This window comes from Scyliorhinus torazame, chromosome 2 (genome assembly GCF_047496885.1).
Source record: "Scyliorhinus torazame isolate Kashiwa2021f chromosome 2, sScyTor2.1, whole genome shotgun sequence".
Taxonomy (NCBI): Eukaryota; Metazoa; Chordata; class Chondrichthyes; order Carcharhiniformes; family Scyliorhinidae; genus Scyliorhinus; species Scyliorhinus torazame.
Genome location: NC_092708.1, coordinates 78,503,729 through 78,647,907, shown reverse-complemented (window position 1 = coordinate 78,647,907; position 144,179 = coordinate 78,503,729). Strand labels below are relative to the sequence as shown.

The 144,179-nt window shown below is 46.3% G+C and overlaps 2 protein-coding genes across 2 annotated transcripts; both read right to left on the bottom strand.

Annotated features, from left to right (window-relative positions):
• Window positions 1-6,993: 6,993 nt before the first annotated feature.
• Window positions 6,994-11,030, bottom strand: LOC140407777 (5-hydroxytryptamine receptor 5A-like). Its single transcript, XM_072495047.1, has 2 exons — window positions 10,320-11,030; window positions 6,994-8,146 (listed from the first exon to the last, which is right to left on the bottom strand). Exons 1-2 carry the CDS (start codon window positions 11,016-11,018, stop codon window positions 7,814-7,816), a joined length of 1,032 nt encoding a protein of 343 aa, XP_072351148.1. The 5' UTR covers window positions 11,019-11,030; the 3' UTR covers window positions 6,994-7,813.
• A 33,033-nt stretch (window positions 11,031-44,063) lies between these two features.
• On the bottom strand, window positions 44,064-85,913 carry ddx18 (DEAD (Asp-Glu-Ala-Asp) box polypeptide 18). The gene is made up of 14 exons (XM_072473015.1): window positions 85,656-85,913; window positions 82,418-82,597; window positions 80,077-80,232; window positions 74,759-74,894; window positions 73,080-73,180; window positions 72,009-72,208; window positions 62,276-62,390; window positions 60,433-60,572; window positions 54,069-54,230; window positions 51,137-51,289; window positions 49,681-49,794; window positions 48,967-49,023; window positions 45,635-45,812; window positions 44,064-44,707 (listed from the first exon to the last, which is right to left on the bottom strand). Exons 1-14 carry the CDS (start codon window positions 85,744-85,746, stop codon window positions 44,562-44,564), a joined length of 1,929 nt encoding a protein of 642 aa, XP_072329116.1. The 5' UTR covers window positions 85,747-85,913; the 3' UTR covers window positions 44,064-44,561.
• Window positions 85,914-144,179: the final 58,266 nt, after the last annotated feature.

The window sequence follows — 144,179 nt, the reverse complement described above, 5'->3', positions numbered from 1 at the left end:
CAGCATGCACATGTTAAAGGCAAACCGTGTTAAACTAACATAAATGATATTTTTGATGAGGTAGCAGAAAGGTTGATGAGGATAATGCACCTGATGTGGTGTACATGGCCTTTCAAAAACCTTTGATAAATTGCCTCATAGTAGACTTGCCAGCTAAGTTAAAGCTCATGGAATAAAGAGAAGATGACAAAATGGATAAAAGGTTGGCTGAATGACAGAAAGCACAGCGTAGTGTAAAAAGGAAGTTTATTTGGATTGGACAATGGAATACAGTGCAATTTCCCAGGGATCACTAAGAGGTTCATAACTTTTCTTCATCTACTTTAATGAGCTAGACTTGGGTGTACTTGACAAATTTCAAAATGTATGGATGACACAAAAATTGGAAATATTGTGAACTGTGAAGAGGAAAGCAGTAAACTTCAAGAGGATATAGGCAGGTAGAACAGGTGAGCACTTGGCGGATAAGATTTAATGCAGTGAAGTACAAAGTGATACATCTTGACAGGAAGAATGACGAGAAGCAATATAAAAGATAGGGTACAATTCTGAAGATGGTGCAGGAGCAGAATAGGTCCTGGGATATATGTGTACAAACTGTTCATGCAGAGCATAGTGAGAAAGTGGTTAAAAGAGAAGAGACAGTTGAGAGGACATTTGATAATGGTGTTCAAAATCATTTTTTTAAAATTTAGAGTACCCAATTATTTTTTCCAATTAAGGGGAAATTTAGCGTGGCCAATCCACCTACGCTACAGATCTTTGGGTTGTGGGGGTGAAACCCATGCAGACATGGGGAGAATGTGGAAACTCCACACAGACAGTGACCCAGGACGAGGATTCGAACCCGGGTCCTCAGCACCGTAGGCAGCAATGCTTACTGAGCCACCGCGCTGCCCTTAGGGTGTTCAAAATCATGAGGGATCTGCACAGAGTGGAGAGAAACTGTTCAAATTGACTGGAGGGTCAAAAAACAGAGGACAGGTTTTTAATCAGTAAGGAAATCAAGGGTTATGGGAATCATAGAATCCCTACAGTGCAGAAGGAGGCCATTCGGCCCACCAAGTCTGCACTGACCCTCTGAAAGAGTACCCAACCTGACTCCCCCGCCCCATAACCCTGCCCATTCAATAACCCTCCCCAGTGAAGACTCAGCACAGAGGTAACAGAGAAGATTCGGCGAAAGACCAGAGGATGGAAGAAGCGTGCGCGACCCACCTTCGCGGATGGAGGCCACGAGGCAACAGAGACTCAGAGACCTGGACTGAGCTCATCAGCACGGGGAGTATTAAGAATTTTGGGATTATTGTAGTTGCCATCATTTAAAGGGGGTAACGCGTTTACTGTGTTTAATAACAAATTTGATTTGGCTGTACAGTGGCGCAGTGGTTAGCACTGCTGCCTCATGGTGCCGCAGGACCCAGGTTCGATCCCAGCCCCGGTTCACTGTCTGCGTTGTGTTTGCACATTCTAGTCCTGTCTGCGTGGGTCTCACCCCCACAACCCAAAGATCTGCGGGGTAGGTGAATTGGCCATGCTAAATTGCCCTCAATTGGAAAAAAAGAATTAGGTATTCTAAATTTATATTGAAAAAAAACAATACATTTAGTTGAATCTTTTGTTCAACTTGCAAATAGGGGCACTTGGGTAAAATGTTTAAGTAATAAAGAACAAAGAACAATACAGCACAGGAACAGGCTCTTCGACCCCCAAGCCTGTGCCAACCATGGTACCTGCCTAAACTAAAACCGTCTGTATTACGGAGTCCGTTTCCTTCCATTTCCACCCTATTCATATGTTTGTCTAGATGTCACTTAAATGCGGCTATCATACCTGCTTCCACCACCTCCCCAGGCAGCGCATTCCATATATTTATCATCCTCTGTGTAAAACCTTTCCTCGCACATCTGTTCTAAAATTTTCCCCACGCACTTTAAACCTATGTCCCCTAGTACTTGACTCTCCTCCCCTAGGAAAGAGCATCTGACTATCCACACTGTCCATGCCACTCATAATCTTGTAGATCTCTGTCAGGTATTCTCTCAACCTCAGTTGTTCCAGTGAGAACAGACCGAGTTTATCTAACCTCTCCACATAGCTAATGCCCTCCATACCAGGCAACATCCTAGTAAACCGCTTCTGCACCCTCTCCAAAGCATCCACATCCTTCTGGTAGTGTGACGACCAGAATTGTTTACAATATTCCAAATGAGGCCTAACTAAGGTCCTGTACAGCTGCAACATGACTTGCCAATTTTTATATTCAATGCCCCGACCGATGAAGGCCAGCATGCCGTATGCCTTCTTGACCACCTTATCCAGATGCGTTGCCATTTTCAGTGATCGGTGGCCATGCACGGCCAGATCTCTCTGCCTGTCAGTACTCATAAGAGTTCTACCATTTATTGTGTAATTCCTACATGCATTGGACCTTCCAAAGTGCATTACCTCACACTTGTGCGGATTAAACTCCATCTGCCATTTCTGCGCCCAAGACTCCAACCAGTTTATATCCTGCTGTATCCTCTGACAATCTTCTTCACTATCCGCAACTCCACCAATTTTTGTGTCGCCTGCAAACTTACTGATCAGATCAGCTACATTTTCTTCCAAATCATTTATATACACCACAAACATCGAAGGTCCCAGAACTAATCCCTGTGGAATGCCGCTAGTCGCAGTCTTCCATTCAGAAAAACACCCTTCTACTGCTACCCTCTGTCTTCTATGCCCAAGCCAGTTCAGTATCCAACTTGCCAGCTCTCCTCTGGAACTTCACCTGTAACCAATGAGGATACAAAGATTACTGTCAAGGCCCCAGCAATTTCCTCCCTTGCCTCCCTCAGTATTCTGGGGTAGATCCCATCAGGCCCTGGGGTCTTATCTACTTTAATGCTTTGAAGATGCCCAACACCTCCTCTTTATTAATATCAACATGACTCAGAATATCTACACACTCTACCCCGACAGCCGCCAGGATACTGTCTCCCTCAGGGACCTGGCACCAGCAGGTTCCCCACACACACACCACTCTGGCCCGGCACCACCTCCCCTCCCCCTGCACTCCCAGCAGCAACGCCCCCAGGGCCATCCATCCTCCCCCTGCCCACACCCGAGGATGAAGAGGATTTCAGCACATTCCGGGAGTCACCGAACATCAGATCAGCATCGTCATCGCCGCCACCACTACCTCGCTCCCAGCGGCACATCAAGGCCCCGGACCAGTTAAACCTCTAACTGGTCCACTGGACTTCAAAAGACATTTTTTTCTCTCAAATATTGTAAATGTAAAACCCATTTGTTGTATATAGTTCTCCACCACCCCCGCTGGACTCAACAGGGGGTGAATGTGGTAAACCACTGTTGCACCTCTATTAGGTGATGTATGGTAGGACCGGTACTACAGGTACATTGGTAGTCCTTGTCTGCTGGCTCCGCCCAGTAGGCGGAGTATAAATATGGGTGCCCTCCATGCTGCAGCCATTTCGCCAGTTGCTGTGGGAGGCCACACATCTTAGAGCAATAAAGCCTCAGTTGTATTCAACTCTCGTCTTTGTGCAATTGATCGTGCATCAATAGAATCATACAGCACAGAGCGAGGCCATTCAACCTATTGTACCTATGGTACTTTGAAAGAGCTATCCAACTAGTCCCAGTCCATTGATCTTTCTCCATAGCTGCACAAAAATGTCCTTTTCGAGAATGTATCCAATACAGTTTAGAAAAAATACAATTGATTCCACCACTCTTTCCAATAGTACATTTTTGGGGGAGAGGGGAAGGGGTTGAGTTGAGAAGTCCTAAGCGACTTTCTTCTTCAAGCAGGACTTTAAAGGACTTCTCAACTCAATCCTTTCCCCTCTCCCCCAAACACTGGCTATTTTGGCAATGATATTAAATATGTGCCAGTTAGATACAGACTGTCCTGTCAGTCAAAGCAGTTTCTCCTCATTTACTCTATCAAACCCCTTGAACACATCTTTAAATTTTAATGATCACTGAGGTCTAAAGAAATATGGGGATCCAGATAATAGATCATTAAAATGTATAGAACAGGCACAAAAATAATCAAAAAGTTGAATGGAATGCTGGCCCTTATATTTAGTGTACTAGAATACAAGGGGGATGGAAGCCATGCTTTGGCAATACAAAACCCTGGTTGAACCACACTGGAACACGTGAAGTAATTCTTAGTACTACACTTGAAGAAGACTATATTGGACTTGGAGAGAGGGCAGCATAGATTTACAACAATGATACCCGGACTTCAAGTGTTAAATTACATGGAGCAATTTCACAAATTAGGGCTATATACCTTGGCATTTAGAAGATTAAGGGGTAATTTGATTGTAAGGTTTCACGATATTAATGGAAACAATTTAAGTAGATAGAAACTATTTTTATCAGTTGGGGAGACTAGGAATAGGAGTTATAGGGCTAGATTCTCCGGCTGCGTCCGCCCAGCGACCAGAGAATCTCCCGAGGTCAATGGACTTTTCCATTGTCCGCGTCCCGCCCGTGGTGATCTTGCGGCAGGCGGGTAGACGTATCCAGTCCATAATCTAAAAATTAGAAGTAGGCATTTCCGCAATGAAATTAGATAACATTTCTAAACAAAAAAAATGGTAGCAGTTCAGAACTCTCTTACAAAGGACAATTGATGCTCATTCAATTTTTACTTCAAAATCTGTGATTGATGAATGTTTATTAACGATTGTAATTAAGTGATATGGGTTAAATGCAGCTATATAGAGTTAGGTCACAGATGAGCCGTGATCTCATTGACTGATAGAACAAGTTTGAAAGCAAACCTCCCTGAACGTTTCCTGCTTGAAGAAGAAACATTTGAACGTTCCTTGAGCTGTCTTTTACGCTGGGACAGGGCCCCACTGTATAAAAAACACTCTGGCTGGGGCAGGTGGGTAGGCAGTGGTTCGGCAGTAAGCAGGGATGCTGCTGCCATTTTATCCCCCAACTCCACCTCCCTCAGCCTGCCAACCCATCCCCAGGGTGTGCATAAAATTCTGGCCTTTGTCTCTCCACAGAACTCAAGTCCCTCATCATGCTAATAAATCTCCTCTACATCCTCTTCAAGGCCTTGGCATGCTTCCTAAAGTGCAGTGCCCAAATTAACACAATATCCCAGCTGAGGCATAACCAGTGATTTACAAAGGTCTAACTTCACTTTATTGCTTTTGTGCTCCATATATAATGCCAAAGCTTCCATTTGCTTTTTTGCCAAATTCATCAACTGACCACTTTTAAGATGTTTGTGCGTAAACCCACAGATCTCTCTGTTCCTTCGTCCACTGTGCTCTCTAATTACTGAACGGAAGCACCAAAGTGACTTTCTTTTGTATACAGTCGTAAATTATTCTTCCACAAATGTTGTTAGGATGGATCAAGAAGCTGAATATTTTTACTTGGTTCATCACTTTTTGAATCAAATAAGGTTTGTACTACTCACAGGGTCATTACAAGCTTTATGCCTACATGTAGCAGCAGAGAACTTGTACCAAATCATATAATCCCTACAGTGCAGGAGGAGGCCATTCGGCCCATCGAGTCTGCACCTGCCCTTGGAAAGAGCACCCTACTTAAGCCCATGTCTCCAAACTGCACTGAATGTCAGCCTACATTATGTGCTCCATTCATAGGAGCAGCCCTAGCCTTCTGTGTCAAAGACACATTGATCTATGGCTGACACCTGTGGTATAATTAACCACTTATTGGTATCTATATGAAAATATATTCCTCCTCTTGTTTGCTGTACATACTCTTGTCTCAGTGAATTTTATTGTCCCTTACACAATAGGTTATTAACACAAGAAGACCAACATGTCTGTGGTTGTCGTGACCTTATACTTTAAATGTCAGAGTTGACTATGGGATTCATTTTGACGATTGAACTGCCAAAGAAAATTATCTAATTGATTTGGAATCCTACCTCTTCTGCAATAAGTGACTGCAGTATTACAGATAATAAGCAATTGAGCTTTCCAGCAACGGCCGTGTGTTGTATTGGCTGATGACTACAGCACAGGAAGGAATCAAGGAGAATTCTTTGTGGCATTGAAGCATGAACTAGAAATATTTAAACAAAATTTGTAACAAATTATTGAAGTACCTTTGATCAATTAAGATAAGCCTACTACATAGAGTAGGATATTAAAGTGTTCTTGTGTTTGAACAAATCAAAAAATGTCCGGTGGCATATATTTAGTTTATTTTACAGTTTACAAACAACAATTCTGTATTTTAAGATGTATTTCTTAGCAGAAAAAGGATTCTAAAGCATTCTCAAAAGAATATCGACTATGGTCTGCAAAATTATTTCATGGAGCCACAGAACAGGCAGTATTAATGTGTATTTTTCATATGCATAGAGGCATTAGAAAGAAAACTGCAATGCTAGAAATCTAAAATAGAAACATAAGCAAGTTAGTCTGCATTCAGGACAAAACAGTTGCAGGCAGGGATTTATTGATTTGAATGGCCTGATGGACAATTCTTAAGTAGCTTTGCCTGGCTGATGCCAAGCGTTGAGAAATAATTCTGATTATATGTACAATGCTGCATCTGGAATGTTAAAAATCTATTCGTTATATCAGCAAATAGAGTAAATCATATTTATCTGAGTTAACAGACTGTAAAACCAACAGAATATAGGCAGCAGTTCAAAGCAAACACCATGGAAAATGAAAAGATGATTTCCACCTGTGACTCAGTAAACTGTGCACAGATTTCTGAAGCAAACTTGAGTTTTCAGTCATTTGAACACCTGGTCGACAGTGACATAACTCTAATCCTTTAAAAAAATTTAAGATCAATGTCTTTCAGTTGTTGCATAAGTATTAACTATAAATATCTGAAAGAATAATTAAATTATTTATCCACATACTGTATTTATCCACATATAAATGATCACAATTTTAATAGCAATGGTACCATTAACAGATGCATAATCATAGTATATATTAAAAGGTCGTCATTTTTGAAGTGCGCAACTTAAACTCTCATATTCAAAGGAACTGGATGTGTGATTGTGGACATGATGACACATAGTTCTTAGTTTCTTGCCTCAAAGCGTGGAAAAGCTTTGGTTCTGTCAAGTCACAAGCATGAATGATCAGTTGGGGTCAAATATCAGAGGATGGACAGCACTGATAGTTCAGAAAATAATCAATACCTCCAGTGGAGTTTAGAACTGGTTGTGGGGAGTGGTGAGGGAGGAAACCAAAATTAATTTGAGCTGGACTTATTTCACAAACACCTTACAGATTCAGCTCTGAAGAAGTCATACAGACTTCAAACATTTACTGTGTTTCTCTCTCCACAGATGCTACCAGACCTGTTGAGTTGTTCCAACATTTTCTATTGTTATTGGAGACTCAGCACTGCTTCAGAACAATAAATATTCCAAACTGGGACCATAAGCCTGTGTGCCTTGTCCTTTTTATAGTGGTTGTGTAGTGCCCCCTTGTGGTAATGCCACCTCTGGTTGTTCTGGTTACCCATTGGTTGTGTCCTGTTCTGATGACCCATTGGTTGCGCGTCTGCATATCATGACAATAATCGCATCAAATATTGCAACAACATGCAGTAAAATAGCTGGTTTGAGTTTAATTTTCAGAATTCATACTAGAGATCTCTAACACAGATATGCTTTTTTAATATAATTATTATTCAGTATAATTAATACCTTAAATTAAGTATTAAACATGTTTTACCAGTTATAAAAATGGAATTTTACTTCTGTTCAGTAATTTCAGGACAACGCCAAGGGCAGTTTAATTCATTTATATTGAATCTTTTATCGCTGCTTTATGAATAAATATCTGAAGGCATTGTTGTAATTTTTGTTGAAAGCCGTGTAGATGAGAGGATTGAAGAAGGAATTGGAGTAACCCAGCCAGACAAATATGCTCTTCCAGGTCGGAGGGATGTCACAAGAGCACAGAGAACTGATGAGTTCGGTGATGAAGAATGGGATCCAGCACAGGACAAAAACCCCGATCAAGATCCCCACCATCACCGCTGCCTTTTTTTCCTTCTGTTGGCGCCAGGCTTCTCCGTCCGCCTGGAAGGTCAGGGCTGCGTGTCGGACCGCGCACTCCATCTGGGGCTGGTGACTGGCTTCCTTAACCTACAACAATCAATGAGTTAAAAAAACATTAAGTATGATCATACAAAGAGAGGAGGGCAAAAAATTCTAGCCGTTCTTCCGCATTGAATGTTTAAAGCCCACTGAATATTGCACCAGAATAAGATTCACACAATGACCATTTCAGTCATCCATGTGGTCACTCGATATTAGAAATCCTTTTTTGTATTTATGCAAGGATAATGCAATCTTGTCCTATTGGGGTTGGAGGGGAAAGATGACGGTACCATGCCAATGCCACGGACCTGTAATCCATATTGGACATGGGCTCAAATCCCACCTGGGCAGCTAGTGGAACTCAAATTCCACGAATGAATCTGGGATTTAAAGCTAGTGGTGGTGGCCAGGAAGCTATCATTGACTTGGTTCACTGATTGTTCTTTAGGGAGGGAGATGTGTTAACCATACCTGGTCTGGCCTACATGTTATTATTATGTGACTTCAGATCCACAGCTGCCCCCTGAAGTGGCCCAACAAACCACTCAGCTCAAGGGCAATTAGAGACAGATGGCAAATGCTGGCCTTACCAGTGATGGCCACATGCCTTGAAGTAGTTTTTTAAAATCCGTACTTCAAACGATCAATGAAGCCAATGTGCCTTGGGGTGGGCAATTATTAAAAGTGGCTGAGATCCGCGTTTGCCGTTCAGGACCCCCTCCACTATCCAGGTACTTCGTATCAGGGAGGGATTTCAATCAAAAGATTACATTAGATACAACGGGTGCTGCCATGTGAGACCTATTAGACTGTTGTTCTCTCCTCCTTGTAACTAAATATGTACCTGCTGAATACACAATAGTGCTACCCGAAAGCACACGGCAGATGTAGCCCCGACCGCAACATTCCCCCCCCCCCCCCCCCCCCGATTTATCTGTGTCTTGTTTCTTGGCTGGTTCTCTCCGTCTTCTCATCATCCGGCCAGGTTCCTGACTTCGCGACCCTGCTTTGCTTTCCCACGTGAAGGCAACTTCATTACCCCAGCTCCACACGACTCTTCCCCCATCTATATACAGTCCACAATAATCTCCTCCGCGCAGTGAAACTGGGAGCTGGACTTCATTTTGATACCTAACCTCTGCTTTTTAAACATCTTTACAGAATCTCTAATAGAATTTTAATAGATGATATTTCTACAGTGATACTTTAAAAATGTAATCCAAAAACTAAACTTTGGAACATAGAAAAAAAAGAGTGAGAATCAAAAATGCGGGGGTTTGCAAAGGGAGGAAGTTTGGCGGATTAATAATACGCTTTCTGCGGGTTATTCTTGGCACAACTATCTTCTAAAATTGCACAGACATTGCACTGTGAAAACAATGTGCATTTTCTTTCACCTTGCCTTACGGCCTGGTTTAACATGCACTTGCTGCTGGTAATTTAAGAGATCAGTACCAACACCTTTCCTCTGGGGCCAAATCAGAAAACGCTCGAAAATCTCAGCAAATCTGAGAATTGCTGTGGACAAAGCCATCCAGACTCGGGATGTCAGCTCCCTTCTCTCTCTACAGACGCTGTCAGACCCGCTGAGAATTTCCAGCAAATTCTGCTTTTGTTTGAGATGCCGGCGTCCGCAGTGATTTGCTTTGAACCTTTCCTCGGGGTTGGGAGAAGTTACAAAAAAGGCCCCACATGTAGAGATATTCCCAGCAACCCTCCCTGTACTCGGTGATTTGCTGTAACTTTCCTCTGTTAGAAAGGTTGCCATTCTCACCCTAACAAATCAGTAGAATTCACTTCCACAGGGTTTATTCATACAAAGTAACTCCGGAGCGGTACGCTTTTTAAAAATCGGGCTTCAGATGGAATAATTTAGCTATATTTAGATATTTAATTACCGTTCTAAGAATCTATTCCACTGAATCGGGTGAGAGCAGAATAGTATTGCCAAAAGACAGAATGTTGTTACTAACTCGCCGTTGTAATTTGAACAAAGAACATACAGTGCAGAAGGAGGCCATTCGGCCCATTGAGTCTGCACCGGCCCACTTAAGCCCTCACTTCCACCCGAACTTAACCCCTCCTAACTTGTTAGTGAGAGAAGCACTGGTGATGTTTAAAGTGTATTTATTTTATTAGATATAATACTGAGCAGACATCCATACAGGATCTGTCTATGGGGCCGCAGGGAATGCAGCAGAGACAGTGACTCTCTTACCTGCAGTATTTCAGGCATGGGCACCACAACATTCCTCTTGCGGCTGCCGATCCTGAACTTGGCAGCCTTGTAGATTTTCCAGTATACGAACAAAACCACGGAGAGAGGCAGGTAGAAGGCGCCGCAGGTTGAGAAGATGGTGTAGGAGGGCTCCTGGCTGACCTGGCAGTTCTGCGTGGCGGCGGAGTAAGCTTCTCCCCACCCAAAGAGGGGGGAGAAGGCGATGACAGCGGAAAGCGCCCAGGTCAGGGCGATCAGAACATTGGAGATCCTCTTCCGCGTATCTAAAGTGTACTCCAGGTGCCTGGTGATGGACCAGAACCTGTCTAGGGCGATGGCAGTGACGTTCCAGATGCTGGCCGTGCAGCAGAGCACATCGAAAGAGATCCAGATGTGGCAGAGGACCCTGCCCAGCCTCCAGCGCCTGCCGAACAGCTCATTGACCAGGCTGAGGGGCATCACTAAGGCAGCCACCATCACATCAGACACAGCCATGGAGGCCACCAGATTGTGCGGCACCCGGTGGAAGGTCTTCACTCTCAGGATAGTTACCAGCACCAGAAAGTTCCACACGAAGGTGGCGAGGATCAGGAGGGTCAACAGACACACGACCAGGATCCTAAAGACAGCGAAAGATTGTCCCTTCAGTCTGCTCTCTCCCGAGCTTCCATTTAGCAGCAAGGACCCGTTGATGTACATGACTCCCAGCTCTGCCCGGCCAAACAAGCTTACCTTTGTTCGATTCCGCAGATCAATTCGGAAATAATGCGCAATATCCCGACTATTCTACACACCGCCACAACGAATGATGACCCCTTATCTTCCATTGTGTTCAGTTTGATCAAAGACAGCCTGTAATTTTTTTCAGTTGGTGTCTATTAACCAAACATAGAAGAGAGCGGGCTTTTAAACATTACCACTTCAAAGCTTTCTCAAGAAGGCTGCACCCAATGAGCGGAGGACTGCTGCTCCATGCAAATCCCGTTCAAGTACTGAGCAGTTTGCGACATAAACCGGCCCCCGCGATTACCATGCTGATGAACCACATACAAACATAGATGAAACTTATTCCTAGGGGAGAAAAAAAAAATCTCCGTCTATGGATCTTTACAGACTGGCATGATTCCCTCTTGATGCAAACATGGCCGAGTGCTGCTTTCTGATTTATAATGTGCACTGGAGACACGAGGATCCACTCAACATCAATATTAAGATTCGTTACATCTGCAGGGAAAGGAAAATGGTAAGTCTTCGATTTGTGGAAACTCAGGAGGTGCTTTCCCATAGCAGTGAAACAAATGGACAGGTCTGAAATGACCACTGGCTCCCGCACACACTGACCCCCCAACAGGTCTCTCCCGTTCTTAAAGCTTTGTGACAGTGGCGACCAAAATATTAAAGTCCTGGATTTACCTTCCTCACCGTAAGAATTTAAATAGGCAAACGGGCAAACATTAAATCTCTTCGTGACTCTGATAAATATAATGGGGAGTTTAGGTCTACTTATTTGAGAAAGGATGTACTGGCACTGGAGGGTGTGCAGAGGAGATTCACTCGCTTGATTCCGGAGTTGAGAGGATTGGCTTATGAGGAGAGACTAAGTAGACTGGGACAGTGCTCATTGAAATTTAGAAGAATGAGGGGGTATCTTATAGAATCATATAAAATTCTGAAGGGAATAGTTAAGATAGAAGCAGGGAGGTTGTTTCCACTGGCGGGTGAAACTAGAGCGAGGGGGCATAGCCTCAAAATAAGGAGGAGCAGATTTAGGACTGAGTTGAGGAGGGACTTCTTCACCTAAAGGGTTGTGAATCTGTGGAATTCCCTTCCCAGTGAAGCAGTTGAGGCCACCTCGTTGGATGTTTTTTAAGGCAATGATAGATAGATTTTTGAACAGTAAAGGAATAATAGGTTACAATCAGCGGGCGGATAAGTGGAGCTGAGTCCACACAACGATCAACCATGATCTAATTGAATGGTGGAGCAGGCTGGAGGGGACAGATGGCCTACTCCTGCTCCTTTTTTCACGGTAACTTCATTGCAGTGTTAATGTAAGCCTACTTGTGACAATAAAGATTATTATTATACGTCTTATGTTCTTATAGACAGGACAGACTGGACGCTGTTTGTTGGAAATGATGTATCAGATATGTGACAACATTTGGATACTGACAAAATCTTTCAAGGTAAATGGCATTAAAGGAACGAAGGGATGTGAGGGATCAAATTAATGGATCACTACTGTTTACAGGGATAAATCGGAAGGCCTCCAATGGGAATAAAAGGGGTGGGGGAAGGGAGAAATATTTCTCGACCTGATACAAGACTGTCAAATATCTCAACTTGTTATCTTTATGTCCATTTCATTGTACACGATTCTGGCCTCGTTTTCTTTAAACAAACAGAAAAATAAAAATAATTTGGAACTGCCCAGGAGACAACTTTCATAAAACAGGCCGAATGCAAACCGAGAAGCTAAATTATTTTCCAGCCAAATCTTCCAAGTAGAAATTTCTTGAGCCGGGATTCGCGGATTTTTGTAGACACGGGCTCACAACGAGAGGGTTCCTAAAAGGAAATGGCGAGAAGTCATTCAGATTTGGTGAGGATTAATGCTAGATGGGCCAATCAATGCTCCCATGAATGAGAAGCAGTACGCGATGAGGAAGGATTTCCTGATCGCCGTCAATTTCCATTTGTCACTTGACAAAATGACCATACAAACACAATAGATCATTTTTTGACACAATGTTAGATCTAAATGCTGATAGAAAATAGTAATTTAAATCACCTTAAACGTCCTTGCCGTCACTGCAAATTGTAACACTTATTTTTTGATTTATCAAATGTATTTTGACGGCAAAGGTAAATGTTACATCCCGATGATATTGCATTGCGCCTACTTAAACAGCGGCTCTCAAGCAATCCCAGCACTTTTTGAGTCGGGGTTTATCTCCCAGTTTCAATCCGCAAATGTTACAAAATCTCTCAAATGGGCAACCTTAACTGCTCATCTTTGACCAGGCGCAGTTTATCTCCCTAGTTTTCAAGAAATGTAAAAAAATATAGAAAATTTAGTAAATTAACACTGAAAGGTAGAGTGTGAAGTTTAGCAGAGGCGACAGCAGGAAGATAACGTTTACAGAGGAAGGAATTTGGAGAACTGTACAATCAAAAAAGTGACAGCATGAGAGGAAGACGGAAAATGTATAATTTACATAGAACAATGTCACAAGAGATCAAGTCAGAACTAGTTTTTCTACAGAGCAACGATGCGCCAAATTATGTGGATATATTCTTCCTGCTGCATCTTATAAGGCACAGCCTAAGAATAATGTTACCACCAAACTTTGTAATGTGTGCCGATCTTACCACACTGATCTATGATCAGCAGACCAGACTTCACAATAAATCTCTGCACTGAAATCAGTATTCAACCTCCAAAGGAAACGATAGTAGAAAAATATCTGTGTATACAACGACGATAAGTCCTTAAAACAAGTTTACCCTAAGTTTATTTAAGACGTTGAGATAACTTTGAGTTCCTTGTGTTATATATTGCAGTTAAACAGAATGATTCTGCCCGGTTGATAAGTTATCCGCGGCCCTGCTTATTATACGTTAAGAAGCGCCTTTTAGTTTTACAGTTAGGCCTTGGCTATATTTTTAGGAAGAGATAAAAGATCATAGTGTTATTCAAACTGCAGGGAATGTGTCCAGTCCGCCAAAACAGAGTATTGACAATTCCTCACGGCTGTTTGGAGAAATTTGCTATTCGGAAACCAGCTTCTGCCTTGGCCGGAGTAACAGTAAGTATTCGACAGCAATTAAGAGCTCTGATGATTTATGCGATGCTGTTTCTGGCTGGAACTGGATCCAGATAGTCCAGTTACAAAGATCGAGAAGAGGTGACCTATCTGCAGAGTGAAAGAAAGTAATCAACAGATTTTAGACACCACCCCTCCCTTCTCCCCACACACACACCACCCCCACTGTTAGGAACACACTGAAGCATAAGGGAGAAATATGAATTTATTAAGGACAAGAGGATGACCAGGGAAAGAATAGAGTCCATTAGGGACCAATGTGGCAATCTCTGTGTGGAGCCAGGAGACATAGGTGAGGTTTTAAATGAGTACTTGCATCTGTATGGAGAAGCACGATGTAGGTATAGAAAACAAGGAGAGTGACTGTGGTGCACTTCAACAAATCAACATTGAGAGGGAGGAGGTACTAACGGCTTTAGCAGGCTTAAAAGTGGATACACCTCCAGGCCCAGTTGACATGTATCCCAGGCTGCTGTGGGAGGCAACGGAGAAGATTGCTGAGGCTCTGGCAACTTTCAAATCTTCTCTTGGCCACAGGAGAGGTGCCAGAGGATAGCTAATGTGGTACAATTGTTCAAGAAGGCTGGTAGGGATAAACGAGGAAATTACAGATCAGTGAGTCTTAACTTCAGTGGTAGAGAAACTCTGGGGACAGAATTAATCTTCACTTGGGGAAGCAAGGATTAATCAGGGATAGTCAGCGTGGCTTCGTCAAAGGGAGATCATGCCCAACAAATTTGATTGAATTTTCTGAGGAGTGTTGGGAGTTTTCCCATGACCCCCCCCCCCCCCCCCCCCCCCACTGATAAAATGCCAGCGGAAGCAGAAACCAACAGTTATAATAATAATCTTTATTAGTGTCACAAGTAGGCTTACATTAACACTGCAATGTTGGCCACTTACATTGTCGAACTGGGCTATCTGTCACCTTTCCCACTATTGGTAAGTGGCACAACAGATTTTAAACAGATATAATTAAACAATATAATTCTTTAATTATATTGTTCAATACTGAACTAACTTTTTGAAATGTGAGAACCCAAGTAAGTTAGTCACTTGATATTACCTAACTTGAATATTGGTGAAGAGAGAGAAATGTTGTCAAATTGCTTCATCTTACACTTATCAGGACAAACACAGAATGCCCAATTTTAAACAATCACAGTAAGTTACATTTCAGGAGAAGAGTGCCATTGGTTGGCCAGTCAATGCTGATTGGCTGAGTTAACACCTGCTGCTCGATGTGATTCTGCAACTGGACACCAATAATGAGTAATAGCTACAATAACACATTTAAGATAATCAGGCAAGTGGAACCCCATTCTTAGAAACATAGAATCTCTACAGTGCAGGAGGCCATTCGGCCCATCGAGTCTGACCCTCTCTTCCGAAAGAGCATCCTCCCTCTAATCCTCCATAACCCCACATAACATCCACATCTCAGGGCAGCACAGTGGTGCAGTGAGTTAGCCCTGCTGCCTCACAGCACCGAGGTCCCAGGTTCGATCCCGGCTCAGGGTCACTGTCCGTGTGGAGTTTGCACATTCTCCCCATGTCTGCGTGGGTTTCGCCCCGCAACCCACAGATGTGCAGGGTAGGTGGATTGGCCACATTAAATTGCCCCTTAATTGGAAAAAATGAATTGGCTATTCTAAATTTTAAAAAAAAATAACATCTACATCTTTGGGAAACTAAGGGTCAATTTAGTGTGGCCAATCCACCTAACCTGCACATCTTTGGACTGTGGGAGGAAACCAGAGCACCCGGAGGAAACCCATGCAGACACGGGGAGAAAGTGGAAACACCACACACACAGTCAGCCAAGACCGTAATTGAACCCGGGTTACTGGCACTGTAAGGCTGCAGTGCTAACCACTGTGCTATTCATGCAAAATTACATTCACCGAACAAACAGTAAATAAAGGTAAAATGGTGCAGATAATTATATAGCCACTGAATGATAATGGCAAGTGATTTAAGTGCAGGTTCTGAAAATATTGAAAATAAGTATCAATCAAAGCACTTAGTGCAAAATTAATTTTGAAAATCAGCCCATGGCTCTTGGATTAGTCTTCTCAAACTTCACTGGTTCTGTTTATGTAAAATTGACTATAACTCTTCCCAATTCTATGTAAATGGTTGATTTATCACATGGTACAAGAACATTGTCTTATGAAGTGATCCATATGATTTTGCAGTTAGAATGGACTTGAGATTGAAAGTTTGTTCTGCCTCTTTCTTTTTGGAAATGTTTTTATTGACGTTTTTCCTTTTATGCACTACACAATAAATAAATCTATGTGGATCAAATACAATTTGCAAGAGCTTATCGCTAGAAATATCTTCCACAAGATATTTTTAATTGGAATACTGTTTACAAAAGGTGATTGTCATATATTTACAAATATATTGGGGCAGCACAATGTTTAGCACAGTTGCTTCACAGCTCCAGGGTCCCAGGTTCAATTCCTGGCTTGCGTCACTGTCTGTGTGGAGTCTGCAATTTCTTCCTGTGTCCGCGTGGGTTTCCTCCGGGTGCTCCGGTTTCCTCCCACGTTCCAAAGATGTGCGGGTTAGTTGGATAAATTGCCCTTGGTGTCCAAAAAAATGGTTAAGTGCGGTTACTGGGTTACAGGGATAGGGTGGCGTCGTGGGCCCAGGTAAGGTGCTCTATCCAAGAGCCGGTACAGACTCGATGGGTTGAATGGCCTCCTTCTGCGCTGTGTGTTCTATGTAAATGCATGTTTCTTCACCCCTCCCCGTACCGGTGGTTCAGCATGCCCCCCTTTCGTCCTGGGGCCTTTCGTCCCTGCCGGAATGTGGTCTTTGTGGCCTCGTTCTTGGTCCTTCATTGTCTGTTCCGGCCATTCCCAAAGCCCTCCTTCTCCCCCTCACTCTTCCTTTTCCCTGGTGTCTTGTTGGTCCCTGTGTGCCCCTTCCCTCCCTCCAGTGGCCGTTGGTTCCAACCAGGCCCTGGAACAAGTTGATGAATTGCCTCCATGTTTTGTGGAAGCCCTCTTCAGACCCTCGGATGGCAAATTTGATTTTCTCTAGGTGGAGAAATTCCGACAGGTCTGCAGCCTTGGGTGGTGCTGCTGATCTGCCACTCGAGCAGGATTATGGCGGCAAAGGCAAGGGAGTCAGTCCTTCTCCATAAATATCAGCTGATCCAATACCCCGAAGATTGTCAGGCTTGGCTCCACCCTCACCCCCACGACCTTAGACATTGCTTCTGGCATGATCGGGCCTCCCTGGCACCGTTCACATTTGTCTTCCACTTCCAGGAAGAACCTGTTCATTCGGGTGCAACTTTCAATTGCACGAGGCTTAGCCTTGCGCAAGTGGAGTTGGAGTTGGCCCTGTTCAGTGCTTCGCTCCAGAGTCCCCAGCCTATTTATATCCTTAGTTCTTACTCCCACTTTTCCTCTGTTTCATCCAGTGAGGAGCGTGCCCTTTCTAATAGTTGTCCATACAGGTCCCCACAGTTCTCGCCTCACGGATTGGCCGCATTCAGTAGTTCCTCTAACATTGTGTGTCACGGGGTCCGTGGGTATGTTGTCGTCTCCTTGCAGAGGAAGTTCTTTACCTGTAAGTGTCGCAGTTCGTTCCTGTTGGGTAGTTGTAGTTTTTCTCTCAGTTCCTCTAAGGACCCTAGCCTGTCCTCTATGTAGAAGTCCCTAACAGTCAGTGTTCCCCCATCCCATCTCCACCTCTTAAATGTGGCATCTAGCATGGTTGGCACAAACCTGTGGCTGCCACAAATGGGGGCCATAATGGACATTTTGGTTAGGCCGAACTGCTGTCTCATTTGATTCCAATTTTGGAGTGTGGCTACTACCACTGGGCTTGTTGAGTGTTTGGTTGGCAGTGATGGGAGTGCTGCCATGGCGAGGGCGCAGAGGGTGGTCAAGGTACAGGAGCTTTCGTCCATCTTTACCTCTTCCATTTCCAGTTCTTTCAATCTTTCTACAGTGGCTGCCCAGTGGTAGCATTGCACGTTTGGGAGGGCCAGCCCCAGCCTCGCCCCCCTCCCATGTTTCTTTTTCTTTGTAGAAACGTTTTGGGGATCCTTGGGTTCTTCCACCCCCACACAAACGGCACAATCATTTTGTCGACCGCGTTAAAGGCGGCCTTGGGGATGTAGATCGGTATGGATCGAAACAGGAAGTGGAACCTGGATACCACGTTCATTAAAAAAATATATATATATTTATTAAAGTTTTTTAACACAATTTTTCTCCCTTACAAACAATAACCCCTCGTAACAAAAAAAAACAAGAAATCGCGCAGAGCAAGATATATAAATGGCAAAATGATATATTTACACAGCTTTGTACATTGGCTCTCACCCGTACGTGCCAGTTTTCCCAACCCTTCATGTTATCTCTTGCTCATCCACCCTCCCAGGCAGTCCCCCCTTTCCCTCCCCCTCCCCCCCCCTCCCAGGACGTCCCCTCCACCCCCCCCCCCACCCCCCCCCCCACCCCCCTCCCCCCCCAAGGTTGCTGCTGCTGCTAACCGACCTTCCTCTAACGCTCCGCGAGATAGTCTAGGAACGGTTGCCACCGCCTGTAGAACCCCTGCGCAGACCCTCTCAATGCGAACTTAATCCTCTCCAACTTTATGAACCCAGCCATATCATTTATCCAGGCCTCCAGGCTGGGGGGCTTTGCCTCCTTCCACATTAGCAAGATCCTTCGCCGGACTACTAGGGACGCAAAGGCCAGAATGCCGGCCTCTTTCGCCTCCTGCACTCCCGGTTCGTCCACTACTCCAAATATTGCTAGCCCCCAGCTTGGCTTGACCCGGACTTTCACCACCTGAGATATTGCTCCCGCCACTCCTCTCCAGAACCCCTCCAGTGCCGGGCATGACCAAAACATATGGACATGGTTCGCCGGGCTCCCTGAGCACCTTCCACATCTGTCCTCTACCCCAAAGAACCTACTCAACCTCGCCCCCGTCAAGTGTGCCCTGTGGACCACCTTAAATTGTATCAGGCTGAGCCTGGCACACGAGGAGGAGGAATTAACCCTACCTAGGGCATCAGCCCACAGACCTTCCTCGATCTCCTCCCCCAGCTCCTCCTCCCATTTACCCTTCAACTCTTCTACCAGCGCTTCCCCCTCTTCTTTCAACCCCTGGTGTATTTCCGACACCTTGCCCTCCCCGACCCATACACCCAAGATCACCCTATCTTGAACTTCTTTTGCCGGGAGCAACGGGAATTCCTTCACCTGTCGCCTCACAAAAGCCCTCACCTGCATATATCTAAAGGCATTTCCCGGGGGTAACTCGAACTTCTCCTCCAGTGCCCCTAGGCTCGCAAACATCCCGTCGATGAACAGGTCCCCCATTCTTCCAATCCCCGCCCGATGCCAGCTCTGGAACCCCCCGTTCATCTTCCCCGGGACAAACTGGTGGTTACCCCTGATCGGGGACCACACCGATGCTCCCATTGCACCCCGGTGCCGTCTCCACTGGCCCCAGATCCTTAGCGTTGCCGCCACCACTGGGCTCGTGGTATACTTTGTCGGCGAGAGCGGCAGCGGTGCCGTCACCAACGCCCCCAGGCTCGTTCCTTTACAGGACGCCATCGCCATCCTCTTCCATGCCGCCCCCTCTCCCTCCATAACCCACTTGCGGATCATCGCCACATTTGCTGCCCAGTAGTAGCTCCCCAGGTTTGGCAGCGCCAACCCTCCTCGGTCCCTACTGCGTTCCAGGAACCTTCTCCTTACTCCCGGGGTCTTATTCGCCCACACAAACCCCATAATACTCCTGCCTACTCTCTTAAAAAAGGCCTTAGTGATCACGATAGGAAGGCAAGAAACACAAACAGAAACCTCGGAAGGACCACCATTTTGACCGACAGCACTCTACCTGCCAGCGAGAGCGGTAACATGTCCCATCTTTTGAAATCCTCCTCCATTTGCTCCACCAACCTCGTCAGATTCAGTTTATGTAGGGTCCCCCAACTCCTGGCTATCTGGATCCCCAGATACCGAAAGCTCCCCTCCGCCCTCCTCAGCGGTAGGTCCCCTATCTCTCTTTCTTGGTCCCCCGCCTGTAATATAAAGAGCTCACTCTTCCCTACATTGAGCTTATAGCCCGAAAACTCCCCAAACTCCCTCAGAGTCTGCATGACCTCCACCATCCCCTCCATTGGATCCGCCACGTACAGCAACAGGTCATCCGCATATAGCGACACCCGATGCTCTTCTCCCCCTTGGGCCACCCCCTCCATTTATTAGACTCCCTCAATGACATGGCCAATGGTTCAATCGCCAATGCGAACAACAGGGGGGACAGGGGGCACCCCTGCCTTGTCCCTCGGTACAGTTGAAAGTACTCCGACCTCCGCCGGTTCGTCACTACACTCGCCATCGGGGCTCTGTAAAGGAGCTTAACCCAATTGATAAACCCTACCCCGAACCCAAACCTACGCAGCACCTCCCAGAGGTACTCCCACTCTACTCGGTCAAAGGCCTTCTCCGCGTCCATAGCTGCCACTATCTCCGCCTCTCCCTCCTCCGATGGCATCATTATCACGTTTAAGAGCCGCCGCACATTGGTGTTTAGTTGCCTGCCCTTTACAAATCCCGTCTGGTCCTCGTGGATTACCCCCGGGACACAGTCCTCGATCCTCGTGGCCAGCACTTTTGCCAGCAACTTTGCATCCACATTGAGGAGCGAGATCGGCCTGTACGATCCGCATTACAGTGGGTCCTTGTCCTGCTTTAGGATCAAAGAAATTGTCGCTTCCGACATTGTCGGGGGCAGGGTCCCCTCCTCTCTTGCCTCATTAAAGGTCCTCACCAGTAGCGGGGCCAACAGGTCTGCGTACTTCCTGTAGAACTCCACCGGGAATCTGTCCGGTCCCAGGGCCTTCCCCGCCTGCATGCTCCCCAAACTCTTGCTCAGCTCCTCCAACCCAATTGGTGCCCCCAAACCAGCCACCTCTTGCTCCTCCACCCTCGGGAATCTCAGCTGATCTAGGAATCGTCTCATCCCCTCTTCCCCCGCTGGGGGCTGGGATCTGTACAGCTCTTCATAAAAGGCCTTGAATACCTCGTTTATTTTCGTTGCACTCCGAACCGTGGCTCCCCTTCCATTTTTGACTCCCCCTATTTCCCTCGCTGCCATCCTCTTACGGAGCTGGTGTGCCAGCATCCGACTAGCCTTTTCCTCATACTCGTAGGTCGCCCCCTGCGCTTTCCTCCACTGTGCCTCCGCCTTCCCTGTGGTCAACAGGTCAAACTCTGTCTGGAGGCGTCGTCTTTCCCCAAGTAATCTTTCTTCCGGGGCCTCTGCGTATCTCCTGTCCACTCTCAAAATCTCCCCCACTAACCTCTCCCTTTCCATACCCTCTGTCTTCTCCCAAGGAGCCCTAATGGAAATTAGCTCTCCCCTAATCACCGCCTTCAACACCTCCCATACCACCCCCACCCGCATCTCTCCGTTGTCGTTGGCCTCCAAGTACCTTTCCATACACCCCCTCACCTTCCCACACACCACCTCGTCCGCCAGCAGTCCCACATCCAGCTGCCACAACGGGCGTTGGTCCCTCTCCTCTCCCAGCTCCAGTTCCACCCAGTGCGGGTCATGGTCCAAAACGGCTATAGCCGAATACTCCGTCCCCTCCACCCTCGGGATGAGCGCCCTACCCAGAACAAAGAAATCTATCCGGGAGTAGGCTTTGTGTCCCTGGGAGGAGAAAGAAAATTCCCTGGCCTGTGGCCTTGCAAACTGCCATGGGTCCACTCCCCCCCATCTGATCCATAAACCCCCTAAGTACCTTGGCTGCCGCCGGCCTCGTTCCAGTCCTTGATTTGGAACGGCCCAGTGCTGGATCCAACACTGTATTGAAGTCCCCTCCCATCATCAGGCCTCCTATCTCCAGGTCCGGAATGCGCCCCAACATGCGCTTCATGAATCCTGCATCATCCCAGTTCGGGGCGTATACGTTTACCAACACCACCCACGTCCCTTGCAGCCTACCGCTCACCATTACATATCGTCCTCCATTGTCCGCTACAATAGTCTTGGCCTCAAATGACACCCGCTTTCCCACCAATATTGCCACCCCTCTATTCTTCGCGTCCAGTCCCGAGTGGAATACCTGTCCTACCCATCCCTTTCTTAACCTGACCTGGTCCGCCACCTTCAGATGTGCCTCTTGGAGCATGGCCACGTCCGCCTTAAGTCCCTTTAAGTGCGCGAACACTCGAGCTCTCTTCACCGGCCCATTCAGGCCCCTCACATTCCACGTTATCAGCCGGATTGGAGGGGCTCTCACCCTCCCCCCCCCACGCCCCGCCGACGAGGCGTTACGTGAAGAGTGAGACCTCCCCGTTCCGGCTGTTAGTAATATACTCATCTATGGCCAGTGACATTTTCTTGCAGTGTCCAGCCTCCATGGAGGGCATTAGACATGGCCCGAGTCCAGCCTCACATCCATGTAGTGTGGAGCATGGTCGGAGAATACGATTGCGGAGTATTCTGCTCTTTTTATCCTTGGAAGCACCGATTTTCCACTACAAAGTTGCCGATACGGGTATATACCTTGTGCACTTGAGAAAAAAATGAGAACTCCTTTGCACCTGGGTGCAAGAACCTCCATGGGTCAGCAAGCCCCATATACGTCATAAATGTCCCTAGTTCTCTCGCCATGCTTGCCATTCTCCCTCTTTCGGGGTTTGTTCTGTCCTTCAGTGGATCCTGTACATTTAAAGCCCCCCCCCCCCAATGATCAGTCGGTGTGCATCTAACAAAGAACAAAGAACAAAGAAATGTACAGCACAGGAACAGGCCCTTCGGCCCTCCAAGCCCGTGCCGACCATACTGCCCGACTAAACTACAATCTTCTACACTTCCTGGGTCCGTATCCTTCTATTCCCATCCTATTCATATATTTGTCAAGATGCCCCTTAAATGTCCCTATCGTCCCTGCCTCCACTACCTCCTCCGGTAGTGAGTTCCAGGCACCCACTACCCTCTGCGTAAAAAACTTGCCTCGTACATCTACTCTAAACTTTGCCCCTCTCACCTTAAACCTATGCCCCCTAGTAATTGACCCCTCTACCCTGGGGAAAAGCCTCTGACTATCCACTCTGTCTATGCCCCTCATAATTTTGTATACCTCTATCAGGTCGCCCCTCAACCTCCTTCGTTCCAGTGAGAACAAACCGAGTTTATTCAATCGCTCCTCATAGCTTATGCCCTCCATACCAGGCAACATTCTGGTAAATCTCTTCTGCACCCTCTCTAAAGCCTCCACATCCTTCTGGTAGTGTGGCGACCAGAATTGAACACTATACTCCAAGTGTGGCCTAACTAAGGTTCTATACAGCTGCAACATGACTTGCCAATTCTTATACTCAATGCCCCGGCCAATGAAGGCAAGCATGCCGTATGCCTTCTTGACTACCTTCTCCACCTGTGTAGCCCCTTTCAGTGATCTGTGGACCTGTACTCCTAAATCTCTTTGACTTTCAATACTCTTGAGGGTTCTACCATTCACTGTATATTCCCTACCTGCATTAGCCCTTCCAAAATGCATTACCTCACATTTGTCCAGGTTAAACTCCATCTGCCATCTCTCCGCCCAAGTCTCCAGACAATCTAAATCCTGCTGTATCCTCAGACAGTCCTCATCGCTATCCGCAATTCCACCAACCTTTGGAAGGGATCTATGTGAGGGATTTGCGCCATGGTCTTTACAAGTTCCGCATCGTCCCAGTTGGGTACGTATACATTAACTAGGACCACCAGTGCCCTGGCAAGGACACCACGGACCATGACATACTGTCGTCTTGGGTCCATAACCGTCTTTGTCGCGTTAAATGCTGTCTGCTTGCTCAGAAGTATGGCTACCATCCCCAACTCTCGTCCCGCAACATGAATGGTACTTCTGTCCCACCCATCCCTTTCTTACCCCCTGGATCTTTTCACTGGGCTGTTAGTTCCCTGATGTCCCAGGTGACTATTCTGATGGTTTATTTTTGTGTCCCCCCCCTCCCCCGGATCAACCATACTTACCTCATGGATGCGCCCCTGCACACCACCAGGTTTCCCTTTGTTAGGTGGCCACCCAAAATGGCCATGGTCACCATAAGGCCGGGCCACTGCACTTCAGGGTTCCCCTTGGTCCAGGGGCCACCCAACATGGCCACCAACTAGGTGCCCCTGCACTCCGGGATTTCCATTTGTTCAGGGACCCGCCAAAGTGGCTGCTTGCGGTGCTGTTGTGTTCCACGTTTCCAAGAGCTGGTCTAGAGCCCTACCCTCACTGATGATTCCCCCTCCTTCTGCTACCCTCCCCCTTGGTGGTGTGCCCCTCGCCAGGCACTCTCTCCTGGTGGGGAATGCGCAGCAGTCCCTCCCTCACTCATGCATCCTGGCACTAGCTTTCCCGCGAGAGTGGTGGCCTTCCTACGACTGCTGTCACTATCCCCTCTGTCACCTCCTCACCCCCTCCTGCGTTCTGCTGCATTCGCCCCCTCCTTTCTGCGAACTTGTTCTGTTCATGAGGTGATAGTCCGTGCAAATTGTTCACTGGTTTTCTTTGCCTCTTCTGTGTCTGCCTCATCGCGGTCTCCCTTGCTGCTTATCCAGTGTGTTCATTTGGATCTGTCCGCATCTACAGGGGCAATGAAATAATGTTCTCCATTCTGGTACCTACCTGGAGCCTGGCTGGGTACAGCATCCTGAATTTGATGTTGTTCTTGTACAGTGCCGACTTCCCCCAGTTAAATTCTACCCGGCACTTTGGGTCAGCCCCAACATCCTGGTAGACTCTGACGCAGTGTTCCACCCAGGTGCAGGCCTGTGTTCGCTGGCCCAGCAAAGGATCCTTTCCCGGTCCTGGTATCTGTGAAATTTGACAACAATCGCTGTCGACTGCTCCCCACCTTGGGTTTCGGCCGGAGCGGCCTGTACATCTCTGGCGGCTTGGGGAAGTTGTTTCTTCCTACTAGGTTTTCAGGCATCTGGGCCACGTCGTCAGTTAGATCACCGCCCTCAGTTGCTTCTGACAGACCCACTATTCTAATATCTGGCATCTCGACCAGTTTCCATGCTCCTACACCTTCCCGTGTCACCACCAACCTCTTTATTCCGGCCTCCAGAGCAATGATTCAGTTGCTCTGGTCCGTCGAGGCTTTCTCCAGAGTTTTTATTGCATTCCCCAATCTTTTTCCTATTTTGTCAAGGGCCACAGTGACTCCGTCACCACCATCTTGATTTCTGCCATAATGTCCTCCTTCATCTCTTTCAGTTCCCTAGTGAGGAATGTCTTTCATCAATCCTCTGGCTTGGGGAGGGGGGGGGGGGGGTGGGGGAGAGAGAGAGAAGCTCGTTCTTCGGGTCGCTGGTCTCCGTCTCGCGAATGGCTGGGGACCCCTCCCCTCATGAGTCCGTTTCTGTGACCTCTGGAACTGCTACTTCCTGGCATCTTTGCTGCTTTTTGCATTGTTGAGGGGATGTTTTAGTCTGGTTTTTGTGGGCTAATTTCGGCTAAAAGTGCCTATTTTCTTGTATTTTGGAGGAGAGACACCTGATGTGCGACTGCTCAGCACATCCCGGATATCGCTTTTTCTGCATCTTGTGCAGACCTCCATCGGTTTCCAAGACAATATTTTAGGGTTCCAAGTACCGAGGCAGCAATGGCTAACATGAAGCTCTGATTGAATACTCCTTAAAATCCTTGCTTTTCTTTTTATTGGTTGATGCAGCCTAATGGAAAGATGTTAGAGGCCCGATTGGTGCTGCAAAAAAGAGGCAGTGAAAAAGTAGGTTATTTTTTTATAAAACCCCTCCAGTTTAAGAAATTCCCAACAGGATGAACTTCTCGCCCCACACCAACTGCTCAGGAGCTAACCCTCCTCCCCACCACTCAGCAGCTGAAGTTACCATCCCAACTCCACCTGGAGTCACATGAAGTATGAGGTATTAAATGGGGTCTGTTGCTGATTTTCTCCTTGGTTCAATTGCTCTGTTTTATTACCTTTGCTCTAGAGTCGCCAGGTATCTTTATGATACCGCCACGAGGTTCAAGTCCGAGTAATGATCGATAACCCAGTACACCGCTTAGTAAGATTCAAATCAAAGCACATTTATTATACACAGTAATCGCTACTCATGCACAAATTCTATGTCTAAGCTACTTCTACAACTAACAGGCCTATACTTAACTTCGGACTGGCCCACCAGGTCAGGGGAACAAATGGCCTTTCGTTCGGGTTCTGAGCCTGCGGGATTTGAAGTTGGTACGGATTGGTAGCTAGGAGCGCCTATCTCGTAGCGGGCATTGAATTAAGACTTACTTCTGTCGGGAGTCACTGCACCAGTCACGGTCAATGTTGGTTCGTGTTGCTGGGTGACCCGGGCAGGACGCAAAGCGATTTGAACTTGGGGCTCATCTCTTATAGTCCCCAGGGGCTTCCCGCCTTTTGGGGCGGACCCTGTACCTGATCCCAAGTGATTGGACTTTGTCTCAATCGCTTGGTTCGATTTTCTCCAATACTGGAGCGGTTCCCTGATCAATGGGCTGTCTTGAGGTGCTCGCTCACCCCCTTTGTGTTGGCTCCTGCTGGCGCCGAGGAGTCTGGCTTTGCTTTGTGCATCCAAAATGTTACTTATTGTTCCCGGGGATTGCTCATCAGTATGCAGATGGCTGCTACTTTGTTATGCTGATGGTCGCTGGTATCGATGTTGTCTGGCCTTTTCAGAGGGAAATACGCAGCAAACCTGTAGCTGCTGGTTTCTGTCTATGTTGGCTGACTTTCCCATCAGCCTTTGCCGTTCGCCATTTTAAATCGGGAGTTGGCCAATTTAGGTGGCTACACTCCCTCCTTGTGATCCTAATGCGAAGCGTGAAGGATCACATAACTACGTTGCTTTCCATTCCCTGACCTGGGGAGCACTTCTTTCATGGCCTCTACATTGACCATAACTATGGAAATTTTTTTTCACTGACATTTCTAAGGGGCGCTGTGTCAAACAGGGACATGCATTACAAAACAAAAAAATTGGGAACCTCTAACTATCCTTAATACACTACTCTCACTTAAACATTTCATCACGCTAACTTCCTCAACCATACAAACAAAATCATAGCAATTTATACACATTTTTCCTGGCTTGGCAGTCAAGCTCAGGATCGTACAATTGCTCATGAACATGTCTTTACATTTCTTTATTTAGAATAAAACCGCAAATGAATGCTCTTTATTATAGATCGTGGGGGTCGGGGGTCTGGTCATATCCAAAAATAGGGGATCTGATCCTATATACCGGGGTGCGAGCGCGGTAGGCTCTCCTTCTCCATTTTCTTAGACGCATAGTCTGCATGATGCAGCAGAGTATCGCCAATACCAACAAGGATTCTATCACGTAGGACAGGGAGTACCAGGTTATAAACCTGGCACACCAAGATGGTGCAGTGTCGCTGGTGACTGGGCTCTGGGTACTGTGGGGAAGTGAATCGTTAACGGCTGGGGGGGCTTGAGGTCATGGGGTTCTCGTTCACGCGCAACCAAATGTCCACTGTGATGATGAACCATCCGAAGGAAGTCCTCATGGTTCTACTTCTTTCCCTTCTCTTCTCTTCTCCGGTCCTGGAGCTCTGTGGAAGTCAAGCATAGTGTCTGTAACTATCTTGGTTTAACATCGCGTACGATAGCCTGTCTGTCCTTTAGTGCCAATTACTCGCTTTATAATTGGTCACTATGTGTGACTCCCTCATTTTTTTTCAAAAACCGAATTTTAGGAGAAGACACACTTACAAATAATGAACCAGTGCGAGCCGTCTCGCAGACTGTGCGGTTTACCATTCAAATGTTTCAGGATGTAAATAGCATGTGGTTGGCAACCTAAGGGTTACCTGAAACAAAACAAAACTTTTTGAACTAAAATTTCCAAAATGAGGTGCGTATGGGCCGTGACGGGTAAGAGTTGGATGGAGTCCCCGGGTAGGATGGCTACCAATGCCGTGTCTCCCCTACCCGAGGGTAGTTGACCAGAGGGGGGGTTCCCAGGCAGGGTGGGTTCCAAGCAGTTTCTCCACTGCCTGAGCAACCAACAAGAACGGGCAAGAAATGTAGTCATCGTGGGGGGTTGTCGGAGTGGTTCTACCTTCGAACCAGAAGGGCAGTTATGAACGGGCATCTGCCGACAGACGAGTTCCGCTGAACTGGCGTCTGGGACCTTAACAAGTCTCTGTGGGCAAGTCCTCAGAGGTTTCTGCTGATGAGCGTGCGGACAAGTCCTCAGAGGTTTCGGCCGAAAGGGCGTTGGGCCGTGGAAATTTTTTTCTTCCTGTCTGACAAACAACATTTAACAAACTTACAAACAACATAAAACATGCTGCAGGTTCCATCAGAAAGGACACCGTTTTCTCCCAAGCTGTTCCTTTAAAACATCATCTGGACACCTCAGCTATCGGTTGCGAACAGGGACGCAAAGAGGTTCTCAGTTTGGGAGTCAGACTCAAGATCGTCATCTTCTCCCGGGTGCCAAACGCTTGAATGTATGAAGGTTGATAGGGCTGCATGGTATGATTTGGGGTCGCTCTCGTCGTTTCGGACGAGTCTGTACGAGTTGTCTCTGTGCCAATAGGTGGTGTCTAGTTGTGTAGGGACGGAATTGGGGTCGTCATCGTGGGTCAGTGGTGTGGTTTGTTTAGGAAAGTGATCATGAAGGGATCACTCAGATCGTACACGGATTCGTTGGGTGTGGGTCCTGTTGCATGGAGATAGTAGGGAGGCGTGCTGTGGCTATCGTCCGAGTCACAGTCGCTGTCTCTGCTGCTGCAGTTGGTGGGCGTTCCGGGGCGGAGTGTATATTTCGGGGGTGGAGTCGAGGTCGAGTCCGTGGCTGGGCTGGACGTGTTGGGGGATGGTAGGGTTACGTTGGCTGTGGGCGGGGTGAGGTGTGCTGCGTAGAGCATGACGTGGTGTGAGTGGTTAGACTGTGTTCCATATGCCTTCAGCTGGTTGATATGGAACCACGCAGTCTTACCATTGGAATACTTTATCTTGTATACAGAAGGGCTTACTTTGTCCGCAATGGAGTACGGGCCCGAGTACTTTGGTGACAGGAATGTGCTGGGGTTGTATACGGAGAGCATGACTTGCTGTCCTATACTGTACTCAGACGCATGCACTGTCTTGTCGAAACAAGCATGGCTTTGTTTCTTCCTTGTGCTCAATTTTACTGCAGCTGCTAGCTGAGCCGTTTAAACATTTTCCACTAATTGCTCTACTGCTTTCTCATGTGTGAGGGCCGTCATTTTGGGGTTGGTCAAGTCTAAACCTAATAAAAATTCTGTGCCTTTCATGGGGCGTCCGGTCATGAGGGTGTGTGGGGTGTAACCTGTGGAAGTTGAAATTGTATTACGCAAAAACATCAGCACAAAAGGGAGGACTGAGTCCCAAGTGGTGTTGTTTTGCTGGAACATTTTTCTGAGGGTGGATTTTAGGGTCCGATTCATGCGCTCCACGATACCACTCGACTGTGGGTGGTATGCTATGTGGAATTTTTGGGTGATGCCAAATATCGTGAGGACGTTCTGCATGACACGGCCCGTAAAATGGGAACCTTGGTCTGATTCAATGCTGCGGGGGAGTCCCCATCTTGTAAAGATGTGGTGGGTCAAAATCTTGGCTGTGGTTTTTGCAGTGTTTGTTCTGGCTGGGAATGCTTCCACCCATTTCATAAACGTGTCTATCACCACGAGTACATATTTATAACCATTCCTGCAAGGGGGCAATGGTCCTATAAAATCAATCTGGAGGTTAGTCCAGGGGCCATTAACGGGTCGGGTGTGACTAAACTCAGCCTTTTTGGCATATCTGTCCGGATTATTCTGGGCGCAGATAAGACAATTCTCGATGTAGTGATTTACATCCTCCTTTAAATTCGGCCACCAACAAAGCTGCTAGAGGTGGGCTGTAGTGGGATCGATTCCCTGATGTCCATGACCGTCATGGAACAAACAAATCAGTTGGTTCCTGTCCTGTTCAGGAACCACATAAAGGGTGTCTTTTAACACCACACCGTCATGTGTGGTCAGAGCATTTTTAAGTCTCATAGGGTGCTGGATATTTTCCTTTTAAAATCTCTCTGAGATTGCTGTCCTGCTTCTGGGCCGCCACTAGATCCTCGATCCTAGTCTGTGAGACCTGAACTGCATTCACTGGTGTGCTTTCGGAGGGCGTCCAAAAATATCCATGCCTGGAATCCGCTTTAGCCAGTGCGTCGGCTTTCACACTTCCAAGCAGGGAGAGGGGGGGGGGGGGGGGGGGGGGGAAGGAACGATGGTGACTACGAACTTTGACTATCCCAAATGTCCTGTTCTGTGCTCTCTCTAAAATGTGGCGGACCAATGGGGCTGAGTGAAGGGGTTTTCCGTCTGCGGAAACAAATCCTCTTGCTTTCCACAGGGGCAGGAATTCCGTGAGGCTGTTGCAGACATAGAGGCTGTCCGAGTATATGTCTGCTGGGCTGGGGAAGGAATCTCGGTGTTCCACTATATATGCGATGGCCGCATGTTCTGCTGCCTGTGCGCCAAAGTGGCCTGGCAGTTTTAATGATATTTCCTCTAGGGCGCGTCCTTGACATATATACCGCAACCTGTTATGCGCTTGCTTTGTAGCCAGTTAAAATGGCTAACTCCCGATTAGAATGGCCAAACCCCGATTTAAAATGGCAAATGGAAGAGGCTGATGGGAAAATCAGCCAACAGGACTCAAACAGGCAGCTGCAGGTAAAACTGTGTATTCGCCTCTGGGGAGGCCAGACAGAATCAATACCTGCAGCCATCAGCATAACAACATACCAGCCAACTGAATATTAAGTAGCAATCCCCAGGAACAATGTGCAACAAATTAGACACACAAAGCCACCCCAGACTTTTCGGCGGCAGCAGGAGCCTACACAATGAGAGGTGAACGACCACCACAAAACCGCCCAACGATCAAGGAATCGCTCCAGCATTGGAGAATATCGAACCAAGTGATTGGGACAAAGTCCAATCACTTGGAACCAGGTACAGGGTCCGCCCCGAAAGGCAGGAAGCCCCTGGGGACAATAAGAATAGAGTCCAAGTTCAAATCGACCCTTCTTCACCCTACTGCAACCCCTGCTGCCTTCTGCTGACCCTCTGCAACAACCGCTAGAATCGTAAGTCTTACTTCAACGCTCGCTACGAGATAGACGCTCCTGGCTATCGACCTGTACCAGCTTTGAATCCCGCAGGCTCAGAACCCATATGAAAGGCCATTTGTTTCCCTGACCTGGTGGGCCATTTCCAAAGTTAAGTATTGGCCTGTTAGTTGTAGGAAGTAGCTTAGAAGTAGAATTAATGTATAAGTATTGATTACTGTATATAATAAATGTGCGTTGATTTAACTCTTACTAAGCGGTGTGTTGGATTATTGAGCATTACTCGGACTTGAACCACGTGGCAGTATCAGAAAGATACCTGGTGACTCAAGAGCAAAGGTGATAGAATAAGAGCAATTAAACTAAGGCTAAAACGAGCAACATTTTGGCGACTCTGGTGGGACCCGATCTAGAAGTGGAAAACCACTCCGGGAGAACCCAAGAATTTGAATTAGAAACCCAATTGGAAACAGAAAACCGCTAGTGTTCAAGCAGTTCTGATCAATACTCATAATTCGGAAGTGTGTGTATGCATGCGTAACTAACAGGGCTATAAGGTAAAACTGATAGATTTTTGTTGCGTCAAAACTGTCAGAAGTCTGTATTTTCAGAAAGTAGCGAAAGCCGTACCCGCATCTACAACACTTAGCCCCCTGTTCCAAATTTAGAAGAAGCAGTCAGATAGGAAAGATGGCAATGCAGGCAATGCAGCGCCTCATGAACCCTGAGGAATGTGCGGTCACAGCGACCAGCAGCAGTAGAGTGGGACAGTGTCCCATTTGGGAAGAAGAAATCTGGAAATATCTCAAAGGGAAAGGATGGCCCCTTTGGAATGATCTCTGTGATAACAAGGAATCAGGTCCCGGGAGTATAGGACATACTTGGTGGGAGAACCTGAGCGAGATCCATAAAAAGAGCTTAGCAAAAGCTCGCAAGCCGATGGCAATCGTGTCCTGCTTGGCACAATTGCGAGGCACAGAGGAGGTCGTTAAGACGCTCCGTGCAACGTGCAGTCCTGATAAGAGAAGAGACAGAAAAATAGGTAGAGACATTACAGAAACAGTGTAGTGATCTCAAGGCAGCATTAAGAGCACTCCATGCTGCCACCACAGAACAAAGACAAAGCACCTTAGATCACGCAAAGTGCCAGAAGCAGATTGCAGAGCTGCAATCATGGCTTTCAGTTCAGAAAAGTTTTCAGGAAACCTTTGGGGCAAAGTTAGACCAGGAAGACGGCCCTGATTGGGAAGAGATACATGAAACAGCGCAGAGATATGTTCAGGGAACATGTGCGCAGGGAAAGCCCCAAAAGAGAAAAGCACCCCAACTCCCCACACAGCAGATAGTTCAGGCTCCAATGAACCCTGTAACCACCCACCGCACAGCCACATTCGGATCAGACGGACTTGACCGGAACGGACTGACGGTGTACGGGCTCCCCCAGTTGGGTCTGCGACACCCTTTGGGATAGGTCAGGACAACCAGTAGTTGCAGCGAAGATTCGGGGACAGCCTATCGAATTTCTCTGGGACACAGGAGGGTCCCGCACCCCCATAAATTCCTCCACCCTATTTCAAAAGGACACGTGGCCCACTACAGCCAATAACACCCTCAGCGGCTTCACAGGCCACTCACAGCAGGGACACATCACAGCCCCTGTACCCATTCAAATCGGAACCATCACTACCAAACACCCCGCGGTTTTAGTTGACCTGCCCCACACAGCAGAACACATTCTGGGAATTGATTTCATGAATTCCCACAACCTTCATTTGATCCAGTCACCCAGTGTGTCTGGGAGATGGCGAAAACCGCAAGAGCCCCCGCAACGGTCAACATAGGAATATATGTTCAGAATATATGAACAAAATTAGCGCAGTAGGTGAATTTTGGTTCAACCCGACCATGTTTAGTATGGACAAGCAGGTTAGGGCAGTTCTGCAAAAGAACAGGGCAGCATTCGCGACCCACAAGCACGACTGTGGACAGATGACTGGCTCTGTACAAGTAACAGGACCTGACCCAAGACCCCAGCAACAGTACGGATTTCCCCAAGAGGCAGAGGGAGAAATCTCAAAAGTAATAGAGAGCTTATTAGAGCAGGGCGTACTTAGATCAGTAGCCTCCACTAATAATGCCCCGATTTGGCCAGTGAGAAAGCCCGATGGATCATGGCGACTAACCATTGATTATCGGGAACTCAACAAAGTCACCCCCGCAGCAGCCCAGCAACAAGTCCCGAGACCATGCTCAAGCAGGGACTCAATTCCCGCTACTTCACGGTTTTGGACATCAGTAATGAATTCTGGTCCATTCCATTGGCAAAGGCGTGCCAGTACAAATTTGCCTTCACCTTTAAAGCACAGCAGTACACGTGGACATGCCTGCCACAAGGATTCCACAACTGCCTCTCCTATTTCCACCGACAACTGGCAAATGGATTAGCAAAACTCTCTCGCCCCGAATGTCTGGTACAGTATGTAGACGACCTACTACTGCAGACAGACACCAAGGAAGAGCACATTGAGCTTCTGTCCGAACTCCTGGAACTATTACATTTAATTGGTTGCAAAGTCAACCCCAAAAAGGCCCAGATTTTGGAAGAAAAAGTGGTATATTTGGGAACAATTATCACACACGGTAAACGCGAGATCGAGCATAAAAGGATTGACTCGATTGCTACATTGCCCCTTCCCCAGAACGTTTCGGCCCTCCGGTCGTTTTTAGGACTGGTTGGCTACTGCCGAAGCCACATTGACGGTTTCGCCAGTAAGGCAGCGCCCCTCTCAGACCTCATAAAGAAGGGAGCTCCCTGGGAATGGCTTCCGCAGCATACGGATGCTGTGGACTCTTTAAAACAAGCACTCATAGCCGCCCCCGCACTACAAGTTCCAGACCCGCTTTCCCCTTACGCCATAGAGGTAGTGACCACAGACCGCACCCTTTCAGCCTTGAGGAAATATCGTTGAAACTACCCGGACACTTAAGCGCGCAGGCAGCAGAGCTTGCGGCCATTGCATATATAGTTGAGCACCCAGATTCCTTCCCCAGCCCAGCAGACATATACTCGGACAGCCTCTATGTCTGTAACAGCCTTAAGGAATTTCTGCCCCAAGAGGAAGCAAGAGGATTTGTTTCTGCAGACGGAAAACCCCTCCACTAAGCCCCATTGCTCCGCCATATTTTAGAAAAAGCCCAGAACAGGGCTTTTGGGATCATCAAAGTCCGCAGCCACCATCGTTCCTCCCCCCCTGGAAATGTAAAAGCCGACGCACGGCTAAGGCAGGTTCCAGACATGGGTATTTTTGGACACCCCCCGAAAGCACACCAGTGAGTGCAGTTCAGGTCACACAGACAAAGATCGAGGATCTAGTGGAGGCCCAGAAGCAGATCAGCAATCTCACGGAGATTGTAAAATGGAAGTATCCAGCATCCTATGAGAGGTTTAGAAATACACTGACCACACATGACGGTGTGGTGTTAAAAGACACCCTTTATGTGGTTCCTGAACAGGACAGGAACCAACTGATTTGTTTGTTCCATGACGGTCATGGACATCAGGGAATCGATCCCACTACAGCCCATCTCAAACAGCTTTGTTGGTGGCCAAATTTAAAGGGAGATGTAAGCCATTACATAGAAAATTGTCTTATCTGTGCGCAGAATAACCCCGACATATATGCCAAAAAGGCCCAACTCAGCCACACCCGACCCGTTAATGGCCCCTGGACTAACCTCCAGATTGATTTTATAGGTCCATTGCCCCCCTGCAGGAATGGCTATAAATATGTACTTGTGGTCATAGACACATTTGCAAAATGGGTGGAAGCATTTCCAGCCTGCACAAACACTGCAAAAACCACAGCCAAGATTCTAACCCACCACATCTTTACAAGATGGGGACTCCCCCGCAGCATTGAATCGGACCAAGGTTCCCATTTTACGGGACGTGTCATGCAGAACGTCCTCACGATATTTGGCATCACCCAAAAATTCCACATAGCATACCACCCATGGTCGAGTGGTATTGTGGAGTGCATGAATCGGACCCTAAAAACCACCCTCAGAAAAATTGTCCAGCAGAACAACACCACTTGGGACTCAGTCCTCCCTTTTGCGCTGATGTTTTTGCGTAACACTATTTCTACATCAACAGGTTACACCCCACACACTCTCATGACCGGACGCCCCATGAAAGGCACATAATACTTGTTAGGTTTAGACCTGACCAGCCCCGAAGTAACGCCCCTCACACCTGAGAAAGCTGTGGAGCAATTAGTGGAAAATGTTAAAACGGCTCAGTTAGCAGCCGCAGTAAAATTGGGCACCAGAAAGAAACAGAGCAAGGCTTGTTTTGACAAGACAATGCATGCGACTGAGTACGATATCGGACAGCAAGTGATGGTTTCTGTATATAACCCCAGCACATTCCTGTCACCTAAATACTCGGGTCCGTATTCCATTGTGGATAAAGTAAGCCCTTCCGTTTACAAAATAAATTACCCCAATGGTAAGACTGCCTGGTTTCATATAAACCAGCTGAAGGTTTATGGAACACAATCGAACCACACACACCACGTCATACTCGACGCAGCACACCACACCCCGCCCACAGCCAACGTAACCCTACCAACCCCCACCACGTCCAGCCCAGCCACGGACTCGACCTCGACTCCACCCCCGAAATATGCTCTCCGCCCCGGAACGCCCACAGACTGCAGCAGCAGAGACAGTGACTGTGACGATAGCCACAGCACGCCTCCCTACTAACCGGACCCACACCCAGCGACTCAGACTACGATCCAAGTGATTCCTTCCTGATCACTTTTCTGAACAAACCACACCACCGAACCACACTGACGGCCCCGATTCTGTCCCCACACAGCTAGATACCAATTACTGGAACCGTGACAACTCATATAGACTCGTCCGCAACCCCAACTCACACCATGCAGCCCTAATCCACTCCAGAGTTTGGCACCCGGGAGAAGAGGACGACCTTGGGTCTGACTCCCAAACCGCCAACCCCTTTGCGACCCTGTTCGCAACCGAGAACTGAGGTGTCCAGATGATGTTTTAAAGGAACCGCTTGGGAGAAGTGTTGTCCTTTCTGATGGAACCTGCAGAATGTTTTATGTTGTTTGTAAGTTTGTTAAATGTTGTATGTCCGACAGGAGAATAATTTTCTCACTGCCACACGCCTATTCGGCCGAAACCTCTGAGGACTTGCCTTCAGAGACCCACCGTTGCCAGACACTTGTTCAGAGGAACTAGCTTTTCGGATGATACTTGTTCGGGTACCAGACGCCCGCTCGTAACTGCCCTTCTGGTTCGAAGGATAGAACCACTACGGCAGCCCCACCACGATGACTACAATTTTGCCCGTTTTTGTCGGTTGCTCAGGCAGTGGAAAAACGGCTTGAGACCCCCCCCTGCCTGGGAACCCGCCGCTGGTCAACTACGCTGGGGTAGGAGAGATACGGCATTGGTAGTCGTCCTACCCGGGGACTCCATCCACCTCTTACCCGTCGCGGCCCATACGCACCTCATTTGGCATTTTTCATTTCAAAAAGTTTTGTTTGTTTAGGTAACCTTTAGGTTGCCGGCCATCTGCTATTTACATCCTGGAACATTTGGATGGTAAATCAGCACTGGCTTGTTATTGGGAAGTGTACCATGTCCTAAAATTTGTTTTTTGAAAAAAAAATGAGGAAGTCACACATAGTGACCAATTATAAATTGGCACCAAAGGAGACACACTAGCACACCAGATATTAAACAAAGATAGTTACAGACACTATGCTTGTTTCTACAGAACTCCAGAACCGGAGAAAACAAAGAAACAAAAGGAAAGAGAACAGCCATGAGGACTTCCGTCATATGGATCAACATACTGTATGAACTTTTGGTTGCGCGTGACCGCGAACCCCATGACTTCAAAACCCCCAGCCGTTAATGTTTCACTGCCCCGCAGTACCCAGAGCTCAGTCACCAGCGACACTACATCTTCTTGGTGTGCCAGGTTCATAACCTGGTACTCCCTGTCCTCTGTGATCTAAACACTATTAGCGTTGGCGATACTCTGCTGTGTAGTGCAGACTACGTGTCAACGAAAATGGAGGAGAGCCTACCGCGCTCGAACCCTGGTATATAGGATCAGATCCCCTATGTTCGGTTACGACCAGACCCCCGCGATCGATAATAAAATAATAAAGTGCATGCACTTGCGTTTATTGTTGTTGTAAATAAAGAGATGTGGAAAAAAAACTTTTTCATGAGCAAAAATTGTATGATCCTGAGCTTGACTGCCAAGCCAGGAAAGACTATGAAATGCTATGATTTTGTTGTATGATGATTGAGGAAGGTAGGATAATGGAATATTTAAGCAAGTGTAGTATATTAAGGATAAGTTAGAGGTTCCAAGTTTATTGTTTGTAAATCATGTCCCTGTCTGACATAGCGCCCTTAGAATTGTTAGTTAACATTTTTGTGCATAGCTATGGTCATTGCAGAGGCCATGAAGGAAGTGTCCCCTCCGGGTCAGGGAATGGAAAGTAACATAATGATATGATCCTTCATGCTTCGCGTTAGGATCACAAGGAGGGAATGTAGCCAGTTAAAATGGCTAACTCCCGATTAGAATGGCCAAACCCCGATTTAAAATGGCAAACGGAAGAGGCTGATGGGAAAATCAACCAACAGGACTCAAACAGGCAGCTGCAGGTAAAATTGCGTATTCGCCTCTGGGGAGGCCAGACAGAATCAATACCTGCAGCCATCAGCATAACACACCAGCCATCTGAATATTAAGTAGCAATCCCCGGGAACAATGTGCAACAAATTAGACACACAAAGCCAACCCAGACTTTTCGGCGCCAGCAGGAGCCTACACAATGAGAGGTGAACGACCACCTCAAAACCGCCCATCGATCAAGGAATCGCTCCAGCATTGGAGAATATCGAACCAAGTGATTGGGACAAAGTCCAATCACTTGGAACCAGGTACAGGGTCCGCCCCGAAAGGCGGAAGCCCCTGGGGACTATAAGAATAGAGTCCAAGTTCAAATCGACCCTTCTTCACCCTACTGCAACTCCTGCTGCCTTCTGCTGACCCTCTGCAACTGCTAGAATCGTAAGTCTTACTTCAATGCTCGCTACGAGATAGGCGCTCCTGGCTATCGACCTGTACCAGCTTTGAATCCCGCAGGCTCAGAACCCATACGAAAGGCCATTTGTTTCCCTGACCTGGTGGGCCATTTCCAAAGTTAAGTATTGGCCTGTTAGTTGTAGGAAGTAGCTTAGAAGTAGAATTATAGTATAAGTATTGATTACTGTATATAATAAATGTGCGTTGATTTAACTCTTACTAAGCGGTGTGTTGGATTATTGAGCATTACTCGGACTTGAACCACATGGCGGTATCAGAAAGATACTTGGCGACTCAAGAGCAAAGGTGATAGAACAAGAGCAATTAAACTAAGGCTAAAACGAGCAACAGCTTCCCATCCAAGACTGTGGAAGATCCATCCACATAGGTCTTTATGGGCTCACACATGTCTGTGTGCTGGGGGCTCTGGGTTGAACTACCTATCTTTCTGGGGAGTGTTTTCGCAATAAAAGGGGCCTGTGTCGTGGTGTGGAGAGATAATTTGACAATAATGGGGGGTTCCTGGGTACTGTAAGTTGTCGGCTAAAAAGGTGTGCATCTTTGTCCGTTTAACAGTGATGTCCCGTCCCTGCAAGAGAAGGGTTTATCTAGCTGCTCTAATCTGGCTTGCTGTACCGTCCTGGAGTCGTCCGTCCAGTAAAAGTTGGGTGGGGGTGTGTTCGGCCAGAATTGTGATGGGTTTCAGTCTGGTAATATACGAGAAATACTGGACTGCCCAGAATACTGCGAGCAGGTGCCTCTCACAGGCTGAAAATACCTGCTCCACAGCATTTAAAATTCTGGAGGCGTAAGCTACGGGCCTTAACTGGTCGTGCCGTTCCTGGAGGAGCACGGCCTATAGTGTGCGGTCTGTGGTTGCTACCTCTATAGCGCAAGGGGAAAGCGGGTCTGGAACTTGTAGTGCGGGGGCTGCTATGAGTGATTGCTTCAACGCAGCCACAGCATCCGTATACTGCGGAAGCCATTCCCAGGGGGCTGCCTTGCTGGCGAAACCGTCAATGTGGTTTCGGCAGTAGCCAACCAGTCCTAAAAACGACCGGACGGCTGAAACGTTCTGGGGAAGGGGCAATTTAGCAATCGAGTCAATCCTTTTATGCTCGATCTCGTGTTTACCATGTGTGATAATTGTTCCCAAATATATCACCTTATCTTCCAAAATCTGGGCCTTTTTGGGGTTGACTTTACAACCGATTGAGTGTAAGAGTTCCAGGAGTTCAGACAGAAGCTCAATGTGCTCTTCCTTGGTGTCTGTCTGCAGTAGTAGGTCGTCTACATACTGAACCGGACATTCGGGGCGAGAGAATTTGACTATAAACCATTTGCCAGCTGTCGGTGGAAAATGGAAGGGGAGTTGTGGAATCCTTATGGCAGGCATGTCCATGTGTACTGCTGATTTTTAAAAGTGAAGGCAAATTTGTACTGGCACGCCTTTGCCAATGGAATGGACCAGAATTCATTACTGACATCCAAAACCCTAAAGAATCGGGAATTGAGTCCCCGCTTGAGCATGGTCTCGGGACTTGTTGCTACTGTGGGGGCTGCTGCGGTGGTGATTTTGTTGAGTTCCCGGTAATCGATGGTCGGTCGCCATGATCCATCGGGCTCTCTCACTGGCCAAATCGGGGCATTATTAGTAGAGGCTACTGATCCAAGTACACCCTGCTCTAATAAGCTATCTATTACTGTTGAGATTTCTCCCTCTGCCTCTTGGGGAAATCCATACTGTATTTGGGGTCTAGGGTCAGGTCCTGTTATTTGTACGGAGCCAGTCATCCGTCCAGTCGTGCTTGTGGGTTGCGAATGCTGCCGTGTTCTTTTGCAGAACTGCCCTAACCTGCTGGTCTGTACTAAGCGTGGTTGGGTTGAACCACATTTCGCCTATTGCGCTAATTTTGTTCGCGTATTCTCCTATGTCGAGCGTTGCGGGGGCTCTTGCAGACCTCGCCATTTTCCAGACACACTGGTTGACTGGATCAAATGAAAGATTGTGGGAATTCATGAAATCAGTTCCCAGAATGTGTTCTGCTGTGTGGGGCAGGTCAACTAAAACTACAGGGTGCTTGGTCGTGATGGTACCGATTTGAATGGGTACAGGTGCTGTGATGTGTCCCTGCTGTGAGTGGCCTGTAAAGCCGCTGAGGGTGATGGTGGCTGTAGTGGGCCACGTGTCCTTTTGGTACATGGTGGAGGAATTTATTGTGGTGCGGGACCCTCCTGTGTCCCAGAGAAATTCGATGGGCTGTCCCCGAATTTTCGCTGCAACTACCGGTCATCCGGACCTATCCCAAAGGGTGTCGCAGACCCAACTGGGGGAGCCCGAACACAGTCAGTCTGTTCCGGTCAGGTCAGTCTGATCTGAACGGGCGCAACGCTATGAATGGGCTCTGCCTTCTTCTTACTCAGAGTGCCCGTCTGCTGGGCTCTCTGTGGCTTTCTAGGGGTATCACATTCCCTTGCAAAGTGTCCCAACTGTCCACAATTGTAACACTACTGTGACTTGGGTGGGGGGCTGTTCTTTCCTTCATTCACCCATGCGGGGTTCTGGTGTGTGCTAACTGCCTGTATATCTGTGGCGGCCTGCTTTTCCTCGGGATTCTTGACTGCGGCTTTGCCTTGTATAGATTGCTCCCAAGCGCGGGACAATCTTTTCACTACCCACTTCTCGTTATGAGCCTCCTGAGGGATCATAACTCGCGCAAGCTTTCTGTCCTGTTTCTGTGGCATGGGAGATAAGGGTGCGGGTCCATTTGGCCATGTTGTCTGGGGACAAATGGGCGCGGTCTAAGTCTCCAAAGACTGCTGCAAAGTGGATCCACAGGCGTCCAGCAAATGCTGTGGGGTGCTCGGATTTCTTTTGCCTGCATTTGTTGAGGCCATCTACGGGGTCACCCCGGTTTATACCCGATCGCGTCCAGGATCGAGGTATGCATTTCTGCAAGGGTGCCTCCTCCTACATTCTGTGGGTCGGGAAGGGCTGCCGCTACTGAAGGATCTAAACTTAAAACTGTGAGCTTTACATGCTCTCTCTCATCCAGGCCGTACATGGTCACCTGATGCTTTACTGTGGCAAAGAAATGGTGGGGGTCTGAGGTGGGGAGGAACGATGTGATCTTATCGCACGCGTCCCGTAATTGGGTCACTGTTAAGGGGGTGGAGTACAGCAATTCCACATTGTCTGATGCGGCTGTGCGGTGACCGGGTTCATTGGAGCCTGAACTATCTGCTCTGTGGGGGGTTGGGACGCTTTCCTCTTTTGTGGCTTTCCCTGCACACATGTTCCCTGAACATATCTCTGCGCTGTTTCATTCAATTCTTCCCAATCAGGGCCGTCTTCCTGATCTAATTTTGCTCCAAAGGCGCCCTGGAAGCCTTTCTGAACTGAAAGCAGCGATTGCAGCTCCTCAGTCTGCTTCCGGCACTTTGCGCGATCTAGCGTGCTTTGTCTTTGCTCTGTGGTGGCAGCATGGAGTGCTCTTAATGCTGCCTTTAGGTCGCTGCACTGTCTCTGCAATGCTTCTACCTGCATTTCTGTTTCTTCACGTACCAGGACTGCACGTTGCGTGTCCAGATAGGCCTTTTCATATTGAGACTGGAAGCTGCTCAAGTGCGCCGGACAAGACTGGTGTGCCCTTTTGGCATCATCCACCTCTCCATCTTTTGCTGCCAATTTCCTTCTCAATTCTAAATTCTCCTTCTCTACCTCGCTTACATCAATCTTACTCATTCGATGTATGCCCTCTACTTCTTTCCGGAGCGTCCTAACGACCTCCTCTGTGCCTCGCAATTGTGCCAAGCAGGACACGATTGCCATCGGCTTGCGAGCTTTCCCCAATATCTTTGTGGAACTCGCTCAGGTTCTCCCACCAAGTATGTCCTATACTCCCGGGACCGGATTCCTCGTTGGCACAGAATTCACTCCAAAGGGGCCATCCTTTCCCTTTGAGATATTTTCTGATTTCTTCCTCCCAAATGGGACATTGTCCCACTCTACTGCTGCTGGTCACTGCAACCGCAAATTCCTCGGGGTTCATGAGGCGTTGCATTGCCATCTTTCCTATCCGAATGCTGCTCTTCAAATTTGGGACAGGGGTATTAAGGCGGTGCTGTAAATACGGGTATGGCTTTCGCTACTTTCCGAAGTACAAACTCCCGCCAAGTTTTGTCGCAACAATCTATCAGTTTTACCTTAATCGCCCTGTTAGTTACACATGCATACACACACTTCCGAATTATGAGTATTGATCATAACTGCTTGTGGTTTTCTGTTCTCAATTGGATCTCCAATTCAAATTCTTGGGTTCTCCCGGAGTGGTTATGCCACTTCTAGATCGGGTCCCGTCAGATGTCACCAAATAATGTTGCTGATTTTCTCCTTGGTTCAATTGCTCTGTTTTATTACCTTTGCTCTCGAGTCGCCAGGTATCTTTATGATACTGCCACGAGGTTCAAGCCCGAGTAATAATCGATAACCCAGTACACCGATTAGTAAGATTCAAATCAAAGCATATTTATCATACACAATAATCGCTACACATGCACAAATTCTACATCTAAGCTACTTCCTACAACTAACAGGCTTATACTTAACTTCGGACTGGCCCACCAGGTCAGGGGAACAAATGGTCTTTCGTTCGGGTTCTGAGTCTGCGGGATTCGAAGTTGGTACGGATTGGTAGCTAGGAGCGCCTATCTCGTAGCGAGCGTTGAATTAAGACTTACTTCTGTCGGGAGTCACTGCACCGGTCACGGTCAATGTTGGTTTGTGTTGCTGGGTGACTCGGGCAGGACGCAGAGGTGAAGAGAGAGCAATTTGAACTTGGGACTCAACTCTTAGTCCCCAGGGGCTTCCCGCCTTTCGAGGCAGACCCTGTACCTGGTCCCAAGCGATTGGACTTTGTCCCAATCGCTTGGTTCGATTTTCTCCAATACTGGAGCGGTTCCCTGATCGATGGGCGGTCTTGAGGTGCTCGCTCACCTCCTTTGTGTTGGCTCCTGTTGGCGCCGAGGAGTCTTGCTTTGCGTGTCCAAAATGTTACTTATTGTTCCCGGGGATTGCTCATCAGTATGCAAATGGCTGCTACTTTGTTATGCTGATGGTCGCTGGTATCGATGTCGTCTGGCCTTTTCAGAGGTAAATACACAGCAAACCTGCAGCTGCTGGTTTCTGTCTATATTGGCTGACTTTCCCATCAGCCTTTGCCGTTCGCCATTTTAAATCGGGGGTTGGCCAATTTAGGTGGCTACAGGTCACACCAGGAAAAAGTTTGAGAAGCAAGGTTCTAGTATAACTAATGGTGACATTAGATACTTGCAAGTGAAACCTGTTGTATTCCAAACAGAAATGAAATGAACATAGAGCAAAATACAAAATTTCTCGAAATAGCCCAGGAAAAGAAATAAAGTTAGAATATAAACTACCGAGAGGACTAACAATAGTACATATGTAAATTGCAGTAAAAATGGGACTGTTAAACAAGAACAAAGTTTTATAGTCTGCAAGTGCTTGACGATCACTAAATGGCACTTCAACAAAGTATCCCCATATCCAAAATAGCTTTCCTCTTTTCCACAACAATGCAACAGTTTTTAGGTGCAGATTAGACAATGTGGAATGGTTTATTATAGTCAGAAAAGTAGACAATTTTATATACATTTGTAGGTTACTTCTTCAACGAGACACAAAGCTATCAATGTCTCCGGTCCTGTTAAATATTTTCTTTAAAATCACATCAGTATAATGGGAAATTCTTTGTTGAACCTAAATACAAGATCTGTCAATAAGCTGTAGAAAATATTATTCAATGTATTCCAAGGCTGTCACAATTTAAAGGTTCATTATAAACAGGGCTTTCATGTTCAAATTAAACTCATTTAAATAGAAAGTTCTATAAAGGTGCAAATGTGTAAAAATAATAACTTTACACAAGTAAAACTGACTGAATCAGTTATTGATCGCTTTACTAATCAGTATCGGTCCAAAGACAGTTGCCAAAGCTGGTTAACCCAAAAGCACTTAATTCAGAGGAAAATCCCATTCCTGATGGCTTCAAAAAAGGAAAAGGAATATTGTGGTAGAGCTATCTAACGGGAAAACTGTCTGTTGTCTGATTTATTCCTGCCAATTTGCTTGAAGATCTTCGCTTTACGAACATTTTTCGCCTTCTGGTACCCAAATCCACCTCCACCACCCCTCTTCTTCAGCTTCATTCCTTTGCTGGCGTTTACATCTAAGTAATCTGGTTAAGAAAAACTACAAATATAAATGTTGTTTAAATTATTGGAAGAATGTTAAGAAATAATCTCCAGCACCATTCTGAAACTAATGACAAAGTTCAGACATGGGACATTAAAGCTGCACAACAGAAAATAATTAAAATTGAAGTTGAACAGATTACCATTGAGTCAACCCGATAGTCTGGAGACATGTGGTTCAGTTTACAATTAGCAAGTTATTTTAGGCCTCATCTTGTCAGAATACCGCCAATCTTTTCAGAGTACCAGCCACATCACCGCAACTCTACACCCCCTCCAATCTTGCCCACTTACCTTTACTTCTTCCTGACTTCTCAGCGAGTGGACCTTGAAAACGCTCTCATGATATGCCTCAGGAACATGGGGGTGGAGGGGGCTCCTCAGCCCATCTTTGGGGTACCCCCAGATATGCTGCCCTGGAGCTTGCAAGTTACATGCCATTCTTTTTATGTGTGTGCGTACATTTATCAGAAACATTTCTGCAGCTACACATGTCCCATTAAATATAGTGTCTTCACTTGAAATGGCTTTCACCCTCGTAGAAACGGTGTTGATTCATTCTGAGATTGCCAGAAAACCAGAGATGGAGGGAGGTAATGCTGTTACATAACTCATTTCAATCTAAAAATGCACTATTGAGAAAAAAGTAAGAAGTCTTACAACACCAGATTAAAGTCCAACAGGTTTATTTGGAACCACTAGCTTTCTGAGCGTAGCTCCTTCATCAGATGAGTAAAGGAGTTGCGCTCCAAAAGTTAGTGATTCTAAATAAACCCATTAGACTTTATCCTGGTGTTGTAAGACTTCTTACTGTGCACACCCCCATCCAACGCCGGCATCTCCACGTCATGGCTACCATCAACACTAAAAATAAAGAAAGCACAACAATTGCAAAAGGATACTGAGATCAACATATGGTGGCACTTTAAAGCCAAATGACAGTGCTACTTTGGGCAAATCCAGGGTGCTGACACTGTATATCTCTTTGAGAGAATGAGAATCATAGGAACGGATATAAGACTTGTAGGCTTCCTGTGCAGATTTGTGCAAGTAGTAATTTTTCTCAATTAGTTTTTCAAGCTGGAAAAAACAAAAACATGTTTAGATTGAAGCTGATGAAAAATGAAAGACTGTCACAGGGAATCTGTAGTCAATTAGAGTAATAACTGACCTCTGTGATTTGCAAACGGAATGTTCAGCACCGATCATACAGCCTCCAGGAATACTATATTTGCTAATGTAGTAGGGGCAGAGAAAGCCACACCCATGTTGGGAACATTTGCATGATTTTCACCCTCCACCCCCACACTGGATTTCTGCTCAACTGAGAGGATGAGACTGGGAACCCAAATAATTGCCCCCATGTTCTAATGCTTACAGATGAACAATGAGCAAAATCAGAATCACTTCCTTGAAATTAGAAGTCAGAATGAACCATAAAACCCAAGTCCATCAGGAGGAGCAAATAGGAATAGAAATGTGCATAGGAAAGGACGGAGCGACTTATTGGGTTTTTGCAAGTAAATATTGGGGTTGGTGGGGGGAGAGAAAGAGAATTGAGACTCAAGAATTGAGACTCCTGTGCTAGATGGTTCCACGAAATATAAAATGATTCTATGGACAAAAAGTGCCCATCATCAAAATTATAGGATCTTGAACAAGAGCAATTTAGCTTTGGAGCCACTTATGGGAAACTTATGTTTATGAGGTTGCCAGGCAATGTCACTATTATACTAAAACACTGTGGTTTAGGCAAAATAAGCAGGTAGGCTGGAGGTGGTAGATGTTCTGAGGAAGGATGTATTACCAATTTTGAAAAACCTTAGGGTCGACAAGTCCACGGCCAGATGGGATATATCCAAGGATTCTTTGGGAGGCAAGGGATGAGATTGCAGAGCCTTTGGCTTTGATCTTTGGGTCCTCACTGTCCACGGGGATAGTGCCAGGGGACTGGAGAGTGGCGAATATTGTTCCTCTGTTCAAGAAAGGGAATAGGAATGACCCTGGTAATTATAAGCCGGTTAGTCTTACTTCGGTGGTCGGTAAGTTAATGGAAAAGGTCCTGAAGGATAGGATTTATGACCATTTGGAAAGATGCAGCTTAATCCAGGATGGTCAACACGGATTTGTGAAAGGTAAGTCTTGCCTCACAAATTTGATTGAATTCTTTGAGGAGGTAACTAAGTGTGTAGATGAAGGTAGGGCAGTTGATGTCGTATACATGGATTTTAGTAAGGCGTTTGATAAGGTTCCCTATGGTCGGCTTATGAAGAAAGTAAGGTGTGGGATAGAGGGACATTTGGCCAATAGGATAAGTAACTGGCTATCACATAGAAGACAGAGGTGGATGGAAAATTTTAAGACTGGAGACCAGTTACCAGCGGTGTACCACAGGGATCAGTGCTGGGTCCTCTGCTATTTGTGATTTTTATCAATGAATTGGAGGAGGGGGCTGGAGGGTGGGTCAGTAAATTTGCTGATGACACCAAGATTGGTGGAGTAGTGGATGAGGTGGAGGGCTGTTGTAGGCTGCAAAGAGACATTGATAGGATGCAGAGCTGGGCTGAAAAAGGGCAGATGGAATTTAACCCTGATAAGTGCGAGGTGATTCAATTTGGTTTAGAAAATTTGAATGCGGATTACAGGGTTAACGGCAGGGTTCTGAGGAATGTGGAGGAACATGGAGATCTTGGGGTTCATGTCCACAGGTCTCTGAAGGTTTCCACTCAAGTGGATAGAGCTGTGAAGAAGGCCTATAGTGTGTTAGCGTTTATTAACGGGGGCTTGAGTTTAAGAGCCGCGGGGTTATGCTGCAACTGTGCATGACCCTGGTGAGACCACATTTGGAGTATTGTGTGCAGTTCTGGTCACCTCACTATAGAAAGGATGTGGAAGCATTGGAAAGGGTGCAAAGGAGATTTACCAGGATGCTGCCTGGTTTGCAGGGTATGTCTTATGAGGAAAGGTTGAGGGAGCTAGGGCTTCTCTTTGGAGCGGAGGAGGATGAGAGGCGACTTAATAGAGGTTTATAAGATGATGAGGGGGATAGATAGAGTGGACGTTCAGAGACTATTTCCTCGGGTGGATGTAGCTGTTACAAGGGGGCATAACTATAAGGTTCAGGGTGGGAGATATAGGAGGGATGTCCGTGGTAGGTTCTTTACTCAGTGGTTAGGGTGTGGAATGGACTGCCTGCTGTGATCGTGGAGTTGGACACTTTAGGAACTTTCAAGGGGTTACTGGATAGGCACATGGAGCATACTAGAATGACGGAGTGGGATAGCTTGATCTTGGTTTCGGACAATGCTCGGCACAACATCGAGGGCCGAAGGGCCTGTTCTGTGCTGTACTGTTCTAATGTCTAAAGTTTGCAGATCAACTGTATCTCAGTATATATTACTTTATTCTCCCTATTATGAATCAGGCCATTCTTCTTATGTGCAGTTCCCATATCCAGATCCCACTAAACAACATTCTTATGGCAACTGAGGAGGTTTGTTACAACAGTTATTTGACAACCATTCTCCTCCATGTGGCATCAAAGAGCAAGAATGCAGTGCAAAGGATAACACAGAGAGTTCCAAGCTTCTGTTGCATGTTATTGCAAGTTGGTGCTTCAATATTTACTGCTTTAACACCATATACACCAGAAAGGATTACAGAACAGATTACTCAATTTTAAATATACAAAACACCAATTCACATCTTAATTCAGAAGCGGTTTGCTTATTTGTACTTGATTTATAGCTACCTTATTTAATTCCAGGATTGGCCACCAGTAGTTTGACGAAACCTTCCCCAAATTCAGTCTTATTCAGAGTTTTGCCTATCTCATAACTTTTTCTGACTTTGCCTGGCTTTTATGAATCACAGGACTGTAAGCAAATCCAGTTCCAGATCTAAAGGACTAATTTTATTACCGTGTGGCAGTTCATGCATTGAATTGGCAAATTCCATGAGAATTTCTCAATTTTGAGTCCAACATTTATCAAAAAATAAAAACCGTTGAGGCACAATGGCATAGTGTTTAGCACTGCCGCCTCATGGTATCGAGGACCCAGGTTCGATCCTGGTCCCGGGTCACTTTTCGTGTGGAGTTTGCACATTTCCCCCATGTCTGTGTGAGTCTCACCCCCACAACCCAAAAGATATGCAGGGTAGGTGGATTGGCCATGCTAATTGGCCCTTAAATTGCAAATTATTTTTAAGAAAGTATAATGCAATGCAATTTTACCTGAACTTGTATGTTTGCAATCTTGCTCCAGGAAAATTCAAACTCATTCAAAGGGACCTATCAAAATAAAATTTAGAGTTGTGAAGATGACACTATATATATGTGCCTGCAACTGAAATGATAATTCAAAATATCCATAAAAATATACTTATTATAATGCATGCAACATTCTCTACATTTCACTGATTGTGACATGCCTTGCTACATTGAGATTAGAAAAGGCTCGATGCAAACAAAAGTTTTTCTTTCTATGACAAAGCTAATTCATTTTAGACAATGCAAAACTACGATTATTTCCAAGTTTCTATTACTGAATCTCTTCCCACTCTTCACCTCGTCACCATTAAACCAGATGTAGGAAGTAGAAAGATGAAACTACAGATTACAGGTTTAGGAAATTTGTATTCTGGAGTTGCTATTAATAATGTCTTAATTTTCCTTCAAACAATAAGAGTTCCTGAATACTTCAATAGGACGCAAAATCTGTGCTGGCTAAAGGATCATCAAACTGACCGAATCGTGAATGAATTTCAAAATTATGCATAACAACATGCAGATAATATGTAGGTCATTACGTTCATTATAAAAATAAATTCTAAAACAGAAGCATAAATTAGGAATTACAAAACTAATATCAACATTTCTAACATGCTAACTGAACCTCAAATTAAATCTCACTAATGTCATGTGGGCAAAGTAACAAACAACAATTACCCTGGCCTGTTTGAGATAACGAAGGAAACCCAGTTCTTCTGCTCTCAGAATAAGTAATGCATGTCCTTGTGCATTAATTCCTCGTGCAGTCCTACCCACACGGTGGATATATTCCTAGGACAATAAAATGCCAGTACATAATTAATTTTCATTTAATTTGGGGAGAAGTACGACTTAAATCCTTCCAGTAAAAGCTGCATAAAAACTTTCAGCTCCATGCTAGTCACAGTAAAAAAAAGACTCAAAACCATCAACATTCAAAACCCATAAATATTTAACAATAAAAATGGAATTCCTTAATTTTTGCCTTGTTATGACCAAGGCAGATGTAAAGAGTCACATATTAGCCTCAGAAGGAAATATTAGGTCAGAGGTTGAAAAGCATGATCAGGAGGCAGGTTTTAAGCAGCATCGTAAAGAAGAGAGGAAAGCTTTAGAGATGGAATTATAAAGCCTAGGGCCTTGGCTGAAGACTGTCCTGTAATGGTGAAGAGACTAAAATCTGGAATGCACAGGAGGCCAGAACTGGAGATATCTGTAAGGGCTGCAAGGTTGGGGAAGGGTACAAAGATAGGGAGGAGCAAGGCCATTGAGAGATTTGAAAACAAAGGTGAGACTTTTAAAATTGAGGTATTGCTGGACCACAAGTCAATGTAGGTTAGCAAGCAGAAGGGTGGTGAAAGAACAGGACTGGGTGCAAATCGTCATATGGGCAGCAAGCAATTTTGAATAAGCTCATCAGATTTGGATTGGTTGGAAAGTGAGAGGCTGGCCAGATGAGCACTTGAATACTTAAGTTGAGATTTTAAAAAAGGCATTATAATGGAAATTTCTGATTTAAACTCGTCATCCTATCACTGTTTTGACTTCTCAAAATCTCAACCGTTACAACCTTTCCATTAAACTGCCTGAAAACGGATCATCAGATGGTTATCAGCCAATGGTCTATTTATTTGCTTCCAAATGGTCGTAAATGATTAAGAACAACATAGAACAGTACAGTACAGAAGGAAGTAGTATAGTAGTCATGTTACTGATCCTGAGAATCGGGGTTCTGAGGATAGTAGCCTGAGAATTTGAATTCGGTTTAGAAAATAATATGGAAATAATTGATCATAATGTTGCTGAATTGCCATAAGAACTCAACTAGTTCACTAATCTCCTTTGGGAGATTCACCACCCGTACCTGGTTTAGTCTATGTAATTTCAGTCCCAGACCAATGGTTAACTCTCAACTGTAGGCTAAGGAGGTGGTCTTCAAATAAATAGGCCTTCACAGCAGGATACTTGCGAGGATATATTGTTTTGCATAAAATTGCTTTAAAATGTATAAACACAATTGGGTCCACTCAAATACAATTTACATTTGGAACAAGCTAATGGGCTTGAAGCTCTTTAATATATGAATAAACCTGATAAACTTTAGAATTAGCACTTTATAATGGAAATATTATACCTTTGGATCATCGGGTGGGTCATACTGTACAATCCAATCTACTTCAGGAATATCCAGCCCCCTGGCAGCAACATCAGTACACAGCAGTATTCCACTGTTTGCATTACAGAATTGAAAGAAGGTGGATGTACGTTTTGTCTGCTTTTGTTTTCCCTAAAAGTATTGAGAAAGAAAATTCACAAACAATTAAGATAAGTGATTTGTACTTAGATGTTAGAAACCTTCTGTAAACTGAATTATGGAATGTTTTTAGTAACCCTTAATTACACAGGATTTGAGCCCATAATCTAGGTAGACAACGTAATACTTCAGATGAGAAATTAAACCAAGGTCCCATCTTCCTTACAGGTTGATTGTAAAGAAAAACCTTTGGTGCCAACTTTGGCTCTATTCAAAGAAGTGCAAGAGCATTCCCAGTGTCTTGGTCAACAGTTAGGATATTCCTAACGTTGCAAAGCACGGTGCAAGGTATTTCATAAATGAGTGTCGTCGTGTGTCCCAACACTCAATTTGAGTTCCATGCTTTTGTAAAATTTTAAAAATAGTCTTTATAGTCACAAATAGGCTCACATTAACACTGCAATGAAGTTACTGTGAAAAGCCTCCAGTTGCCACATTCCGGCGCTTGTTCGGGTACACAGAGGGAGAATTCAGAATGAGAATGTCTAATTCACCTAACAGCATGTCTTTCGGGACTTGCGGGAAGAAACCGGAGCATCGGAGGAAACCCATGTAGGCACGGGGAGAACGTGCAGATTCTGCACAGTCAGTGACCCAAACCGGGAATCGAATCTGGGACCCTGGTGCTGTGAAGCAACAGTGCTAACCACTGTGTTACCATGCTATGCCATTGCCCAATCATTATTAAAACCTGTAACTCCTTATCAGAACCATGCCAGATAGTAATGAAATATCACCTGCCAGCACCATCCACACATATTAATTCTTAAGTATTATCAAGAGTTTTCCTAAACAAATGAAAAATTTTCAGCTTACGGTGGAGTTAAAGGATAGCTCAGAAATTTAATTATTTTGAACTATATTTTATAAAACATATTTACCTATTTTTCTAAGTAACTGGGTTACGGGGATAGGGTGGAGGCATGGGCTTAAGTAGGTTGCCCTGTCCAAGGGCTGGTGCAGACTCAATGGGGCGAATGGCCTCCTTCTTCACTGCAAATTCTATGATAAACAGCTAGAAATCAGTATTGTCATAAAGGAGAATATAAATGATTCCATATATTCAATTTCCAAAACAGGTATGTTTGAATATGAATGCCACCGCATGCCAAAGCAGTCAAGATTGAGATCCCATCTCTTGCGGTTCAACAGGTTTGCTCACCAATTACCTGAATCACATAGAAGGGAGGTTCAAGACCAAGTTGATCTCAGTGAGATCTGGAGAAGTATCACAAATAGCCTCAAATGCCGAAGGATTACAGAAGAGAACAGACACTAGCGTTTCCACTCTTGATCACTATCTACTGACTATGCTAAAGCGTAACTGGGTATGGCAGGACCAAGCTTATTGAAATTTTGCTCATGTTTTCAATAACCTACGCTAGGAATTGTCAAACTCGGGGTCGCGGGCGGGTGTCGGGAGGGTCGCGGAGCCGTCCGTCACGGCGCTGCCGATCGCGCAAATCTGCCCAAAACAGCTGCAGGAGCCGGCACTTAATAACGCCGGCTGCAAGCGGCTTTCAACACGGCCACGACCATGCAAATAAAATGCGGCCGCACTGCGCATGCGTGCCAGATCTTTGGCGCGCATGCGCAAAACTATGCGTATGCAGGCCGATGATCGGGCATGCATGTGCATCGCGGCCGTTTTTAAAAAAAAAAACGGTTGCAGCTTTTTGTTTTACAAGTTCGGGGGGGGGGGGGGGTGTTTATTCATTTAATTTTTATTGTTTTAATTGATTTTAATCATTGACATTTTTTTTTTTTTTTTACAAGTTCGGTGGGATAAAATCTCACAGGAAAAAAATGCAGAACTTTGGACAGATGGACACTCCATACTTTCTGACACCGGAAGGCTTCACCTTCATCCAACAGGTTCCATTGGAGGAGCGTGTACAAGGGCCAAAGGGACACAAAACCATTTCCTCCATTTTTGTCAGCAGCAAACAAGAAAATGGTGGGTCGCGCAGGTCGGCCGGCGTGGGTCGTGAATGTCGGCCGGCATGGGACCCGAAGATTGGCCGGTTGGTAAAAATGGGTCCCCGGAAAAAAAGTTTGAAGAACACTGACATATGCAACACTCATTACCATAGTTCATTAGCAAATAATGGCCAGCTGGATGGGAAGCCAGAAACAAATGGTACCTTTAAAACTATACTGCCGCAACTATAATATGAAGGGGAGCGAAGATTGGTAATGTTTTTTTTTTTAAGAACATTACAGCGCAGTACAGGCCCTTCGGCCCTCGATGTTGTGCCGACTTGTGAAACCATTCTAAAGCCCATCTACACTATTCCCTTATCATCCATATGTCTATCCAATGACCATTTAAATGCCCTTAGTGTTGGCGAGTCCACTACTGTTGCAGGCAGGGCATTCCACGCCCTTACTACTCTGAGTAAAGAACCTACCTCTGACATCTGTCCTATATCTATCTCCCCATAATTTTTAAAGCTATGTCCCCTCGTGCTAGACATCACCATCCGAGGAAAAAGGCTCTCACTGTCCACCCTATCCAATCCTCTGATCATCTTGTATGCCTCAATTAAGCCACCTCTTAACCTTCTTCTCTCTAACGAAAACAGCTTCAAGTCCCTCAGCCTTTCCTCATAAGATCTTCCCTCCATACCAGGCAACATTCTGGTAAATCTCCTCTACACCCTTTCCAATGCTTCCACATCCTTCCTATAATGCGGCGACCAGAATTGCACGCAATACTCCAAATGTGGCCGCACCAGAGTTTTGTACTTACATGAATTGCCATAACAGGAAGGTCAATGTAGTTTAAGAGTTCATAGTGATACTTCACAGACATGCATGAAGAGAAGAAAACCATGAGCTTCTTCTTACGGTTCTTCTTTAAAAAAGTGAAGAGCAAGAGGAATCTTTTCTCAGATGGACAAACCACATAACCCTAAAGATAAAGATAAATCAGTTAGTACATAATATTGCGCCTGAACTGTACATCTTTTTACAAATAAAATCTACTGACATTTGTATCCAGGTCAAAAGGTTGTCAATTTGTACTTTGGCCAGACCGCTCTGGCATCCCACTTTATCATCGTCATTCAGAAATCTTGTATCATGAACAATACATAAGTCTTATTTAAAGAGACCATTTTAATTGACCCACCTCATGGGAAAACTTTAATTTGGGGGGGGGGGGGGGGGAAATTATCATTTGAGGTGTTATAACAGTTAAAAGACCACTGTATTTTCCGCTCAATTTTTTTATGGGATGTGGACATCGCTGGCAGATCCAGCATTTGTTACTCATCCCCAACTGCCACATCTGAATGTCTTTTCAGAGGGCAGTTGAGTCAACCACTCTGCTGTTGATCTGGAGTCACATGTCGATCAGGTCAGGCAAGGACAGATTTCCTTTATTTTAATTAACAGGATTTAAATTCCATCAGCTACCTACCGTTTTGGGATTTGAACCCGACTCACCGGTACATTAGCAGTGCTAACCACTATGCTGCGATCTCCCCAAATATAGTCATTCATATGGGCTGTCCCTATTACTACCAACAGTAAATCTGTTGTATAAAAATGATACGTGAAAACAGAAAACATGAGATATCATTGTTGGGAAGAATTCCGAGTCAGTACAAATGGTTTAGAAAAACAGATGCGTGGATTTCTTAAGGGAAGGTTGTCTCTGACTATGCTGACTGAATTCTTTTGAGGCGACAAGAGGGCTTGATGCAGCTTACACAGATTTTAGAAAAGTTTTGACAAGGTTCCACATAGCAGACTGGTCAGAAATTTAAAACACCTGAAATGAAGGAAACCCAAAATGGCTCACTGATAGAAGCTGGCAGTCTGGTTTCCAGTGGGATCCCACAGGGCTTAGTACTGGGTCCTTTGCTGCTTGTAATATACGTAAATGATTTAGACCTAAAAAAATGTAGGAGGCACTATTAATAAGTTCACAGAAGCTATGAAAATTGGTCATGTAGTTTCTAGTAAAGAAAGCTTTTGACGGCAGGAAGATATCACTAGATTTGGCCGCCAGGCAGAAAATTGGCAGAATTAAATCCAATTAAGTGAGACAAAATGCATTCTGGGGAGAACATACAAGGTGGGGGTGGGGGGGGGGAAATGGCGGCACAGTGGTTAGCACTGCTGCCTCACAGCACCAGAGACCCGGGTTCAATCCTGGCCTTGGGTGACTGTGTGGAGTTTGCACTTTCTCCCTGTGTCTGCGTCGATTTCCTCTGGGTGCTCCGGTTTCCTCCCAATCCAAAGGTGTGCATATTAGGTGGATTGGCCATGCTAAATTGCCCCATAGTGTCCAAAGATGCGTGGGTTATATGGGGTTATGGGGATAGGGTGGAGAGTGGGCCTAGGTGTGGTGCTGTTTCAGAGGGTCGGTGCAGAAATGAGGGGCCGAACGGCCTCCTTCTGCACTGTAGGAATTCTAATTCCATGGTTAAGGTAAGGGAATACACAATAAATGGCAGGATTCTGGGAAGTTAAGAACAGGGAGGTCTTGGATTGCGTGCTGACAGATCCCTGCAGGTAGCTGGACAGGTAATAGAAAGCCTTCGGAATACTTTTCTTTATTGGCTGAGGCAGAGAGCTCAGGATCAGAGAGGTTATGCTAGAATGGTGTAGAATACTAGTTCGATGAGAGAGAGTGTACGGCACATGTTTCTGGTCATTATTTTACAGGAAGCATGTGGTTTTACTGGAGAAAATACAAAGATCTGCAAGGATATTGCCTGCCAGGCAGGAAGAATTTTACTCATGAGGAGGCTAAGGGGTGATTTAACTGAGGCATAGAAAATTACGTGGCGCCGAGGAAAAGTGGTGGAAGGACTTATTTCCATTAGTAGAGAGGTCAATAATAAGGAGTATCAAAGTTTTTAGAGGGAATAGAGAGAGTTGAGGAGTAAATTTTTCACGAGAGTGGTGGGGATCTGAAAGTCACTACCCAAAAGGCTGGTAGAGGCAAAAATCCTCGTCGCATTTAAAGACTTGGATATGTACTTAAGATTTTGCAAACTACGTGGCTATGGACCAAGCGCTGCGAGGTGGGATTAGACTGGATAATTATTTTTAGCCAGTATAAATATAATGGGCTAAATGGCCTCCTTCTCTGCCATTAATTTTTTTAATGACTCTAGAATGAAATAGGGAAAGGACATTGCATTGTGAGTGGAATACTTGCAGCAGGATAACAGCGCAGAATGAGGCATGCCCTCAACACCCAATTTCCCGCCATCCAAGCCAAAACATGTTTATAGTTTACAGAGGCACAATAAAATCCCAAACACCCCAAAATAATAAGTGTTCTGCATGTTAAACAAAAAAGTGGTTTTAGGGGCAGCAGTGGTGTGGTGGTATTGTCATTGGACTGGTAATCCAGACCAGGGTAATGCTATGGGGACCAGGTTCCAATGCAGTCATGGCAAATGGTGAAATATGAATTCAATAGAAATCGGGAATCAAAAGTCTAATCCCATCTAGTTCACTATCGTCCTTGAGGGGTGTGCCACCCTTACCAGGTCTCCATGTGGCTCCAGAACCATAGCAACGTGTTGACTCTTAAAATGCCCTCAGGGAATGGCAATAAATGCTGGCGCAGCAAGCGATGCCCACATCCCATGAATGAATATATAAATTTAAATATTTATTTTCCAGAACACACAAAAGGCAATAAACGATTTAATTAGTAAATATTTTTCTGACTGACCAGGGTACATTTATCAACTGAAATGTTTGTTTAATTTTATCTTCAGAATATAGAGATCATTAGATGATACTGTGGGCTGGATAACTTAAGGCCATTGTGGATTTTATGACCAGCTGCAATTCCACTATAAGCCTGTTGATGGCACTGTTGGGCTTGGCTGAGCCACTGCTCAGTCAGCAGTCACAGCAGCGCTGAAGCTTCAGTTGTAACAGGGAAATTAAAGAGCTACTCAACATGACTGAATAAAACTGGGAGGAGACAAAGAGTAACAAAGGTTGCAGTCAGGTATATAATCAGAAAACAGGAAATGAGTTTAAAGTGTCTGTGAGCAATTTTATTCTCTTTAAAAAAATCTAGAAAATGGTGAGAAACAGCTGGATGATGAACAAATTTGGGTTCTAAAGAGCCTTGGGGTGGGGGAAAGGGACAAATATACTGGCTGGAAGATGAAGCAGACTGGAAAATAACAGGACAAAAGCAAAACACTGCAAATACTGGAAATCTGAAATGTAATCAGAAAATGATTTTTTTTTAAACTGGAATCAGGCAACAGCTGAGAAGAGAAGAATGGATTTAACATTTCAGGTCAATGACATTTCATCAGGAAAACTGAGACAGGCAAGTTTCTGAAACCAAAGTTCAAACCAAAGAGATGAGATATAGTTCAAAGTACATTAGAGTGCAATTGGCAAAGTTAGAAATGTCAGACTGGGAATTCATGTGGCAAGCTACAAGGCGGTCAGAATCTTGTTAAAAGGATGACAGAGATGCTTAGCAAAATGCTCTCCGCAGTGTAGAGAATACTGCACGATGAGCATGAAGAAATACAAATAAATTACCATCTCAGCCAGAAGACAGGTGAGGGCTGTTGATAAATTATCAGATCAGTAGTCCCCATAGCATTACCCTGGGTCTGGGTTAGTACTAAGAAATGATCTTGGTTCAGAGGGTCAAAACATATAATCAGTTTTGGTGGTGATAAGAAATAATAAAGAAAAGTGGTCACTGAAGGGAATAGTTCATAGGTCCCTGCCAGTAGTTCACTGTAGGGCAGAGTATAAATCAAAACAAATAACGGGGGCTTGTAAGAAAGGTACTGAAATTATCGTGAGAGATTTTAATTTTCACATAGATTGGATGAATCAAATTAGCAAAAGGAGGACGAGGTCATAGACAATGTGTTCTGGAGCCAACCAGGGAAAAAGCTATTTTAAAGCTGGTAAAAGGTAATGAGGCAGGATTAATAGCCTCATAGTAAAGGATCCTCTAGGTAAGAGTGGTCATAACATGACTTTCACATTCAGTCCAACAGTGACAAATTTGGATCTGAAACTAGTGTTTTAAACTTAAAAAGCAAAGGAATAAAGACAGTTGGTTAAAATGGTATAGGGAAATGAGTTAAAAAGGTAAAACAGTGAAGAATCAGTGGCAGACATTCAAGGAGACATTTTATAATTCTCAACAAAGATATATTCCATTGTGAAAGAAAGACTCTCCAAGAAGGATGCATCACCCATGGCTAACCAAGGAAGTCAAGGATGGCATGAAGTGGAAATACTGTGAAAATTAGTGGTAGCCCAGATGAGCAGTGGAGGTTGGGGTCATTTAATATATTTGTATTGGATTGGAATTGTTTATTGTCACGTGTAGAGGTACAATGAAAAGTATTGTTCTGCGCACAGTTCAGACACATCATTCCATACATGAAAAGACAATACATAAGGGCATAGAAAAGGGCAAACATAAAATACACAATGTAAATACATAGGCACAGGCATCGGGTGAAACACACAGGAGTGTAGTACTACTCAGTAGAGAAGGTGAGCGTAGAGATCAGATCAGTCCATAAGAGGGCCGTTTAGGAGTCTGGTAACAGCGGAGAAGCTGTATTTGAGTCTGTTCATGCGTGTTCTCAGACTTCTGTATCTCCTGCCCGAAGGAAGAAGTTGGAAGAGTGAGTGAGCCGGGTGGGAGGGATCTTTGATTATACTGCCCGCTTTCCCCAGGCAGCTGGAGGTGTAGATGGAGTCAATGGATGGGAGGCAGGTTCGTGTGATGGGCTGGGCTGTGTTCACTGCGGTCCTGGGCCGAGCAGTTGCCATACCAGGCTGTGATGCAGCCTGATAGGATGCTTTATATGGTGCATCTGTAAAAGTTGGTAAGAGTCAATGTGGACATGCCGAATTTCCTTAGTTTCCCGAGAAAGCATAGGTGCTGTTGTGCTTTCTTGGTTGTAGCGTTGACGTGGGTGGACCAGGACAGATTGTTGGTGATATGCATGCCTAGAAATTTGAAGCTGTCCACTATCTCCCCATTGATGCAGACAGGGATGTGTACGATACTTTGCTACCTTAAGTCAATGACCAGCTCCTTAGTTTTGTTGGCATTGAGGGATAGTTTGTTGCCGCTACACCACTCCACTTGGTTCTCTATCTACCTCCTGTATTCTGACTCATCGTTGTTCGAGATCCGACCCACAATGGTCGTGTTGTCAGCAAACTTGTCAATGGAGTTGGAGCCAAATTTTGCCACGCAAGTGTTTGTGTATAGGGAACATAGTAGGGGGCTAGGTACGCAGCCTTGCAGGGCCCCGGTACGGAGGACTATCATGTAGGTGTTGTTGTTTATCCTTACTGATTGTGGTCTATGGGTCAGAAAGTCGAGGATACAGTGGCAGACTGAGAAGCCAGTCCTCGGATTTGGAGCTTTGATATGAGCTTGAAGGCTGATATGATATTGAAGGTTGGGTTAGGCAGAATTTTGATTGACAAGGGAATAAAAGGTTATGGCAGACAGACAGAAAGGCGGAGTTAAGGTCACATCAAGTCAGCCATTCTCAAATGGCTTGAATGGTCTACTCCTATTTCTAATGATTTTATGGCATCATGAATGGCCTGTGGAGGCATAAATAGACAACTGTTGCATTGACCATACTTGCCTTGGAAAAAGTGAGGTGATGGTTGAAGTATATTGTGAAAGGAAGGAGAGAAGAAGCAAGGCAAGTTCCAAAGAGCAAGCGCACAGTTGGTCTCTGAAGGCAGAGCATATTACGAGCAATAATCAAAAGCAGAGAATTAGCTTCACTGAGATAAAGTGCAGTGAGATCAAACACTGTCCATTACGAACAATTTCCTAAACAGCTAATCTACCTCTTTTCAGAAGATCACAAAACTAGGGTCGTATGGTGTTGTGGATCATGACCCCGAGTATTTCTCTGACACAAACCTGCTCACCATTTTCAACTGTTCTGACAAGTAAATCACAAATGAATGCTTGAAAAACAAAGTATTTTGAACTACTTGTAGTATATCAAATGTCACCCCAGCAATTTCTGAAAATTGTCGTGTGTATTTGTTTGATCAATGATCCGCTATGCAAATACAAGTAAAAACAGAAAAATAGGCATTCATCTCACCTGCTCAAGGCCTTCTACAGTTGCAGTTTCTTTATCGTCATCAACACCAACATACAAAGGCTCTTTCTTCAGTGAGATTTTAGCTAAATCTTCCACTTTACGAGTTTGTGTAGCAGAGAAAAGCATTGTCTGTCGCCGCTCTGTAAAGGTTATATACAAGTTACTTAGGATTAACTGCCTTTCGTTTGAAATACCTCCACTTTCTAGTAAATGTTTTTCAATTGCTATTAGCAGAAAGATGTGTAGTTTGCCACTAGTCAACAAAGTAAAATATACCAGTATTTAGACCAATGTTCATACCCAAGAAACATTAATGAAGTCAGAGCTAAATAACAAACAGTAGTTAATGAATTGTCTCCATAAACTGTCAAAAGCAGGTGTGTTAATTGCTGTGGATGGATTGGTGAAAAGGTTCCTGTACTAATGTCCCTGCATCATTCTATTTCTTTTCCGCCCTGCTGTAATCTGGGACCTCAGTTTACGGCACTACTTAGTGTAGCATCAAGTCACATGGAACTTTTTTCGGCTATGATAGCAAATAACAGAAAATGGGAAATAAAAATATCTAGAAACTAGGGAAGTGATGGAACATTTGTTTCTTCATGGGGACTCCAGCTAGCAAATACATGTTGCGATGTCAGTTGAAAGCAGAGACAAACTTGGTTGGAATACTGCCATGCTTGTATAGCTTGCTTACATTCAGCATCACGCAAATCAAGAGAATAGGAAAAGGCAATGAATCGTGTCTGCGTGGGTTTCCTCCGGGTGCTCCAGTTCCCCCCCTCCCCCCCACACACACAGTGCAAAGATGTGCAGGTTAGGTGGATTTGCCATGTCCAGGATTACGCACGGGATTTGTTTCAGGTAGGTTGTTCTTTCGGAGGGTCGGTGCAGACTCGATGGGCCAATTGGCCTCCTTCTGCTCTTTAGGGATTCTATGAAAATAGCGAACACACTGAATATTCAGACAAGACCCAATAAAACAGTTCCTGACAGGAAAGAATCCACACAACTTAAAAACATAGGCACTAAAGCTCAAGGTTAAAGAACAACTCACCACTATTTTTAAGGCGGCAGCCAACTACCACAGCTATTCAAATTTAAAGACTGCTAATTTGTACAGCATAGTCAAAAGGGAAAGCAGGCAGATCTTTTCTTTGAATATGTAAAAATACACTTATGTGAATTTACATTTGTTTAAAACAGTATTAGGGAGTTTCATAACGAACAAACTAGATTCTTTAAAAAAAAAATAGATTTAGAGTACCCAATCATCTTTTTTTTCCAAGGGACAATTTGGCATGGCTAATCCAGCTACTCTGCACATCTTTGGGTGGTGAGGATGAGACCCACGCAAACACGATGCAAGCTATATTCTAATGTGATGGTAAATCAATTTGATGTGATTGCATGTGATCTGAAGCTACATGAACACAGAAATTTGTCTAAAATTACAAATAAGTCATGAGTAATAAAGTCGTAATTTATCCTGGCCAGAACAGTGAAAATAAATTTGAAATGGAAAATATTTATTGCATATTGTATTTCTGGGATCTCCGGGGGGGGGGGGGGGGGGGGGGGGCTGTTTAGCACAGGGCTAAATCGCTGGCTTTGAAAGCAGACCAAGGCAGGCCAGCAGCACGGTTCAATTCCCATGTCAGCCTCCCCGAACAGGCGCCGGAATGTGGCGACTAGGGGCTTTTCACAGTAACTTCATTTGAAGCCTACTTGTGACAATAAGCGATTTTCATTTCATTTCATTTTCAATTACCATGGCCAAAATGATGAGTATTTTAATACATTGCTCCTGCAAAGTAAAAATAAAATGACTGTATTAACGCACTTGGCAGAAGTCTGATGATCTGTTTCAACTCCTCTTCAAATCCCACTTCTAGAATACGGTCTGCTTCATCTATTATCAGACACTGAAGGTTCTTGAACATAAACCCTGGTGTGTTCTGCCAAGGGAAGATTAGCAAAACAAGATCACACATTGAGTCTCAATCTTAAGTATCTGAATATCTTTTCCCATCCTTTATGAATTTTTCAGAAATACATACGACTAGGCGCATATGCAGAAGCATAAAAATCAGACAGAGGTTAAAAAACACACCGAAGGCAAACAAACACTTGTAGGCAAAACATCATATCTGATGTGAAGTTGAGAATGGTCAGTTCAACAAAAATTGAATAAATGTGATTTGAAAACAATTAGATAATAAGATCCAGGTCTAGGTAAATGTTTCCAACCCAGAAGCAGCAGCCAAGTAAAACAATTACCAGAAAAGAATATTAGGGAACATAGGACTTCGGAGCAGGAATAGGCCACAATACAAAAATAAGCACAAGGACAATGAAATAAAAGCAATAGAAGGTAAGTTTAAAGTATTGTCCACCACCAAAAGCACAGGTTAATTCCTGTCAAAAGCCCAAGCATAGACACCTAAAATCTATCACATTGTCCCCTGCCAATTGCAATACTATAAACAGCGAGATCACAGTGACATAAAAATGTAATGCTGTTCAAAGTGGAGAGCAAACACTATATTCCCAGATCAGCTTAGTCCCCTCAGTATTTGAATCCCAACAACATCCATAACACAGTTTATCACGAGAAAATATTTTCTAAAGGTACCAAGCAGACCAATTTGATGGCCGACAACGTCCTGCAAGTACTTGTAGGAAACACTGGAAAGAGTAGTTTAAATAGTCAATCATGCCATGTTCTTAATGTTTCTTAAAATCATAGCTGTGTACTGTTGAATTGTAGGCCAAATCCAAAATAATGAGTTTGTTGGGTCCCAGTAGCCTCACTGATATCTCTCTCAAACACAAAAGAATTCCAACAGTGCAACAACCTGTACTGAGACAATGCCTTTAACATTGTAAAAGTTTGCAAGGGTGGTATATTAAAAAAAAATTGAAAATGAGTTGCACAAGGACAGATGACCACAGGAACAAGTAATTTAGTCCTTCGAGCCTGCCCATCATTCATGCTCTGTGACCTAACGCCACATGTCTTTGCCCCTCATCCCTTAGTGACCATAACATTTATTAACCCAATCTCACATTTAAAAAATAATTCACCTACATCAATTGACGTTTGTGGAAAGTAATTAAAAACTTTCACTACTTTTGAGTGGGGAAATGTTTCCTAAATTCACTCTAGAAATATCTGGTTCTAATTTTTAGACTCGGTCTCCTTGTCCTAGACTTCTCAACCAGCAGAAATAGTTTCTATCTACCCTATCAGTTCCTGTTAATTTCTTGAAAACTTCCAATCTAACCACCCCTTAACCTTCTAGATTATAGGGTATACAACCCAAACTTTTGTAATTGTTCCTTTTAATTTAACCTTCTAAGTCCAGGTATTATTCTGGTAAATCTTGTATTCTAGTACTCATAGAATTTACAGTGCAGGAGGCCAGTCTGCCCATGGAGTCTGCACCGGCCCTTGGAAAGAGCACCCTCCATAAGGCCACACTTCCACCCTATCCCCGTAACCCAGTAACTCTAGATATAAAGATCAACATCCTATTAGCCTTTATGATTACTTACTATACTTGTTCATGACATTTTAATGATCTGTGTGCTTGAATCCCCTAGTGTCTTTGGGCGCCCACTGTTTCTAGCTTTATATGAATGACATGATTTTAATCTGGTTCAAAGTGCAGAGTATATGCCATAACTTTAGAAAGCACCCAGCTCAGTTATTTTTAGGTTCAAAGTGGATGACTCAATTGCCTCCATTGAAAGCGGTTTGCTTCAGTTTTATCCACAGTTAATGATTTTCATAGAGACCGCTAATAAAAATGAAAGAACTATCATAGAGATTTCACATTTTAAACAAACACTTTACTACACCAGAGATAAACAAAGCAAACACTACTAACTTAACACTATAGTTTGTAAACAGCTAAAATTTAGACTCAAAAATCTCAAAACATAAACAAACATTGCCGAGGAGAGAGGAGTGTTGCCAAAGCTTTTCATCTTGCACTCATCAGGACAAACACAAAACGCCAGATTTCAAACGATCAAAACAATTGATCTAACAGGAGAAAATGCTGCTGATGTTTGCCAAATTAACTCTGATTGGCCTTGGAGAAAGTAATTGGGAACTACGGGCAGAGAACAGATCCCTGTGTATGAATTCATGTTGCTTCGAGCAAGCATAAATGAGCCATAATACTAGCTCTACTGATCATCGTGAACGGATTATTAGTGTACCTGTTCGCACACTCTGGATTGTTCAGCAATTCATAGCGCAGGAGACCATTCGGCTCATCGTGTCTGCATCGGCCCTTGAAAAGAGCACCCCACTTAAGGCCACACCTCCGCCCCATACCCGTAACCCAGCACTCCTACCCAACCCCTTTGGACACCAAGGGCAATTTAGCATGGCCAATCCAACTAACCTGCACGTCTTTGGACTGAGAGGGGAAACCGGAGCACCCGAAGGAAACCCACGCAGCCACAAGGACAACATGCACACTCTGCACAGTGACCCAAGCCGGGAATTGAACCTGGGACACTGGAGCTGTGAAGTGACAGTGCTAACCATTGTGCTACTGTGCCGCCCCCACGGTGCTATCGTGCTGCCCAATTGCAGAATCGCATCTGGCAATAGACATTTTGTTTGGGCTGGTTGAGTATGGTCTGCCGATTAGGAACTGAAAGAACATGCTGTTTGATTTGATCAGCCAATCGTACCGGAAATCGCACTGAAATTCATACACATGTTGCTTAATTGTGTGGTACGTAGTACGTCTTTTTAGACTGACAGCAGCAATGTGAAATGGCTTGCTTAACCCGTTATTTATTTTTTTGTTTTTAGACATTTTGTTTATCTTTCCAGGATATTGAGGTAGACAGGGCACTTTAACCCTTTTCTACTTTTACTTCCACCCAATGCCCCATACGTTACAGGATCTTGAGGTTTGATTCTTTTCTCCCGAGACCAAACCAAGGTATGTGGTAGCACAGTGGTTAGCACTGTTGCTTCACAGCACCAGGGACCCGGGTTCGATTTGCGGCTTTGGGCACTGTCTGTGCGGAGTCTGCACATTCTTCCCGTGACTGTGTGGGCTTCCTCCAGGTGCTCCGGTTCCCTCCCACAAATCCGAAAGACGCGTTGGTAGGTGAATTGGACATTCTGCATTCTCCCTCAGTGTACCCGAACAGGCGCCATAGTGTGGTGACTAGGGGATTTTCACAGTGGCCTCATTGCAATGTTAATGTAAGCCTACTTGTGACACCAATAAAGATTATTATTAGCTCTCCAGAATTCACTTTGGTTCTTAGTGTTTCAGATATTCTGAGGCGCGAGAGTTTTTGGGGTCCCTCGGCTAACTAGCCCTCCAACTCTTTTTTGACACCTTTTGATTGTGGACTCTCCCAACTCAAGCATGGATCTTACCCACATTCTTGCACAGTGGCCATTAAATCAGAAAACTCCCCTGGTTTCTGATAGACCTCTGCTATGGTTCCAACAGCTCCTAGCAGGCACTCTCTCTGCCTCCTGCAAGTGGCAACCTGGCTGCCTCCACAATTCAAACTACTTTTTTGTGTGAAATCACAGATCAAAAGCTCAAACAAAAGAGTACCTTCCTGCACAATTTATTTCCAGAATAACATGGTGTACCTGGGATGTTCCAGAGAGAAACTTAACTTATCTTTTACCTTCTAAACATCCCTTTGATCTTGGGACTCACATGAACATCTCTCATGGGATAACTGCAGATACCTTGCCTCTCCCAAGAGCTCAGAGATGTTGTCTATTGTTTACAAGTTGCTTTCAGAGCTTCTTTGATCTGGGAAATTACATGAATAATTTTAACCTTCCTGAATTACACTCCAAATTTAAAGCCTTGCTCAAGATGCTTTGAGACACACTGTCTCCTCCACAGAGATCCAGTGAGGCCCTTAAAATTCTCGGGTGTGAATACCACTCATCACCATCCTATTATCACAACAGGACTTTCCCATTTAACAGCAGGTTTGATGAACTCCTCAGTTCAGGTGTTTCCATTTGTCTTACATTTAAAAATTCTCAAATTAAAAGTTATACTTTAAAACATATGAATGAAAACCACCCACTTAGTTTGTAATATATCCGCCAAAGGCTTGGCCAAGGTATCAGGTTTGAAGGAGTTCTTAAATGGAGGAAGTAGCAGAGTTACAGCAGTTTAGGCAAGGAATTCCAGAATGTAAGCCCTCAGCAGCTGAAATCACGGTTGTCAGTGGTGGAGAAATTAAAATTGGAGATGTGAGGAATCGGAGATTTGGAAGAGTGCAGACATCTTTAAAGATTGTAGTGGATTACACGGATGGGAGATGAGGCCACCGAGGAATGTTAGTGTATAGCATACCTCATAAAAAACATTATCCACCCTTCTCTCAGCCAACAAATGAATATTTGTTCAATCCATCCCAAACATACAGCTGGAACAAATCGCTGGGAGTATCTTGGAAGAAGTACACCCTTAGGAAAATAAGAAAAACTTCGACTGGAAAAAGGTGAAACTAACAAATTATCACCAGGTCTGACAGTCCATAAAAGCAGATGAGACTGCAAAGATCCAGAAACTGCATAATCTGGGAAGAAGAAATTATAGATAAGGAAGATCCAACATCATCCAAGGTTTCTATTAGCTTGCAAAGTAATCATAACCTAAACCATGCTTGGGAAAAGAACACATACTGAATGGAACAGTTTTACAGTAGCTATTCAAGCCCAGGGTCTTCTGGATGAAGTTTGATTGACTGTACTATTCTAAATAAAGTCAAAGATTTGAAAAACATACAAATACATTTTAAAATATAAAAACTTACAATTACAGTAAAAACAAACAGCATGTACATCTCAAGTTCAGTGCCCAGGCTAAGCTAAACCAGCTATTCAGCTGGGGCAGCTGTTGGAACATTACAAGTTCCTGCAGCACCTTTCCATCAGCAAAGTAATTCAAAGAACAATACAACACAGGAACAGGCCCTCGGCCTTACAAGCCTGCGTCGATCACGTGCCCTGCATCCTTCTATACATCGTCTGTTCATGTGCCTATCCAGATATGTCTTAAAGGTCGCTATCGTATCTGCCTCAACCACCTCACTTGGCAGTGCATTCCAGGCCACCACCACCACCCTCTGTGTAAAAAAACTTCCTCCGCACATCTCCAGCTCCTGCAATCTTAGTATCATCCTCAAACTTGCTAATCAGACCCGCTATGTTTTCTTCCAAGTCATTTATATATATTACAAAGAGCAGAGGTCCCAGTACTGATCCCTGCGGAACACCACTAGTTACAGACCCCATTCAGAAAAACAGCCTTCCACTGCTACCTTCTGTCTTCTATGGCCAAGCCAGTTCTGGATTCATCCAGCTAGTTCACCCCTGACCCCATGTGATTTAATCTTTTGCACCAGCCTGCCATGAGGGACCTTATCAAATGCTTTACTAAAGTCCATATAGACAACATGCACAACCCTTCCCTCATCAATCATTTTTTTCCCCCAGATTCTGCATGGGGATAGACTGGGCTTGGTTGCCATGTCCCCAAGATGAAACAGCATTCTGACACTTCCACATTGAGGTTCATACACTGGGCAATGCGCCAGATGGTGGCCAGTGCCTGTGGAACTATTACAAAGCTAAATATGGCAGATGCTGTAAATACTCAGGTCAGGCAGCACCTGTGGAGAGAGAAAGTTGATGGGTCTTTCATCGTATCTGTTAAAAGTCATGAACCTGAAATGGTTATTCTGCTTCTCTTTCCATGGGTGTTGCCTGACATATGTATTTCCAGCATTTTCTAGAAACATAAGAAAAAAAATAGGTGTAGGCCATTTAGCCCTTCGAGCCATCTCCACCAGTCATCATGATCATAGCTAATCATCCAACTCAGTAATCTGTTCTTGCTCCCCCCCCCCCCCCCCCCCCCCCCGATATCCTTTGATCCCTTTAGACACAAGTGCTATATCTAACTCTTCTTGAAAACATAGAATGCTTTGGCCTCAATTGCTTTCTGTGGTAGAGAATTCTACCACTCTCTAGGTGAAGGGATTTCTCCTCATCTCAATCCTAAATAGTCTACCCCGTAACCTCTGCGACCCCTGGTTCTGAACTTCCCCGGCATCGGAACATCCTTTGCATCTTCCCTGTCTGCTCCTGTTAAGAGTTTTATAGGTTATGATATTTCCCCCCTAACTCCAGCGAATGAGTGTTATGCTCAATCTCTCATGTGTCTGTCCCCCTATTCCAGGCATCAGTCTGGTAAGCCTTCTCTGCGCTCCCTCTATAGCAAGAGCACCCTTCCTCAGATAAGGTGACCAAAACTGCACATTATGTATTTAGGTGTGGTCTCACCAAGGCCTTGTAGAACTACAGCAAGACATCACGGTTCCTGTACTCGAATCCTCTCGCTATGAAGACCAACATACCGTTTTCCTTCTTCACAGCCTGCTGCACCAGCCTGTTTACTTTCAGCGACTGGTGTACAAGGACACCCAGATCTTCTTGCACAATACCCTCTCCCAATCTATAGCCATTCAGATAATAATCTGTCTTCTGTTTTTGCTACTGAAGTGGAACCTTATATCGATCCACATCAGTGGTCTTCAAACTTTTAAAGTACAGGAACACTTTTAGCATCCATGCAGAACAAGATCTACTCTTTAAAAATTTGACTTTACTAAAACATTCCAAAAAATACGCTATGCATAACACTCATCTATGCTACCTATCCTTAGTATAACACCTGTGCTTGCCCACTATCTGAGTGCTGTGAAGTCTGGGTCATAGGACTGTATGAGATTGGCCATATGAAACTATAGCCAATCTCATACAGTCCATCAGATGGGCATCTGTGAGATGAGTGCGATACTTGAACTTGTTCTGTGCTGTAATGTTCTATGTTGTATGTTAATGATTTTCATCCAGGATAAACTTATCTCACAGGGATGTGGAACCAAAATAGGCCTTTACCTTGGTGCGCAGGATGTCAGAGGGGCCACCTCGGTCTACAAATTCCCAAAAGTCTTTGGCCCTTGACCTAGCTTTCAGCTCTAAGACATTTTGCATGGTGATGATTTCCATGTCAAGCCCACTGATTTGTTCATACAGCTGTTGAAATTTTGCTGTCAGTTCGCCAATGTCCATTGAAGAAAAGGATTTGAGACAAATAGTGATTTGTTCCACCTAGTCTAACTCCTGAAATTGTCTGTTGCATTCCTTTTCCAATTTGGTCAGATGGTCACAGAATTTGTTTGGATGGAATCTTGTTCTGTAACTGAGAGGACCACAGGTCCAGTTTCAACTTGAATGCATTCACTGCACTGAGCATGTGTGACAGTCTCTGTCTCTCCCTTGCAGTTCACTATTCAGCTCATTCAGTTTTGCACTCATGTCTGTAAGAAACGCCAAGTCTAGTAACCACACATTATTGGATAGTTCACTGTACACCTCACTTCTTCATTAAAGAAAGGTGGCAATTTCAGAGATCTAAAAATCTCCTGGAGGACCTTTACTCGACATAACCACCTCACGTCTGCATGAAGGATTAGTTCACCGTAGGTGGCATCAAGATCATCGAGTCATAATTTGAGCAAGCGATGTTGCAAAGCTCTGACAATCTGGAAAACTGTCATTGTGAGAAAAGTTAATAATCTTGCTCGCTAGCACTTGTAGGTGGATAACACAATGGTAATTGCCAAAGGATTGGAATTCAGGAACATTTCTGCAAGCGCAAAGCCTACATTGACACCATGCGTTGACGGTGCACCATCGGTTGTGACTGAAACCAGTTTCTTGATAAGAATGTTTTTCTCAGTCACATACCATTTGAATTCGTTGTAGGCAACCTCGCCCTTTGTCCTTTCAGAGCGTCCTTCATGTCTACTGATTCATCAAACTGCAGTGAGAACCATTCACAGCCTGACAAGTCTTGCGTGTATTTGGTGAGACACATCTTCGGGCATTTCATCCCTTCTGGCTTCTATTAAAGTGCCAATGGCATGGTCTTGATGGCCATCGTGATATCAGCTTTGTTTTTCATGTCCATGAACAAAGTGTCAGCAGCAACTGCCATAGCCTTTGGCATTGGTAAATGGATTTTTATGTTTCACCAGCTGATAGCTAATGTGGACAAATGCTTCTTTGTCAGCTTTGCCTTTAGCCACAGATTTAAGAAAGAAGGACTGTTGAGCTTTAAAATTCCCTTCAATTCCCCAACTTTCTGCATCCAAATTGCACTGTCTGAAGGGAAATGTTTTGTAATTCGGGTCCGAATTATCTCTTTTACTCTATTGACAAATGGTCTTGCCTTTGGCATTCATAAAAATAAATTTGTTTTCTCATTCCTGGTGTAAGTGGTAGGTTCATGTCCTCTTACAGGTCCCTGGCTCCTCACTCATCATTTTGTCTTCAACCAGCTTTCCAAGTTTTGGCACCTGTGAGAATCCCGTTGCCAGAGTCCCACAAATATTTGTCATTGTTCAGCAGGCAATGAATTGATTCGCTCGTCATTATGAGAATTCAGAGTCTCGTGCAATTTGCCGCGGTTGGGCAGGCAACGACAATCGATTGTTCAAGACCCGACGATCATGATCAACTATTTTGAGACCACTGACCCACATTATACTGTGTCTGCCATGTATTTCCCACTCAATTTGCCGAAATCACACTGAAGTATCTCTGCATACTTAAAGATATTATATTTAGATCCCTCGTCTAAATCATTAATATACATTGTGAATAGCTGGGGGTCCTAGCACCAATCCCTGTGATGCCCCACTATTTGCTGCCTGACACCTGGAAAAAGACCCATTTTTTCCCATTCTTTGTTTCCTGCCTGCCAACCAGCTTTCTATTTATCTCAATATACTACCCCCGATCCCATGCGCTTCATTTTAAAAGTTAATCTCTTATGTGGGGCCTTGTTGAAAGCCTATTCATACATTTGTGGAACTCTCCCACATTAGTAGCCAATGCCACCAGGAAGAAAATGAATAAAAATATAAACGAGTATTCAGGTTTAAAACAGAGGTAAATTGTTGTACCGCACTTTTTATGTACGAGCCTTAGTCAGTGATAACACCCGTGTCTGATTTAGAAGGTTGCGGGTTCAAATCCCATTCTAGAAGCATGAGCACATAATCTAGGCTGGCATGTTGTACTGAGGAAATGCTGTACAGTTGGATCAAACATTAACTTGTGGGCTTATCTCCTGCTGAGGTGGTTGTGGTTATAAAGATTTCATGTCACAGTTAAAGAGGAATTGAGGAGTTCCCCTGGTCTCCTGGCTAACATTTATCTGTCAACCAACATCACAAAACAAATTTACTGATCCCAACTAGTGCACTTTATAGAGCATTCCCGTAACAGCCTCCCCGAACAGGCGCCGGAATGTGGCGACTAGGGGCTTTTCACAGTAACTTCATCTGAAGTCAACTTGTGACAATAAGCGATTTTCATTTCATTCTAAAAGTATCTGTAATGACTGCATGGTGCTTTGTGATGAAAAGTCATGAATCCTTCTTGCATATGTTTATGGAGAATTCAAGTGATAAATGCACAATACCTGCATGTGATCCAGCAGTCTGCCTGGAGTTGCTATTATGATATTGATTCCATTTGCCAACTTTTGTGCTTCTGCAGTTCTGTTGCTGCCTCCCATGAGTAAGCCATAAGTATGAACATGGTGCGTCATTAGTTCTTTAAGAACACCATAGGTCTGCATGGCTAATTCTCGAGTTGGTGAAAGGACAAGGACACCCGTTCCTGAGGAAACAAGCTTATTTTCAATTACAGTCCAAACCTCAGCTTAGCTTCATGAACAGTATATTTCATTTATTTCGGTTTCAAAATTAGGATGACTTTCTTAGCAAAGATTTAAGATATCATTGAGGCCGAAGGAAAAGGGAAGAAAATCATCTCAAGACAGGATCATTTATGATACTTTCTGTAGTGTTATGCGTTATGCATTTTACTAGATTTTTCTTAGAGGATATATTTGCAAGGTTTGAAATTAAGATTACCCAGAAAAAAAACTCTACACTCAACTTTCTTTCCGACACAATTCCAGCCACTGATCAAATTAATTTTTAAAGCAAAACACGGTGCATGTTGGAAATCGGAAATAATTTTTTTTTTTTGTTGCAAATGTTCACTTTTGGAAGCATCTGTGGAGAGAGAAAGCAGCAGAGTTAGCATTTCAGGTCTGTGATCTTCTCAGTTCTGAAACGCTAACTCTGTTTCTATCTCTAGAGATGTTGTCAGGATTGCTAAGCACTTCCAGCATTGCTTTTATTAAAAGAATTATTTGTTATTATCTAAATATAGGGGCTGGTTTAGCACAGTGGGCTAAATAGCTGGGTTGCAATGCAGAACAATGACAGCAGCGCAGGTTCAATTCCTGTACCGGCCTCCTCCCCGAACAGGTGCTGGAACGTGGCGACGAGAGGCTTTTCACAGTAACTTCATTGAAGCCTACTTGTGACAATAAGTGATTATAATATATGATCACCTTGCTCCAGAGTCAATGTGTTGAATAATTAAAATTAAAAATACAAATTAAAGTGCGTCCAGTGAATGGACATCTGTCCAGTTTCAATCAATTAAAACAGTTACAACTTGAGCCATTTTTTTTTACCGTTTCTGGGCATGAACCTAAGTTTGTAGATCAGTTCAATGGCAGGAATGAGAAATGCCAAGGTTTTCCCACTGCCCGTCTTAGCAGCAGCCAAAATATCCCTAAAAAGATACAAAAAGAATCATTTAATTTTATAGTTTTGGCTCCAAGTTTTCCTTCACACGTTTATTACCACCTCCATTGAATAAACATGCAGTGTGCAGGAAAACATATTTTACAAATTTATATCCATTGACAGTAAATCATTTTTTGAATCAAATACTGTGAACAAAGATGGCAACTCCAGTAAAAGGAGATAATTCATCCTCAAAAATGTTTTAAAAGTAATAATGCTCTCTCAACTCAAGATTTTCTTTTGCATTTATAGAGTACCTTTAATGCAAAATATGCCCAAAATGCTTCACACAAACAATCAAAAAATGGACACAAAGCCAAAGGAGATGAGGACAAGGATATCTTAAAAGATGTAGAGGGAGGTCAAGTGGCAGAGGAGTTTCAGAAAAATCCAGAGTATTGGCTGCCAATGGGTGGGGCAAAAAGAGGGCAGTACACACAATAGGCCAGCAGAATAGTTTTCCAGCAGGGGCTTTGGGGCTGCAGGAAATTCAGAGATAGCGAGGAGCAGGCCTATGAAGAGACCTAAAAGTAGAGATGAAATTTAAAATTTGATGCATTGTGAGGAAGCCAATGTAGCTCAGTGAATATGGGAGAGGTGCGGGATAGGGCATAATAGGCAGCAGCGTTTTGATAACTGAAGCTTAGAGGGCGGAGAATAGGAATGCAATCATGGAGAACATAGTCTAGATTGGCGTGACAGAAGTATGGGTGAAGGTTTCAGTAGCAGAGGAGAATGTATGGAAGTGGATCGTTTTTGTGTTGGTAAGAATTATGGGTTGGAAACTTCACTAATCAAACAAGCCGCCGAGATTGCAAACAGAGTGATTCAGCCCGGGACAGTGGTCAGGGAAGAGAGCAGAATTGCAGGCTGTAGCATTGAAATTGCAGCAGGAACCAAGAATGTTAGTTTCACTCTTCCCAGTTGTTTAGTTGTAGGAAATTGTAATTGAAAGACTGGATGTTGGACAAACAATCTGACAACAAAACAGTGGAGGAGTTAAGTATGGTGGAACGGTAGGGCGGAGTGTTATCAACAAATTCAAGTTGACCTCATGTCTGTGAATGATATCACCAAGCCGGGGGGGGGGGGCAGATGAAAAATAATTGGTTTATGTGGCTATTAGCACTCTTTTCCTTGGTTTCTGTGGCTATGACTCATCTTTCATTCCCTCACCCCACAGTGTAAATATCTCCCACTTTCTATGTGTTATAGCTTTGACAAAGGGTCATCTGGACCCGGAACATCGCTCCCCACAGATGTTGCCAGACCTGCTGAGATTTTTCAGTATTTTCACTTTTGAAAGAAAGTGCCATTGATCAATCCTTGGGGTCCACAAGGGTAACACTGCAAGTGCAACACTTTCTAAATTTCCATTTGCTGTGAAGGAGAGCTCAAAAGAGAGAGGTCTATCCTATTCTCCCTTTGATATATTATCTGAGTGATGCAGTCATTCATCAGGATAACAAAACAACATTGTGACAGGAGAAAACAATATATATGTTGTAAAAAAATCACTAATAATATTGAGCATGTATTAAATTTATAAATCAACCCAAATTACCTGCCCTCCAGCAAAGGTCGGATACTTTTCTGTTGAATTTCTGTCATATGAGTGAAGTTCATGTCAGCAATCCCTTTTAAGGTATTTTCACTAACCAAGTCAGCCAAAGAAGAAAAAGCAGTGTCTTCAAATGCCCCTGAACACAAAGAACATGAAATTTGCTAAAAGTATCACCCTGCAGGGCCATGCGCTCATAACAAACATCAGTGGTACTCATCACTTCTCGTGTTGAGAAATTTCACAAAGCATAATCACTTCAACAGATTAAAAATTCAGATTGGTTTCAAAGTTACAAGGTTTTTATAATATATAAACAGACGATATGACCCAACAGATCCAGGTGTGTTTATTCTCCTACTCCTCATTCAGTCAACCACATAAACATAGTCCTCTATTCCTTTCTCCCTCATGTCCTAATCCAGCTTCCTCTTGTTCATGTTATTCAGTCCCTTTCAAAATGACTGCCATCAATAAATCTACCTTGGTCTCTCAAGTCCCTACAATCTACAGCCTCATCTCCAATCTCCCTTTCTTTGTCACTGAACAGATTCTCGCAGCCTGAATCAATGTTTGAACCTCTGCAAAATCAGGTTTCGAAGCCGCCACAATATTGCAACATAATAATAATAATCTCTCTTGTCACAAGTAGGTTTACATTAACACTGCAATAAAGTTATTGGGAAAAGCCCCTAGTTCGCCACATTCCGGCACCTGTTTGGGTACACAGACCTGGCAGCACGTCTTTCGGATCTTGTGGGAGGAAACCAGAACACCCGGAGGAAACCCACACAGACACAGGGAGAACGTGCAGCTTCCACACAGACTTATTAAAAGACAAAATGACTTTCTGTATAGGACAGTAACGGACCTTTTTGACTTTACATAAGAACTAGGAACAGGAGTAGGCCATCTGGCCCCTCGAACCTGCTCCGCCATTCAATGAGATCATGGCTGATCTTTGTGGACTCGGCTCCACTCTCCAGCCCGTACACCATATCCCCGAATCCCTTTATTCTTTAGAAAGGTATCTATCTTTTTTTTAAAGACGTTTAAAGAAGGAGCCTCAACTGCTTCACTGGGCAAGGAATTCCAGAGATTCACAACCCTTTGGGTGAAGAAGTTCCTCCTAAACTCGGTCCTAAATCTACTTCCCCTTATTTTGAGGCTATGCCCCCTAGTTCTGCGTTCCCCGACCAGTGGAAACAACCTGCCGCATCTATCCTATCTATTCCCTTCATAATTTTATATGTTTCAATAAGATCCCCCCCGCATCCTTCTAAACTCCAATGAGTACAGTCCCAGTCTACTCAACCTCTCGTCATAATCTAATCCCCTCAACTCTGGGGTCAACCTAGTGAATCTCCTCTGCACTCCCTCCAGTGCCAATATGTCCTTTCTCATGTAAGGAGACCAAAACTGAACACAATACTCCAGATGTGGCCTCACCAACACCTTATACAATTGCAGCATAACCTCCCTAGTCTTGAACTCCATCCCTCTAGCAATGAAAGACAAAACTCGGTTAGCCTTCTTAAATCACCTGTTGCACCTGCACACCAACGTTTTGCGACTCGTGCACCAGCACACCCAGGTCTCTCTGCACAGCAGCATGTTTTAACATCTTACCGTTTAAATAATAATCCATTCTGCTGGTATTCCTCCCAAAATGGATAGCCTCACACTTGGCAACATTGAATTCCGTCTGCCAGACCCTAGCCCATTCACCTAACCTATCTAAATCCTTCTGCAGACTTCCGGTATCCTCTGCACTTTTTGCTTTACCACTCATCTTAGTGTCGTCTGCAAACTTTGCCACATTGCACTTGGTCCCCAACTCCAAATCATCTATGTAAATTGTGAACAACTGCGGGCCCAACACTGATCCTGGAGGGACCCCACTAGTTACAGGTTGCCAACCAGAGAAACACCCATTCATCCCCACTCTCGGCTTTCTGTTAGTTAACCAATCCTCTACCCATGCTACCACTTTACCCTCAATGCCATGCATCTTTAGTTTATGCAGCAACCTTTTGTGTGGCACCTTGTCAAAAGCTTTCTGGAAATCCAGATATACCACATCCATTGGCTCCCCGTTATCTACTGCACTGGTAACGTCCTCAAAAAATTCTACCAAATTAGTCAGACACGACCTACCCTTTATGAACCCATGCTGCGTCTGCCCAATGGGACAATTTCCCTCCAGGTGCCCCGCTATTTCCTTCTTAATGATAGATTCCAGCATTTTCCCTACAACCGAAGTTAAGCTTACCGGCCTATAATTACCCGCTTTCTGCCGACCTCCTTTTTTAAACAGTGGTGTCACGTTTGCTACTTTCCAATCCTCTGGGACCACCCCAGAGTCTAGTGAATTTTGATAAATTATCACTAGTGCGTTTACAATTTCCCTAGCCATCTCTTTTAACACTCTGGGATGCATCCCATCAGGGCCAGACTTGTCTACCTTTAGCCCCATTAGCTTGCCCAATACTGCCTCTTTAGTGATTACAATCATCTCAAGGTCCTCACCTATCATATCTTTATTTCCATCAGTCACTTTGTGTCTTCCACTGTGAAGACTAACCCAAAAAACCCGTTCAGCTCCTCAGCCATTTCCCCATCTCCTATTATTAAATCTCCCTTCTCATCTTCCAGACGACCAATATTTACCTTAGCCACTCTTTTTTGACTTATATATTTGTAGAAGCTTTTACTATCTGCTTTTATGTTCTGAGCAAGTTTACTTTCATAGTCTACCTTACTCTTCTTTATAGCTTTTTTAGTAGCTTTTTGTTGTCCCCTAAAGACTTCCCAGTCCTCTAGTCCCCCACTAATTTTTTGCCACTTTGTATGTTTTTTCCTTCAATTTGATACTCTCCCTCACCTCCTTAGATATCCACGGTCGATTTTTCCCCTTTCTACCGTCTTTCTTTTTTGTCGGTATGAACCTTTCCTGAACACTGTGAAAGATCGCTCGGAAGGTTCTCCACTGTTCCTCAACTGCTTCACCATGAAGTCTTTGCTCCCAGTCTACCTTAGCTAGTTCTTCTCTCATCCCATTGTAATCACCTTTGTTTAAGCACAAAACACTAGTGTTTGATTTTACCTTGTCATCCTCCAACTGTATTTTAAATTCCACCATATTGTGGTCGCTCCTTCCAAGAGGATCCCGAACTATGAGATCATTAATCAATCCTGCCTCATTACACAGGACCAGATCTAGGACCGCTTGTTCCCTTGTAGGTTCCATTACATACTGTTCCAGGAAATTATCCCGGGCACATTCTGTAAACTCCTCCTCAAGGCTGCCTTTACCAACCTGGTTAAACCAATCGATATGCAGATTAAAGTCTCCCATGATAACCGCTGTATCATTTCTACATGCATCCGTTATTTCTTTGCTTATTGCCTGCCCTACCATCCTGTTACTATTTGGTGGCCTATAGACTACTCCTATCAGTGACCTTTTCGCCTTACTATTTCCACCCAAATTGATTCAACCTTGTCCTCCATAGCACCAATATCATCCCTTACTATTCCCCGGATGCCATCCTTAAACAACAAAGCTACACCACCGCCCTTACCGTCCATTCTATCCTTTCGTATAGTCTGATACCCTTGGATATTTAACTCCCAGTCGTGACCACCTTTTAACCATGTTTCAGTAATGGCCACTAAATCATAGTCATTCACGATGATTTGTGCCATCAACTCATTTGCCTTATTTCGTATACTACGAGCATTCAGGTAAAGTACACTTATGCTGTTTTTTATGTCTTTGTTATGAATCCTAACACCTTGATCAGTAACTTTTCGCAATTTATTTTTCCTCTTACCCGTTCTCCTAATTTTCCTGGTCTTTGAACCCATATCTCTACATAATAACCTGTCACGTAACCTGCTGCCTTGCTCTCCATTAACCATTATACTGTCCATAGCTTTACACTTCCCTTCCCCCCAACTTGCTAGTTTAAAGTCCTTGTCACCAACCTATTTATCCTATTCGCTAGAACACTGGTCCCAAAATGGTTCAGGTGAAGACCGTCCCAATGGTACAGATCCCTCCTGCCCCAGTACTGATGCCAATGCCCCATGAAATGGAATCCCTCTTTCCCGCACCACTCCTTTAGCCACGTGTTAACTTCTCTAATTTTCTCAACCCTATGGCACGTGGCTCGGGTAGTAATCCAGAGATTATAACCCTGGAGGACCTGTTCTTGAATTTGGTCCCTCGTGTTTGATAATCCCCAAACAGATCCTTTCCTAGTCTTACCTATGTTGTTAGTCCCAACGTGGACCACAACAACTGGATCCTCCCCCTCCCTCTCCAAAATCCTTTCAAGCCGATCAGCGATGTCCCTCACCCTGGCACCGGGCAGGCAACATACCATGTGGGACTCACGATCTGGCTTATAAAGGATGCCATCAATCCCCCTAATTATAGAATCCCCTACAACTATCACTTGTCTTTTGCTCCCCCCCTCTTGAATGGCTTCCTATACCACGGTGCAGTGGTCAGTCAACGCATCCTCCCTACAGCCCTCTTCCTCATCCACACAGGGAGCAAGTACCTCATACTTGTTGGACAAAGTCAAGGGCTGAGGCTCCTCAACTCAGGATCCCCCTACCTGCCTCCCTTGCAGTCACACCACTCTGTCCCTGTCCACTGACCGAATTAACAGTACTTATTCTACCGGGAGTGACTGCCTCCTGAAACAAAGCGTCCAGGTAATTTTCCCCCTCCCTGATGTGCCGCAGTGTGTGCAGCTCGGTCTCCAGCTCATCAATTCTGAGCCTAAGTTCCTCGAGCAGCCAACACTTGCTGCAGATGTGGTCACTGACGGTCTCAAATGGGATCCACCAGTTCCATCATCATACAGCAACAGCAACAACATTGACACGTTTGATCATGCACCTCTCCTCTATTGAGCAGCCAAGGGTAACTGCCCTAAATTTGTCCCACTTATACCCAGGCAATCAAAAGTAGCCATTCTGTACCCCCTGACAATCTATCCTTGGCTCCCTACTGCTCCCTCATTGACATGTTGTCCAGCGGCATCAACAACAAATCTGATGTATTTTCAGATATGAATTATGGTAAAACAGCTACCACCACTCCTGACCAATCTACCGACATTTGTTTTCCTGCTTATCCAACATTCAGTCCTAAAGAGCTGTATTGTGTTCATACCGATGAAGCCGTTGTGACGGAAGAAGAACATGTACTCTGTTGTGAGATCTTGGCTGACATTCTATCTAGTTTTTGCACACAGTAGCAGTGCCATAGCATTCAAAGGTATAAACCTCAGAAATAGGTTTACCTGTCAACCCCATAGGCAAAGTTGGCCCTGCATCGTGTTCAGATTGCTCTTCATTTTCATCATCCTTTTGATCCTGTTTCACTTCTAAGTCATCAGCTTTGTTTACTTCCAGCTCACCATCCTCTTCCACTTCAGCACTTTTGGGCTTTTTGATTTCTACAGTAAAAGAATAAAACTAAGTTAGACGATGTCAGACATGTTATTAACATTAAAAATAATTCTAATTTTCAATGCAGCAAACATCTTAATTGGTCATTAGTGTCTCCATAAAAGTGCAGTTTTATTGCTGTTTTTTCATCAAATCTGCTTTGGCGGTGCTTCGATGCGAATGTGCAAATCCAGCACCAGAATCAGAAATGTTGGAGTTCTCTTCTGACTGAAATCAAAGTCTGCAATTCTCTCCTGACTGAAATCAAAGTCTGCAATTACATCAGTGCTCTGCTCTCCAAACTACTAATTGCTGCAAATTGGATGTACTCATTTTCCCTCATGTCTTGAATCAGCAAAATGGCTCACCGAGTATAAAGGACATCAAGATCTGTTCCACAGCTAAACACAGAAATATTCTTGTACTATACCTAAATAAATGTATTTTGATCACAAATCAGAGCTAGGGGACAGTTTTAATTTACCACACCACACATACTAGTGGCTTAAATGTCAAACCAGGTGGAGCTTTATGCATTGATCCTAAATTCTGCAGACAGCGCATTGAGAGTAACCAAATACATTTTATATGGAACTCTGACTGCTGCCAAAGGAGATTTTCATTCCATTTGTCTCAACTCAAGCTGAAAATGAAAGGTACACGGTGCCAATAAAGCACCACCCAGTTCTGCCCAAAACACATTTACTGAAGATGTAATTCTGAAAATTGAAATCTAATTATGTGACTTGTCAGGAACTCCCAATATCTCCAGGTGAGCTAATAATTTATTAATCTCAAATCAAGATGCCTGGTCTTCCATCGATGTTGCATTTCACACAGGAAGCCAAGACCAAGTGCAGTCTTCTGGTAGTAAAATAGCGACTTCAAGAATATTTTGATTTGGACAAGAGGCATAATTTTAAAATTATAATATTTTCATTTTAATATTTCTATTATATAATCCTATGCCCAATAGAGAACTACCTATGTAAACTTACAGCAAAGACTTTATACCAATTATCTCCAGTCCTATTATCTTATTCCACAATAGAGTGCAGAAAGTACAGTTGATAAAATGGTTACAGAAATTGTTCTTGAAAGATCACCCTGATGTTAATTAATGTAATTCGAATGATAAAGTAGTTACAGCACAGCAAAAGTTTTTACCTCATGTCACCATTGGCACTTTTGTTAATCACCTTAAAATTGGTCCTCGCGAGGTAAACCCTTCCGGCAATATGAACAATTTCTCCACCTCACCTCAGTCTAGACTATGCGTGATTTTGAACATCTTGAACAGATTTCCTGAAAACCTTGAAATCTATCACCATCTGCCTCTCCATTTACAATACTTCTAGATTGTATGTAATTTACAAAGTTGCAGCATGTACACCAAGTCTATCTCATCAATATTTCAAAAAGATGCTATGAAGCAAACATGTGCAAAATAAGCCACAATGAGAATGGAATAAAGGGTTTATTGAATTGGTGATCAGTATCCAAGGCATCATGATGATGGTCGAGTGGCCTCTTATGGTGCTCTGAACACTGATTTTACGACCCCTTAATTTAGATGATATCATTTTGCTGCAACTATGCAGCAGTAATTCTTCAAGAAATACCTAACTTATATAATCAAAAATTCAGTTATGAATGTCTGTAATAAGTAGGCCAAGGAGTTTTAATTTTGTAAGATGAGACAAATATGAAAATCAAAATTCAGAAAAATGTTTTATCCCGTGGCTGTATTTAGTTTATCAATTCAGCAATAATCTTCCTTCTTGTACCAATATAAAGTATATTACCATTTTACATTGCGCAGTTCCATTAAATTGGTCCCCAATATAATCTGTAAATAAATTAAGCAGTTATTTCAGGTGCAAAATAAACCAAGGGAAATCTAGTCTAATCCTGATTATTCAAAGTTTGTTTTAATACCTGAACAACTAGTTAAGTGAAACAATTATTTGCACTATTGCTGTCTCATCAATGTCAAACAATAAAAACACTTTGATATTATTCAGGGATGTGTACTTAAGTGTGAAATGTTCTTAATCCCCGAATTTCCGACAATTAATTGCCAGTATTGTAGATTAGATTAATTGTAAATTAAATTTCTTGTTAAGTCCATCATTTCAATGACAGACTATTGCTTTTATGCATTATGAAGTACAGAAAGCAAAATCAACTTACCAGTTTCCTGGGTGTTAGTTGCAAGCTTTCTTTTCTTTTTCTTTTTGATTTCCGATATAGGTTTTAGTTCAGTCTCATTATTCACAATTCTCTGTCCTTCCTTCAACACTTTTGGAGTATTTTCCTCATCAGTTGTCGCCTCTTGAGGCATTTCATTTTCTACCTCCTTTTGTTTGACCACTGTTGACAAAGTTTATAGAGTCCAAATATTAGGTGTTCAAACTGGCTCAGATCTGATACTTAGTTACTGATGATAACCTTAAATTGGTATATGGCGGAGTTGAAAATAAACTAATAATTGAATCAGCTCCAAGAGCAGTATAAAAAGACTTGCATAGAGCCTTTCATGATCTGATGTCATTCCGAAGGACTTGCGATCAATACAGAATTTTTGTTGTTTTTTTCCTATAAATTTAGAGTACCCAATTCATTTTTCCAATTAAGGGAAAATTGAGCATGATCAATCCACCTACCCTGCACATCTTTGGGTTGTGGGGGCGAAACCCACGCAAACACGGGGAGAATGTGCAAACTCCACAAGGACAGAGACCCAGAGCCGGGATTGAACCTGGGACTTCAGCACCATGAGGCCGCAGTGCTACCACTGCGCCACCATGCTGCCCTGACTTTTTGTTTTTGAAGCGTAGTCATAGTCATTTTTTGCACAGCAGTGTTCCACAAACAGCAACAATGACCAGAGTGTCAGTTATGGCTCAGTTGGTAGCATTCCCGTCTGCCTTAAAACATTGTAGGTTCAAGTTCTACTGTACGCCTTGACACAAAAGTCTAAGCTGACACTCTAGGTGATTAATGAGGAAGCACTGCTCTGTTGCAGACAATCTTTTGGATAAGATGTTAAAGCAAGACCTCATATGACCTCTCAGGTGGACATGAAAGATCCATTAGGACTATTTTGAATAGGAGTAGGGAAATTATCCTTGGTGTCCAGATTAATCAGAGAATTTACAGTGTAGAAGGAGGCCATTCGACCCATCGAATCTGCACCAGCCGTTACAAAGAGCACCCTACTGAACGCACAAGGGCAATTTAGCATGGTCAATCCACCTAACCCACACATCTATGGTCTGAGGGAGGAAACCGGAGCACCTGGAGGAAACCCACGCAGACACAGGGAGAATGTGCAGACCCCGCACAGACAGTGACCCAGCCGGGAATCAAGTCTGGGACCCTGGAGCTGTGAAGCAACTGTGCTAACCACTATGATACTGTGCTGCCCCAAATGAATCAAGTGACTGTCAGCTCCTGATGATTTATTCTGAGATTTCGGTCTGCAAATCCTCACTTTCTGATGTCCTGCAAAATGAGTTTACAAACGTCATCACTACAGGACAGAAATAAAGAACAGATCATTCTAGCTTCGATGGGACATTTTTCCTCTCTTGTTCCCCAAAAGCTGTAAATCTCCATCACCCACACTCTCCCTCAATTCTCACTCCGCTGCACCCAACATTATACTCATCTCTTATCACATTGCTGTTTGGGGAAGTTTGCTGTGTGTAAAGTGACTGCCACATTTCCGACACCGCAACAGCGACTACACTTCAAAATTGCTTTATTAGTTGTAAAGCACTTTAGACCATAAGATCACAAGACAAAGGAGCAGAATTTGGCCATTCGGCCCATCGAGTCTGCTCTGCCATTCAATCATGGCTGATATTTTTCTCATCCCCATTCTCCTGCCTTCTCCCCATATCCCCTTATTAATCAAGAACCTATCTATCTCGGCCTTCAAGACACTCAGTGATTTGGCCTCCACAGCCTTCTGCAGCAAAGAGTTCCACAAATTCACCAACTTCTGGCTGAAGAAATTCCTCCTCATCCCTGTTTTAAAGGATCGTCCCTTTAGTCTGAGATTGTGCCCTCTGATTCTAGTTTTTCCTACAAGTAGAAACAACCACTCCACGTCCACTCTATTCAGACCACACAGTATCCTGTAAGTTTCAATAAGATCCCCCCTCATCCTTCTAAACTCCAACGAGTACAGACCCAGAGTCCTCAAGCGTTCCTCGTACGACAAGCTCTTCATTCCAGGGATCATTCTTGCGAACCTCCTCTGGACCCTTTCCAAGGTCAGCATCAACGGGGCCGAGGTGGAGATGGTTAGCAGTTTCAAATTCCGAGGGGCGCAGTCCTGGTCCACCCACGTCGACGCCACCACCAAGAAAGTACAACAGCGCCTATACTTCCTCAGGAAACTAAGGAAATTTGGCATGTCCACATTAACTCTTACCAACTTTTACAGATGCACCATAGAAAGCATCTTATCTGGCTGCATCACAGCCTGGTATGGCAACTGCTCAGCCCAGGACTGCAAGAAACTTCAGAGAGTCATAAACACGGCCTAGCCCATCACATGGAACGTGCCTCCCATCCATTGACTCCATCTACACCTCCCGCTGCCTGGGGAAAGTGGGCAGCATAACCAAAGACCTCTGCCACCCGGCTTACTCACTCTTCCAACTTCTTGTTTCAGCACACTGGGTTAAATAGCTGGCTGTTAATGCAGACCAAGGCAGGCCAGCAGCCCGGTTCAATTCCCATACCAGCCTCCCCGAACATGCGCCGGAATGTGGCCACTTGGGGCTTTTCACAGTAACTTCATTGAAGCCTACTTGTAACAATAAGCTATTTTCATTTCATTTCATTTTCTTCCATCGGGCAGGAGATACAGAAGTCTGAGAACATGCACAAACAGACTCAAAATCAGCTTCTTCACTGCTGTTACCAGACTCCTAAACGACCCTTGTCTGCACGAGTTTCCCCCCACAGCTCAAAAAGATGTGCGGGATCGGCCGTGATCTGTGCCCAAATGTGTGCAGGTCCGGCGGGGAGAGGGAGGAGGCAGTGGGCCTCGGTGGGTGGGGGTGCTCTTTCTCAGAGGGTCGGTGCAGATTCAGCGGGCCGAACCGGGGCCTCCTTCTGCACCCTATGGAAGGGGGCAAAAAAATGGCAAATCGAGTAGGATGCGAGGTAATTCCCTTTGGTATTGGGAACAGAAAAATAACTACTAGGACTTTTAAAGATGCGCCACCTGTGCACGTTCAGAGTGGTGTGGGGTGTGCGCTGGTACAGGGTGGGGAGGCAAACAGCCCGGGGGGGGGGGGGGGGGGTGCAATGCCGGCGGCTCAGCCTCACACTCTCACTCACTGAGTCTCGGTCAGGAGACGCCGCTCGGCAGCAGTCTCTCCTCTCCCTCTAACAACCGCCTCACACTCACCTTCCCCGCCCGCCGCCAAATTGATATGTTTAATTTTGGCGTTTTTCTTCTGCAATTTCTTCCGGATGATTCTCATGTGGAAATCCGCCATGTCGGCAGCCGCACGCGAGAGAGATCAGGACCCCCTATCCTCTGGGGTGGCCACAGGAGTGCCGTGCGGACTGCAGCCAGCCCGCTTCATTAAAATAAAATAAGCACCGCACAACTCCGCTAGAATCAAAACAACCACTTAGAATCAAAAGACCACCCTCCCGCGAAATTATACTCCAGGTGGTTTTCAATAAAATGACAATTCCACTCCCTCGGCGACATGCTCAGACAGCTGTCGCGTGCGCAGCCGCAGTGGCGGAGCTCTCAGCTCCTCTCAGGATGGAGCCTGAACTGAGCTGTGGGTAGGAAGATGTGGGATGTGAGAGATTTCAGACTCAATCTCATCTATTCTCCTCACTTTGATATGTTTCCAGAATTCCACTATTTATCGTATATCCTATGTTTTTTTCAATAATGGAATGATCTGTCTGGACTGTATGCTATACAATACTTTTCACTGTTCCTCGGTACACGGGATAATGAAACAAATCCAAATCCTTGTTTAATGACAGATTTTACTCCTCTTTTCTCATCTCTGGGGAATTCTACTCTGATTTGCTCATAACATCCTGGCTGGAAACCATCTGACAAACTGATTTAAATCGCTAACTTTGAATGGTTCTGCTGGTAGTTAGCAGGGAAAAAAGAATTTATAACTTCAGAGTAACTATCTTAAAGAACCAGACTGAGCCCCGCACAGGACACCCCGAGGGAACACACCACACAATACCCCCATTCCTGACCACTCAGAAGACAACCCTGCCCAACCTGTCACAACCTGAGACTGGACACCCACACCTCCCCACCCCAACCCAGACCGCCCTGACATTGGACAATTTCCCCCTGGCCCAACCCCCACCCTCCTGACTCGTAACTCACACCCACTCCCGACTCTCACCCCCACCTGAGGGCAGTGAGGCTATATGGGTAGAGATCAGGAATAAGAAGGGTGCGGTCACAATGTTGGGGGTTTACTACAGGCCTCCCAACAGCCAGTGGGAGATAGAGGAGCAGATAGGTAGACAGATTTTGGAAAGGAGTAAAAGCAACAGGGTTGTTGTGATGGGAGACTTTAACTTCCCCAATATTGACTAGGACTCACTTAGTGCTAGGGGCTTGGACGGGCAGAGATTGTAAGGAGCATCCAGGAGGGCTTCTTAAAACAATATGAAGATAGTCCAACTAGGGAACGGGCTATCCTGGACCTGGTATAGTTTCAGTAGGGGAGCATTTCGGGAACAATGACCACAATTCAGTAAGTTTTAAGGTGCTGGTGGACAAGGATAAGGGTGGTCCTAGGGTGAATGTGCTAAATTGGGGGAAGGCTAATTATAACAATATTAGGCAGGAACTGTAGAACCTAGATTGGGGGCGGATGTTTGAGGGTAAATCAACATCTGACACATGGGATGCTTTCAAATGTCAGTTGAAAGGAATTCAGGACTGGCATAGAATTTCATAGAATTTGCAGTGCAGAAGGAGGCCATTCGGCCCATCAAGTCTGCACCGGCTCTTGGAAGGAGCACCCTATCCAAGGTCAACACCTCCACCCTATCCCCATAACCCAGTAACCCCACCCAATACTAAGGGCAATTTTGGACACTAAGGGCAATTTATCATGGCCAATCCACCTAAGCTGCACATCTTTGGACTGTGGGAGGAAACCGGAGCGCCCGGAGGAAACCCACGCAGACACGGGGAGGATGTGCAGACTCCGCACAGACAGTGACCCAAGCCGGAATCGAACCTGGGACCCTGGAGCTGTGAAGCAATTGTGCTATCCACAATGCTGCCGTGCTGCCCCTAGGCATGTTCCTGTGAAGAAGAAGGATAAATATGGCAAATTTCAGGAACCTTGGATAGCGAGAGATATTGCAGGCCTCGTCAAAAAGAAAAAGGAGGCATTTGTCAGGGCTAGATGGCTGGGAACAGACAAAGTCTGTGTGGGATAAAAGGAAAGTAGGAAGGAACTTAAGTAAGGCATTAGGATTGCTAAAAGGGGTCACGAAAAGTCATTGGAAAATAGGGTTAAGGAAAATCCCAAGGCTTTTTACACATACATAAAAAGCAAGAGGGTAGCCAGGGAAAGGGTTGGCCCACTGAAGGACGGGGCAGGAAATCTATGTGTGGAGCCAGAGGAAATGGGCGAGGTACTAAATGAATACTTTGCATCAGTATTCACCAAAGAGAAGGAATTGGTGGATGTTGATCTGGAGAAGGTTGTGTAGATAGCCTGGGTCAAATTGACATCCAAAAGGAAGAGATGTTGGGCGTCTTGAAAGATATTAAGGTGGATAAGTCCCCAGGGCCTGATGGGATCTACCCCAGAATACTGAAGGAGGCAAGAGAGGAAATTGCTGAGGCCTTGACAGAAATCTTTGGATCCTCACTGTCTTCAGGTGATGTCCCAGAGGACTGGAGAATAGCCAATGTTATTCCTTTGTTTAAGAAAGGTAGCAAGGATAATCCAGGGAACTACAGGCCGGTGAGCGTTACATCAGTGGTAGGAAAATTACTGGAGAGAATTCTTCGAAGCAGGATCTACTCCCATTTGGAAGCAAATGGACGTATTAGCGAGAGGCTGCTCAGTTTTGTGAAGGGGAGGTCATGTCTCACTAACTTGATACGAGTTTTTCGAGGAGGTCACAAAGATATTTAATGCAGGTAGGGCAGTGGATGTTGTCTATATGGACTTCAGTAAGGCCGTTGACAAGCTCCCTCATGGCACACTGGTACAAAAGGTGAAGTCACACAGGATCAGAGGTGAGCTGGCAAGATGGATACAGAACTGGCTAGGTCATAGAAGGCAGAGAGCAGCAATGGAAGGGTGCTTTTCTAATTGGAGGGCTGTGACCAGTGGTGTTCCGCAGGGATCAGTGCTGGGACCTTTGCTGTTTGTAGTATATATAAATGATTTGGAGGAAAATGTAACTGGTCTGACAGTAATTCGGCGGGTCAGAGAGGATATTTGTCTGTGATGGCAGCCAGTGATGTCACGTGGTCTCTGAGTTGGAAGGTTGTATGTTCAATTCTCTGCCCCAGAGGATTGCGGAGGTTCAATCATTTCACAGGTTCAAAACTGAAATCGATAGACTTTTGAATACTAATGATATCAAGGGACAAAGGAGAGTGCAGAAAAGTGATGTAGAGGCAGATTGAATGGTGGAGCAGGCTCAACTGGTTGAATGGCCTACTGTTCCTATGTTCCCGCCTCCAGAAACATGAGTGCATGGTCTAGGCTAATCCTTGAGTGTAGTACTGTGGCATCGACTTCAGGAAGCGTAGCACGACACATACCCCCGTCTACATCAATGGCTCCGAAGTGGAGAAGGTCGACAGCTTTAAATTCCTGAGGATCACCTTCACCAACAGTCTGTCCTGGTCCACTCACGTTGATACAACAGTCAAGAAAGCTCAATACGTCTCTCCTTCCTTCGGAAGCTAAAGAAATTCAGCATGTCTGCATCGACTCTCACAAACATCTACAGGTGTGCCATAGAGAACATCCTATCCGGCTGCATCACAGCTTGGTATGGCAACTGTTCGGCCCAAGAATGCAGGAAACTGCAGTGTGGTGAACTCAGCCCAACGCACCACTCAAGCTTGCCACCCCCCATTGATTCTGTCTACACCTCCCGCTGCCTCAGGAAGGCAGACAGCATTATCAGAGACCCCTCCCACCCAGGCTTTGCCCTCTTCAAGACCATTCCATCAGGCAGAAGATACAGAAGTCTGAAGACCCGCACATCCAGACATAGGAACAGCTTCTTCCCCACAGCTACTAGACCCCTCAACGACTCTCCCTCGGGCTGATCTGCTCCCTGTAAGAACACTGCTCACGGTGCCCTATGCTGCTCTTACTCATGTATTTGCTTTGTTTGGCCCTTGTTCCGCACTGTAACCAATAACTATTTGTCGATGTACTTTGTTGATTATTCTTTTTGTCTACTGTGTACGTACTGTATACGTTCCCTTGGCTGTGGTCAAAGTGTTTTAATATATGAAGTTAGCGTGTTTTCTTTTACTTAGATTGATTTCATTCCAATTTAAATGATTTCCAGAAGCAAGATTTTGTGAATTTACAAGTAAGTTTATTTATTATTACATGCTTGCTCTCAAGGTTTTAAAAAAAAAAATTTTTTTTTTTATTCTCCTCCTTTTTCACATTTTCTCCCAAATTTACACCCAACAATAATCAGTAACGAATGTAACGTCAATCCCCATATCAATAACAACAATCCCATCCTCCCACCAAACCCCCAAACCATAGCCCGCATGTTAACATAAACAAATAACAAAGAGGAATCAGGAATCACCCATTGTCTCCATTAACACATACAGTCCTTCTCCCCCAACCCACCCAGCCCCCAACCCCTCTAAATGTTCGATGTGATCCAATTCTCGAAAGTGCATAATGAATTACTCCCATGAATTGTAAAACCCCTTCATCCTTCCCCTCAGTTCAAATTTAACCTATTCAAGCGTCACGTAATTCCAGCAGGCCCCCCCCGCCACGCCAGGGCACAGGGTGGAGAGGTTGATCTCCACCCTAACAGGATCCGCCTTCACGTGATCAACGAGGCGAAGGCTACAACATCTGCCTCCGTGCCCGTTTCCAACCCCAGCTGGTCCGACACCCCGAATATGGCCTCCCGAGGGCCCGGGTCCAGTTTCATGTGCACCACTTTAGAGATTACCCTAAACATCTCCTCCCAGTATTCCTCCAGCTTTGGACAGGACCAAAACTTTTGAACATGGTTTACGGGGACCCCCCACAACGTTCACATACATCTTCTACCCTCTCAAAGAACCGGCTCATCCTCGCCCTTGAGGTGTGCTCTATACACCACCTTCAGTTGTATCAGCCCCAACCTCGCACACGGAGTGGAGGCGTTCACCCTCCGGATCACCTCCTCCATACCCCCTCCCAACTCTTTCTTCCACTTTTCCTTGATCCCTTCTAGTGGCGCCTTCGCCTCCTCTAAAATAGCCCTGTTAACCGCCGATACTACCCCCTTCTCCAGTCCCCCTGTCGTCAGCACCTCCTCCAGCAATGTGGAAGCCGGCTCTACTGGGAAGCTCTGTATGTCCTTTCTGGCAAAGTCTCGAAGCTGCATGTATCTAAATATTTCCCCCTGCTCCAGCCCATACTTCGCTCCCAGCTCCTTCAATCCCGCAAAACGACCCCCAAGAAACAAATCTTTTAGTGTCCTAATTCCTTTCTCCTCCCATCTCCGAAAATTTCCATCCCACTTCCCTGGTTCAAATCTATGGTTCCCCCGAATCAGCATTTCCCTTGACCCTGCCCCCAACCCGAAGTGCTGTTGAAACTGCCTCCAAATTCTCATCAAAGCTATTACTAACAGACTCCTGAGTATCTCCCCAGGTCCATCGGGAGTGCTTGCTCTAGAGGTTTAACGTCACATCTCATACAGACGATCACACAAACAAAAATTAGATACAGCTGAAGGCAAAAACAATACAATTACAAACTTACAATCTGGAATTATTTCAGTACCTTTCATAACAGGCCTGTAGTTTCTTGGATGAATTGATGCTTCAGCTGGAGTGGTGGTCTTGCAGAGGCAGCAGATTATCAATAAATTGCAAGGCTTCTTGAATTGAATTGTCAGGAGGTCAGCTCTCACGTAAATTTGAAGTTGGAACAGGTTGGGAGAGTCTTCCCATTTTTAAATTGTAGATATATATTACCTCAGCTACGCAGTTGCCTTGTGACTGGTTGGATGGCTTAAATGATGTTTCTGACCAGAATATAATCTGCTGTTATTTTTAAAAAGAACAGGTAACAAACAAGAAACCAAAAAGAAAATGCTGGAAAATCTCAGCAGGTCTGGCAACATCTGTAGGGAGAGAAAAGAGCAAATGTTTCGAGTCCAGATGACTCTTTGTCAAAGCTAAAGACAGAGAAAATGGGAAATATTTTTACTGTGGATTGAGAATGAAGGATGAGTCATAGCCACAGAAACCTACGGAAAGGGGGTGCAAATAACCAGAGCAAGCAAGGGGAAAGAGTGCTAATGGCAGTCCCCAGAGAGAACAAAAGGTGTGAAAGGCCAAACTGCAGAAAACTAACATCAGAGGGCTGGACCACTGGACTCGAAACCACTGGACTTAAAACCACTGGGTGCCCCACAAGGCTGTGTCCTCAGCCCCCTTCTATACTCCTTATACACCTATGACTGTGTGGCCAAATTCCCCTCCAACTCGATTTTCAAATTTGCTGATGACACTACCGTAGTGGGTCAGATCTCAAACAATGACGAGACAGAGTACAGGAATGAGATAGAGAATCTGGTGAACTGGTGCACCGACAATAATCTCTCCCTCAATGTCAACAAAACGAAGGAGATTGTCATCGACTTCAGGCAGCGCAATGGAGAACATGCCCCTGTCTACATCAATGGGAACAAAGTAGAAAGGGTCGAGAGATTCAAGTTTTTAGGTGTACAGATCACCAACAGCCTGCCCTGGTCCCCCCCATGCCGACACTATAGTTAAGAAAGCCCACCAACGACTCTACTTTCTCAGAAGACTAAGGAAATTTGGCATGTCAGCTATGACTCTCACCAACTTTTACAGATGCACCATAGAAAGCATTCTTCCTGGTTGTATCACAACGTGGTATGGAGCCTGCTCTGTCCAAGACCGCAGGAAACTACAAACGTCGTGAATGTAGCCCAATCCATCATGCAAACCAGCATTCCATCCATTGACTCTGTCGACAATTCCCGCTGCCTCAGAAAGGCAGCCAGCATAATTGAGGACCCCATGCACCCCGGACATACTCTCTTCCACCTTCTTCCATCAGGAAAAAGATACCAATGTTTGAGGTCACGTACCAAGCAACTCAAGAACAGCTTCTTCCCTACTGCCATCAGACTTTTGAATGGACCTACCTCTTAATAAGTTGATCTTTTAGAACATAGAACATATAGTGCAGAAGGAGGCCATTCGGCCAATCGAGTCTGCACCGACCCACTTAAGCCCTCACTTCCACCATATCCCCGTAACCCAATAACCCCTCCTAACCTTTTTTGGTCACCAAGGGCAATTTATCATGGCCAATCCACCTAACCTGCATGTCTTTGGACCGAGGAAGGTAACCGGAGCACCCGGCGGAAACCCACGCAGACACAGGGAGAAGGTGCAGACTCCACACAGACAGTGACCCAGCGGGGAATCGAACCTGGGAACCTGGCGCTGTGAAGTCACAGTGCTATCCACTTATGCTACCGTGCTGCCCACAAACTCTACAACTTGTCTCTACACCTTGCTATGACTGTAACATTATACTCTGCTGTCACTCCTTCCTTCCTATGTACGGTATGCATTGTTTGTATAGCATGCAAGAAACAATACTTTTCACTGTATACTAATACATGTGACAATAATAAATCAAATCAAAAATCACTGGACTCTGTGGTAGTCACCACTAAGTAGTATTATATGTATTACGGTAAGGCTGTATAGTAGAGGTACATGGGTCAATCCCTGCCTGCTGGCTCCGCCCAGTAGGCGGCGTATAAATATGTGTGCTCGCCGGTGCTGCAGCCATTCTGGTTCCAGCTACAGGAGGCACAACATCTTTGCTCAATAAAGCCTCGATTATTCCACTACTCTCGTCTTTGTGTTAATTGATAGTGCATCAATTTATTGAGCAAAGAATTTTTAAACCGATGGATCTCCGCATCAAGCCTGATCGCCTGCAGCTGAGCCCTCAAGCAGCCAACGCTACGTCCGCCTTTGAGCACTGGCTAGCCTGCTTCGAAAGCTACCTCCGAACAGCCGCTGAGGAATCCTCGGACTCGCAGAAGCTCCAAATTCTTTATTCACAGGTGAGCCCTGACATTTTTCCTCTCATCCGGGATGTGCCCACTTACTCCGAAGTGATGGAGCTCCTGAAGGGACATTATGTTCAACCAGTAAATCAACTATACGCCAGGCACCTCCTGGCCACGAGACAGCAACTCCCCGGGGAGTCTCTGGACGATTTCTGGCGTGCCCTGCACATCCGAGGTAGGAACTGTGACTGCCAGGCAGTTTCGGCAGTCCAGCACACCGAACCTTTAATTCAAGAAGCTTTTGCTATGGGCATGAGGTCTGCGTACGTCCGCCAGCGGCTACTGGAAGCGGGTACGCTTGATTTTGCGGGAACTAGGCAGCTCGCTAACTCGTTAGAAGTGGCCTCCCGTAACGTCCAGTCATACGCCCCGATCGCGGGGCACACTGGTGGGCATCGTGGGCCCCACCAGCTGTTGACTCCAGCTCACCGCAAGTCTGCGCCGCGCGGCAGCCAGCCAATCCTCGGGGGCCCAAGTGCTATTTGTGCGGGCAGAAAATCACCCCAGGCAGCGCTGCCTGGCGCGAAGCGCGACTTGCAATGGATGTGGGAAGAAGGGACACCTTGTCTCTGTTTGCCAGGCCCCGTCGGTCGCTGCTGTTTCCAGGCCCGGCATTTCTGCACCCCCCACGCGCGACCCAGGGGCGCCACCATCTTCCTCATCGCCAACCACGTGCGCCCCGTGGGTGCCGCCATCTTCGGCGCCATTTTTGACGGAGTCTCAGGACCCCTGCTCGTGTGGCCGTTCATCGTCTGCCGCTACCTCCACCACTGCTGACCAGCCCGGGGCCTCCCAGCATCTGCCGCAGCTCGCATCGATCACCCTGGACCAGTCCCGGCCCCGCATCCTCGCGACCGCAACGACGGTGAAGATCGATGGGCATGAGACAACCTGCCTTTTTGACTCCGGGATCACGGAGAGCTTCATCCACCCCACTACGGTAAGGCATTGCTCCTTCCTGGTACACCCAGCCACCCAGAAAATTTCCCTGGCCTCCGGATCCAATTCCGTGGAAATCCCAGGGGTACTGTACCCCCACCTCTGCGCTGCCCTGTTACTCGGCCTGGACTTCCAGTGCCACCTCCAAAGCTTAACCTTAAAATTCGGCGGGCCCCTACCCCCCTCACCGTGTGCGGCCTCACGACCCTTAAGGCCGACCCACCTTCCCTGTTTGCGAACCTCACCCCGGATTGCAAACCCGTCGCCACCAGGAGCAGATGGTATAGTGCCCAGGACAGGACCTTCATCAGGTCGGAGGTCCAACGGCTTCTGCGGGAAGGGTGTCATTGAGGCCAGCAACAGCCCCTGGAGAGCTCAAGTGGTAGTAGTAAAGACTGGGGAGAAGTACAGGATGGTCATTGACTACAGTCAGACCATCAATCGGTACATGCAGCTCGACGCGTACCCCCTCCCACGCATATCTGACGTGGTCAATCAGCTTGCGCAGTATCGGGTCTTTTCCACAGTGGACCTGAAGTCCGCCTACCACCAGCTCCCCATCAGCCCGGAGGACCGCCAATACACTGCGTTCGAAGCAGATGGCCGCCTCTATCACTTCCTTAGGGTTCCCTTCGGTGTCACTAATGGGGTCTCGGTCTTCCAGCAAGAGATGGACAGAATGGTTGACCGTACGGACTGCGGGCCACCTTCCCGTACCTAGATAACGTAACCATCTGCGGCCACGATCAGCAGGACCACGACACAAACCTCCCAAAATTCCTCCAGACCGCCAACTCCTTAACCTCACGTACAATAAGGAGAAATGCGTGTTCCGCACCAACCGCTTAGCCATCCTTGGCTATGTCGTGGAAATGGAGTTCTAGGGCCCGACCCCAACCGCATGCACCCCCTCATGGAGCTCCCACTGCCCCAAGGCCCTGAAACGTTGCCTGGGGATTTTCTCCTACTATGCCCAGGGGGTCCCTAATTATGTGGACAAGGCCCGTCCACTCATTCAGTCCACAGTTTTTCCCCAGATGGCTGAGGCCCACCAGGCCTTCACCCGCATCAAGGCAGACATCGCCAAGGCCACGATGCACGCGGTCGACGAGTCCTTCCCCTTTCAGGTCGAGAGCGATGCATCGGACGTAGCTCTGGCCCCCACCCTCAACCAGGCGGGCAGGGCCGTGGCCTTCTTCTCCCGCACCCTCCATGCCTCTGAAATTCGGCACGCCTCTGTCGAAAAGGAGGCCCAAGCCATTGTGGAAGCTGTGAGACATTGGAGGCATTACCTGGCCGGCAGGAGATTCACTCTGCTCACTGACCAATGGTCGGTTGCCTTCATGTTCAATAACACACAGCAGGACAAGATCAAAAACGACAAGTTCTTGAGGTGGAGGATCGAGCTCGCCACCTATAATTGCGAGATTTTGTATCGCCTGGGGAAGCTCAATGAGCCCCCTGACGCCCCATCCCGCGGTACATGTGCCAGCGCACAAGTGGACCGACTCCAGGCTCTCCACTATGACCTCTGCCACCCGGGGGGTCACCCGGTTCTTCCATTTCGTCAAGGCCCGCAACCTACCCTACTCCATTGAGGAGGTCAGGACAGTCACCAGAGACTGCCAGATCTGCGCAGAGTGCAAGCCGCACTTCTACCGGCCAGATCGAGTGCACCTGGTGAAGGCCTCCCGGCCTTTTGAATGCCTCAGCATGGATTTCAAAGGGCCCCTCCCCTCCACCGACCGCAACACGTACTTTCTGTACGTGATTGACGCGTACTCCCGGTTCCCTTTCGCTATCCCGTGCCCCGATATGACTTCTGCCACGGTCATTAAAGCCCTCCACAGTATCTTCACTCTGTTCGGTTTCCCCGCCTATATCCACAGTGATTGGGGATCCTCTTGTATGAGTGATGAGCTGTCTCAGTTCCTTCTCAGCAAGGGCATTGCCTTGAGCAGGACGAACAGCTACAACCCCCGGGAAAACGGGCAGGTGGAGAAGGAGAACGGGACGGTCTGGAAGGGTGTCCTGCTGGCCCTGCAGTCTAAAAATCTCCCGGTCTCCCGCTGGCAGGAGGTCCTCTCTGATGCGCTCCACTCCATCCGGTCGTTCCTCTGCACCGCGACTAACGAGACCCCTCAGGAACGTGTGTTTGTCTTCCCCAGGAAGTCCACCTCTGGGGTCTTGATCCCAACATGGCTGACAGTTCCTGGACCCGTCCTCCTTCGCAAGTATGTGCGGACCCAAAAGTCGGACCCCTTGGTCGAAAGAGTCCACCTTCTACTCGCAAACCCGCAGTACGCCTACGTGGCATACCCCGACGGCCGCCAGGACACAGTCTCTCTCCGGGACCTGGCACCCGCTGGAACCCCACCCACGGCCCCCGACCTGATACCACCCCTCCCCCCCCCCCCAACCCGGCTGCCTCATTCACCCCTGCGCCACTCACCCTCCCTCCAGCGAACCTCACCGCTGCCCCCGCCCCAGAAGTATCGTCCTCCCACTGGTTCCACTCAGGGGTGACGAAGACGGCGCCCACATCACCACCAGGACTGAGGCAATCGCTGAGGAAGGTCAAGGCCCCCGACAGACTGAACTTGTAATGTTTTTCCATGACCCCCGCCGGACTCTTTTTTAACGGGGTGAATGTGGTAGTCACCACTAAGTAGTATTACATGTATTACGGTAAGGCCGTATAGTAGAGGTATGTGGTTTTATCAGGTATTGCAGTACCCGAGAGGCTGAAGTTCCATTGGTTAAACCTGTGTAGTATGTTGCTCCGCCCTGATAGGTGGGGTATAAGAGTCAGTGCCGTCCCAGCAGCCCTTATTCTGTACCAGAGCTGCTGGGTAACTGTTCCAGTCTATTAAAGTCTTCAGTTGTGCTACAACCTCATTTTAGTGATTATTGATCGTGCATCAATTTAATAGACTAGACTTAAGTAGAAAGGATGGATCTCGGAATCAAGCTGGAGTGTCTGCAACTCAGTCCCCACGCGGCGAACTCTGTGGCGATTTTCAAGCACTGGCTGGCGTGTTTCAAAGGCTACCTTGAGACGGCTGGAGGCACACCCTCGGGGGAGCAGAAACCGCATCTCCTACAGTCAAGGGTAAGCCGTGGGATCTACACCCTCATCGAGGAGGCGGAAGATTTTGATGCAGCAATTGAACTTTTAAAAGGACATTATATCTGCCCAGTAAATCAGGTCTACGCACGTCACCTGCTTGCAACGAGATGACAAAGCCCCGGGGAATTGTTGGAGAAGTTCTACTGCGCGCTACTGGTGCTGGGCAGAAGCTGTGGCTGCCCGCAAGTTTCGGCGAGCGACCACATGGAACTCCTAATCCGGGATGCCTTCGTAGCAGGTATGAGCTCCTCAGAGATCCGCCAGCGTCTTTTGGAGAAAGACACCCTGGGACTTAGGGAGGCACAGCCCTGGCAGGGTCCATGGACGTTGCCTCCAGGAACACACAATCCTACGTGCCCGGCCGCGCGGCGGGCCCCTGGGCAGCGTGGAATCCCGCAGCGGCAGCCCTACAGATCTTCCCCGTGTCCCCGCAGGCCTGCGCTGTTAGGTGGCCCGCCAACTCCGATGGGCCCCGCTGTTTCTTCTGCGGGCAGGAAAAGCACCCCCGCCAGCGCTGCCCGGCCCGCACATTCACCTGCAAAGGGTGCGGCAAGAAGGGCCATTTTGTGGGGGTCTGCCAGGCACGAGCGGTGGCCGCGGTGTCCAGCGGTGACTCCGGACTGCCACAGCGAACTTCTCCTCGGGACCCAGGCGGCCAGCAGTCACTGCCACCCCGTATCCTAGGGCCACGTGCGGCCCATGGGCGCTGCCATCTTGTTCCCTGGACACCGCGCTGGACGGATGGCCGCCGCCATTTTGTCCATCTCCGACCACCATATGCGACCCACGGGAGACGCCATCCTGGATGGGGCCCCATGACCCCAGCCCGGCCAACTACACACTGCCCGATCAAAATTCGCAACTACTGCGTCTGGCCTCGGTGACTCTGGACCAAACTCGACATCGAACACTCTCAACAGCAACGACGATGGTCTTCATCAACGGCCATGAGACGGCCTGCCTGATCGTTTCTGGGAGCACGGAGAGCTTTATACCCCCCGACACGGTAAGGCGCTGTTCACTTTTTACCCACCCTGTAAATCAAAGAATCTCCCTGGCCTCCGGTTCCCGCTCAGTGGAGATAAAGGGGTTCTGTCTAGCAAACCTCACAGTCCAAGGAAGGAAATTCAACAATTTCTGCCTTTATGTCCTGCCGCACCTCTGCGCGGCTACACTCCTGGGTTTGGACTTACAATGTAACCTGCAAAGTCTGACCTTCCAATTCGGCAGCCCTATTACCCCCCACTTACTGTCTACGGCCTCGCGACCCTTAAGGTTGACCCGCCTTCCCTGTTTGCGAACCTCACCCTGGATTGCAAACCCGTCGCCACCAGGAGCAGACGGTACAGTGCCCAGGACCGGACCTTCATTAGGTCGGAGGTCCAAAGGCTACTGAGGGAAGGACTCATTGAAGCTAGCAACAGTCGCTGGAGAGCCCAAGTAGTGGTGTTAAAGACCGGGGAGAAACATAGGATGGTCATTGACTACAGTCAGACCATCAACAGGTTTACGCAGCTGGACGCGTACCCTCTCCCCCGCATATCCGACCTGGTAAACAGGAACGCGCATTATAAGGTGTTCTCCATGGTGGATCTCAAGTCCGCCTACCACCAGCTACCCCTCCGCACTAGTGACCACAAATACACTGCCTTCGAAGCAGATGGGCGGCTCTATCATTTTTTAAGGGTTCCCTTGGGTGTCACTAACGGGGTCTCGGTCTTACAACGCGAGGTGGACCGAATGGTTGACTGGTATGGCTTACGCGCAACGTTCCTGTATCTCGATAACGTCACCATCTGCGGCCAAGACCAGCAGGACCACGACACCAATCTCCAAAAATTTATCCAGACCTAAAATCCTTAACTTAACGTACAATGAGGATAAATGCATGTTTAGCAATGACCATCTAGCCATTCTCAGCTACGTAGTGCAAAATGGAGTTATAGGCCCCGACCCTGAACGGATGCGCCCCCTCATGGAGTTCCCCCTCCCTCACTGCCCCAAGGCCCTGAAACGTTGCCTCGGGTTTTTTAGCAACTACGCCCAGTGGGTCCCCAACTACGCAGACAAAGCCCGCCCCCTGATCCAGTCCACAACCTTCCCCCTGTCGATGGAGGCCCGCCAGGCCTTCAGCTGCATCAAAGCAGACATTGCAAAGGCCACGATGCACGCCATCGACGAGTCCCTCCCCTTCCAGGTCGAGAGCGATGCGTCCGACGTAGCTCTGGCGGCCACCCTCAACCAAGCAGGCAGACCCGTGGCCTTCTTCTCCCGTACCCTCCATTCTTCCGAAATCTGCCACTCCTCAGTTGAAAAGGAGGCCCAAGCCATAGTAGAAGCTGTGCGACACTGGATTCATTACCTGGCCGGCAGGAGATTCACTCTCCTCACTGACCAACGGTCGGTGGCATTCATGTTCGATAATGCACAGCGGGGCAAGATAAAAAACGACAAGATCTTGCGGTGGAGGATAGAACTCTCCACCTACAACTACGAGATCTTGTATCGGCCCGGGAAGCTAAACGAGCCTCCTGACGCCCTGTCCCGCGGCACATGTGCCACTGCACAAGTGGACCGCCTCCGAGCCCTCCACGAGGACCTCTGCCACCCCGGGGTCAGTTTTTAAGACCCGCAACCTGCTCTACTCCATCGAGGAGGTCAGGACAGCCACCAGGGACTGCCAAATCTGCGCGGAGTGCAAACCGCACTTCTACCGGCCAGAGAAAGCGCACCTGATAAAGGCGTCCCATCCCTTTGAATGCCTCAATATGGACTTGAAACACCCCCTCCCCTCCACCGACCGTACTTCCTGAATGTGATTGACGAGTACTCACGGTTCCCATTCACCATCCCCTGCCCAGACATGACCGCAACCACCGTCATCAACGCCCTCCAGGGTATCTTTACACTGTTCGGTTTCCCCGCTTACATACACAACGATAGGGGGTCCTCCTTTATGAGCGACGAACTGCGTCAATTCCTGCTCAGCAAGGGCATTGCCTCAAGCAGGACGACCAGTTACAACCCCCGGGGTAACGGGCAGGCAGAGAGGGAGAACGGAACGGCCTGGAAGACCGTTCTACTGGCCCTATGGTCCAGGAACCTCCCAGTCTCCCGCTGGCAAGAAGCCCTCCAGGAGGCCCTCCACTCGATCCGGTCACTGCTCTGTACGACCACCAATCAGACACCTCACAAATGTCTCCTTGTCTTCCCCAGGAAGTCCTCCTCCGGGACCTCGCTCCCAACCTGGCTAGCAACACCCGGACCCATCCTGCTCCGAAAACACGTGCGGGCGCACAAGTCGGACCCATTGGTCGAGAGGGTCCATCTGCTGCACGCTAACCCCCAGTATGCCTACGTGGCATTCCCTGACGGCTGACAAGATACGGTCTCCCTACGGGACCTGGCGCCCGCCGGAACCCCACACGCACCCCAACCACCACCCCCACCCCCACCCCCCCCTCCACAGCACCTCACAGGAGGGTCAGTCTTCCCGCCGCCCCTGCCTGGGCCCTCCCACCCACCGATGCCCCCTACAGGCACCCCCCTCCCCACCAGCGGCGTCAAGGGGTGACAAAGCTGCCATGGAGGCTGAAGCCACGCTCCCGGAATCACAGACGCCTGGACTCCCACCGGAATCACCACCGAGGTCCAGACGATCCCAGAGGACGACCAGGGCACCCGACCGACTGATTGCTTCATCTTAACAGATCTGTAACTGTAAATAATAAACACTGACTGTATATATCTGCCGACTGTAAATATCCTCTGAAAACTGTAAGGAGGTATCACGGTACCTCCATATCTGATCATACCATGTTGAATACAGTTGTAGCCGTTGGCCACCACCCCCGCCGGACTCCTTTTTTAACAGGGGTGAATGTGGTATTATCAGGTATTGCAGTACCCGAGAGGCTGACGTTCCATTGGTTAAACCTGGGGTTTACCATTGGCTGTATAGTATGTAGCTCTGCCCTGATAGGCGGGGTATAAGAGTCAGTGCCGTCCCGGCAGCCCTCATTCTGTACCTGAGCTGCTGGGGAACAGTTCTAGTCTATTAAAGCCTTCAGTTGTGCTACAACCTCGTTTTAGTAGTTATTAATCGTGCATCAAGGTACATGGGTAAATCCCTGCCTGCTGGCTCTGCCCAGTAGGCGGCGTATAAATGTGTGTGCTCACCGGTGCTGCAGCCATTCTGGTTCCAGCTACAGGAGGCACAACATCTTTGCTCAATAAAGCCTCGATTATTCCACTACTCTCGTCTTTGTGGTAATTGATAGTGCATAAGACTCGAAACGTTAGTTCTTTTCTCTCCCCGACAGATGCTGCCAGACCTGCTGAGATTTTCCAGCATTTTCTTTTTGGTTTCAGATTCCAGCACCCGCAGTAATTTGCTTTTATCCAGGTAACAAACAAGGCTGTCTTAACCATATGACCTGTGATGAGTCCAAAATCCTTCTTCGCAAATAGATGGTGGGTTGGGCTGATACCTGTGTCCTTTCACACTTTATGCATTTTGAGATAGCCAGGGGTTTTGTAATTGAATGATTGAAATTACCTCTTGAATGCCTTTCAGGATTGAGTTTTGATGTCTCTGTGGTCCAGGGTGAATTAGAAAGTTGAGTTGGCGGCAATTCATCCTTAACAAAGGGACTTGTGAATTTCGCAAGTGGCTGTGATTGTCCTTATTTTAATTAGGTATTTGCTTGAGTTTCAGGTTGTAGCACAATCAATCACTCACGAAGCAAGATGAGATGTGTCAATCGATGGCTTTATTACGCAGACTTGTTCTCCAGCAGCTCGGTTACAGAATGCGGCTGCTGGGAGAACCCGAGTTCTTATACTCCGCCTTACTGAGTGGAGCCAGTAGGCGGCAGATCCAATCAGGACCCAGTGTCTGTCCACCAATAGCCTCTCGGCATCACTGGGTACCGTACTACCCCTAATACATACCACCACATTCACCCCTTGTCAAAAAATAACCCGGCAGGGTGGTGGGTCGCATGGTGGTAGGGGTTTACAAGGTCAGTACTGGGATTCCATTAACACAGTGGCTATGCATCGATATCAACTGTTAACTATTTACAATGCCGCTTTTACTGGGCTACTGAATTATTGACAGATCTTGCTCTGTCACGCAGATTCAATGAGCCGAGTGGGTGCCCTGGTCGTCCTTGCCGATCGTCTCAGCTCTGGTGGTGGTGCAGGCGCTGGCTCGGGCACTGTCGTCTCTGGGAGCGTCGCGATGTTTGTTCCTGTTTCACTACTCCTGGGCGGGCACGGGAGGAGGACCGATCCACCCGGGAAGGGAGCGGCTGTGGGGTGGGGTGCGCCAGCGGGAGGGAGGGGGTGATTGGTGTTGGGGGGGTGTGGGGAGCTCCGGCGGGCGCCAGGTCCCGCAGGGAGACAATGTCCTATTGGCCGTCGGGATATGCCACGTAGGCGTATTGAGGGTTCGCATGGAGAAGGTGAACCCTCTCGACCAACGGGTCCGATTTGTGCGCCCGCACATGCTTTCGGAGCAAGGTGGGTCCTGGGGCTGCCAGCCAGGTCGAAAGTGACGTTCCGGAGGAGGACTTCCTAGGGAAGACAAGGAGGCGCTCGTGAGGCGTTTGATTAGTTGTACATAGCAGCGACCGGATGGAGTGGAGGGAATCCGGGAGGACTTCCTGCCAGCGGGAAACTGGGAGACTTCTGGACAGTAGGGCCAGCAGGACGGTCTTCCAGACCGTACCGTTCTCCCTCTTTACCTGACCGTTCCCCCGGGGGTTGTAACTGGTCGTCCTGCTCGAGGCGATGCCCTTGCTGAGCAGGAATTGACGCAGTTCGTCGCTCATGAAGGAGGACCCCCTAACGCTATGGATGTAGGCGGGGAAACCGAACAGTGTAAAGATGGTGCAAAGGGCTTTAATGACCGTGGCCACGGTCATGTCGGGGCAGGGGATGGCGAAAGGGAACCATGAGTATTCGTCAACCATGTTTAGGAAGTACGTGTTGCGATCGGTGGAGGGGAGGGGGCCTTTGAAGTCCAGACTGAGGCGCTCAAAGGGATGGGAAGCCTTTATCAGGTGTGCTGTATCTGGCCTGAAAAAGTGCGGCTTGCACTCTGCGCAGAGTTGGCAGTTCCTGGTGGCTGTTCGGACCTCCTCGACGGAGTAGGGGAGGTTGCGAGTCTTCACAAAGTGGTGGATCCGAGTGACCCCCGGGTGGCAGAGGTCCTCGTGGAGGGCTTGGTGACGGTCCACTTGTGCGTTGGCACATGTGCCGCGGGATAGGGCATCGGACGGCTCGTTCAGCTTTCCGGGACGATACAAGATCTCATAATTATATGTGGAGAGTTCGATCCTCCACTGCAAGATCTTGTCGTTCTTGATCTTGCCCCGCTGCGCATTATCGAACATGAAGGCTACCGACCGTTGGTCCGTGAGGAGAGTGAATCTCCTGCCGGCCAGGTAATGCCTCCAATGCCGCATAGCTTCTACTATGGCCTGGGCTTCCTTTTCCACTGAGGAGTGGCGGATCTCTGAAGCGTGGAGGGTACGGGAGAAAAAAGCTACGGGTCTGCCCGCTTGCTTGAGAGTGGCCGCCAGAGCTACGTCGGATGCGTCGCTCTCGACTTGGAAGGGGAGGGACTCGTCGATTGCGTGCATCGTGGCCTTTGCGATATCCGCTTTGATGCGGCTGAAGGCCTGGCGGGCCTCTGTCGACAGGGGAAAGACGGTGGACTGAATTAGCGGGCGGGCCTTGTCCGCGTAGTTGGGGACCCACTGGGCGTAATAAGAGAAAAAGCCCAGGCAGCATTTCAGGGCTTTGGAACAGTGAGGGAGGGGGAACTCCATAAGGGGGCGCATGCGTTCAGGGTCGGGGCCTATCACTCCATTACGCACTACGTAGCCAAGGATGGCTAGACGGTCGGTGCGAAACACGCATTTTTCCCTGTTGTAGGTGAGGTTCAGGGCGTTAGCGGTCTGGAGGAATTTGCGGAGGTTGGCGTCGTGGTCCTGCTGGTCATGGCCGCAGATGGTGACGTTGTAGAGGTACGGGAACGTGGCCCGTAAACCGTGCTGGTCAACCATTCGGTCCATCTCCCGTTGGAAGACCGAGACTCCGTTAGTGACGCCGAATGGAACCCTTAAAAAGTGGTAGAGCCGCCCGTCTGCTTCGAAGGCAGTGTACTTGCGGTCGCTCGGGCGGATGGGGAACTGATGATATGCGGACTTAAGGTCCACGGTGGAAAAGACCTTGTACTGTGCAATCTGGTTGACCACGTTGGATATGCGGGGGAGAGGGTACGCATCTAGCTGCGTGTACCTATTGATGGTTTGATTATAGTCTACGACAATCCTCTGCTTCTCCCCGGTCTTTACAACTACCACCTGAGCTCTCCAGGGACTATTGCTGGCCTGGATTATGCCTTCCTTCAGCAGCCGCTCTACTTCAGACCGGATAAATGTTCGGTCCTGGGCGCTGTACCGTCTGCTCCTAGTGGCGACGGGTTTGCAATCCGGGGTGAGGTTCGCAAACAAGGAAGGCGGTTCAACCTTGAGGGTCGCGAGGCTGATAGTAAGTGGGGGTATAGGGCCGCCGAATTGGAACGTTAAACTCTGAAGGTTACATTGAAAATCTAACCCCAGGAGAGTGGGAGCGCAGAGGTGGGGGAGGACATAAAGTCGGTAATTCTTAAACTCTCTCCCCTGCACCGTTAGATTCGCAATGCAGAACCCTTTGTTTTCTACGGAATGGGATCCCGCTGCCAGAAAAATCTTTTGGGTACTCGGGTGGATTGAAAGAAAACAGCGTCTTACCGTATCCGGATGGATAAAACTTTCCGTGCTCCCAGAGTCGATCAGACATGGCGTTTCGTACCCGTTAACCAGCACCGTCGTCGTTGCCGTTTGGAGCGTCCGGGGCCGCGGCTGGTCCAGGGTCACCAAAGCCAGTCGCGGTTGCTGCATCGGGGCGTTTTCTTCAGGCCCCGTGGGGCCGTCCATGCTGGGGTCCTTGACTGTCAGCCAAGATGGCGGCGTCCACGGATCGCACGCGGTCGGGGGTGGACAAAATGGCGGCGCCCATGAATCGCACGCGGCCGGCGCGGCACAAGATGGCGCCCACACCCCCCCCCCCCCGCATGGAGCCGGGACCCAAAATGGCGGCGCCCGCTGGCCACACGTGGATCGTTGGGGGGGGGTTGAGTCTGAGATCCCAGTTCTCCCCCGGAGATTGCGGCAACCCCCCGGGACTGGCACACCGCTGAATAATGCCCCTTCTTGCCGCAACTTTTACAGATAGCCGAGCAGGCCGGGCAGCGCTGCCGGGGGTGTTTCGATTGCCTGCAAAAGTAGCAGCGGGGCCCCCCTGGGTGGTCTGGTGCTCTGGTCGCGCAGGCTTATGGGGGGTTGGGTGGTCGGGGAGTCGGGGAGTCGGTCGCGGCAGTGGTCCACGGAGCCCAAGGGGCTGCCGCGCAGTCGGGGGCGTAAGCGCGGGCATTCTGCGATGCCACATCGAGGGAGGCCGCAAGGGCCCATGCCTCCGTGAGCCCCAGCGAGTCTCTTTCCAGCAGTCGCTGGCGAATTTGGGATGAGGTCATACCTGCTACAAAAGCATCCCTGATTAGGAGTTCTGTATGTTCCTTAGCCGTTACCGGTGGACAGTTCCAGCTCCTTCCCAATATTAGCAGCACACTGTAGAACTCGTCCAGCGATTCTCCGGGGATTTGCCATCTCATCGCGAGTTGGTGGCGTGCGTAGACCTGGTTTAGGGGCCGAATGTAGATCCCTCTCAGCACGGTGAGCGCCGCCGAGAAATCCTCTGCGTCTTCGATGAGCGTGTAGATCTCCGGACTCATCCTGGATTGCAGGACCTGCATTTTCTGGTCTTCTGTAGGTCTGCCGGGGGCCGTTGGGAGGTATCCCTCAAAGCACGCTAGCCAGTGTTTAAAACTGAGTTTGCCACGGGGGGGGCTGATTCGCAGACACTCAAAACGTTAGCTTCTTTGTCTCTACAGATGCTTTCAAACCTGCTGAGATTGTCCAGTATTTTCTGTTTTCCATAGAATTTACAGTGCAGAAGAAGGCCATTCGGCCCATCAAGTCTGCACCGGCCCTTGGAAAGAGCACCCTACATAAGCCCATAGCCTCCACTCTATCCCAGTAACCACACCTAACCTTTTTGGACACTAAGGGCAATTTATCATGGCCAATCCACCTAACCTGCATGTCTTTGGACCGAGGAAGGTAACCGGAGCACCCGGCGGAAACCCACGCAGACACAGGGACAACGTGCAGACTCCGCACAGACAGTGACCTCGAATGAAAAATTGGAAAAATATGACATTTAAAACATGAAAGTAACACTGAGAATGCCTGAGACTTTTAATGAAAGGGAGAAGTCCCACAAGGCGTTAACAGCAGCAGCTTGTTTGAAAAGCAGACAGCTTCACAGACGTGAAGGAAAACAGCTAGGAACAATTCATTCTGATTTACAAGTTAAAAAGTCATTTGATCGACTCAAATTCTTAAGTTATATGAAAGGGAACAGTATTTCACAATTCTTTAAGCAATAAATTATTTTATTGAACAATTAAGAGCAGCCAGAATCTAAGGTTTAAAATAAGGGACAACTGTTAAGCGTGAAAACTTGCTGACACCAGTAATAAGGTGAGACAACTGATTTACAAATAAAGAAACCCATAAGGTGACAAGGTTACACTATAACATACACCATTTTGACGTTAAAACCTTTTAGAAAATGGCCAAGCCAGATAAGGATAGAGTCAAAGGGGGTAACCTGAACATGACATTAGCTTGACCCAAAGATGACCCGGGTTGAGACTGAAAGAATCATTAAAAAAGACATAAATCTGAAAGGGTACTGACGAAGACACAGACAAATTTATTACAAGTCAAGCAAAGTGAAAAAGTTCGAAGTAAGTAATGGCGAGCTGGTGGAATGAAGCCGCGCTGTTGCAAAGGTGCCACGCTTCTAACCGATAGAAACTAGCTTTCAACTTGGGCAGCACAGTAGCATTGTGGATAGCACAAATGCTTCACAGCTCCAGGGTCCCAGGTTCGATTCCGGCTTGGGTCACTGTCTGTGCGGAGTCTGCACATCCTCCCCGTGTGTGCGTGGGTTTCCTCCGGATGCTCCGGTTTCCTCCCACAGTCCAAAGATGTGCAGGTTAGGTGGATTGGCCATGATAAATTGCCCTTAGTGTCCAAAATTGCCCTTAGTGTTGGGTGGGGTTACTGGGTTATGGGGGTAGGGTTGAGGTGTTGACCTTGGGTAGGGTGCTCTTTCCAAGAGCCGGTGCAGACTTGATGGGCCGAATGGCCTCCTTCTGCACTGTAAATTCTATGATCTATGATCCGAACTGGCAGGCTCAAGTAGCAGAAGGGAGTCATTTGTAAAGGTCAGGCTGCACAAATTGCTATAAAAACTCTGAAAAGTGAGCAGAAAAGCAGAATCTTCCTTGGTGATGGGATAAGCAGCATCTGAAGACCGAGCAACCCAGAGAAGCGAACAGAGGACCAAAAGTTAAAGAAAAACGATTGACAAGATAGACTTGAAAGTCTTACAACTGGTCCGAACAAGAAAAGATCTTGTTACCTTTCTGTAAAAGTAGTTTTTTATCTTTTGAACTTGTAAATAAAGTTAAGTTTAAATTGATAACCTGAAAGAGTGGTTATTATTATTATTAGAAAATTTACTTTGCTCTACTTAGCAAGCCAGACCCGTATGTAAGCTACTAAGTGGTAAGTAGATAAAATTCTTCTATGAGGATAGGGGTTATGCCGGGGGATAACTTGAAACACTAGTTTGACCCGAATAGCACCCACCTAAGTTCTAGGAGTCAAGGAGTGAGAATCCCTGTTCACCATTTAGAATATCTTGACCCTTTTTTAAGAGGGCACCACGGTAGCACAAGTGGATAACACTGTGACGTCACAGCACCAGGGTCCCAGGTTCGATTCCCTGCTGGGTCACTGCCTGTGTGGAGACTGCACGTTCTCCCCATGTTTGCGTGGGTTTCCTCCGGGTGCTCCGGTTTCCTCCCACAGTCCAAAGCCATGTAGGTTAGGTGAATTGGCCGTGATAAATTGCGCTTAGTGACCAAAAAGGTGAGGAGGGGTTATTGAGTTATGGGTGGAAGTGAGGGCTTAAGTGGATGGGCCGAATGGCCTCCTTCTGCACTGTATGTTCTGTGTTCAGGTATAGGGGGAATTCTAAGAATAGTGGTGAGGTTTTCACTTCAGACCCAAGCAGGGATCGAGCTGTGAAGCTACTGCTAACCACTGTGCTACCGTGTTACATTTAAAATTGTTGTCTTCCTCTCTGCACGTCATTTTGATGTAGACTTTTATATATACCTGTCACCTTTAGTTCTTTAGAATTGGGGGCTGGTTTAGCTCAGTTGGCTGGACAGCTGGTTTGTGATGCAGAGCGACAATATAGGTTCAATTCCCATACTGGCTGAGGTTATTAATGAAGAACCTACCTTCTCAACTTTGTCACTCACAGGTTTTTTGACCCTCAGGTTAAATCACAACCAGTCATGATCCTGCCTTAATGGGCAGCACGGTGGCACTGTGGATAGCACAATTGCTTCACAGCTCCAGGGTCCCAGGTTCGATTCTGGCTTGGGTCACTGGCTGTGCGGTGTCTGCACGTCCTCCCCGTGTGTGCGTGGGTTTCCTCCGGGTGCTCCGGTTTCCTCCCACAGTCCAAAGATGTGCAGGTTAGGTGGATTGGCCATGATAAATTGCCCTTAGTGGCCAAAATTGCCCTTAGTATTGGGATGGTTACTGGGTTATGGGGTTAGGGTGGAGGTGTTTACCTTGGGTAGGGTGCTCTTTCCAAGAACCGGTGCAGACTCGATGGGCCGAATGGTCTCCTTCTGCACTGTAAATTCTATGATGATAATCCTTCAAGAGGGAGAGCAGCCTATGGTCATCTGGGACTATGGTAAATTTATATTTTAGTCTTGAGAAAATCCTTTAAAAAAAAGATTTGCTTCAGTATTTTAATCGATAGAGTTGTCCTGGCTTCAACGAAACCACCAGTGTGAAATGATGTGCTGGAGACATGAAATGAACAAACAAGGTTTATTGGAAAGTGCTGAGAGTCTGACTGAAAATATTACTATAGCACCCTCTAGTGACCAATTAAAATAATTACGACAGTTGGAAGCGATTTTGCCAGACTGCTTTCCTGCCCAGGCTGTTCCTAAAGTGCTTGTCCAACTTTGTACCCAAGATTGTAAATGGTGCATGAAAGGAACATTTATAATGTTTAGTCATACCACAGTGCAAATATCTAGACTTCAATATAACCACAATCTTGAATGATATATTGTTGAATACAATTTTCCAACAGTTCACCTTTACTTCTACAGCCATAGTTTTCGATCAATTTCAGCATAGTTAACACAGTACTAATAACAGCATTAACATTAAAAACTACAAAATATGTTTTCATATGTCATTTGCAGTTTGCTTGTGCTGTATGTAAATCTGAATTTCTTAAGGTTTAATGTTGCACAAGGACTTTACACATTATTACCCTGCATAACAGTGGCTACAATACACAGCATTCTTACCTTCCATCTGTATTTTAAATTCAACCATTCTGTGATCGCTCCTTCCAAGAGGATCCTTAACTATGAGATCATTAATTATTCCTTTCTCATTACACAGGACGAGATCTAGGATAGTTTGCTCCCTCGTAGGTTCCATTACATACTTGATGCACGATCAATTACACAAAGACGAGAGTAGGATGTAATTGAGGCTTTATTACACTGAGATGTGTGGCCTCCTACAGCAGCTGACAAAATGGCTGCTGTACTGGGAGCACATATATTATTACTCCGCCTACTGGGCAGAGTCAGCAGGCAGGGATCTACCCCCGTACCTGTAGTACAGGGGCCTTACCGTAAAGCACCTATATCAACATCCTATATATACAATATATACATCAGTGGTGACTACCACATTCACCCCCTGTTAAAAAAATGAGTCTGGCGGGAGTGGTGGAGAACTATATACAGAAAGTTGTGTTTTAAAAGTACAGCTAATATTACAAATTCAGGCGGTCCGGTGCCTTGATCTGTCGTTGAGAGCGCCGCAGTGCTGGTGGTGACTCCGGCGGCGGCTTGGTCTTCGGTGACTCCGGGAGCGTGTCAAAGTCCTCTTCGTCCCCGGGTGTGAGCAAGCGGAGGACGGATTGTCCCTGAGTGGGGGGTGCGCCGGGGGAAGGAGAGTGGCGCCGGGTCGGAGGGGTGTGTGTTGTGGAACCAGCTGGTGCCAGGTCCCTGAGGTAGACTGTGTCTTGGCGGCCATCGGGGTACGCTACGTAGGCATACTGCGGGTTGGCATGAAGTGGCTGTACCCTCTCAACCAACGGGTCCGCCTTGTGGAGTCGAACGTGTCTACGGAGGAAAACGGGTTCTGGAGCTGCGAGCCATGTCAGGAGCGAAACCCCGGAGGTGGACTTCCTGGGGAAGGCAAAGAGACGTTCATGGGGGGTTTCATTAGTCGCGGTGCACAGGAGCGACCGAATGGAGTGAAGTGCGACGGGGAGGACCTCCTGCCAGCGAGAGGCCGGGAGATTTCTGGACCGTAGGGCCAGCTGGACGGCCCTCCGGACCATCCCATTCTCCTTCTCCACCTGCCCGTTTCCCCTGGAGTTGTAGCTGGTCGTCCTGCTCGAGGCAATGCCCCTGTTGAGCAGGTACTGGCGCAGCTCATCGCTCATGAATGAGTATCCCCGGTCGCTGTGGACGGAGGAAGGGAAGCCGAACAGAGCGGAGATGGTGTTGAGGGCTTTGATGATGGTGGCAGACGTCATGTCGGGGCATGGAACGGCAAAGGGGAATCGGGAATATTCATCGACCACACTGAGAAAGTACGGTGTTGCGGTCGATGGAGGGGAGGGGCCCTTTGAAGTCCACGCTGAGGCGTTCAAAGGGGCGGAGGCCTTCACCAGGCGCACACGGTCTGGCCGGTAGAAGTGCGGTTTACCGCGCAGACCTGGCAGTCTCTGGTGATCGCCCTGATCAAGAAATGGCCCAATTGATTGGGGCCAAGTTCAAGGCCCGCCCAAAAGCGCGCGAAGCCATCTTCGGGTATAAGAAGAAATGGAAATGAAATGAACTGAAATGAAAAAAATGAAAATCGCTTGTCACAAGTAGGCTTCAATGAAGTAACTGTGAAAAGCCCCTTGTCACCACATTCTGGCGCCTGTTCGGGGAGGCTGGTATGGGAATTGAACTGTGCTGCTGGCCTGCCTTAGTCTGCTTTCAAAGCCAGCGATTTAGCCCTGTGCTAAACCAGCCCCTAAGAAGGCCCCAAGAGAGAATCGCTCTCTTGGACTTGGCTCTCACAGCGGAGAGACCCGTCCACCAGCTGCACCAGAAGCAAGTAAGTCCAAGGTCAACGTTCTCTACCAGACGGACGACCTTAGCTGTTCCCCTCTACCACTTCGACCACAGCAGCCTCATAACCGAACAAAGGCCATTGTTCCTCTGACTGAGTGGGCGCCTGAAGCTAAGTATAGGCTTTAGCTGTAATGATAGTTTAGTCTGTAGTATTTTGTGCATGAGTAGATATTGCTGTGTGTGTAAATCAATAGTATTGACTTTGAACTAACTAACTGGTGTACTGACTCTTTGAACAGTATTCGGGTTTGAACCTTGTGGCGGTATCGAAAGATACCTGGCGACTCTAAAGCAAACGTAGTTAGAATTAAGGAAGGCAACCATATTGACCGCCATATTTAGAAATAACCAAAGAGAGCAACAACCCTTTCTCTACAGATTTCTTGCACTAATCCGGTTTAAAAGTCACACAAAGACCACCATGAGCGGGAGCTGCCAAATGTCCGACCGTTCATTCCATGGTCGCCACCAGATGTCTCCTGCACCAATTCTCAAACCACACATTCATCTGTGCTATTCTCCTAATCCTGTACTCACTAGCATGTGGCACTGGGAGTAATCCAGTGATTATACCCTGTGAGATCCTGCTGTTTAGTCTATTGCCTAATTCCCTGAATTCTTGATGCAAGACCTCATCCGTCTCTCTACCCATGTCTATTGTACCAACATGTACCATAACCTCTGCCTTATCACTCCCCCTTCAGGATGCCCTACAGCCGTTCAGTAACACCCCAACCTGGCACCAAGGAGGCAATGCAGTCTTTTTCATGACCACAGAAGAGCCTATTTGTGCCCGTGACTATGGAGTTCCCTATGATGATTGCTCTTCAGCGCTTTGAACATCCAGGGGTATTCAGTGTATGGCAACAGACCAAAAGGAAAAGGTGGTGGAGTTGCATTGCTGGTTAAAAAGGAAATTAACGCATTAGTGAGGAAAGACTTTGGCCGGAATTCTCCGGTCATTGCAATTCACTTTTGGGAAACGCTGTCGGCAGGCATTGTGGTGGGGTGGTTACAATGGGAAATCCCATTGACAAGTGGCAGGAAGGTGGAATCCTGCTGCCAGCGAATGGTGCGTCGCCGAGAAACACGTGGCTGGGGGACCAGAGAACCTTGTCCATTAGCTCCGACAGTGTGAAATCTGTATGGGTAGAGCTGAGGGGCCAAATCTTTTAGTGGGAATTGTGTGTAGCCCCCAAACTGTAGTGTTGATGTGGCAATGGTAATGATATTAAACAGACAATTAGAGTTGCATACAATAAAGAAACATCTGCAATTATGGGTAACTTTAATCTGCATATAAATTGGGCAAATCAAATTAATCACAATTCCATAGAGGAATTCCATTCCGCTGAGGAACCACCTAGAGGTCAGGCCATCCTAGACTGGGTATTGTGTAATGAGAAAGGAATAATTGGCAATCTAATTGTGCGAGACCCCTTGGGGATGAGCGACCATAACATGATCAAATTTTTCTTCAAGATGGGGATTGCTGCAGTTGATTTTGAGATGAGGATCTTGAATCTTAATAAAGGAAACTATGATGGTATGAGATTCAAGTTGACTATGATGGACTGGGGAAGGTTACTTAAAGGGATGATGGTAAATAGGCAATGGCAAACATTCAAAGAGCGCATGGGTGAAATGCAACAATTGTTTATTCGTATTTGGCACAAAAGTAAAATGGGAAGGGTGGCCAAACCATGGCTTACAAGGGAAATTAGTGATAGTATTAGATCCAAGGAAGAGACATACAAATCAGCCAGGAAAAACAACAGGTCTGAGTATTGGCAGCAGTTTAGAATTCAGTAAAGGAGGAGCAAGGGATTGACTAAGAAGGAGAAAATAGAGTATGAGAGTAAGCTTGTGGGGAACATAAAAACTGACTGTAAAGATTTGTTTTGTTATGTGAAGAGAAAGCGATTGGTGAAGCTAAATGTAGGTCCCTCACAGTCAGAAACAGGAACATTTATAATGGGGAACAAAGAAATAGCTGATCAATTAAATACATCCTTTGGTTCTGTCTTCACAAAGCAGGTCACAAATAAGATACCAGAAATGTTTGGGGACACAGGGTTTAGTGAGGTGGAGGAACTGAAAGAAATCAGTATTAGTTGAGAAATGGTGTTGGGGAGATTGATGGGATTGAAGGCTGATAAATCCCCATGGCCTGATAATCCATAGCCCAGAGTACTTAACGAAGTGGCCCTCGAAATTGTGGATATATTGGTTGTCATCTTTCAAGATTCTATGGACTCTGAAACAGTTCCTGCAGATTTGAGGGTAGCTAATGTAACTCCACTATTTAAAAAGGGAGGTAAATGAATTATACACCAGTCAGCCCGATGTTGGTAGTGGGGAAAATTCTAAAATCCATTATCAAAAATGTTATAGCAGACCACTTTAGAAACAGTGGTAGAATCAGACAGAGTAAGTATGGATTTACGAAAGGGAAATCATGCTTGACAAATCGACTGAAATTCTTTGAGGATTAAACTAGTAGAGTTGTTGAGGGGGAGCCATTGGATGTAGTTTATTTGGACATCCAGAAGGCTTACGACAAAGTCCCCCATAAGAGATTAGCATGTAAAATTAAAGTGCATGGGATTCAGGGTAGTGTACTGAGATGGATAGAAAACTGATTGGCAGACAGGATACAAAAAGTAGGAATAAATGGGTCTTTTTCCGAATGGCAGGCAGTGACTAGGGGGTACCGCAGAGATTGGTGCCCGGACTCTGTCTATTCACAATATATATTAATGATATAGATGAGGGAACTAAATGTAATATCTCCAAATTTGCAGATGCCACAAAACTGGGTGGGAGGGTGAGCTTTGAGGAGGATGCAGAGATCCTTCAATGTGATTTCGATCAGCTGAGTGAGAAGTGGGCAAATGCAAGGCAGATGTAGTATAATGTGGATAAACGTGGGTTATTCACTTTGGTAGCAAAAACAGGAAGACAGATTATTTGAATAACTATAAATTAAGAGAGGGAAATGTGCAACAAGACCTGGGTGTCCTCATACACCAGTCGCTGAAGTTAAGCATTCAGGTGCAGCAGGCAGTGAAGAAGGCAAATGGTATGTTGGCCTTCATAGCGGGAGGATTTGTATACAGGAACAGGGATGTCTTGCTGCAATTATACAGGGCCTTGGTGAGGCCACACCTGGAACATTGTGTGCAGTTTTGGTCTCCTTATCTGAGGAAGGATGTTCTTGCTATAGAGGGAGTGCAGAGAAGGTTTACCAAACTGATTCCTGAGATGGCAGGACTGATGTATGAGGAGAGATTGAGTCAGTTAGGATTACATTTGCTGGAGTTCAGAAGAGTGAGGGGGATCTCAGAGAAACTTATAACATTTTAACAGGACTAGACAGGGTAATTACAGAAGGATGATGGTGGGGTTGACCAGAACCAGGGGTCATAGTCTGAGGATTTGGGGTAAACCTTTTAGGACTGAGAGGAGGAGAAATTTCTTCTCCCAGAGAGTGGTAAGCTTGTGGAATTCTCCACCACAGAAAGCAGTTGAGGCCAAAATGTTGTATGTTTTCAAGGAAAAGTTAGATAAAGAGCTAGAAAGAGTGTATCTTGTGTTGCCGTATTATGTATTTTCTTTTCTTTTCATGTACTTAATGATCTGTTGAGCTGCTCGCAGAAAAATACTTTTCACTGTACCTCGGTACACGTGACAATAAACAAAATCCAATCCAAATATAGCTCTTTGGGCTAAACGGATCAAAGTGTATGAGGGACTGGACATTGGGCAGGTGGTGAAGGATCTAGACATTGGGAGGTGCGGGTGGGGGTTGTTAACGGGTCTGGACATCGAGGGGGGGGGCGGTCAAACTTCGGGTGGGGGCGGTGGGTGGCAACATCGGCCCATGGGGTGGGGTCTGGAAATCGGAGAGGTAGTTGGTTTGGAGGAATGGGTTGGGCGGGGAGGTGTCGCTCGGGTCAGATTATCGGGCTCAGGTCATGGGGAGGGGCTTAGGTTGTGAGGGTGCGCTGTTCGGTTGGGAGGGGTATTGGGTTGAGGGTTGTCGGGTCAAAGGTTGTTGTTCGGGTCGGGCTGGCAGAGTTGGGTAGGGTGTAGTTTGGGTTGGGGGATTGTCGGGCCGGGGGCTGTCTCTCGGGTCGGGTTAGGTCAGAGGATGTGTTGTTTGAGTTGGGGAAGGACGGTTGAGTCAGGTGCGAGCCTTTGGGTTTGGAGGGGTCGAGTCAGGGGCCTGTCCTTCGGGTCAGCGGAGTGTCTTTCAGATCAGGAGGGTGGGTCGGGGGCTTTGGGAATCCCATGTGAGTGGGGGGTGGGGTACTTAGTTATGGGAGATGATGGAGGGTCCCGTGGGGATTGGGGGTGTACCATGCGGTTCTCTGTCTGGTTCTTTAAAATAGTTACTCTGAAGTTAGAAATACTATTTACCCTTCCATTTCAGAGTAACTATGAGGATAAAACTGTCAGAACCATTCGTAGTTAACAATTTAAATCACTTTGTCAATGGTTTCCAGCGCAATTGTCCAGGGACATTAGCCCTTCTGGACAATTTCCAGGTGAATCTTTACATAGGAACGTCTCAGAGGGATTCCCCAGCACATCATTGGGTTGCTCCCCAAAACTTGATGTTGTGGAGCCAGGATGTTATGCCCTATTACTCTCAACGTATAATGGCTGGAGTGAATCTGCAACATCAGAATGCTCTCGGAAGGAATCCAAATGTAGTAAATATCTAGAGGAAGAAATGTGATTTACCAAAGGGGCTGCTCTTGAGATATGAGGCTAGTAGGCACACCCCATCAATTCTGATCGTGTACGTTTGACAACATGACAGCCAACATTAATTGCATGGTGACTAGATTCAGGATTATTGTTTTGCAAAGAATTCTAAGCACAGTACTTAGTAATAAATGGAAAAAAATAATCATTAGTTTTTAACCTTGAGGTCAAATCTATATTCTTTAGTGATGAACGAAAGTGTTACTTCCACATGTTATGGTGTGGGAAATCTGGATTGGATATGAAACAATAATATGATTATTACATTGCGACACAGGTTAAAACTTTGAAGGATAAGCTCTTGCTAACCTTCCAGTCAGTTTGCCATGTCCATTATATGTATTAACATTATAAATCCAGGTGTGGGAATTTCTTGTGTTGAACCATTATAGCAAGAATATAAACACGTAACAAAGTAATATTTTTGGCCTGAGAAGATCACAGATCAACCTATCCTACATTCCAATAGTTTTCTTAGTGTGATTCCGGAAACAGTAGACTTGTTTTTCCCTTTCCTAACATGAATTTATCCTGTCCTTTTTAAAATGTGTCATGGTGGTACGTTCCACCACACCCATTGGTATTCTGACCCACAAATTGATCATCCTCTTACAAAAGAGCTGTTGCTTAAAGTTTTTATTTATTTAAACCATTACTTAATCATGGAATCTTGTACCCAATGCAGTACTTTCCTGGAACAAATATTCTCTATCCATTGAGACGTATTTCTAATCGGAGTACTGATTCACCTCTCCTCACTGAATATAAATCCTGCTATTAAGAAACAAAGCTCTGCCCCTCACTCATGCCCTCTGCCATGTGAATAAGTGGGCAATGCAGGTTGCCTGTGTTTGTGCTGTTTTAGAGGAGTGTAAATTTACACCCAAAATTTTGAGGGCATAGAGATCCACATTCACCTGGACTCAGCATAAATCAACACCTTCAGGAAATATTGATCATCCATTTGATTTCATAGATTATCATAGAAATTACAGTGCAGAAGGAGGCCATTCGGCCCATCGAGTCTGCACCGGCTCTTGGAAAGAGCACCCTACTCAAGGTCAACACCTCCACCCGATCCCCATAACCCAGTAACCCCACCCAACACTAAGGGAAATTTTGGACACTAAGGGCAATTTATCATGGCCAATCCACCTAACCTGCACATCTTTGGACTGTGGGAGGAAACCGGAGCACCCGGAGGAAACCCACGCACACACGAGGAGGACGTGCAGACTCCGCACAGACAGTGACCCAAGCCGGAATCGAACCTGGGACCCTGGAGCTGTGAAGCAATTGTGCGATCCACAATGCTACCATGCTGACCTTATTTCTACATTCATGCAATTTTCTTTAGACTTGCTATGGCTTTTCTATTAGAAATAACCACTCTTTTTCACAATAATGGATGAGGGAGAGGAGCTGCAGAGGCAAAAGACTTAAAGAATAAAGTGCCATGAAAGGAATCACAGCCAACGAGATATTATCCCCGACAGAGTGTGTATGTGCCTTGTCATCTGAAATTCTGTTGGAAGAGCTATGCATCCGATGATTCAGTCTGCTAGATAGCCATTGGCCACCTCTAACATGAGCCACAATAGCCTCCAGCTATGGCTTCAGTTTGTTAAAATGTTTAAATTGAGATCACCACAGATTTCTCAATTTTAAAATAGAGAGAGTCATGGAGTTTTAACATGGTGGAAAGAGGTCCTTTGGCCCATCGTGCCTGTGCTGGACATCTATCGATTCTAATCCCATTTTCCAGCACTTGGTCTGTGGTCTTGTATGCTTGCTTGTCGGCTTTCATCCAGGCAAAATTCTCCATTCCTGTGAGCTTTTGCATAAACTTTGATGGCCATCTCTGAAAAGGGAAATGTCATTCGCTTATTAAAATACCTAAAATCTGACAGCTGCAACTTTCTTAGATGTGTCTGTATACATTTTTGTATTTTCTCACAGTATCTGAGCATAGCTGCCAAGGTCAGTATTTGTTGCCCGCCCCTTATCCTCTTGAGCAGATGTTGGTGAGCCACTTTCATGATATGAACCACCACAGTCCATATGGTACAGGTTCACCCGCAATGCCGTCAGGAAATTAATTTCAGGCTTTTGATGCAGTGAGAGTGAAGGAACGGTGCTAGAACTCCCAAGTCAGGATGGTGGGAGGCCTGGAGGGGAACTTGGAGGTGGTAGTGTTCGCATTCATTCTACTGAACTTGTCCTTCTAGGTGATAAAGGTCAAGGTTTTAGAAAGGTGCTGTGAAGGAGTCCAGGTGGGTTGCTGCAATGTATCTTTTAGATGATACATATACATAGATACATAGAAGATAGGAGCATGAGGAGGCCTTTTGGCCCTTCAAGCCTGCTCTGCCATTTATCACGATCATGGCTGATCATCTAACTCAGTAGCATAATGCTGCTTTCCCCCATAACCTTTGCTCTCATTCGCCCCAAGTGCTATATCTAGCTGCCTCTTGAATATATTCAATGTTTTAGCCTCAATCACTTCCTGTGGTAATGAATCTTCAGACTGTGACCCCTGGTTCTGGACCCACTAATCATTGGGAACATCTTCCCTGTATCTACCCTGTCTAGTCCTGTTAGAATTTTATGAGTCTCTATGAAATCCCCCCCCCCCTCATTCTTCTGAACTCCAGCGAGAAGAATCCTAACCTAGTCAATCTCTCCTCATATGACAGTCCCACCATCCCTGGAATCAGTCTGGTAAACCTTCGCTGCACTCCCATGAGAGCAAGAACATCCTTTCTCCGAAAAGGAGACCACAACTGCACACAATATTCCAGGTGTGGCCTCACCAAGGCCCTGTGTAATTGCAACAACACACACCTGCTCCTGTGCTCGATGCACATTACTGTCACAGTGTACTGGTGGTGGAGGAAATTAATTTTTAAGATTGTGGATGGTGACCTGCTTTGTTGTGGATGGTGTTGAACTTCTTGAGTGTTGTTGGAGCTGTGTTCATCCAGGCAGGTGGAGAATATTCTATCATACTATGGAGATGGTGGAAAGGATTTGGGGAGTCACGAGTTGAGTTACTTGCCATAGTAGCTGCTGACTAACTCCTGTAGCCACAGTATTTATAAGGCTGGTCCAGTTAAGTTTCTGGTGAATGATGACCAGCCCCCCCAGGATGTTGATGGTTGGGGATTCAGCAATGGAAATGTAATTGAATGTCAAGATGAAATGGTTCAATTCTCTCTTCTTGGAGATGGTCATTGCCTGGCACTTGCGTGTCATGAATGCTACTTGTCACTTGTTAGCCTAAGCTTGAGTTGTGTCCAGGTCTTGTGCGCTTGTAGATCCTTTCCCTGCTCTTGACAACTCACTTTCCACAGACCTTGGTGTCATGGGAAAATTTAGAGACCGAAGATTTGGTCCCTTTATCCAGGTAATTGGTACGGATTGTAAATAGTTGAGATCCTGGGACTGATACCTGTTGCACTCCATTAATTACAGCTTGCTGTGACCTCAGTTGGTGTTATAACCCCCCCCCCCCCAACCCCCCCCCCCCCCCCCCCCCCCCCCACCCCTCACCTCCCCCACTTCCAGGTCCGGGGATATGTCCATGCCTATTGACACCTGTGCGTACTGTTCCTCCGCATTGGCCAATGTCCTAGACACAAACATGATAAGTCGCTCGGAATCATCTTATAAACATTATGTGGGCTTGCACGGCTCCGACGCCTTAAGGGGATGCGTCGCAGGTCAGTAAGAGTGACCTGGAGGGATCAAAATGAGTAAGCAGTCTTGAAGAGGAAAGCTGCTGTTTTACTATGGCAAATGCTGCTTGTTGCTCGATGCAGCATGCCCAGAGTTGTCCTTTCTTTAGTAGTCCATGGAGGGGAGCCAATGTCATGACTAATCCCAGAAGAAATTTCCAATAATAATTGACCAGCCCCAGGAAAGCTTGAAGTTCCATTGCCCCCCGCCTCCCCCCTCCCACTCCAGGGCTTGGCGGGTGGCCTGGACCTTCTCCTCCATGGGGTGAAAACCATGACGCTCCACCCAGTGCCCGAGGTACAGCACCTCAGCTGCGTTGAAGATGCACTTCTCTCGGTGGAGGCGGACGCCAGCCACCCCAAAGCATTGTAGCACTTCTGCCAAGTTGTGGAGGTGCTCCTGGTCGGACGAACCGGTTATCAATATGTTGTCTTAAGTATATGGCCATGCAGGGTAACCTCCGCAATGTGTTCTCCATGCTCCTCTGAAATATTACGCATGCTGAGGAGACCATGCTGGGTGTACCATAGAGTCTCCGGTGCGTGTTGATGGTGACAAATCTTCTTGACTCAAGGGCCAGGACCAGCTGGAGATACGCATGGCTCATATCTAGCTTGATGAATGTAAGTGCATTGCTGAGCTTGGCATACAGATCCTCGATCCTGGGGTCTCTATAATAGTCTAAGCGTGAAATCCGGATTACTGTCATTTCATAATCCCTGCAGAGACGCAGTGACGCGTCGGGCTTCATTACCGGTACGACCGGTGTCACCGGTACTGGCCTTATGATCCACAGGTTCTCCATGTGGTCAAACTCTGCATCTACCCTTGGACGCAAGGCTGTACCAGCGTCCCCGAACAGGTGCCGGAACGTGGCGACCTGGGGCTTTTCACAGTAACTTCATTTGAAGCCTACTTGTGACAATAAGCGATTTTCATTTTCATTTCATTTTCACATGGTGGGCGTGGAAATTGCGCAGCTGGGCCATAGGGTCCATGCTTATTCGGACTTTGGTCATTCTGATGGTCCCTAAACCTTCCTTGAATATGGTTGGAAATCTGGGCAATATGCCTTCGGGGCCATGTGGGTGCATTTGGCAAACCCTCTGCCAGTCGAAGCGGAGATGTCAGAGCCAGTTGTACCCCAACAGGTTCGGGTCACTCCCATATACAATGACCAGTGGTAAATTTGCTAACTGGCTGCCGTATTCAACGGGGGTGGATGTCATGCCTGCAATCGCGTGAGGCTCCCCCATGTAGGTCACTACCCTATCTTCGTACAAATCCTACAGTGCAGAAGGAGGCCATTCGGTCCATTGATTCTGAACTGACCCTACTGAAAGAGAACCCTATTTAGACCCAATACCCTGCCCTATCGCCCGCCCTATCCCCCTAACCCTGCCTAACCTTTGGACACTAAGGGCAATTTATCATGCCCAGTTCACCTAACTTGCACATCTTTGGACGATGGGAGGAAACCGGAGCACCCCGGAGGAAACCCACGCAGACACGGAGAGAATGCGCAAACTCCAGACAGACAGTCACCCAAGGTCAGAGTCGAACCCAAGTCCGTGGTGCTGCAAGGCAACATTGCTAACCACCAGAGACTATCCTGGAGTTAGCGGACGGATCCCGGATCGTATGCGGTTGAAGGTGTGTCAACCAATGACAGACATGGCAGCCCTTATATCGAGTTCCATGCAGGTCATTGGCTGTTCATCTGGAATGAGATTTGGATGGGCGCAATTCTTGGTGCAGCCACACAATATAGTTGTTGGTACTTAGAATCATAGAATCATAGAATCTACAGTGCAGAAGGAGGCCATTTGGCCCATCGAATCTGCACCGGCCCCTGGAAAGAGAACCCTACCTAAGCTGGCACCTCCACCCTATCCTCGTAACCCAGTAACCCCACCCCTACTGGTCGTCATTGTTCTCCATGTAGTGGGTCCTGACACAGGGGGGGTGTTCACACCTGGCATTGCATTGGGTGGGTCACTCCTGAAGGCCCGGATCGTTGTGTCCTGCTGCTAGTGCTGCAGGCTGGTAATTATACTCCCGGACCTCCCGGTCAGGGAAAAAGGTTTGGCGATGTTCCCACGGCCTAATCTGGCATCTTGCTCCTTGCCTGTAGGTGTCCCAAACCTGGAGAATGGGCTATTTGGTCCTAGCGAGCTGTGCATGGGGCCTGTTTTGGTGCCCTGAACTGACCACTGCTTGCCCTGGAGTTCCTGGACTCCCCTTACGGTTCTTTCCAAAGCTTTATGGAGGTCTAAATGAGCTTCGGATAGCAGTTCTTTTTGCATGGACGGATAGTGGATCACACATACTAACCAGTCATGTAGTGCTTCGCCCAGGGTTGGGCCGAACACACAGGTCTCAGCTAGTTTCCTAAGGCGCCTCAGGAATTCACTGATACCTTCGCCTTGGGTCTGGGTGGCCGTGTGGAACAGGAAATGGCGCACTGTAAGTGGCAGTTTGTGTCGAAATGTCCCCCTACCAAGGCTACCAGGGAGGCGAATGAGTGTTTGCCTGGAGGGTCTGGGTGAGTTAGGCATTTTCTAATGATGTACATGAGCCCCCAACAAGCAGTAAGCAAGGCTACAGTTTGGTGCTAGTTGCCAATAATTGCGTTCTTGGGGAAGAACTATTGAATCCTCTCTAATAATAATAATAATCTTTATTAGTGTCACACTGCAATGAAGTTACTGTGAAAATCCCCAAGTTTCCACACTCTGGTGCGGGTACAGTGAGGGAGAATTCAGAATGTCCAATTCACCTAACAAGCACGTCTTTTGGGACTTGTGGGAGGAAACTGGAGCACCCGGAGGAAATCCAAGCAGACACGGGGAGAAGGTGCAGATGCCGCACAGACAGTGGTCCAAGCTGGGAATCCAAGCTAGGACCCTGACGCTGTGAAACAACAGTGCTAACCACTGTGCTACTGTACCATGTACTGTCCCCATGCATCCATACCTGAATTAAATGGCTCTAACCTCCCGCTATGCAGTGTGGTGATGGCTTCCAGTGGGCCTGTCAATGCCTAGACGAGGTTGACCAGACGCGTAGCAACTAGTGTTGACTGCAGCACCACTGAATCCTTGTTGCCAGTGTAAGATCCGAGGAAAGCAGCCATGCATAAGCAGCAGGTTAGAGCACAAAGAAGTTTATTATTATTACCACTACTCCCCGGAGGGTCTCCTTCACCGACCTGCACCCAGGTCAGGCTCTTTATACTAGAGGGGCTACCCCTGTTCAGGGGAAACCCTGCCCGTTTACTAGGAAGTTCATATTCCCTGGAGGGCACGGGAAACCTGATGGTTGCTATCCCATGGCCTCCGCTATAACATCATGCTAATATGTTACCCCTAAACTACAAACACCTATTTGTGTAGCAACCTTTGATGATCAATTAGCTTTTGGAAATCCAAGTACACCACATCTGCAGATCCCCCTTTATCCACCTTGCTTGTTCCTTCCACAAAGAGCCCTAATAAATTTTTAAAACATGATTTCCCTTTCACGAAACCATGTTGACTCTGCCTGACCCCATTATGATTTTCTAAATATCCTACTATAATTTCCTGAATAATGGATCCTAGGTGGGGGGAGGGGGGGGGGGCAACACCCAGCTGGACGAGACAGGAAAGAAGTGGGAATGAAGTGGGAGGAGGACTTGGGGTTTGAAATAGGGTGGAGACTCTGGAACGAAGCACTGCACATGGTCAACTCCACTTCCACGTGGGCGGGGGGAGGACAGCCAACACCCAGCTGGACGAGACAGGAAAGAAGAAGGAGGAAGACTTGGGTTTTGAAATAGGGTGGAGACTCTGGAGCGAAGCACTGCACAGGGTCAACTCCACCTCTACATAGGCAACATGGTAGCATAGTGGTTAGCACTATGGCTTCACAGCTCCCAGCTTGGGTCACTGTCTGTGCGGAGTCTGCACGTTCTCTCCGTGTATGCGTGGGTTTCATCCGGTGGCCACGGTTTCCTCCCACGAGTCCCGAAAGACGTGCTTGTTAGATAATTTGGACATTCTGAATTCTCCCTCTGTGTACCCGAACAGGTGCCGGAATGTAGCGACGAGGGGCTTTTCACAGTAACGTCATTGCAGTGTTAATGTAAGCCTACTTGTGACAATAAGGATTATAACATGCGCAAGGCTAAGCCTAATGCAGCTAAAAGTGGTACACTGAGCCCACGTAACCAGAAACGGAATGAGCAGCTTCTTCAATATCAATGCTGTATCTTAGTGACATGAGTGCAAAAAATCCAAACAACCCCTCATTGAATAGAAAGTGATTATGATGTTCCACAATAGTCCTATCTTTAAAGATGGTCTTTAAAGATGGTCACCTCTGTGACCTGCTGCAATGTGACAGTGTTCTCTTTCCAGTTTTTGTGTTTTTCCAGTTCTAGAGTGCACAGTGACAAATAAACAATTTCTTTCTTACCCCCAAGTTGCAATTCCTCCACTGTACAGTACTCGGACAGGAGACCTCCAAATCCAGGTGATTCTGTTGCAGAGGGCCGAGAAACTGACCTTGTACATAGACAGCCACGTGCCCTGAATTTAATCCTATTTATCTTCAATTTAAAAATCTTAGCTGTTTTTGAATGACCGTGTGCGATAATTTCACATTTATGTACATGTGACTAGACCAGACAATCAACCCAGCTGAACAGGTATGAAATTGACATCTGACTTCTAGCTCTTCAGCTGGGTAGATATAGATAAAGTGAGTGACACAGTAAGGGGCAGAAGAATTGATATCTGACCATAGTTCAGCAATGCAAACATATGTTGCCCGTTGCAACAAGACCTCTCCCAGTGATTAGAGATTCAATATGTATGCTGCCCCATCAATTGTGGCTCAGTGTAAAACAGGTATTAAGCGTGTAATCTTCCTGGTCTGCCTAAACCAATGAAGTGAATTTTTACACTGTCATTGTGGAAGCTGACAGTTCTCTGATGAAGCGTGGTAGACGCTTTACAACTGATCTTGCAACAAAATAAAACCTACATCATTTAAAAATCCTGGAAATGCTCTATGACATACTGGCTGCATTCAAGCAAGCAAAAATAACTTTTTTACCCTTGATTATTGGAAAGGATGCAGTGAATGTTGATGTATCGTTTATTCGGACCTCACTTCAAGATTATTCTCCTCTGGAAACAGACCTCAGGGTTGATTAACTGAATTTCAAGTCAAAAGAATTCCCTGTGAGCTTCTTCATTGCCCCTACAATGTCCCCATGGAGCTAGTTTGACAGATTATACCTGTAAACTGCCACAATTAGTGCAGACCTTAACAATCATGTGGGGGGTCTCCCAAAGTCAGCATGTTTTAATGAAAGGTTCTGTTGGCTGCTTAGTCAAGAGCAACATTCTCAAGGGCAATTAGGGATGGGGAATAAATGCTGGTCCTTCTGGCAAAGCCCACATCTCTTGAATTAATTTTTTTAAATGACCATACCTTATGATATTTTTAAAATATTGAGGATTCTGTGGTTGTTACCCTCTTTTCCAGTTTGTATGGACATTCTTCTTACTAATATATACAGTATTAAATAGAAAGGAAGAAAATCATCGAGGCCACGTTGCAAATTGTTAATTTCCATTTTCCTTTGCAAAATACTGCACCGTTCATAAAATCATAGAAAAGTTACAGCACAGAAGGAGGCCATTCGGCCCATCTTGTCCATGCCAGCCCTGGGACACCCAGGTGCCCTTTCTAATCCCACCATCCTGCATCCCGTCCATAGCACTGTTCTTTTCTGGTTTATTATTCTCCTGATATGTCAGAAAGGAAGCATTTCAGCCCCTGTGTTTTCCCATGCTTGTAGGGATTACAGATGCAACCTAAACGTCCACGGTTCAAAAAGAGGAAATGCTGGAAGTACTCAGCAGGTCAGGCAGCACCAATTGACAGAGAAACTGAGTTGACATTTCAGATCTGTGACCTTTCATTAACAGTTCTTTGAACATTAACTGGGAACTGAGTTTTGCAGGGCCGAGCTGATGGGATGGAAAGCAGAAGCTGCTGCTGGCTAGGTGGGGATTGAACAGCTGCACGTGACTTTCCAGCGGGCAGCCACTTCAAAGTCAGCAGTGGGGAGGCAGTGGCGTAGTGGTATTGTTGCTAAACTGGTAATCCAGAGACCTAAAGTAATGCTCTGGGGACCCGGGTTCAAATCCCACTCTGGCTGATGATGACATTTGAATTCAGTAATACTCTCGAATTATAAGCCTAAAAGGTAACCATGAAACCATCATCGATTGTCATAAAAACCCATCTGGTTGACTAATATCCTTTAGGGAAGGAAATCTGTCGTCCTTACCTGGTCTGGCCTACATGTGACTCCAGATCCACAGCAATGTGGTTGACTCTTAAATGCCCCCAGGGATGGGCAGTAAATGCTGGTCCGGCCAGTGGCACCCACATCCCATGAACAAAAAAAAAGAAAGTTGTCAGGACCAACCATTGAGGGAGCAAAGGCGGCATAAGTCATATTGCAGCAAATGCCTTATTTAAAGGGTTGTCAGCCTGGGCATGTTTAGAGAGGGAGGATGGCAGCTGCAGAGAAAATAGCAGAAGGAAATCCCCAAGTGATTAAGTGGGTTCAGTGATGCCTTCCAACAGGTTCTCCTCAAGGCTGCCATGACAAGGGAGGTGGTCTCTTCCCCAGGGATGACAGGAGCACTGACCAAGCAAGCCTGGGTAGAGATTGTAGAGGAGGCCAGCAGCTATGGGGTCACTCCTAGCACCAGACCCCAGCATCGCAAGCATGTCAATGTCCTTATTTGTCCTGTCAAAGTGAGTCCTCCATGCTGCTTTTCCTTTTGAGCCTTATATGTGACAATGTGAAAGAGTGAGTTTGGAAGGGAGGTGACGAATGTGATATAAAATAGTTACTTTAGAGATACTAGTTAATGTAATGTAGAAATAAGCCACTTTGATTTTTTTAGTTAGGGACAAAGGAATTTGGGACCGCATGGAAAAAGCAGGAAGAGGTGTGTCTATAAGAGTGAGGATGCATTGATAGGGGCCAGAGAAAGGGATTGGAAGTGAGCCAATCAGAATAGATTAAACAGGTCAGGAGGGACCTAGGCTGACCTATGTCCGTCGAGTATGTGAAACTTGATACCATTTGAACTGATTTTGCAGAGATCCCTTTGTCTGGTAGTTCAGTCGTTTTCTGGAGTGTAAGAGGCAGGACGTCCTGTTACATTCTGTAAGATGATTAAGCTTGCAAGCTAAATAAATAACTTCTGTTTACGTGCGAATCCGTCTCAACTTTTATTGAGGCCAGACTGACAGAGAAAGAAAATAGGAGATCAACATTTGGTGCCGAAAACCGGGATTTCTCAGGGCGATCCTGTTCCAACTGCGAAATCAGAATTAGACTGATTATGAACAGGAGGACGGGGAACAAAGGGCCCTCAATGTAGAAATGGAAAACGACCAGCATTGATTGTTCCCCTCTTCTTATCGTCTGATTAGTCTGGTCACTCGCGGTTGGCACAGAAAGACCGCCTCGACGAAATCACAGGTCAGTCTGGGGATAAGCACTTTAATTGTGAGTTAATTCGGCTGGGGAAGGCTATATTGTTGATGTAACATTTAAGATAAATGGTTCAACTTTAATTGTGAGTTAATTCGGCTGGGGAAGGCTATATTGTTGATGTAACATTTAAGATAAATGGTTCAACTTTAATTGTGAGTTAATTCGGCTGGGGAAGGCTATATTGTTGATGTAACATTTAAGATAAATGGTTCAACTTTAATTGAGAGTTAATTTGGCTGGGTTATGTTATGAGGGGTAGATGTAACATTTGAAATTGAAACAAATGGTTCACCTCTATATGTCTGTGTGTTAAAAATATAGTTGATTAAGTTAAAGAATTTTCCTTGGACTGTAGTGGCGAAAAAACGCAGTTCCAAGGACTAGTTGAGATTATGGGAAATTCCTTGGATAGCACAAATGATCCAGGCATGCCACTGCAAATATTATGTGATAAGTATCCGGACAAAGCTAAAGACTTTAGAAAATTGTCAGCACAGTTAAGAACTAAAATGGGAGATGAATGGCCACTAGGGGGAACCAAAGACCTAGAAATGGTTAAGAAAATCCAGGGACTGATATGGAAAAAAAATCAAAGTATGAAAACTAAAGAATTAATTGGATTATGGAGGCAATATTGTCAAGAGGAAAAAGATAAGATTATGTTGTCCAGCTGGCAGGATAATGCACTTAAAATGGGGATTTCAATTAGTGAACAGGGTAACCTAAAAACATTACAAATCTTGAAAAAGGAATGTGCATTTAAAAAAAGAGCAAATAGAGACAGGAAGGACCCGGGTCACACAAGAGGTGAACTACGTAGTTCAATGGCTGGCCTTGAATTGTCAGAAGAAGAAAAATTCAATAAGTCGGAAAAATCAGTAGAAATTCCGTCTGCACCCATAGTATGGTCTGCGCTCATTCCAGAACCACCAGAGTACAATAATATATACCCAGCCATTGCTCCCCAGATTTCAAATATGCCAGAAACTCAAGCCCTTTTGGGTGATAGTGTGGGTCCTGTTTTACCAACTTCACAACCGAAAGAGCAAAAGGAACTTTGTCCCACAAGCCCAGTTAGCTCTAGGACAAGATCTCGGACAGCAAGAGAGGGGCTTGAAGCTCACCAGAAACAATTAAGCATATCACCTCAGTCTCCCCAAACTAAGGAGAAATCACAAGAGTTGGGAACAAAGAAAGCTGAAACAACTTCGGTTGAAGAGAAAGAACTCCCCCTAGTGACAGGGAGAGACGTTGAAGTCTTGGAACAACCAGGGGAAATACCTAGAGTGCCCCCTGGTGACATTCGGAGACAGTTACCGATTAGGAAGATGAGAAACCCCGATCCAGGGACGGCGGCTGCAAACCCCACAATAGACGTTTACTTCCCATGGACACCCAGTGAGATGATGGCTATTATGACTACAATCCCAGATAGAAAAAAATCTCCTGCTGCCTTTGTGGATTCATTGAGAACTACTATCTCAATTTATCAAGCTGATTCAAGGGACCTCTGGGCCCTAGTTCAGCAGATTTTAACCCCAGCAGAGTACCGCACTTGTCTTAACCACCTGAATTATGCTAGTCATGCCGCACTCCAGCAGGCCTATGCGTTAGACGACGATAGAAGGACACAGATCTTAAATGCGTTGAATAGCACATTTCAAAGGCCCATAAATCTTTCTGTTATCTTAGACCTAAAACCTAAGAAGAATGAAGACCCAGAGGAATTTCTGGGGCGTTTTAATGAAATCTACCGGGGGCAGTCAGGCGATTTGCTGTATCAAAATGGTCAGAATTCCCCTCAATACTGTGCTATGTTAATGCATTGCCTACCACCTTCTGTGGTTACTGCTGTGAAATGTAATAACATGAATTGGACGGAGAACGACCCTTCCCAGATGGCAAGGGCAGTCAGATTTTACTGGAAGGAGGGTGTAGGCCCAGAAGGAGGCTCAGTTACAAAGGTTAAGACTGAGTATGTAATGAAAAAGGATGATCTGCGACCCCAACAAGGGGCAGAAATGGTAGTTTACCAGCAGGAGCCCCAATATAGTGACTTTGGGTGGGTGGATCAGCGAAGAGGGGGATACCAAACCCACCCAAAAGGACCCTCACCCCATTTTTATGGTCCACTGAATGAATCAACAGCTCTACAACCGCAGCCCCCTCTGAGGGGCCATTGGTCTACTGGAAGACGAGGCCGGGGCCGATATAGAGGGAACAATGGATGTTTTAATTGCGGCCGTGTAGATCACTGGCAACAGGAATGCCCCTTTAAAAGACAGACAGTAGAAGGAGATTATCCGACCCAAAGGAGAGGGTACCCACCAAGGGGAGGACAGATGAGATACACTGACTTCTCCCAGGAAAACCCTTTCCCAACACAGGATTGACTAGCTAATTTAGCCATAAGGACTCTCCAATCCGACAGGGAACCTATTATCTCTCTGCAGATAGGAGATCAACATCACTCATTTGTCATCGACACAGGGGCAGCGATGTCTTCTGTGCAATCAACACTTAAATTACCAATATCCGACCACACGCAGCAATTATCAGGGTTCCAAGGACAGGTGTGTGAGTATCCTATTTCTGAACCTGTGACAGTCACTTACGAGAATACGTCTGCAGAACATCAGTTTGTAGTGACTACTGGATTGGACTGTAACTTGTTGGCCCGAGATTTACTGTGTATCTTCCAGCTACAGCTAGAATGCGGAGATGAGGGGGTAACGGTTACATCATGGAGGATGAGACAACAGTGCTATATTTCTATCACCCCCCAGTGGTGGACGTTAGACATTGAACAGTCACTGCATCACGTTACCCTGGCCTATGACAGAACTGGACGAAACAGGGAGTTGGAGGACAAATACCGGCCATTACTTGAGACCGAATGGCCAGTCAAGGTTACAGCCACAGTCACGGGAAAAGAAGGTACAGCCGATTTTGTTACAATATCACCACATTTATGGCCACAGTCAGCTTCGGTAAGCCCTCACATTACACGTCAGGTCTATGACCCGTACCATGCCAGGGATATGGGACGAATGGTCAGGAGGGCAGTGGATCATTCAGATCCAACAGACTACGCACTTCAAGCCATGCCAGACGGCACTACCATAAAATATTTTGAGGTCCCTGAAACGATTAACACTCGACTGCAGCATCACAGGGGACATGATGTGTTGGAATATGTCAATCCACAGGTCTGGGCGGAATACCCATCACAAGTGGGAAAGACAAATGTTACACCTATCAAGGTAATGATTAAGGATCATGCAAAGCTACCTTCCATTCGGCAATACCCCCTCAAATCTCAAGCTGCTCCATCAATAGATAAATTAATTCAAGAACTATTGAAACAGGGTATTTTGGTCCCTTGCCAATCAGAATGTAACACCCCCATACTTGCTGTGCCTAAACCAGCCAAACCAGACCAGTACCGATTAGTACAGGATTTACGTTCAATCAATGCCATCGCACAGCCGTTACATGCTCTCGTCCCTAACCCTGCCCACATACTGGCTCAAATTCCAGCACAAGCCCGGGTCTTCGCCGTAATTGACCTTCAGCACGCCTTCTTTGCCCTCCCACTTGCGACTGAAAGTCAATATTTGTTTGCCTTCACTTACAATGGGTAGCAGTATACCTGGACCCGACTGCCACAGGGGTTTGTCAATTCCCCTACACTCTTCTCCAGATGTTTGCAGACCCAACTCCAGGCCTTGACATTGGAGCATGGTTCCACTCTAGTGCAGTATGTAGATGACATATTGGTGGCAAGTCCTGACGAGCCCAGTAACAGGGATGATGTGATCCAATTACTGAACCACCTATCCTCGTTGGGTTATGTTGCTTCACAAGCAAAGGTCTTGGTGGCTCAGAGAAAAGTTAAGTTCTTAGGAGTTTTACTTACAGCCACAGAAAGAAGTCTCGACCCCAGTAGGATTGAACCAATATGCCAATTCCCTGCCCCTACAATAGCCAAAGAGGTTCGTCATTGGCTGGGTATGGTGAATTATTGTCGGCAGTGGATACCAAACATCGCTGTCTATACAAAGCTGCTGACACCTTATACGAGTAAAGAGGGAAACTTTACTCTCACCACCGAGGCAGTCGAGGCCTTCCGTTGCCTGAAGCAGGCCTTGCTACAAGCACCGGCCCTCGGTAGGCCCCTATACGACCAACCATTCCAGATATACTGTACCGTTCTGGAAGGATGTTCAACAGCGGTACTCACTCAGAAACATGGGGACAAGCACCGGCCCGTAGCATATTACTCTTCCAAACTCGACCCAGTGGCGTTGGGTCACCCTGTTTGCACCCAGATCCTGGCAGCGATATACAATAGTTTGCAAGCTGCTGCCAACATCACTCTACAACAGGATATTATGGTGTATAGCTCCCACTCGGTAATCGCACTATTGGGGCAACTGCAGACTCAGCATCTTACCGCAGCTCGTCAGAATAGGTATGAAATATACCTTTTGAACAATCCACGTCTGACATTTAAATATTGTACCACTATCAATCCAGCCTGTTTTCTTAGCGGTCCCCCGGTCCATGAGGATGCGCCTGGTCACGACTGTTTAGCCTTGATTCAGGAAACTACAACAATAAGGGACGATCTGAGTGATATTCCGTTAGAACAACCTGACATGATTATGTATGTTGATGGCAGTGCATTAGTAAGCCCCACTGGCCGGAGACTGTCCGGTTATGCAATCATAGATCAGGATGGTCTGATTCTAGAAGCAGCAGCTTTCCAGACCCCTTACTCAGCACAACAAGCTGAACTTTGAACTTTTTGCCCTCACCCGTGCATGTATACTTGGGGGAGATCGCCGGGTAAATATCTACACTGACTCCCGATATGCTTTCGGGGTAGTTCATGACTTCGGACAACTCTGGAAGAATAGGGGATTCCTTACCTCGGCTGGTACAGAAATATCCAACCGGGGTTTAGTTAATGACCTACTGCAGGCCCTCCTTCTGCCAGCGCAGATTTCCGTTATTAAATGCGCTGCCCACACGAATGGTACAACCCCAGTTGACGTTGGTAATGAACGAGCAGATCGTGCAGCGCGCACAGCCGCACAAATTCAGCAAGTGATGGTGCCTAAAATGTTAAGTCAGACTAAACGATCTACTATGAATGTGTCTGCTTCTGACAAGCCAATGCCAACCATCCAAGACGTCATAAGGTTACAGGAGGACGCTCCTGAGAGTGATAAACAAATGTGGAAACGGTTAGGTTGTACATATGATTCTGTTTCCTCTTTATGGACCACGCCTGCACATCAGACTTGTATGTCTGATGTGCTGGCTTTATGGGTCATCGAATGTGTACACTTTGCAACTCATTGTGGGGCTCGGGGGACTAGTGATTTGTTGCTGGACACTTGGGTGCACCCTAAAATGCAGGGGTTGGCCCAAAGTATCAGTAATCGGTGTTTGATTTGTCAGCAATATAACACCGGAAAAGGTATCCCTTGTGGGAAGGGGCAAACCCCGTTGCCCAGTGGTCCCTTTGAGACGCTCCAAATGGATTACATTGAGTTGGAAAGGTGTCAATGTTACAAATATGTTTTGGTCATTGTGGATGTGTTCAGCAGATGGGTCGAGGCGTATCCGACTATCGATAATAAAGCTGCTACTGTGGTTAAAGTCTTGATGAGGGAAATCATTCCCCGGTACGGTATACCAGCTCAGTTAAGTTCTGATAATGGGCCTCATTTTATTGGACAAATTAACAAGGAGTTTTGCTCCCAGTTGGGCATACGCCAGCAGTTACACTGTGCTGACAGACCGCAGGCAGCCGGGTTGGTTGAAAGACACAATCAGACCCTCAAAACTAAATTGGCTAAATTAAGAGCAGACACGGGACTGACATGGCTTAAGTTGCTCCCCGTTGCCCTCTTCCAGCTGCAGGTTACACCTGCGGGACCAGCCCGGCTCTCTCCCGCCGAGATTCTCTATGGCAGGCCTCTTAGAACTCCTTGGAGCCTGCAGGTTCCCAGACGGGTTCAGTTTCATCAGATGACTGAGGAAATGACCACCTATGTTCTGGCCCTTACGCAAGTGCTCAAGGAACTCCATGGCCAGGTCCGCGCGGCTCACCAGCCATTGCCCCCAGTACCTAGCTCACTTTCAGTCCAGCCCGGTAGTTATGTAATGGTCAAAAATTGGACTAGGAAGGGGTCGGAGCCGCGATGGGACGGGCCCTTCCAAGTTCTCCTTGCCACCCCCGCAGCAGTTAAAGTGGAGGGGCGAAGTGCTTGGGTCCACCTACATCACTGTAAATTGAGCCCATCTCCACTACTGTAAAAGGTCGGATACTAACCTGCCTCCCTTCTCCAGTGCTATTTTACAGGTGTGGAGCATGATGGAGTGGCTACGCATCGTCTGTCTGATATTTGGCCTCACTTCGCTTGGCGTGTTATTGGCGATGGACATGGAAAAGGGGAATATTATGTATCTGTGTAGCCCCAACCAATCTACAAGGATACATCACCTATGCACAGGTGATGTTCTTCACTGCCCCCATATACGAGGACATGGTATCGACTCATGGAAGGTCATCAAAGTTAAGGAGAATGCGGGAGTCATGAAGCAGCTGCACCGGTCCCGGCGATGGGAAGGGAACATTATATGGACATTGCCTTGTTTTTGGAATACATGTAAATTTGATTTTGGATGTGTTAAAAGTGGTACAATAAAGGTAACATCAAGCTGTCAGAAGAGTGTAGGAAGAGACCATGAGAAAGAGAAAGGGACTAGAGAGAGGACGGGGCGTGTGAGAAGGGAAGTACAGCTAGAACGTAGGTTACCGGGAGATACACTTAAGTTAATTAAAGGCCAAACTGAGGAAAACCCGGGTAGTATGAATCTCTTCTACCAGATTTACCACCGTCTGTATGGCCAGGGACGGGTTGTCTGCTACCCAAACCCCGCAGCGGTGTCTCGGTTATTTTCTGTTTCACCGCTTTGGGGCACTCCCCAAACGGTGGTTCATTGTCAGCGTTCCGAGCCATTGCCCGAGCACGTCACTCTTCCTTACGATCCAGATTCAGCACCACCGGCTATTTGCCTTCCCCTCCCTCGGGATAATTCCCATTCACAGTACGATAGGCTGCGACGGTGGAGGGCGTACATACCTAGCCACTTCACTCCCAATAGGGATTCCCGGTCGTACGAGAATTGCTTCAGCAGTGAAGGATATGGCTGTTTGCTGGTAGAGGTGGACACAAATATAACATGTCTGTTTCCCACCTGTACGGACAGGAGGTGCCATATCACCCAGGCGTCTGGCCAATGCGTTTGTTATAGCACCACTTGCGTTCCATTGAACGCTGGCCTCCAGCTCCTTTGTGGCTGGGCGAATGTCTCTCATATCACTGTCGGGAATAGGGCTTTCCGCATTGCTGGGCGGCCCGAATGGGCATTTCAAAATTGGATAAACTGGGCTACTGGGAGGTCCTTACGCAACCGATATACTGATTGTGATGCTAGTCTCCACACGGAACAAGGATACTACTTTTTATTTAATGGTACGGCGACCAACGTTTTGTCACCCCCATTTCCCCGCCGAATTGCTATAGGGACTCTAGTCCCTACCACAGTCCCCTGCCCTTCGGCGTGGAACCTGCATAATCAGTTAGCACGCCGGGCAGTCTCTGCTGAATTTTGCGAGAACTGGAAAAAACCTCAGGTTCTTGCACCCAACCGGGGCCACTCAGCCGGGTGGGGCATTCTGAGCGTATTGACACTGGGAGGTGTGGGGGGTTCCTTGGCTGTTAGTGATCGGAATTATTTTATTTGCGGCCTTACCCTTTTGGGAAATGAAACCTTGGGAGCCCTCGGGGCAATAACTAAGGAGTTGTCTCAGCTACGGTTGTTTGCAATGCAGAACCGGTATGCTCTTGACTATCTTCTGGCCCGTGAGGGTGGGGTATGCGCCATAGTACAGGGCAAGTGTATTATGGGTGTTCAAGACTTGACCGCTAACATCACTAAATTTATGGATCGCATACGGGATCACTTGGACGGGATGCAGGATCCTGGCTCTTGGGGTAACTGGGGATTTGGAGGATGGAAGGACTGGTTGATAAATATGGCCATGTATCTAGTGGTAGCTATCGGCTGCATCTTTGTGGGCCTGGCCATCCTTAAATGTGTGATGGGTAAAATGCGGGGTGCACTGGATCAGATCACCGCCCCAATCACCGAGAAAAAAAATTTAACTGTTAAAATCCATGAGGGTGAAGCAGATGAAGGGGGGCTAAGACAGGAATTGGAAATGCAGCGACGAATCTTTTTAGATGAGGAACCGTAGCTATAGATTGGATAGTTCGGTTATCATGGAATGATAAAAGGAGGGAATGACGAATGTGATATAAAATAGTTACTTTAGAGATACTAGTTAATGTAATGTAGAAATAAGCCACTTTGATTTTTTTAGTTAGGGACAAAGGAATTTGGGACCGCATGGAAAAAGCAGGAAGAGGTGTGTCTATAAGAGTGAGGATGCATTGATAGGGGCCAGAGAAAGGGATTGGAAGTGAGCCAATCAGAATAGATTAAACAGGTCAGGAGGGACCTAGGCTGACCTATGTCCGTCGAGTATGTGAAACTTGATACCATTTGAACTGATTTTGCAGAGATCCCTTTGTCTGGTAGTTCAGTCGTTTTCTGGAGTGTAAGAGGCAGGACGTCCTGTTACATTCTGTAAGATGATTAAGCTTGCAAGCTAAATAAATAACTTCTGTTTACGTGCGAATCCGTCTCAACTTTTATTGAGGCCAGACTGACAGAGAAAGAAAATAGGAGATCAACAGAGGGAGTCACAATCTAGTTGATAGCAACGGTGTAAGCAGCAGCATATCCAGCCAGAGACATGGCTGCATCTTGGTGAGAGATGCCAGTCCATGATTGCTGACTCCAGCAAGGTCACTTGACAATGGCTGCAGACCAGGTGCATTTGTGTGCCCTTACCATGCACTGGTGGGCTGTCATCAGCATAGCTGTTGTACTTGTCTTTGGCAACTAACAGTGTTCACCTTTGCATTGGCAGGAGAAGTTGCCCATAATGTAAAGGAACAGACCAAGACCAGTTCAATGCCAGGCTATCCTAACTCCATGAAAGGGGAGGTGTTGGAACTGGCAGGGCAGAAAGGCGGCTGTTCCTTTGCTGATAACAAAATAAGAATGCAGACATGAGAGTGAGTGGGTGAGTGAAAAGGCACACATGAGATATAGTTCTCATGTGTCCACCATGAGGCACATGGAGCTCAATACTAAGATTAGTTGGAATGATGCAATGGGAAACTCATAACCCTTTAATCTCTCATGCAAGTTCTGTAATATAGGTCAGGCAGAAGAACAAAGGGCTTCAGTGACGGGGAGCACAACTGCACCCTCTGAGGAGGAGGGATCCTCGGAGAGTGCAGCATTACATCATGTTCCAGCACCTTTCACCAGTGCAGATACTTGTCCGTTGGTGGGTATTTGTTCATAGTTACATTCGGAGTGCATACCTGTTGAGAACAGCACAGACTCACCTCAGTAACTGACGAGAGCTGTGCCAGCTGGGGTCACTGATAGTTGGAGGACTGTCGGAGGCTGAGCGAAGCTGAGTGCCAGGCTGATGATAGGTCTCTGGATTCATCAACAACTCAGCGAATGTTGGAGCTGCAGCCTGTGGTGAGGGAGCATCAGGTGCTACTTCTAGAGCCCATGTATACCTCTATGTGCAGGTGATTCAGGAATCCATCCAGGTCAAGGTTGCTGCAGTGTCTTTGGCTTGCGCACACTTTGTTTATCTAGCAAGAGATTAGTAACCCTTATGGAGAGTCAGGTTCAGCGTATTTGCATGCCTTCTCCTTGTGCATAGACTATGTGCAGCAGGGTCAAGGCGATAGGCCTGGCATCTTCACCAGGTGTTCACACTTCTCAAGTCAGCAGGGAGGTGCAGGTATACATTGCAAGGGAGGAGGAGTGGCTGCTTTCTGCATTGAGATGTTTCTCTCAGGGTGATCCTGCTGTGGGCAATGGCTCCTCAGCCCCTCTGCTAGTGACACCAGCTCTGGTAACATGATGACAGAAGAGGATCCTGTACCTGTTATAAGGGTCCTTTCTGTATATACCCTACTATTCCTTTATTTCCCTTTTCTTTTATTTTTACCGTTACATTTTTGAATCATGGGTGATTAATGGACATGTGTCTTTGAAGCAAATAACCTGCACCTTTAATTCAAGCAGAGGATTTCAACAGCAGGAGAGATCGCTCTGCTAGTCTGCGCTGGTTCATACTGGAGTTGTAGACTGAACGGCACCAATGACAGCGATTGTCTGGGACATACTTTGATTGATTTGTCTGGTGGCCAATGGTGGCCAACCAGTGCTCTGCCTGGTAACAGGTGATGACTAAATCTGATCCTACTGGAATGTTTTTCAGAGCTCCAAGGGTTGAGTTTGGTTTTAGTTTTGATTTTGGAATCCCAGGAAAGGACCTGCTAAAATGCCTGTCCCGCCGGCGTAAATTAAATCACCTACCTTACCGGCGGGACAAGGCGGCGCGGGCGGGCTCCGGGGTCCTGGGGGGGACGCGGGGCGATCTGGCCCCGGGGGGTGCCCCCACGGTGGCCTGGCCCGCGATCGGGGCCCACCGATCCGCGGGCGGGCCTGTGCCGTGGGGACACTCTTTCCCTTCCGCCTCCGCCACGGTATCCACCATGGCGGAGGCGGAAGAGACTCCCTCCACTGCGCATGCGCGGGAATGCTGTCAGCGGCCGCTGACGCTCCCGTGCATGTGGCGCCCGGAGATGTCATTTCCGCGCCAGCTGGCGGGGCACCAAAGGCCTTTACCGCCAGCTGGCGGGGCGGAAATTCGTCCGGCGCTGGCGTAGCCCCTCAATGTTGGGGCTCGGCCCCCAAAGATGCGGAGCATTCCGCACCTTTGGGGCGGCGCGATGCCTGTCTGATTTGCGCCGTTTTGGGCGCCAGTCGGCGGACATCGCGCCGTTTCCGGAGAATTTCGCCCCTGGTGTCCAGCACATAAATCAGATGCATCCTCCCGCTGGCGCAGGGCATTTGAATTGTTTTTTGGAACAGGCAAGGAGCTGAATTAGGGGTTTGCCCTTATTCACACTCTGAGCTCTGACTTTGTAACTGATAAAGTAATTTTAAAAATCTGTAGAGTGCCTAATTGAAAGATGAGGTGCAGTTCTGTGGGCTTCTGTTGTGCTTCATTGTAGCAATGCTAGCGACGAAGGCCAAAGAGGCCAGAGTGGGAGTAAGAAGGAGAATTAAAATGGCAAGTGACTGGAAGGTCAAGGTCATGCATGCAAACTAAATGGAAGTGTTCAACGAAGCAACCACCTAATCTGTATTTAGCCTCCTCTGTGTCAATGGCACTATATTGTGAGCAATAAGTGTACTAAATTAAAAAGTACAAGTAAATTGCTATTTCACAGAAATGGAGTGTTTGGGACCCTGGAAAATGGGAAGGTGGGAGATGAAAGGGTACATGGAACATCTCCTATGCTTGCACAAGAAGGCTTTGGTGTAGGGTAGCTTGTTGGGAATAATTAAAGAGTAGAAAAGGGCATTGTGAAGGGAGCAATCCGTTCAGAATACTGAATGGAGATTGTAGCTACATGACAAGTGGATTTTTGTATAATCAATTAGGTATAGACTCTGTGATGGATAGCTATCTCTTTTCTCCAGTTCCACGGATGATTGCCAACATCGATTATGAAAGATGCAATTTGTTTTCCTTTATTTCTGGGTCATCCTCAAAGATTGTGAAGTTCTCGGACAACCTTGTGGTAGTTCTTCTTCAGAGAACTTTGAGAAAGGGCTCGAAACACTATGGTCTGAATTTTCAGATCCCTCCAGGGATGGGAGTGGAGGTGAAAGGGGCCGAAATTACTGGAACTGGCGCTCTTGCAGGCTTCCTGATAGTAGTGTTGACACCAACTACTTTTGCCAGGGCAGCAGGAGAGTGACATTATGATCCCAGACAATCCCTGATTAAGGCCAATTAAGCTGGTGGATGAGCTTATTAAGAGCTTGTTAATGACGGATGTTGTGATTTTCACAGGGGAGCATGGGCTGCATAGGTTGCACATGCTGTCTGGAGCAGTGCAGGTGAAGGGAGTCAGTGCACAGTGGGGAATCAGTTGTTGCCACCACAGAGAATTACCTAGATCCCATAAAAAGGTGACTGGCACAGAGGGGGACTTGGCCATTGATAAACTGGTGGCTTTAGTGCAGCACATGTGGCAGGAAGAGTAAGTAGTGAGTGCAAGTGCAATACAAGGGGTTGTCACCCCCTTCGGCCTATTGCATCTGCGCTGGCAATTGTGTGGTTATCTGAAGGTTGCAGCTGGCAATAAGGCTTGACTTTCAGATTTTGGGCCCAGTGTTGATGAGGAGCAACAGGCTTAGTAGGTAAGGTAGAACCCCAGGCTTTGTCAGTAGTCATCAAGTCACTGTGGTCTTGAAACTTTGCTTCTTGCTACTCTCAACGATCAGCTGTGGACCTTGTTGGCAGCTCATAAATAGCACACCACTGCTTCTTACAGGTCACTTGTGTCCTATTTGTCAGAGCTGGACAGTACATGTCACAATACTGTCAGTTCACAATAGACAGCTCCACATATACAGATGACAGTGGATATTTCCACCATTTCTGAATTCCCCCAGGTGCAGGGCATCATCAATTTCATCTCCTACTCCTCCATTGACATAATGATCTGCAGATTGGGTACATTTCTGCCTGTTTGACCACTTTCGCAGGCATTATGTTCCAGTTTCTACTGCAAGGGCAAACGTGAGGGTGATATCGCTGTCCTCCATGGCCAATGTCATCATCGCCATATCATTGGGCAGCACGGTAGCATTGTGGTTAGCATAATTGCTTCACAGCTCCAGGGTCCCAGGTTCGATACCCGGCTTGGGTCACTGTCTGTGCGGAGTCTGCAAGTTCTCCCCGTGTGTGCGTGGGTTTCCTCTGGGTGATCCGGTTTCCTCCCACAGTCCAAAGATGTGCAGGTTAGGTGGATTGGCCAAGCTAAATTGTCCTTAGTGTCCAAAATTGCCCTTAGTGTTGGGTGGGGTAACTGGGTTATGGGGATAGGGTGGAGGTGTGGGCTTGGGTAGGGTGCTCTTTCCAAGAGCCGGTGCAGACTCGATGGGCCGAATGGCCTCCTTCTGCACTGTAAATTCTATGATTCATTGCAGGGTGCATGATTCAGTGCTGATAGGTCATCAACAACACCACATCTCAGAGCCATTCTGAGGAGTCAGAAATGAAGTGACCTGTGCGCACATCCCGCCTATGTTCAGGAGCAACATGTACACTGGGCCTCCTCAACTGGTATGTTCACTGGAAGGTGAATACTCAGAGGCCTGTCTTGAGGGTTAGGTGGAGCACTCACCAACTTCCTCACCAACAGACCGTAATCTGTCAGGATAGGCAACAACACTTCCTCCACGATAGTCCGCAACACCGGAGCCCCGCAAGACTGTGTGCTCAGTCCTCTACTGTACTCCCTATACACACATGACTGTGTGGCAAGATTTAACTCCAACTCAATCTATACGTTTGCGGAAGATATGACTGTGGTGGGCCGTATCTCAAACAAAGATGAATCAGACTACAGGAGGGAGATAATCACTTGGTTGCATGGTGTACCAAAAACAACCTCTCTAAATGTTGGAAAGACCAAGGAACTGATCATCGACTTCAGGAAGCGTGGCGCGCCACACACTCCCGTCTGCATCAACGGCTCCGAAGTGGAAATGGTCGATCGCTTAAAGTTCCTGGGGGTCATCATCACCAACAGTCTGTCCTGGTCCACTCACATTGAAGCAACAGTCAAGAAAGCCCAACAATGTCTCTACTTCCTACGGAAGCTAAAGAAATTTGGCATGTCTGCATCGACTCTCACAAACTTCTACAGATGTGCAAATTAAATTGGAAAATGAGGATGTTCTTAAAAATTGGGATAAATCGTTGAGTTACCTTCCGGAGGAAAAACGAACTGACCTGAAAGAGTTATTGATATCACATGGGCAAGTTTGTGGAGATAAATTGTGAAGTACTAAAATGGCTATACATGATGTAGATGTGGGACATGCTGTTCCAATCAAACAACATCCATATAGACTTAACCCTTTAAAATTGGCACAGGTTAACAAAGAGATTGAAAGTATGCTTAAAAATGGCATAATTGAAGTGGGTTGCAGCCAATGGAGCTCACCCCTAGTGATGGTGCCAAAACCAGACGGTACCCAACGGTTGTGTGTGGACTATCGAAAGGTTAATGCAGTTACAAGAACGGACTCTTATCCTATCCCACATTTGGAGGATTGCATTGAGAAAGTGGGACAATCAGCTTTTGTTTCCAAACTGGATTTACTTACAGGTTACAGGCAGGTACATTTATCCGAAAGGGTGAAGGAGATTTCAGCTTTTGTGACTCCAGATGGTATATACCAATTCAAAGTTATGCCATTTGGCATGAAAAACGCCCCAGCCACATTTTAATGGTTAACTAACAAAGTTGTTTCAGGATTATGCAATTGTGCGGTACACATCGACGATCTGGTAATTTTCAGCCACACATGGACAGGACATTTGAAACATCTGAAGGAGTTATTCGATCGACTTCAGGAGGCGGGTTTGGTGATAAACATAGCCAAAAGTGAATTTGAAAAAGCCCGAATCACTTTCCTTGAGGAGTTATCGATACCCTCGAGACACAGGGGAATAATGCGATTTCTTGGCATGAGTGGATTTGATCGAACATTTGTGCAAACGTTTTGTAGCGTGATTGCTCCACTGATGGACTTGCTGAAGAAACGTCAAAAATGTCAATGGACAGCAGACTTTCAACAGGCATTTGACTGCCTGAAAGCTGTGATAACCAATGCTCCTGTGTTGGAGAATTGCAAGGGACTCTGTGATCAGTTTGAACTAAAGTATCTGACTTTAAAGAGAAATGCTGAGGCATAGAGAAATGGATGGATCGTGCAGAGACCTTCTTGTTCAAAGAGACTGTCAATCATGAAGGATTTCAGTTGGAGGAAGAAGAACAAAAAAAAAATGGACTATATTATTATACCTGTTTGCGTCTGTTGTTTTTTGAAATGAAAAGTATATTTACTGTGTGCATTTCTTAAAGGATAGTGAAAGAGTGAAAAATGAAACCATCTTGAAGTTGATGGTTTATTTTTTTTTCTTGGGGGGAGGTGTCATGAGATTGTCGCTTTAAGAAATGTTTGGCTGCTCACATTATTGCAGTGATGTCAGAGTGTGGGTGGGGCTGGGCTGTCCTATCAGCATTTTACTTTTGTTTTTGAGCAGGCTGCAGGGTGTGTTTTAGTTTTGTTTTCAGCATTGCAGCTGAAGTCAGACAAAGCAGCTGTACTGTTGAGCTCTTTGCCATGAAGGACTATCTCTTGATCATTTGGTGAATTCAGAATTATAAATGTTTTCAGTCGTGACTGTAAACCCTGATGTGCTTCTGTTTAAAGGTTTGTTAAGTCGTCTGAGTGTTAAAAGGACAGCATACAGATTACTTATTGTTATATTCTTTGGGGTTGTATTTGAATTAATGGTTGTTAAGATGTTCACTGTATGTTTGAAAAAGGTTAATTTGAGTTCATAGAATAAACATTGTTTTGCTTTAAAAAATACTTTTCCATTTCTGCTGTACCACACCTGTAGAGTGGCCCCTGTGCTCCCCATACCATAATCTATTAAAAGTTGTGGGTCAGGTGAACTCCATGATACACTTGGGGTTCTCTATCCCTGGTCCATAACAATATGTACTTAAATATCTTGGTGCCACTTTCCCATACCATCGCTTATGGGAATCTCCGGAGTGGAGAAACTACAACAGTTTCTTCGCAGCTTTCAACATGTCATCGATGAAGGCGAACATCTTGCCAAGGTCATCCCCACACCCCC

Coding starts and splice junctions, on each gene's coding strand:
- ddx18 (XM_072473015.1), bottom strand. CDS start 85,746: ATGGCGGATTTCCACATGAGAATCATCCGGAAGAAATTGCAGAAGAAA. Junction 73,181..74,758: donor CGACCTTTGCTGGAGGGCAG/GTAATTTGGGTT, acceptor GTATCTTTTTAG/GGATATTTTGGCTGCTGCTA. Junction 45,813..48,966: donor TTGCAAACATACAAGTTCAG/GTAAAATTGCAT, acceptor TGTTTTTTCCAG/CTTGAAAAACTAATTGAGAA.
- LOC140407777 (XM_072495047.1), bottom strand. CDS start 11,018: ATGTACATCAACGGGTCCTTGCTGCTAAATGGAAGCTCGGGAGAGAGC. Junction 8,147..10,319: donor CCATGCCTGAAATACTGCAG/GTAAGAGAGTCA, acceptor TGATTGTTGTAG/GTTAAGGAAGCCAGTCACCA.